A 144,179-nucleotide genomic window follows, 5' to 3' on the forward strand; every position below is an offset into this window, starting at 1 on the left:
ACATAGTGACTACAGTTAATAATACTGCATCGAGGGCAGCCCTGGTGGCGCAGGGGTTTGGCGCCACCCACAGCCTGGGGTGTGATCCTGGAGACCCGGGATCAAGTCCCACATTGGGCTCCCTGCGTGGAGCCTGCTTCTCCCTCTTCCTGTGTCTCTGCCTCTCTCTCTGTGTCTATGAATAAATAAATAAATAAATAATCTTAAAAAAAAAATAATACTGCATTGAATACTTGAAATTTGCTAAGATAGTATAGATCTTAAGTGTTTTCACCACACACAAATAAAAAGGTTAACTATGTGAGGCAATGAATATGTAAATTAGCCTGATTGTGGTAACACAATGTACATGTAGATCAAAACAATACATGTACAATTTTTATTTGTCAGCTACACCTCAATAAAACTGGGGGTAGAGAATGAAGGGAACAAAGAACAGATGGGACAGACAGAAAACTAGCAAAAGATGATAGACTTAAACCTAATAACATCAATACTCACGTTAAATGTAAATGGTCTAAACACCTCATTAAAAAGGAAGAGATTGTCAGTTTAAATTACCAACAAGGAAGACTTAACTATATGTTGCCTATAAGAAAGGAACTTTAAATATAAAGATACCTGGTTAAAAATAAAAGGATGGAAAAGATACCATTCTAATACTAATAAGAAAGCTGGAGTGGCTACATTAATTTCAGACTAAGCCTATTTCACAGCAAAGACTATTATAAGGAATAAAGAAGAGCATTTCATAATGATAAAAGGATGAGCTAATCAAATGGCAGGAAGATCCTAAACATTTATGCATCTAATAATAGGACTCCAAAATACATGAAGCAAAAACTAATAGAACTGAAAGGAGAAAAAGACAAATCCACACTGTGATCAGAGACTTCAATATCCCCCTCAATAATATATAGAATAGGCAGAAAATCAGGACAGTTATAAAAAATTTGTGGTTTTTTTTAAAAGATTTTATTTATTTATTCATGAGAGACACAGGCTGAGGGAGAAGCAGGGTCCATGCAGGGAGCCTGACGTGGGACTTGATCCCAGGTCTCCAGGATCATGCCCTGGGCTAAAGGCAGCGCTAAACTGCTGAGCCACCGGGGCTGCCCCAGGAGCAGGGGCAAATATAAAATTTGAAAAGCTTTATATTTTTCAAATAAAAAATTTGAATAAAACTACCAACCACCTAAACCTAATTAATTGACATTTACAGAACACTCCCCCAACTAGGGCAGAGTACATTTTCTTTTCAAATATTTGGTAACTAAATAACACACTTATATATAACTCATGGGTCAAAAAGGAAATTAGAAAGCAAACTGAACTAAATGAAAAAGAAAACACAGCATCTCAAAATTTGTAAGATGACAATAAAGTAGTACCGAGAGGGGAAATACTTAGGACCAAATAACTAAATTAGAAAATAAGAAGGACTCAAATCAATTACTTCAGCTTCCATCTTTAAAAAAAACTAGAAAAAGGGGCAGCCCGGATGACTCAGCAGTCTAGCACTTGCCTTCTGCCCAGGGTGTGATCCTGGAGACCCGGGATCGAGTCCCACGTCGGGCTCCCTGCATGGAGCCTGCTTCTCTCTCTGCCTCTCTCTCTCTCTCTCTCTCTCATGAATGAATAAATGAAATCTTTAAAAAAAAAAACTAGAAAAAGAAGATTAAGTCCAAATTAATCAGAAGAAAGATAATGCAAAGATCAGAGCAGAAATCAATGAAACAACAACAACAAAAAACACCCAAGAAAACAAATGAAACCAAATACTGCCCCTTGGAGAATTTTAATAAATCTGATGAACCTCTAGCCAGACTGATTAGGGAAAAAGAGAAAGAAAAGAAATCATCACAAGATATGAAAACCACAAACCAACATCCGTCATGAACATAGATAAAAAAGTTCTCACTATCGTTCAGACCAGCTTCTCTTTCCCGTATCTCTGCCAATGTTCACGCATCACCATTCGAGTCATCCTCAAAATCCATTTTCTACTTCTCTTCTTCTCTTCTCCCACATGCAATCAATCAACTTGTCTTCAGCTTTCCTTCCCCACAGACTGGTTTCAAGGCTGCTCCTGCTTTCCCTCCCTCTCATCCCTGCTGTAGCTCAGGTCCTTCCTAACCCACAGCTAGGCGCTTGCAGTAGCCCTTGAATGGCATCCCCATCTGGGTCCAGTCCATCCAGAACACTTGTACACTGGTACAAACCAGTTCAACCTTCCAACAGCACCATTTTTGGTACCACCTTGAACAAAGTGCCTTGTGTCAACAAGCACTAACCACAGTGTATTATACATAATCAGCACCCAACCATTATTTACTGAATGGAATGAGCAGTTAGGTCCTCAGGGCAGGGATCATGCTGTTGTTTACCACTGGATACTCACGATCCAGCACAGTGTACATGGTAGCACTCAATAAATGTTTGAGTGACTGAATAAATAAAAGGATGCCCTTTGTCTGTTCAAAAATTTCCAAGGGTTCCCTCTCCCTAGTGAATATTGATGTACACTGCTTAGTCTGGCATTCAATACACTTGATATAATATTTCTGTATTAGGGCTCTTTATGTTCTTGAGAAATTAGAAGTCCAATTCTAAAGAATTTATGCATAAAAAAGAAATTTATTGGCTTGTGTAACTAGAAGGGCTAAATATCAAAAACAGGATCAATTGAGCCAGTGGGTTCACAGTGGGCCTTGGCATCCCAAGGTGTCTGAGGCCAGATCTCAGGGGGAAATATGCACAAAGTTAAGTGGAAGCTGAAGAATCAGAGATGATGGGGAGCGGTGGGGGAGTAATTGATAGGTGCTTGAGGCAAATCCTGGAGTCTGCAATCCCGGGCCCGGTGTGTGTGAAGACAGCAGCTCTATCTAAAGCAGCTTCAATGGCTAATCCCCTGGTGCATGATAAGGACTAAAGGGCAGAACTGCTCAACCTGAGGTGCAGGTGGAAGGAGGTGCTCAATAATACCACACAGCAATTTCTACCCAGTAAGAAAGACATTTTTACCTGACAATACTTCCCTTCCCATGCAAGTGAAAACTATTTCCTTCCTGTCAAAGAAGAACATCAGAGTTGCTGATGGCCAGAGATAACTTGCGCATTCGTGTGCTGAATATCAGGGACCTGCACCAGAGGACTGCTTCCTGAGCCTTTCACTGCTATGACTTCCTCTTTGTTTCCTTTTGTCATTAACATAGGATTCCCCCAAATTGCAGAGAAGAGTAGTAATCCAGGGTTGATGCAAGTCATATTTTTTGGAAATGTTTGTGTCCCCAGGACCCAAAGCTAGACTCTGGCGTTAGAAAGCCAAGGTAACAGAAGCGCCACAAGATTGATGTTAACTGTAAATACTCCAGGAGTTTTTTTATGCATATGAAGGGGTACCGTAGTTCAAAAGAATATTCAGGAGTTTGGGTGGCTCAGTCAGTAAAGCTCCGGTCATGATCCCAGGGTCTGGGGATGGAGCTTTGCATTGGGCTCCCTGCTCAGTGGGGAGTCTGCTTCTCTTTCTGCCCTTCCCCATGCTCATGCTTTCTTGCTCTCCCTCAAAATAATAAATAAAATCTTTAAAAAAATTCTAAACAAAAATTTGGTAAATTGAATCCAACAATATGTAAAAAGGAAAGGGCATCTACAAAAAAACTCCATAGCTAAAATAATACTTATTACTGAAAGACTGAATGCTTTATCTCAAAGAGCAGAACAAGGCAAAAATTTCCAATAAGGCCAGGAAAATAAATTTCCTAAGATGAGAATGTAACAAGTAAAAACATGTCACAATGACATGATTGTCTATGTAGAAAATCCCAATGAATCAACAACAAAAACTCCTAGAACTAATAAGCAAATTTATAAAGGTAGCAAGTTTCAAGGCTAATATACAAAAATTAACTCAAAATTGATCATAAATCTAAATCTAAATTGCAAAACTATAAATAAAATAGGTGAAAAATCTTCTTGACCTAGGGTTAGACAGGTATGATATGATATCAAAAGCATAATCTATAAAAAGAAGAAAGTTGAAATACTGGACTCTGTAAAAAAAAGTCATTTATTTATTTATAAAAAATTATTTATTTATTCACGAGAGACACAGAGAGAAGGCAGAGACATAGGCAGAGGGAGAAGCAGACTCCTCGCAGGAGCCTGATGTGGGACTCGATCCCAGAACTTCAGGATAACACCCTGGGCCAAAGGCAGATGCTCAACTGCTGAGCCACTCAGGCGTCCCAAAACTCAAAACTTCTGATCTGCAGAACATGATGTTAATATGTCAACTAAAAAGGTAAGTTACAGACCAGAAGAAAATATTTGAAACTCACATGCCCAACAAAGGTCTTGTGTCCAGAGAATATATAAAGAAACTCAGAACTCAACAGTAAGTAAACAACAATTCCATTAAAAATGGACAAAATGCATTAACTGACACTAAAACCAAGAAGATATAGGGATAGAAGACATATGGTAAAATTCCATTTCTTTGAAATGACCAGAATAGCAAACTTATGGAGATTGAAAAGAGATTACTGGTTGCCAGAGGCTGGAAGGAGGGCAGAGACTATGCAGTGACTGCTAATGGGTATGAGATTTCTTTTGAAGTGATGAAATATTCTAAATTTAGATCTTGGTGATGGTTGCACAACTCTTTGATGATACTGAAAGTATTGAATTGTATTCTTTAAATGGTAGATTTTATGGCATGTGAATTATATCCCAATAAAGATGTTTTAAAAAACAAACAAACAAACAAACAAACAAACAGTGTGGTATGTTTACAGAAAAAGACAAGTGACAAATGGAACAAAACAGAGAAAAAGACTCACATATGTAGAAACATACATATTACAGAGCTGACTCAGCTGACTCTGCAAATCAGTGGGGAGCGTATTGGTTTTTTGATGGAATTCAAATTGTACCAGTTTGAAATTGAAAAAACCTAAATTGGATGCCTAACTCATATATTTCCTAAAAACCAAATGTGAATTAAGGAATTCAGTAAGGAAAGTCAAACTATAGAGCTTTTAGAAGATGATATTAGAGAGTATCTTCTTTATTATAGGGAAGGGAAGCCTTTCCTAAGACACATAAAGCACTGATCATAATGAAAATATCTCAATTTTACTACTTTATTTTTTAAATATTTTATTTTTAAGTAATCTCTATACCCAACGTGGGGCTCAAATTCAACCCGGAGATCAAGAGTCACATGCCTCACTGACTGAGCCAGCCAGGTGCCCTTCAATTTTACTACTTTATTTTTTTTAAATATTTTATTTATTTATTCATGAGAGACACACAGAGAGAGGCAGAGTCACAGGCAGAGGGAGAAGCAGGCTCCTCGCAGGAAGCCCGATGCGGGACTCGATCTCAGGACCAGGATCACGTCCTGAGCCAAAGGCAGACCCTCAATTGCTGTGCCACCCAGGTGTCCCAATTTTACTACTTTAAATAAAGAACTGTTGGGCAGCCCCGGTGGCGCACAGGTTTAGCGCCACCTGCAGCCCAGGGCATGATCCTGGAGACCTGAGATCGAATCCCATGTCGGGCTCCCTGCATGGAGTCTGCTTCTCCCTCTGCCTGTGTCTCTGCCTCTCTCTCTCTCTCTCTCTCTCTCTCTCTCTCTCTCTCTCTCTCTGAATAAATAAATAAATCTTTAAAAAAAATAAATAAATTAAAGAACTGTTCATCAAGAAACACAATAGAAGAGTTGAATGGCAAGCTACAGATCCCAGAGAAAATATTTGCTGGGATTGTTAAATATCAAGGACTAATAAAAAAAAAAGATCAATACTAAAAATATACAAAGGATGTTTATAAATCAACAAGAAAAAGGCAAACAATCTAACAGCAAATGGACGAACACACCCCTCTACAGGCATGTCACAAAAGAGGAAAGAGATAATCAATAAACATGTGAGAAGATACTCAATGTTATTCATTGTTGGGATATGCTAATTAAAGCCTCAATGAAATTTTTTTAACATGCACAAAATTGGCAAACTTAAATAGTCTGAAAATATCATTCTCTGGTGAGAGTGCATAGCAATGAGAATTCTCAAACAATGCTGCACATCTTCACCAAAACCATGTTTTCAGATTTTGCTGGTGGGAGTGTAAATTGGTCTGTTTTGAAACAAAGCCTGGCGTTCGTTCAGCCTGGCATGTTCAATTTGAATAAGGTGAGATAAAATAACCAGAGACGATGGTGCTGCCTGCTATCATAATGCTCTCATTCTTGCCAGCTTAACAAGACTTACAGCATTCCGGGAGAGAAAGATGTGGGGAACTCTGATCCAGTACTAACTATATGCTAAGCATTAAGTTAAGACTTTTTCACATGCCTCTTTAAAGTTGAGGCTCAAGGGGTGCCCAGGAAGCTGTTATTCTACAACAGGAAGCTTCCGGCTGAAATTTCTTCACCTAAAGAAAAATATCTCAGGAGCACTCTTACTCCACCAGGACAAGCTACACATTTACAAATATTACCGTTCTCTGGCGTCTTCCTTCAAGAGACGTTGTTTTCAAACATTTCAATTTTTCGGTACAATAACGATCACACACTGGGATGTGGGAATAAAGGGATTTTTCTTGTCGGTGCCATTTTATGATGATGAGACAAATCCCAGGGATCTTATACGTGAATTATAGGAATGCCCAAAGAAGCAAAGTACCAATCAGATAATAAATACAAACATAAGCAAATTTCCCTCAGCTGAGTAGGGACTTGACTCATCAGGAAGAAAGGGTTCGACAAATAAATCCCAGACATGATTAGAACACACACACACACACACACACACACACACACACACACAAGATAGATCCTGGTGAACTTTCTGAATTCCAAAGATAAGGAAAAAAATCATATAACCTTCAGGCAACAAAGGAACAGGCAATACATTAAAAAAAAAAAAACCCATCACACTAGCATCTAATCTCTCAGAATACTGACGTTTGGGAAACAGTGAGACATCTATGAACTGTAAAAGAAAAGGGTCTATGACCTGAAGTGGTGACCTCCCCACTAAGATATTGTTTGTCAAGGCAAAGGAGATATTTTGGGGCAGTCAGGGCCTCAGGAAGAATATACGCCCGCACAGCAGAGATGAGGGAACAAACATGAAGTATACATCAGTCAAATGACAATTTCTTCAGTGCACAGATGTCAAATGGGGAAAGAGATAAAATGACTAAGAAACAGCAGTGACAATAAATCCTGTGGTGTACACTTACATCTAACTAGATCATGATAACATGACTGAGATTTGTAATACAGGAGATAAGAAAAGATTGTTGAAATAGAAAACATATCAAACAAAGCAGAATTCAAGATCAAATATGTTGAAGAGGACAAAAATGATGCTCTGGAAAAGACACAATCATGAAGATGTCACACATCTATATAACAAAAATCTATATAGACACCAAATATATAAAGCAAAACTTGAAATACAAGAAAATCACATAAAACATCCTTATGGGGAGAGATTTTTTTTTAAAGATTTTATTTATTCATTCATGATAGTCACAGAGAGAGAGAGAGAGAGGCAGAGACATAGGCGGAGGGAGAAGCAGGCTCCATGCAGGGAGCTTGACGTGGGATTCGATCCCGGGTCTCCAGGATCGCGCCCTGGGCCAAAGGCAGGCGCTAAACCGCTGCGCCACCCAGGGATCCCTGGGAAGAGATTTTTATATTTATTTAAAAATTTAAAAAGTAGTCAAAAATTAGCAAGGATATAAAGGATTTGAAAATATAAACAAGCTCAATTTTATTTATAAATTTATAGCAGATATGGAAGAGTTAACATTATACTAATATGTCTGTTATATTTCCAAAAAATTCTTGTGCTTCTCCCAAAAGTAAAACTTCGAACATTCCTCAAAAATGTAGAAGTTATACAGGCCGTACTTTGAGCTCAAACCAATAAAACTAGAGATCAACACTGGAGAAATTAATAAAAGCTTTCACTATTTAGAAGTTAAACACTATCTACTGTAAAGAGGAAATAAAAACTGATGTGTAGAACTATTTAGAAAACTACAAAAAAGAACAATGCTATTCAGTGGGCACAACTAAAGTTGTATACCAAATAAAATGCACAGCTTTCAAGGAGTTCATTTAATAAGAAATGAAAATAAATGAAATATGAAACATAAGACATTTCAACTAGATAACAAAATAAACCAGAATAGGAAAACTAATAAAGATGCAAGAGGAAATTAAATAGAAAACCAAAACATACAAGGAATAAACAAAATTAAGAAATTACAAGTTCTTTGATAATATCTACAAATAGCTAAACCTCTGAAAGCCTGCTTAAAGAAAATCAGAGAGGGGTAGCCAGGCTGGCTCAGTCAGTGGAGTATGCGACTCCTGATCTTGGGGTTGTGGGTTTGAACCCCACATTGGGTGTAGACATTACTTAAAATCTTTTTAAAAATAGAGAAAACAAAATATACAATATTCAGGATGCAAAAGGAGATAAAACCCTTAATGAAAGAGAATAAAATCATTATCAGAATACTGTGTACGTCTTTTGGACAATAAATTGAAAATCTAGACTAGCTTCCAACCTTAACTATGCATTATAATCACCTGATGAGCTTGCAAAGTTACTGATGCCTGAGCCCCACTCCCAGAGGTTCTAATTTAATTGGTCTGGGTATGAGGAAGACAAAGGGTAGGTCACATGAGTCTGATGTCCAACCAAAATCTAGAAGCACTAAATCCTTACAGGGCTTCAGCCATGTGGTCCATGAACCAGCAGCATCAACATCTCCAGGGAGCTTGTAAGAAATGCAGAATCTTGGGCCCCAGACCTACAGAATCAGGATGAGCATTTGCATGGCAACCTCCAGGTTGATGTGTATGCACATTAACATATGAGCTGTACTGATCTAGAGAAAATGGACAATTTCCAAGGGAAATAAAGACACTAAAATGTATTTAAGAAGAAAACCTGATGGATTAATTAACACAGAAGATATCAGAAAAGTAAAGACCTACCATTTATAAAGAGGCATTAGACCCAGGGCACCTGGGTGGCTCAGTTGAGTATCCAACTCTTCATTTTAGCTCAGGTTATGATCTCAGGGTCGTGAAATCGAGTCCAGTTTCAGGCACCATGCTCAGTGGGGATTCTGCTTCAGACTCTCCCTCTCCCTCCCCTTCTCCCCCTCCACCTGCTTGCTCGCTGCCATAAATAAATAAATAAATAAATAAATAAATAAATAAATAAATAAATAAATAAATTAAAAAAATCGTTTTAAAAAATGGTGAACACTAAAATAAAAAAAGAGGCATCAGATCCAAATGCTTTCACAATTGATTTTTTTCACAATTGATTTCTACCTAATCCTTAAAAATCAGATAATGCCACCAGGTTTTAAACCATTCTCGACTATAGAAAAGTTTCCATGTTTATCTTATGCAGCTAATGTTACATTAACATTCAAACCTGATGACCATAGTATAAAACAAGAAAATGCCACAATTACGAACACAGATACAAAAACTCTAAATACTAGCCAATGTAAGCAAAGAACAATAAATATTGCCTAAGTAGGGTACTTTCACTCTAGAAATTCGAGAATGGTTTAACTTTAAAAAATCTATCAATCTAATTCAGTATCCTTCATGACATTAACAAATACAAAGAGAAAAATCAAGTAATTATATCAATAGGTGGCTAAAAAGTATGTGATATTATTAGACATTCCTAATAAAATCTCTAAGTCAAATAATAATGGAGAGAAACTATCTAACCTTGGTAAATACTACTTTCCAAAACCAACATTATATTAAGTAGTTAACTACTGAAGTATTGCCATCCACTGAGCCACCCAGGCATCCCCCCCACCTTTTTTTTTTTTTTAAGATTTTTATTTATTTATTCCTGAGAGACACAGAGAGAGGCAGAGACATAGGCAGAGGGAGAAGCAGGCTCCTTGCATGGAGGAGGGACTCGATCCCAGGACCCTGGGATCACGACCTAAGCCAAAGGCAGATGCTCAACCACTGAGCTACCCAGGCATCCCAGAAGTATTGCCATCCAAAGGAGTAACACAGAAATGCCTGCTATAATATATATTATTTGGCATCGTTTTAGAAGTTCTAGCTAAGACGCAAAAGGGAAATAATTGACATCTTTTTGTGGTGACCACACACACAGAAATTCAAGAGACTACAAAAGCACAATTGGAATTGGGAAGACAATCTGGTAAATTAGCTGGGTATGTAAAAAATATATAAAAACCAATAGCTTTTCTCTATACTCTAGCAGCATCTAGGTAGCTAAATAATTATAATGTACTTACGACAAATATGACCTATATGAAGGAAGCAGTAATATTTTATTAAAGAATGTAAAACAAAACCAGAATAAAGGAGGAACATGGCTGTGAAGACAGTATGATACAAGTATCAGGCTCAATTTAATATTAAAAATTCATGCAATTTGGAATAAAAAAGTCCCAATGGCCTTTTAAGGGAAACCAGGTTAAAATGCTCTTACTGTTCCTATGGAAGAATAAATGTCGAGAAAACAGTGAAAAAGGAAAAGACTTGCCTTTTGATATTCAAGTTCAGCATAAAGTACTGTGAGTAAAACAATATGCTGTTGGCACAAGAATAATAAGTAGAGCAGTAAAACAGAATGCACTTCATATATAAATCCAAGGTTAAGTTATGAAATTAGTATTTATTTATTTGTATGAGAGAGAGAGAGAGTGAGCAAGCAAGCAAGCGTGCGCACACAGAGACAGAGGGAGAAGGAGACTCTCTGCTGAGCAGGGAGCCCAGTGCAGGGCTCAATCCCCGGACTCCGGGATCATGACCTGAGCTGAAGAAGGCAGACGCCTAACCGACTGAGCCATCCAGGTGCTCCAAGTTATAATCCTAGTACATAAAGTGTAATTTCAGTTCATCAGGGTCAAGGATGACTTACTATAACTGGCTCTCTATCCAAGAGAAAAGGGAAATTAGAGCCCCTGCCAAATAACATACACCAAAATAACTTGAACTGTATATAAATCCAAACAAAATCAAAACATCATTAGAAAATCTATGTGTGTATTTGTAGAATCTTGGGGGGGAGAAAAGACCTTTTTAAGTAGGACAAGACACCCTAGGAATCATAAAGGGGAAAATAAATATAACTGATTATACAAATAGGAGATTTTTATGTATGCAGAGATAACGTAAACAATAACAAGGTAAACCATAGACTGAAAAACTGTGCAGCAAGTGTATTAAAAAGCTAATCGGCCAGATGTTCAAAGGACTAAATAGGAAATGGGGCACAGCATTTGAACAGGTGATTCATAAGAGAAAACTCAAATGGCTATTAGCCACGTTAAAGTATTACTTAACTCCACCAGCAGTCAGGTCAAGGCAGATTGAAACAATGATGGATATATATATATATATATAATTTTATCTGTGATACTGGCCTAAACAGTCACTATTTAAAGACTGAGGGGAGTGGCTATAACCCAGAAAACCTCAACATCCAACAAGTGTTTCTTTAGTATCTGCTATACACCATGTTGTTACAGGTGAACTGCAATGAACAAAACAGACAAATATCCCTGCACTCCTGGAATTTACATTCTAACAAAAAATAATTTGCTAACATCTAGTGACATTTAAAAAATAGTACATACCCTCTCATTTAGCAATTACGTCATAAGGGAATCCATCCTACAGAAATCAAAGCCCAAGTATGTAAGGATTATATGCACAAGGACACTGATTTCAACATTCTTATAGTGGCAGAAAACCAGAAATCTAAATGTCCACTAAAGGGGGAATGGTTGGGGATCCCTGGGTGGCTCAGTGGTTTGGTGCCTGCCTTCGGTCCAGGGCCTGATCCTAGGGTCCTGGGATTGAGTCCCACGTCGGGCTCCTTGCGTGAAGCCTGCTTCTCCCTCTGCCTGTGTCTCTGCCTCTCTCTCTCTCTCTCATGAATAAATAAAATAAAAATCTTAAAAAAAATAAAAGGGGAATGGTTGATCAAATTATGGTGGGTTCAATCTCTGGAAAGTTATTCGGCTATTAAAGAGAATAAATGTGATAGAGCTCGGTCTCCTGTCCCAGAGAGATGGACATAATATATATATATATATATTTTTTTTTTTTTGGACATAATATATTAAGTGACTTGCAAAGATACGTAATTGGACTTTGGTCAAAAACTGTGAAATCTCTGCCTCCTCTGCTCCCCCAACTTCCTCATACTTTTTATTATCTATCTTTGTACAGGTCTGTATGAGTATAGAGGGAAAACACAGTCTGTTAAATATGGTGACCACAAGAAAATGGCTTGCAGGAAGCATGAGGGTGAGCTCAAACTTGTCTTTATACTTATTTGTACAACACTTGTTATAAAAACACATATTTTGCAACTAAAAAATCTAAAAAAATTAAAACTCAGTAAAGATTCTTAAAAGGATAGTATATTCATTAGATAGGTTTCCTGAGGGAAGGGAAACAAAGCAAAAATAAACTACTTGGACTTCATCATAATAAAAAGCACAGCGAAGGAAATAATCAACAAAAATAAAAGGCAACCTATGGAATGGGAGAAGATATTTGCAAATAACATATCTGATAAATGGTTAGTCCAAAATCTATAAAGAACTTATCAAATTTAACACACAGAAATCAAATAATCCAATTAAAAAATGGGCAGATGGGGCATCGAGGTGGTTCAGTCAGTTAAGTGTCTACCTTCAGCTCAGGTCATGATCCCAGGGTCCTGGGATGGAGCCCTGAGTCGGCTTCCTGCTCAGCGGGGAGTCTGCTTCTCCCTCTTCCCTCTGACCCTCCCCACTCCACTCGTGTGCACTCTCTAAAATAAATTTTTAAAGTTAAAAAAAATAAAAATGGGCAGAAGATATGAACATTTTTCCAAAGAAGACATGCAGATGGCCAAAAGATACATGAAAAGATGCTTGCTATCAATTACCATCAGGGAAATGCAAATCAAAACCACAATGAGATACCACCTCACACCTGTTACAATGGCCAAAATCAACAATACAAGAAACAACAGGTGTTGGTGAGGATGCGGAGAAAGGGGAACCCTCACACACCTATTGGTGGGAATGCAAGCTGGGGCAGCCACTGTGGAAAACAATATGGAGGTTCCTCAAAAAGTTAAAAACAAAACTACCCTATGATCCAGCAATTGCACTACTAGGTATTTACTCAAAGAATACAAAAAATACTAATTCAAAGGGATAATGCACCCTAATGTTTATAGCAGCATTATTTACAATAGCCAAGATATGGAAGCAACCCAAGTGTCCATCAATTGATGAATGAATAGAAAAGATGGTGTGTGTGTGTGTGTGTGTGTGTGTGTACACAATGGAAAATTAGCCATAAAAAGGATGAAATCTTGCCATTTGCAACGACATGGATAGAGCTAGAGAGTATTATGCTAAGGGAAATAGAGAAAGATAAATACCATATGATTTCACCCATATGTTGAATTTAAGAAACAAACGAGCAAACGGGGAAAAAAAAGACAAACCAAGAAACAGATTCTGAACTCTAGAAAACACACTGTTGGTTACCAGAGGGGAGGTGGCTGGAGGAATGGGCTTAAATAGTTGATGGGGATTGAGGAGGCACTTCTTATGATGAGCACTGGGTATTGTATGGAAGTGTTGAATCACTATGTTGTACACTTGAAGCTAATATAATACTGTATGTTAACTAACTGGAATTTAAGTAAAAACTAGAAGAAAGAAAGAAAAAAGATAGTATGTTCTAGGTAATGGGATTGAAAACAGAAAGCATTTTACTTTCTTCTCAGTACCATTCTGAATTTTCTATATTCTCTCCAAAAAAAATGTGCATTAAAACAGTTTAAAGACAACCAATCGGTATGGAAATAGTTGATGTTTGAAATGAAAACTCCTGAACACAGAATTAATGCTGTGGTAACAAGACAGATAAAAGATTTATGTGTATGGGCTAAGACCGGAAGATGAACAAAGATGAACCCCTTGAATAAAGCAACTGGCATTGTGGGTGACAATTTTTCTAAATATTGTTACAAAAATATGTAATAAAAATAACTTGCAAAGTTATCAGCTTTGGATAGTAAGTTAATTCCCTTGAAAAGTTACTTTTCTGAAGAAAAACTAAAGCATACCTCCCTAAAAGAAACAGGAACTAAATAAACCTTTATTTTTTTAAAATCATTTTTTAAAGATTTATCTAAGAGAGGGGAAGAGCACAGGGAGGGGGAGATAGTCTTAAGCTGACTCTGCACTTAATGCAGAGCCTGATGCCGGGCTCAATCCCGCGACCTTGAGATCACGACCTGAGCCGAAACCAAGAGTCAGCCGCTTAACTGACTGCACCACCCAGGTGCCCCAGGAACTGAACCTTTAGGTCAGTCACACAACCACCACTTCAAGAGGGGAGAAACAGAAGTCAGCTAGGGGGAAACCACCAGTATTGAAAGCTGAAAGTAGGGATCCCTGGGTGGCACAGCGGTTTGGCGCCTGCCTTTGGCCTGGGGCGTGATCCTGGAGACCTGGGATCGAGTCCCGCATCGGGCTCCCGGTGCATGGAGCCTGCTTCTCCCTCTGCCTGTGTCTCTGCCTCTCTCTCTCTCTGTGTGTGACTATCATGAATAAATAAATAAAATCTTTAAAAAAAAAAAAAAAAAAGAAAAGAAAGCTGAAAGTAAGAACCTCACAGTTTGCTAGCGGGCTAATGCCAGAGGGCAGCCCAGAAGTGGACTCATCCTTACTATTTTACGAACCTGGCATGAGGAACTCTTCTCTGCCTTCCCGGAGTCCGGGCCTGGGAGGGCTGGTGAGGATGCTGCAGCCATTCTCTCCCACTTGCTCCATTTCTCTGGTGGAGGACAGAGCGGTCTCGGCTCCAAGTGCCTTCGAGTGACTGGCCACATCAGTCAAGGCCTCGACTGAGGGGAGAGAGATTTGGCTTCTTGCTTTCCCAATTCAACTTTATTAGAAGTTCACACGTTCAACTGGTGGTTTATGTCTATTTCTAATGTGGTTAGAACCCAAAGAGGAGAATGGATGTAACAGAACCTCCCAAACCACCGAAGATGGCTCTCTGCAATCTCTTTCCTTATTTTGAAGTTGCTTGGGCAAGAGGAAATGGCTGCTGAATTTAAAGCCAAATACAATCATTAAGGAAAAGCAGAAACTTGCCTCTCTTGGAAAGCAAAATAACATGGGTCTCGTTAACTATCCTATTTTCATCGATGGGTTTAGCTATTTGTGTGGTAATTCATATCACGGAAGAATAAACACGGAAGAATAAAAACCTCAGCTGGGTTTCTGTAGCAAAGTACCACAGTGGCTTTACAGCAGCAGGTCACAGCGCCAGAGCCTTTGTGTTCACCAGTACCAGCAATACAAGTAACACGAGACCAAAAGATCAGGAAAAACCAAGTAAAAGAAAATAATTCTTTTTTTTTTTTTTTAAAGATTTTATTTATCTATTCATGAGAGAGAGAGGCAGAGACACAGGCGGAGGGAGCAGGCTCCATGCAGGGAGCCCGATGTGGGACTTGATCCCGGGACTCCAGGATCATGCCCTGCCCCAAAGGCAGGCGCTAAACCGCTGTGCCACCCAGGGATCCCCCAAGAAAATAATTCTTGATGTTGACCTCAAACTTGGCAAACTTAAGAATTTCCCTCAGAAGTCATGAAAATGATTTTAAAATCAGTTAGGTGCAGTTGCTACAGTGATATTTTCACTGATGCTAGAAGTGCTGAAGGGGAGGGGGTCATATCACTTCCAGTTTATATGATGTTGGAGATTTATTAATTTTGTGATTTCAGTCTCATCGTTACCGTGTGTGTGTATGCCTTGTCTATAGCCAACACTCCACTAGAATAACTTAAAACAAAATAGGAATTTATTTACAATAGCAAAGATGTCAAAAATAACAGCAACAATATATAACAAACCCAAGAATTATTTCATGAAAAAGGCAAACAATATATACACGATAAAACAAAATCCAAAAGGGCAAAATTTAATTTTGACTTGCTCTAAAACAGCTGCAGAATGTGGCAAAATCATTTTTCATATATGAATTATTTAAGTAATGTTGGGCCAATTAAACACACACACCTCAGCTTTTCTCTTCTATTTGCTGAATCTTCCTCGGATTAACCTTCCTTGGAATCTCAGAAGGAATACAAGGAATCTTCCTTCTATTAACCTTTTGAGAAAATGGAACTTAAGGGAGACTATACAAGATTTATGAAGTATAGGCTACTTACGTGTGTACTGAAAAGGATACACACTGTCTGGTGGACTCACACTTCAAAAAGGTAAACCAAAGATGTCAACTAAGTCCCCTTGAAACCTCACTGCTAAAAAAAAAAAAAAAAAAAAAACAAAACCTCACTGCTTATTTCTTGGATTGTGTGTGTCTGTGTGTTTTCTCATCTACCACACAAAATTTGCACCAGTGATTTTTTTCGTTCCTTGGGTGCTCTAAAAGTTTCCCAATCTTGAGCATGCATCAGAATCACTTGGAGGATGTTAGGACACAGATCACTGGGTCTCATGCCCAGTTTTCTGATTCAGTGGGTGGGACATGCAGCCAAGAATTTTTATCTTTAACAAAGTCCCAGGTGATTATGATGCTGTCACTGTTGCCAGATCACACTTTGAAAACTATTGCTCTAAAATATCACCCCTTTAAGATTTTGGCCAGTCCAGGCTTTTCCTTCATGGATCCTAGAATTTGTGGGCAGCAAAATTGTTAACACTGAGATTCCCAGAGAATAGAGCAATACATTATGTGACTGCGTGGGATCAGACCGGTAAAATGCTGTCTACCAGGCACTGTACTACAACTAAATTTTTCACATGCTATGGTTTTATGTGATTCATGGCTCTGGGCAGTGACACCATGTTCTCTTGACCAATGACCCCAAGTTTTAATTATTTACTATTTCAGGCCAACACTTGTTCCTACATAAAGATCTGAAGGATCTCATCTTTAAAAATGAAAGATGTCTCAAATCCATCTGTTACTCTCTTTGGACTCCTGGTAACTTTTATCTAACTTCTCATTTTTGTAACGATGCCCATTCTCTATCTAGCATGTTATTGTCTACAAATCAAACCCTCCAAACGTGACACAAAGGTGTCACACTAAGGCAAGGCTTCTGCTGTGGAGGTGGGGACAACACCCAGTGATTAAGTATGCTGTGGACTGATACTGAAATGAACTTTAAGTGCTCTCAAAAACCACTTTATGCGTGGCAGATTCATCTCAGGGGAACTGGAGATGCTAATAAAACAAATCCCTTATGAAGATAAAAGAAAAAAAATGAACTTCAAGGACATGCTCATCAAAGGACTCACCAATCATCTCTTAAGTTCTCTGATATATTACTTGCAAATTCGCACGGCTCAACTATTATGAGTATTTGCATCGAGTCACAAAATTCAAAGCAATCAAGCATTTTGCAATCCAATGCTGCATAAAAGGAATTAAGAAATGGGGAAATGAAAATAATCCACTGCTTTTGATGTTTATTAGGTTTACAAAAACTGTACATTTTTTTCCTTAAGAAAAAGCATTAACTTAGTACTGGTATCAAATAGACTAAACATCCATTAACAGGAAAATATTCTGATTTTTATTTTTGCACGTTATTCTCAAGTACACAATTACAATAATGTCACACATCCCTATATGATTTTCTTTTTATGTATTTTACTTTTTTTACAAAGTGTACAGAGGGAGGGACATACAATATTTAATAGGATATTTCTACAGAACAATAACTTATATTATGTCCTTGTAAAAATCTGTACCTCTTTAAAACATTTAACTGAAACATCCATTTTTTTTAGCTTTGCTAATCAAAATCGTTTTAAGAATTAAAACTAGGTTGTAACTAATGTCAGTACATAACAGTGACTACAATTTCATTTTCTCTTTATACAGACACATTTTATCATATTCACTTGACCAAACCCTTAAATACCTTTTAAAGGTTTCAATATTGTGCTTTAAAAAGAAAATAACTGTGTATGATTCCAGACTATGTAAGAGAAATATAAAGTGTGTAAAGTGTTGTGTTCTTTATCTTTCAGTTTATTTAAAAAAATATAGTTAAATGACCAATTATTTATATTTTCTGTACTAATTTTACAGCGTGTTTTAAAGTCAATAAATTTCCGCTTTCATTTAAGTGTCTTTTACGTGATTTCTGGGGAAAAAAAAAATTAAGGGAGATTTTAAAGGTTCTCACAAAAAAACAGACAGAGCTTTCAAGGATAGTACTGCAGGGCAATGAATCACACAACTGTAAGTTACTTTAAAAAAAAAAAAAAAAAAGCATGTTATGAGAGCCAAGAGGGCACAGAAGCTCCCACTGGGACAGGCCCATGCCTTGGCTTTAACTGGCATTCAGGTTGGAGTCCATACCAGCCTAAAGCACTTGATTTACAACTGGACAAAATCAATCTAGCACTTCAGAGGCTTGCCAACCACCAAATATTTAGATTTCTAACCCTATAAATATAATTCTTGAATACAAATATCAATGGCACAGAGAAAGAGGAGAGGTAAAAACCTAACAGCACGAAAGGGATGGAGGAGCACCATAATGAAGTGGCAAGGCAGCTATCAAGTGGGAAGAAAGTTCCTAAATCTCCTATAACGTGCCAGATACTCATATGCTGACAGTCAATTCAAAGGACCCCAAAAACTGTTTTCCCATTTCCCAAAATCCATCTTCACATAACCAAATTCTAATTAACCAAGTATATTTTATGCATCTCTGACTCTGATTCCAAACTGTTTGTTTAAAAACTGTCAGCTCTCAAAGAAAAACAAGACTGTAAAAGACTTGGTGACGTTCCAAATAAGGCCTCAGATTTTCCTCATGCACTTAAACACACCTTTATCTTCTAACCGAAGCCAATTTAAGCGTTCAGTTTTTTTAAAGTTTGCTAACTGCAACTAAGAAAGAACAGAGCAGGCTGGACCTGCCAGGTGTAAGTCATAATTAGCACCCAATCCCTGGTACATGGCGCTGTGGCTTCCTTGATCCCCCTCACTGGGTGACGCACAGCTCCCTCGTGGGCTTCTCAGAGAGAACTGAGGGAGTTAAGTCCAGATATTCATTAGCTTTTCAGAAAAATATAAAGGCATGGAGCTGAAGTTGTATGAAAACATTCTATCTAGAAACATCTTAATGTCTATTTTTCAATTACCAAAGATATTTAAAAGAAAATACCTTTACTCTTTAAAAATACTAGTGTCCTTATTTTCCTTCTAATTCTTCACCTGAGTAGTCTCTCTGAAGAGCATGATTTATAAAATGCTCTCTCATGCATCCCTGCATCTTTCATGTTATTGTAAATTTAATACTTTTCATTATAGATCTTAACTACTACTGGGGTTGTGTGTATAAATATGTAAAATAAGCAATACACACAGATACATGTTCTCTATATATGTGCATATATATAATTCAGGGTACATTTACATATATAAAGTCGCAAAAGATCCTACGAGCCACGAATTACCTCTAGGAGATTCCAAAATGCAGTCCTCAATAATCTCATTTGTAGCACACAACCATTCCAAGACAAAGCAGCACAGACGGAATAATCAAAATACAACAGCATCAAGCAAAATTTGTCAAGAAAGTTTTCTAAGTTTGCTATGCTGACAAAAGATGTAAATACATCAAAGAAAGCCCCCAAAGAAGTACAGTTTGTCTGCTAAACAAAATGAAAAGTAAACACGAACCCAGCCACTGTTCTTTCCTCAGCGATGCCAGGGACGCAAAAGCTCAAATGGAAACTTTCATTGTCATATGGTCTGAAAATAGTAAGCAAGACAAGTAAATGATTTCCATATTAGGATAATTAGATCTGACTGTAAAATCTCCCATTTATGTTAGTCGATGTCTCTGACAATTTTATTGTGAGAAATTTATGGGAAAAAAAAATGAGTCAACATGAATACTTTCCGAGTTACCAATCTAAAGTTACCTTAACTTTAAGTTAAATGGTCTTAGAAGAGTACCATCAAGGTAAGCAAGGTAAATATTTAAATAAATATAAAACTTCTAAGATAGAAAAATTCAGTATAGAATCAGGGATTACTTTATTAAAAGCAACTTACTTGTTGCTGCTTTCCCCCATTTATTAAACAAACTGAATAGAATTCAGAACACACTATTCAACAAAATGTAAAAAAAAAAAAAACCAACTCAACTAGAAGCAATAATTCTATTTGTACACAGCATAAATCAATATACAGTATTGTATGTGAACGAGACTGATTGGCTTCAAATGAAATTTCTGTTTCAAGGCCAACATCTCTACAAATGTCTATAGAAGTACTGTTAGGGCAGGCCAACTTCTTTATGATGTCGCATTATGTGCTGGTTCTTTTCTGAAGGTCTACGGAACCCTTTCTTGCAGTACTCACAACGGTGAGGATAGTCTTTTGTATGAATGGAGATAACGTGCCGTTTAAAGCCTGAGGCATCTGTAGTGCTATACTCACAGTACTCACACTGATACACTTTCCTGCCACTGTGTGTCTTCATATGCTTTTTAAGCTCATTCTGTTGCCTAAATCCCTTTCTACATCTCTTACACCTAAATGGAAGATCTTTTGTGTGGACTGAGAGAATATGGCGACTTAGAACAAATGGATCTGCAATCTTAAAGTCACAATGTCTACACTGGTGCATTTTTTTACCCTTGTGGGCAGCCACGTGTTTCTTGAGTTCAGAAGGCCTGTGAAAGCCTTTATCACACATGTCACACTTATGGGGGTAGTCCTTCGTGTGAACCGAAATTATGTGTCGTTTCAAATCACTTGAGTTCGAACTCTTGTGGTCGCAGTGCAAACACTGGTGTGTTTTGCTTTCTTGGTGGATAAGAGCATGTTGCTGCACCTCTTTGGTATCTGAGAAAGTCAGAAGACAGATGTCACACTTGAATGGCATCTCTTTACTATGCTTAGTTTTTACATGTGTTTTCAAGTTAGAAGAGTCTGCAGACCTATATTCGCAGTACTGGCACTGGTACGGCTTCTCCCCAGTGTGGATTCGCATGTGCTTTTTGAGCTCTGATGGGTGACGAAAACCTTTGCCGCACTCCACACAAATATGAGGAAAGTTCTTGCTGTGGACCGCCAAAAGGTGGCGATTCAATAACCCTTGTTCAGCTGTCTCGTATTCACAGAATTTACACTTGTGCATTTTGTTGGCTCCTTTCTCCTTATGCACCATTTTGTGCGTAAACAAAGCCCCAGCATGAGAGAAATGCTTCCCACACTCGTCGCATTCAATGGCCTTCTCTGCTTTGCTGGTCAGCTTGTGGCTCTCCAGGTGGTTGTGTAAACTTATCTTCTTGTTGGTAGTGTAATCACAGTCAGTACAGCGGTACTTCTTCTTGGTAAGGTGTTCAGGATGGTTTTTCATGTGCCTTTTCAAAAAACCTCTCGACTTAAATTTTTTCCCACAAATCATGCAAGGATAGACAGTCAAGGGATGTCCATCAGGGCCAATAATTATTGCTAAGAAAGGAAAAAAAAGGAGCATGAGTGATCAAACCAAGTTCCACGTTGGTTTCTTCAAGCAGTTAAAGTGTGTGTTCTGAACGTTATTAGGGATGTATGCCTATGTTAAGCTATATGCTACTTAACATTCCTTTTGCCATTTTTTTGGTATAAGAGATATAGCAACCTGTCATAAAAAGAACCCTGGTCTGAAAACTTCATTCAGTATGACTGTACCAACCTCAGTCCCTCCAGTTTAAAAACTAAATCAATAAATATGTAACTTCTACCAACTAGTGATCAAAGCTATGTCAATTTAGAAAATCACTCATAAAAATAAAGTTTTATAATCACAATTCCTGCTTTGGTTATTCCAAAAAACATAATTTTGTGTCAATTTACAGTAAAGCTTAAATCCACCTATGGAAATTTTAATATGCAAATTGCCATCCACGAATAGACAGGGTCACACGAACTGAAGTACTTGTCCTGCTGCTCTGTAAATTATGCCTGCCTTAAGGGAACATAATCAGATTCTTTGTATTAATTTTGTTTTTAAAACAGTTAATGCTTGCAATAATTTGAGGGATTTCTTTTTATTTCCACATAAAAACCACCCGAGTTTTGAATTTTTTTTCCTCATCCACAATGGATCCGTTCCCTGTTTCTTTTTATCCCAGGAAATCATTCATGAATATCACTGAATTCTTAAAATTATATTTTCAAATTCAATACACAAAAGCTACATGTGGTCTAGCAGCTAAAATGCCATCACAACACCTCCGTGGATACATACTAGAGTTTCATCTGAGAGCTCGCAAAGCACGCTGCGCTGTGGAACTCTTGTGCCCTCACCTGTTTGGTACTGCCTGGAATCAGGTCTTCTCCTTTTCTTTGGTTTTTGTTTAGCCAGTCTGCCGAGCCCAGCAGACTCATCTATGTGCAAGAGGGCACTTGCAGTGCCATTCCGGGTTTCAATTCCATCAGAATTATTACCTAACAATGCGTATTAAAAAACAAAATTATACAGTATTATAAATTATAAAAAATTAGGGATTCTTTATTTACTACAACAACAAAAAGTAAGCCATGATACTCATGAATGACAGAGCCCCCATTCTAGGTAATGGGCTTTATGACCACATTTATTATAGTGAGACAGTAGGAAATGCCTAGCTTCCAAATCTAAAAAACACGTCATCATTGTGCCCCATGAACTCCCTTGTCTCCCAAAATTGTAAAGTCATGGGCCAGATACAATCAAGATGAAAAGTTTCAGCTTGAGAGCCTGTGTACTTCTTGCAGTACTTCCTGCTACGTAATATACACATGAAGGAAATTCCTGTTAAAAATAAAGACAAAAGGTAGACTTTATAATCTTCCTCTACTCTTGTTCATATCAAGTAACCCATACAGGGTAGTGGTGTTTCCTATTTTGGAAACCTAAGACCATAGACACCGTTCTCAATCATGAATTCATGTTCGCAAGCCAACTCCATCCAAAGAGCTGCCAAGTGACTTACCGTAAGCTGCCGCCCAAGCGATTGGCATGAAGGTTTTTATTTCATTGTCATCAATCTGTTGCTCGTGTGCTGCAGCGGCCGCTGCAGCTGCCGCAGCATCCTCCTCCCCTACGATCACCTCCATATAAACTTCGTCGGCGATTTCCGCAACATCTAAGTAGGAAATTATATCAACTTTTGTGACCAGGTTTACAGAGATCACAAGAAAGATGTTTTTATTTGAATTCAGTTAACAGACAAGTAGAAAGAAGGTTCATTATACATCTAGAACACAGCTTTCACACAGTCCTAAGCAGGTAATGCATATTTGTTGAACGAATCATTGATTTCTTGGTTTTCACCTTAAACTTTTTTTTTAAGATTGATTATTTATTTATTTATTTATTTATTTATTTATTTATTTTTTATGATATATATATATAGAGAGAGAGAGAAAGAGAAAGAGGCAGAGACACAGGAGGAGGGAGAAGCAGGCTCCATGCTGGGAGCCCTACATGGGACTCGATCCCGGGACTCCAGGATCGCGCCCTGGGCCAAAGGCAGGCGCTAAACCGCTGAGCCACCCAGGGATCCCCTTAAACTCGTTTTTTTTTTTTTTTTTAAACTCGTTTTTAAAGCAACATTTTACACATCCGTCAAGAGTCACTGAGACTTCCCTTGGGATATGGCAGCAATATAATCTCTACAATAATGCTAGTTGTTTTCCTTTAAACACTGACCATATTTAAAAACAGAGAGCTACAAAAACATAAAATTTTCTCCCACAAAAAGGCCACCTACTTACTTAAATCTTCATCTTCTTGCTGAGAGTCGTTGACAGTCATATAAACCATCTTTTCCCTTGGCACACGAATACTGCTACTCTGATCAAGTAATTCAACTCCATGATCATTCTCAGGCTCACTTTCCACAATGTCTACGGTGCCACCTATCAGGGAAGAGGACAGCTCCGAGAATTTATCTGAAAACTCCATTTCTCCCCATCTGACTTATACATTTCATATACTTTTCTACTGCTACATGGAAATCCTTGTTTAAAAGTTATCTTCAGAAAAGATTTCAAATGTTCTCAATCTAAACCACCCAAAAGAAATCAGGGTGAAGGGTCAGATCAGGATGTATAATATGCAGAAGTTTTCCTCTTACCTAAGTCATCCTCTCCAGGGTCAGCTTTAAAAATGTACACCTTGATGACTTCTGGGCAAGTGCCATCCACCTTACAAGGGTCAATTTCCGACTCTGCATCCATGGTCATTCCAGAGGAACCATCGTGTTCTATTTTGCCAGCATCATCCACTGAAAAGGCAGGAAATACATTACAAATAACAATAGCAGACCCTTTAATAAAATGTTAGTTTCTAAAAGTCCTTTTTACAAATATAATCTCTAAGAGGCTTCATACAAAATCGGAGGATTTTTCCCTAGACAAGTAGACACGTGTGGCACAGTGGGAAATGTGGCTGACTGCTACGTCAAAGCAGGGGTCATGGAGGGCCTTGTGCAACCCGGCAGAGGGGTTCAGATTTGACAATGGTAGGTCAGAGGTTTCTCAATCTGGTCAGGTGTCATTATCTCTTAGGGAATGTAAGAACACAGTTTCCAGCCCAGCAGCACTAACAGAGTCAGAATCTGTAGGGGGAGGCCAGCTATGTGGAGAGATTTAGAGATTCTGCGCAGAGACTATTCAGCAGAGCAGCGGTAACAGCAGATCACCGTTTCCCAAACACCATACTGGCCTTTAGGAAAGTGGATGCAAAGGGATCAAGGCATAAAGTAAGGATAGCACTTGTGAGTCTACTGCAAAAATGTGGGCAGCAGATGCCAAGGCCTCACATCAGAACAGAAGTAGGATGGATGGGGAAGGACGCTAGACTGGAGCCCTGTCTTAGGACTGAAATGGCAGGACCTAAGAATGAAAACTGAACAGGCAGGACAAAGGAGCCAAGGATAACTTTGGGGTTTCTGATTTAGGTGACTGAGTATCTAGGGGAAGAAATGCTAAGAAGAGAAATGAGGAAAAGGATCTCTTCCTGCATGGTGAATAAACTTAGGGTCTGGGAGGTAACATCCCTGAAAGCTCTCACACTGGTGCCTGTCCCTATCCTCTTATTTATATGTTTACTTATTTATTTAATTTTATTTATTCATGAAAGACACACACACACAGAGGCAGAGACATAGGCAGAGAGAGAAGCGGGCTCCATGCAGGGAGCCCAAAGTGGGACTCGATCCCTGGACTCCAGGATCACGCCCTGGGCTGAAGGCAGACGCTTAACTGCTGAGCTACCCAGGTGTCCCTGTCCTTATCCTTTTATATTCACAGCACCCTCTGCTTGTTTCTCTCCGAGTGTACTAGTCACTCTATATTGTCACTATCATGGATTTCCCTCCACTTTCTCATTGATAGAGGAGAGAGAACCTGTCATTTTATAAGTCATTCTCTTAAGGCAAGCGTCCGGTGATGGCAGACGCTTGGAATACTGATGAGCCAATGATTCAGTGAATGAGATGTGAAGTCAGTGGCTGGATATTTGAGTCTGAAAGCTGAAGGCTGACACAAAGATTTGGGAGCCATCAGATCTGTGTTAACTAGCCCTGAGATCACAGTGAGGACCTACAGCATGAGGAAAGAGTGGGGTAAGGCTATCCTGCGGACTGTCACAGTTTAAGGGAGGGACAAAAAGAATTCACAAAGGAACCCAAGAGAGGAAAGCTAGAGAGGCTGGTGGGAAATCCGGAAGGAGGCTAGCTAGGGAGTTATAAATCCCAAGAAGCCCATTAAGGCCCACGGCAATAATGCAGTGCACATCCAAGTCAAGGAGGAATGTCTGTACTGACTGTAATGTCTGTACTGGAAGTTGCTGATGCTCCTGGTGAAAAGCAGCATAGTGAAGGCTACACAGGGTCAGATTAAAATGGGGTGAGGATTCACTGGAAGGTGTGTGTTTCTTCAAGAGGTCTAACTTTAAACTGGACAACAAAGGGGCAGTAACTAGAATGAAGTGCAGAGTCAAGGACTTTTCTGTTTAGCTGATAAGAATACTCAAGCATATTCAGTCTGTGGGAGCAAATACAACAGACAGGAAGAAGCTGAAGCCAGAGGACATGGTGGACACCTCTGGATTGAGATGTCAGAGGAAAAGAGGAAGATGACATGAGAGGCAAAGATGAAGAAATTTTCCTTAGACAGGGGAAGCAATATGCTATCCTTCTGAGACCTGAGGTGGTAAACCTGGATGCGAACAAAGCTACAGTGTGTAAAGGGGGAAGACTGTAATGCTAGAAGCTGGAGGAGTTTGTGGCTGGTGGCTTCAACATCCAGCCTGACGTGTATTTACCCCCTTCTCAAAGCTCAATATTTTTATGACATAGCCGGCTGACTGAGCCAAGGCCATTTTGTTAAAAGCAGCCCTGGAATTTCAAAGTGAGGTAGCAGTTACAAGGATGAAGATCTCATCAAATGAGTCAGAGAGTTCTGAATAAATCTGTTACATCTTCAGAAAACTCATCTCTGAACAGTTTGATATTATTGAGCAAGGCTTGTCAAACTGATTCTAACAGATACTAGAAAATCAAGTGTCCTTGTGTGCACAAAGAACAGGGTCAGGCTAGCTGTTTTAGCATATGTTACTTTGTTAGTACCCATAAGATAAAACCTTTGATGACTGAAAAACCTCATCATTTTGGAGCTTGCCAAATGTCATGTATTTATCTATAATTCGGAGTAAAAGACCTTTTTCTCTTTGCTTTCATTATTGTCTAGGAAAACACATTTCAAGTATACAGGTTCACCTGAGCCAAGCAAAGCCATTCTATTGTTAGACAAAAGTAGAATTCACCTTCAGGTTTTTGCCTTGAAAATTTGCCCCACTAACTCAACTTATGAAATTATTCTGAATATGAAATATTACAGAAGTGATTTTTTTAAAACCACTTTGATGGTCCTGTTAAGTACTCAAAATTTCTCTGATTTTAAAGCTACCATTAAAAATGAATTTCTAAAAATAGACAAAGAAATCCTGGATAAAACTGAGTCATCATACGTATGATTTCCACCTAAGTGCCTTCTTCTAATGTAGTGATGAAGAACTAGAGGTCTGGAACAAGGCCTCTCCAAAATAGAAGAGCATAATTTCTGTAAATTAAGACTACTTCTAATAATAACTACCATTTGCATGGCATTTTGCTATTTCCTTATCATTTCTATGTACTTTTATTTTATTTGATCCTTACCTTCTCCAGATAAAGAAACAAAGGCTCTGAGATGGTATGTGATTTGCCCAAAGTCAATGAACTAATAAATAAGAGATGGGAGAGAAAAGAGGTGCCTGTCTTTAGAACCCAGATCTTAGGGTACCTGGGTGGCTCAGTGGTTGAGCATCTGCCTTTGGCTCAGGTCATAATCCCAGTATCCTGGGATCGAGTCCCACATCAGGCTCCCCACAGGGAGCCTGCTTCTCCCTCTGTCTATGTCTCTGCCTCTCTCTCTGGATCTCTCATGAATAAATAAAATCTTAAAAAAAAAAAAAAACTTAAAAAAATAGAACCCAGATCTTTATTTTCATCTTCTGATTTTTTAATTTACTGTATAAGACTTATTATTTAAAAAAACACCAATAGTCCCACCAACCAGAGACTCCATCATGTTAGTAAATTTTCTTCCCAGTTTTTCTATTTTTGTTAAATCGGCATCAGTGTCCTCAAGCCTTATATAATAACCTTTACAACTCAGCCAGCATTTTAAACTTCAAAACTGAGAAACACTGGACTTATCAATGATCTCATTAGTAAGAGCAAAACTATAGCAAAATATAGGCAATACTTTATACTGCTTGAAGGAAGCTTCAGTAAACTCTCCTAAAGACCAAAAATTGAGGGATACTTATTTGCAATGGTAATAGATATCACTGTGCCTAAAAAACATAGCTCATTAAGATCTCAAAAAATCCAGTAGTTTCTGGAAAAGAAAAATTACTGGAGTGGAGGTAGGAAATAAACCACTTCAAGTAAATTGTTTTTTTTTTTTTTTTTTGGTTTTGGGGTTAGAGAGAAAAAGAGCACTTATGGGGGGGAGGGACAGAAGGAGGGGGGAGGGAAAGAAGGAGAGAGAGAATATAAATCTTAAGCAGGTTCCAGGTCCAGCGCAGAGCCCAACACAAGGCTCAATCTCACCATCCTGAGAGCAGGACCTGAGCCCAAAACACAAGTCAGTCACTTAACTGTCTGAGCCACACAGCGCTCGTTTTGTTTTGTTTTTTTCTTCTTCTTCTTCTTTATGAAGTCTCCACATGCCAGGCTTGAATCATGACCCTGACATCAAGACCTGAGCTGAAATCCAGAGTTGAATGATTAACCAACTGAGCCCCCCCAGGTGCCCCTCAAGTAAACTGTTAAATGCTGATCTAATTAGAAGATCAGTCAAACTAAGCTGATGGAGAATCTATGTAATAAGGAAGGATGGTGGTCATGATGGATAATGTAACATTTACTGACCACATACCTTGCACTAAGCATGATGATAAGCCCTTAAAATGTAACCATTTACTCCTCATAAAAACCTTATGAAATAGGTAATACACTACTGGGTACTTACCCCCAAGGTACAAATGTAGTGACCCAAAGGGGCACCTGCACCCCTATGTTCACAGCAGCAATGTCCACAATAGCCAAACTATGGAAAGAACCCAGATGTCTACTGACAGATGAATGGATATCTATACAATGGACTATTACTCAGCCGTGAAAAAAAAAATTAAATCTTGCCACTTGTAACGACATGGATGGAACTAAAGAATATGATGCTAAGCAAAATAAGTCAATCAGAGAAAGATAATATAATCTCACTCATGTGGAATTTAAGAAGCAAAACAGGATCAAGGGGAAGAGAGGAAAGAAAAAAAAGATGAAATCAGAGAGACTGACAAGCTATAAGAGACTCTTAATCATAGGAAGTAAACTGAAGGTTGCTGAAGGGGGGGGTGTAGGTAGGGGGATGGGGTAACTGGGTGATGAACAGTACTGAGGGCACATGATGGAATGAGCATTGGGTGTTTTTTTGTTTTTGTTTTTTTTAAATTTATGATAGTCACACACAGAGAGAGAGAGGCAGAGACACAGGCAGAGGGAGAAGCAGACTCCATGCACCAGGAGCCCGACGTGGGATTCGATCCCGGGTCTCCAGGATCACGCCCTGGGCCGAAGGCGGTGCTAAACCGTTGAGCCACAAACACAGAAGGCTTAAAAAAAAAAAAAAAGAATAGGTAATACTGTTTTGTTATTCTCACTTAATCTCACTTACACAGCCCTCAGTCAGCTTTCCTATAACAAAGACCCAGTTGCATTACTCTCTGGCCCAGAATGGTACCCTATTTCCTACCAAATAAAATACAAACTGCATAGTCTAGCATCCAACCTTTGACCAAGGTGCCTTGTGCCTTCGGCCTTGCCTCCCCTATCAGGCCCTAGACGACCCCATGTGCCCTGAGCTTAAACAATACATTTTTATTTCCATGCCTTTATGCTTATTGTACTTATATATAATTCATTGTAGGAATTGTACATCTTACTGTTTGAAAAAAGTATTTTTAAAGTATAAAAGTAAATTAAAATGTGATCAAAATCCTACCACCCAGAACTACCAATTTACAGATTATTCAGACATTTGCCTAGGCATATTTATAAATTAAAGAGTGAACAGATATTTTAATGAAAACTAGATACTGTAATATGTCATTTTTAAACAAAAATTATTACATTATAATTTACTTGAACTCAAACAACTTTAATTCCACAGTCAATCTCATTCCCTTGCTCTCCAATCCCCTGCCCTCCCCCGCCTCCTTTCATTCCATCATACTGGCTTGGTAGAACCATAAACTTGCCTAATTTCAACTTTCCTCTCTGCCTCTGCACCAGCATCTATGTCACTAATCTGATAGGAAACACACACGCACACTGATGGCTTCACTTTAAATTCATGACCCTGAACCTGAAGCAAAGCTTTTCTGCTACTTTCCCTCTCTCTTATTTACTAGTATCCTCTCTCCTCAAATCTCTAATTTCACCTCCCCATCCTCATTCTCAGTTGATGATCTTATTTCACGGAGAACAAGTGAAATGATTGGAAGATTCACTGATAGCCAGATCTACACACCTACCAGCAACCAAACCCAGCCTGTTACCAAAGACAAATCACCTGCATTCCTAGCTAAAGCCTGCCCCCCTCTTTATTGCTCCAACATTCTCTCCCCCATACTGGATTGTTTTTATCAGTATATAAACTATTCTCTTTCCCCCTTTAAAACAAAAACTCTTGACCTCATTTCTCCAATTCTTGTCATTCCATATCCTCTAAACTCACTTCAATCGGGCCCATGACTTCACCAAAACTGCTCATCACTTGACTCTAATTCACTTTCCTCACTTGGCTTCCAGGATGCAAGTTCTTGGTTTCCTCCTCTCTCACTGGCCATGCCTCCTCAGTCCTTTGCAGGAGCTGCCTCTTACTTAGCCTCTTAATGTTGCAAACCTCAGGGCTTAGTCTTTGGTCTTGGTTTATTTACAATCACTCCTTTGACAATGTCATTCTGTTTTATAGCTTAAATTTTATCTGTATGCCAACAACTCCCAATTTTGTATCTCCGTTCTAGTCCTATTTCCCCAACTCAGATTTGTACATGTCTTTGATGTCTATCAGGTATCTCAAAATTAAATTCTGTGCTCAAATGTCATCTCAGCAAACCCTGACCACATCTGTAACCCAAAATTCTCCTTATACTCTTGTCTTCTACCCAAGAAGGTATCACTCATACTACATCACTTATTTGTCTGTGTAACTCTGTTAGAACATAACATAAGGGAGGGAAAAGCACTGGCATGTATGTTCCATTGTATGTATCATTGTTCACTGATGTATCCCAAATGTCTACAATACACTGACATAAAGATACAACATTCATTTCTTAAATGCTGATCTTCAAGTAAATAAATGTCTAGTCATTATCTTACTAGTTCTTAACCCTCTAAAGTAAATATATTACAAAAACATTTAGTCATAGTTTGCTCATAACACATGAATTAATCTTTTTTTTTAAAGAGAACATCTGTGCAAGAGAGGGACACAAAGAATCTTGACCAGGCTCCATGCCCAGGTGCAAAGCCTGATGCAGGGCTCGATCTCATGACCCTGAGATCATGACCTGAGCCAAATCCAAGAATTGGACACTTAACCGACTGAGCCACCCAGGTGCCCCATGAATCAATTTTAAACCCAATATCTGGGCACCTGGGTGACTCAGTGGTTGAGCGTCTGTCTTCGGCTTGGGTCCTGGGATCAGGCTTCCCATGAGGAGCCTGCTTCTCCCTCTGCCTATGTCTCTGCCTCTCAATCTGTATCTCTCATGAATAAATAAAATCTTTTAAAAAAAAGTCTGTATCTACTGTCATCCTACTATGAAAGATACGGAAACGAACACATCAACATACCTTCCCTTCCACCTTTTTTTTTTTTTGAGAGTGCACACACATGGGGAATGGAGGTCAGCAGAGGGAGAGGGAGAATCTTAAATAGGCTTCACGATTAGCCCAGAGCCCAATGATGGGTTCAATCTCAAGACCCTGAAACCATGACCTGAGCCAAAATCAACAGTAGGGCCCTCAACCCACTGACAACCCAGGTGCCCCTCCCTGTCCCAAATATTTTATAGTTACTTTGATATTAAATGAATGCCAATGCTCACTACCAACCCTTTTACCATGATTTCTCCAGTCTATATCTCTCTATACTGACTGATCCTTTGGTTTGCTAGATTCCTTACCAAATAGGGCTGTCAAGAGGGCAAATGGATGTTACAGTTCCTGAGTTCTTGAATATTTGAAAATGTCAGTCTGTGGCCTTCATTTCCAAAACAATTTGGCTGGGAATAAAATTTTTAAGTTACATTTTCTCAGAACTTTGAAGAGTTGTTCCACTATCTTCAAACACTGAGTATCTCTGTGTTGATGTCCTTATAACTCTTAACCCTTAAATTTCACTAAACATCACTAGGATTATGACTTGCTGTTTTTATCATCCTGTCAATTTCTTGAAACAAGAAAGATTTTATATTTCAGGAAAATTCCCTGAAAGATTCCAATTTTTATCTTAGGGCAGTTTCTTCCGTTATAAATATTTTTGTAGTTCATTCATTGTTTCCTTCTTTTAGAATTCCCCTTATGTGTCTGTCTCCTTTATCTGTCTCCTGTATCTAGCCATCTCCTCCATAATTATTTTTGTACTTTTTTTCTTAGTCATTTCATTTTTGTGATTTCCTAAAGCTGGATCCTCTGTCTGTGCTTATTTACTGAGGCATATTTATTCTTACGGTTGCTTCTAGGCTGGCTTTTATCTTGATAGTTTTATTTTTCTCTTCAATTTCTTTTTTTTTTTTTTAATTTTTAATTTATGATAGTCACAGAGAGAGAGAGAGAGAGGCAGAGACATAGGCAGAGGGAGAAGCAGGCTCCATGCACTGGGAGCCCGACGTGGGATTCGATCCCGGGTCTCCAGGATCGCGCCCTGGGCCAAAGGCAGGCGCCAAACCGCTGCGCCACCCAGGGATCCCCTTCTCTTCAATTTCTTTCTGAATTCTGTTTCTATCTGCTTCTATTGTCTTATATTCTTTGAACTTCTGCATCTCCTTTTTGACTTTTAAAAAAGAGACCATGGGCAGCCCGGGTGGCTCAGCGATTTAGTGCCACCTTCGGCCCAGGGCGTGATCCTGGAGACCTGGGATCAAGTCCCATGTCGGGCTTCCTGCGTGGAGTCTGCTTGTCTCTCTGCCTGTGTCTCTGCCTCTCTCTCTCTGTTTCTCTCATGAATAAATAAATAAAATCGTTAAAAATAATAATAAAAATAAAAAAGAGATGTTGGAAATGTCCTATATCTGCACTAGACATATGTGGTTATTGAGCACTTGAAATATGGTTGGTGCAATTCAGAAGCTATAGATTTAATTTTATTTTTCATTTAACTAAATTTAGCCACATGTAGCTAATAACTACCATATTGGAATACACAGGCTCAGACAATTGTTGGGATACACTTACTCTGTTTCTTTCAGAGATTCTTCTTGCAATTAATATATTGTATTAATAAATAAAAATATTTTAGAGAGCTGAAGAACATGAATCCTTAGATTCAAAGAGCTCATCATGCATGAAAATATAATGCATGACAAAGACCTACACCTAACTAAACACAATTGTATATTTCAGACCAGCAGGGTAAAGGAAGATCTTAAAAGCTTTCAGAAGAAAAAGAAACACCTACAAAGGAATGAGAGTCAAAATGACATCAGGCTTCTAAACTATAATATTAGATGCTAGGTGACAGTGAAACATGGCATCACAAGTTCTCAGGGAAAGTTCTCTTTAACCTAGAATTCTGTACCTCACCAAATAATCATGCTTAAGGATAGAATAAAAATAGTTTTAGTATACAATCTATACTCCTTAGGAAGTTATGTCAATATGTGGTCCAGTACAATAAGAGTAAATCAAGAAAAAAGGTGGCATGGGAATCCAAAAAACAGTAGATAAATCTCAGGAAATGAGAAAAGGAAATTTTCAGAAAAAGGTCTCTGTGACATTAAGCCTAGAAAGCAACTACTTCAGAATGGAGCAGAAACATAAAAAGCTTCAAGAAGGGAGTCACTGGGAAAAGGAGGATTCAAAGAAAAACCTAAGTGGACGGAGAAGTCAGTCAAACTTAAGGACAGATTTCTCAGAAAGCACAGACACTTAAGAAGGAAAATCCATGCTATGAGGATGGAATCAGTCTCAAAGACTGATTAAGCTTGAAGTCTATAAACTATGACCAGTACTCACAAGGAGGACATAGATTCAGTCACTAAATTCCAGCCTTCCAGAATCAGAAGCTAGTTATCTGAAAGATCTTAAAAAACAGGCTAATTTTGAAAGAAAAATAAAGATGATTTTACATCCTAAATAATTTATTTCAAGGACAGTCTGAATACACATATCTTTTCTAAAGTTTAACAAGAGCCCCAGGTTTGAATGTTAGGATTGACATCAAGGAGGGAAATCAGGCCTTTCCAGAAGACCATACAGTCAGTATAGCATTCAAGAAAGAATTTGGTTCCCTGAACCAAGAGCCTGTTCTAACTTACTCTGACAAGTCCAATAGTCTTACTACTTACTCACTTCACATTTTTTAAACTTCTAAACACAAAATCCAATCAAAAGAAAAACTACAGAGTAAAAACTTGTTATTATTCAATGTCTTAAGATTTCCTGTGTGGGCAGGTGGCTACTTAATAGTAAAATATACCATAGATGGGCAGTTCCCCTTAAAAGGATACCTGAGCTCATGAGCAATTGTTATGTCCTAGACATTGTGGTAAGTGGTGTCCGTCTCTCTATTTTATCATGAAATCAATGACAACAGCTCCATGACCTAGGTGTTTTATCTCCACTTTACAGATGTGAAACCGGAGCACCTAAAAAACTAAGTAACTTACAAGAAGCATTCTGCTGAGTAAGCAGATGTTCCAGTAGATAAATACATTTTGTAGTTCACTTCTGGACCTCCCTTTCTTAGCTTCCTCCTTAGGAATCCCCTTTCTGTAGTTAAAATTCCATCTTATTTTTATTATATAGCCTATAAAAAAAATCTGAGAATTAGTTATACTCTGATCTCCTTTACTTCTTGGAACTTTCCTGGAGAGCTTCAAAGATTTAATGAAAATAGCCTTATTTTGTACAAAGGGAATTAAGGATCAGAGTCATTCAAGTGCCTAAGTTACAGTGATATCCAGCATAATGTTAAGAGACAGAATATACAAAAAATATTTGCCAAATTGCACTGAATTGTCTAAAACATAACTAAACTTAGTTAACCAAAAAAGGATTTCTTAATACTATAAATTCAAGAGGAAAAGAAAGGAATGACCATTACAATCCCAACTTGTGCCTGTCTTTACCCAAAAATTCTCCAGACAACAGCAAGGTCTTAAGTGAAGCCAGTCCAGAGTTAGTCCTGCTGGTCCAGATGATGCCACAGAGAAACTCTAGTGGACGACTAGCTAGCTGTTACTGACAGGCAGGCTCTGAGCTGGGCACCTGCTGCATGTGATCTCTAATTATCCCAAACCAGCCCACAAGACAGGTAGTAGGCCTGCCATCTTACAAATAAAAAAACGAAAGCCAAAAAGAAGTCAATAATTTGCTCAAAATCATACAGCTAGTAGGCAGCTGGGCTGGCATCCAAATGGAACGCTGGCTGACTAAACCGCAGGCACTGTTTCCATACACCAAACAGCTTCTCAAAGATCCTGAAAGGAGACGTGTTTTCTCTCTCCCCATCTCTCCTCCTCTCAATTTCCCCTGCCCAACTCCCATTATCCCACAAAGTAATCATGGATCTGTTCAAAGGCCAAGCTGTTGGACAATTTTGTCTAGGTCACAAGCAGATAAATAGCAAATATGAGTCACAAGGCTAATCTGAAGCTCCAACTGCTTCTAAGGCTTTTGAGATACAGACTTTTTATCCAATCTTATTTTTGGTGGGGAGAGGGGAAGACAACAATAAATGTGCCTTGAGTGCTTTATTCTTGCTACAAATCTGACATACAGGCTAAACATTAAACCAAAAACTCTTAATTCACTGATTTTAGTGTTTTTTTTTTTTTTTTTTAAGATTTTATTTACTTATTTGAAAGAGAGAGAACACAGTGGGGAAGAGCAGAGGGAGAGGGAAAAGCAGGCTCCCTGCTGAGCAGGAAGAAGCCCAACATGACCCTGGGATCATGACCTGAGCTGAAGGCAGAAGCTTAACCGACAGAACCACTCAGGCGCCCCAATTTTAGAGTTGATTTCTAAATAAGTTTTGGAGTGCCCACAGTAAAGACAATAACTTCAGATGGATTAACAGGAAACTTTTTGAATTTTATCAAAACAAGCTCAAAGCTTCTTCCATGTCTTCTCTAAGACTTTTCTCACATTTCAGTAACATTCCCAGGAGGATATATATTTTTAAAATTCTAAAATTTTATTCTGTGGTTTACCAAATGGTTAAGAAACAAAACTGATAGAGTACATGTATAAAAATAATGGTAAGATGCATAAACATTCAACAATCTGCCCACAGAACAAAATAAACAAATATTTTACCATGTCTCCTGTGCTAATAGCCCTGAGAATCAATAAACCATTAGATTGTATTAACCCTCAGAGTTTATGCATTAAACATAGAAGTTTGGATTTATTTATTCATTCATTCCCGGAACCACTTTTGGGTGGGAAGCAGAAGGGCAGAGGGAGAGAATCTTAAGCCCTGACATGGTGCTTGATCTCACAACCCTGAGATCATAACCTGAGCAGAAATCTAGTAGGATGCTTAACTGACTGAGCCACCCAGGCCCACCCTTCTCCGCCCACACCCCCTTACACCGAACCATTTTTTATTAGATGTCTACTATGACCAAACATTGTGTTAAACTAGGAACTAACATCAGTCCAACTGGTCAGGATACCTCACCTAGGCGGCCAGGGGCATCATGTGGACAGCTGTAGGCAGCAACCCTGTGGACAGATCTTCAGCATGTCCAAACGTGCTCCTCATCTGGTAATGGTTTCGTCATCTGCCCAGCTCCACAAGCCATAAATCAGGAAGAGAGCTTTGAACTCTCCTTCTTCCTCAGGTCTAAATTTAATCCAAATCCTACTTCCTAAATATGTCATGAAGCCGTTTCTGCCAAACTCTACTGATAAAACCTTTTTTTCAAACTGTCATCATCTGTTTCTTACCTGAACTACTAAAATCTCCCATAGTGTATTTTTTGTTTGATTTTACTCTTACCTTGTCTGCTCTCAACATTGCCATGAGGATGATCTTTCCAAACTACCAATCTGTGTTATTTTTTTTTTAAGATTTTATTTATTTATTCATGAGAAACACAGAGAGAGGCAGAGACACAACACAGGCAGAGGGAGAAGCAGGCTCCATGCAGGGAGCCCGACGTGGGACTTGATCCCGGGACCCCAGGATCATACCCTGAGCCAAAGGCAGACGCTCAACCGCTAAGCCACCCAGGCGTCCCTAACTGTGTTATTATTAATCAGCTTACAACCCTTTAACAGCTCCCCTACTTTACAAGGTAAAATAGGCTTCTTAGTGCATTCAAGGGCCTTTACGATTTGGGCCCTGCCTATTTTGTCCTATTTCTCACCATTTCCTCCATTTTCTTCACCAAAGATGTTATTTGCACTCTGAACACTCCAAGATCTTTCACATCTCCTTGCCTTTAAACAGGCCTTTTTCCCTCCTCTCTGCCATTCCTCCTGCCTTAGCCGTCCACTCATCCTTCAAACTGAGTTCGCCTCAAATTGTTTTTTTATTTTTATTTTTATTTTTTTATTTTTTATTTTTTTCAAACTGTTTTTTTAAAGATGTGACCATGAGATTGTTTCACTTTTTAAAAAATCCTGGTCTTGGGGATCCCTGGGTGGCGCAGCGGTTTGGCACCTGCCTTTGGCCCAGGGCGCGATCCTGGAGACCCGGGATCGAATCCCACGTCGGGCTCCTGGTGCATGGAGCCTGCTTCTCCCTCTGCCTGTGTCTCTGCCTCTGTGTGTGTGTGTGTGTGTGTGTGTGTGACTATCATAAATAAATAAAAATTAAAAAAAAAATCCTGGTCTTTCAGATATATATATACTGAAATACCTATATATGAAGTATGTGTGGAATTTGCTTCAAAACAATATGGGAGGGAAGGAATCGGAGTAGAGATAAAATATAGAGATGAAATATAGGAGTAGAGATGAAATATTCAGTTTCCATTGAACTCTGGTTTGTAATGCTTTCACGGCATGTAGCTCACTCAAGTATACCAAAAATTCCCCCACCATTTCCTCCCTTAGTGCTTCCAAAATACTTTGTATTTCCAGTTATTTATCTTTTCATAATCAACTATAATGATCTGCTTGTCTTCCCTCCAGGACTGTGGACTCTAAAAAGCCAGAGACTTTCACTGTTTAACAGCTACTTATCGTGGTGGCCAATAAATGTTTTTGAATGAATGAAGACACAAGGAAGTAAACACAGGCAAAAGTAAAAATAATAGTTTATGTGTGATTTCTTCTTCTCATTTAACCATAAATTTGGGGAAAAAAACCTATTCCTTAGGTAGCAAAACAATGGAATAGGGTTTGGAAGCTGTCTGGGTGGCTTCTGCTATAAATTAACTATGAAAATGTTTAAACCCTTAAATTATTTCCTAATACTGCTGAAATTGGGTATTCAGTAACATTGCAAATTTTTTTTAAAAGTTTAAAATAATATTGTAAATTTTAATAATCACTGAATTCTATTTGCTTCCTTCATCCACCACTAAGCACTATTTAAGCCAAACCCTACTACTTTGTAGTATGAGTTTTATACACCTATGTATATAAATACACACACACACACACACGAAGAAAGACAATATGAGAGAGGAAGATAAACACTTTGGAATAAAACACACTTGATTTCACATCCTCAACCTAATGCTAGCTGGATGTGTAACTTTGGTCATGTTATTACTTAAACTGGTCGTGTTACCTAGTATGTAAAGAACAGTGATAACACCAACATTATAAGGTTGCATAAAGAAAATAATATATACAAAGTTCTGGCCCACAGATACTATTTATTGAAGGTTTACTATTACCTATTTTTATTGTTACCAACTTGCTACAAATCTCCAATTAAATAATCTTTCCTGGGATAACAAAGTTAAAAAAAAATGTTTTTTGACGTTGTCCATATTGATTTAACAATCAAACTACAAATATAGTCATAAACATTTTCCCCCTGAAAAATAAGCTTTACTAACAACAAACTTCACCAAACTTAATTCCATCTTCTGATGGAAATGCAAACTGACTCATTAGAAAATAGGTCTGATGAGTGTGAAAGCATTTTGCATGCATTAGCACCTGAGCTCTTCCTTGAAATACTAATTCAAATGGACTTAAATTCTCTAAATGCCACCCGACCAAAAGAGCTTAAATAATCTTAGCTAAGAACCGATCTAATGATTAACATTCAGCTTTTATACAAGCAGTTGCATATTATAGAAAATAGTATTTTGAAATCAACTTTATCTTAGTGAAAATATCCTTAGCCTTAGAATATAAAAACAACTAAATGGATAGAACATAGCTATATTATTACTCCACACTCACTGTCATAAAATACTTTTATTAAAGTTATGGTTCGCACAAAGTAAAATTTCCAATTTTATAATCAATGTGTTAAAATCTGTCATACTTTTATTTAACCAAACTAGTTTAAAGAGTTCTAAGTTTAAATTCTTTGCTATAATTTTTCTTAATTCATGTATTTTAAAACTGCTTAACATAACTGACAGCACATATTTTATTCAAATGTATATTAGAAATGAAGCATCATATAGGTTTACATTAGAAAAGAGACTCTATGGCTAAGTGTTCAGTTTTTGACAGGAAGGATCCCATGTTCCAGAGGCATATTAGTTGTTTCCTTTGATGTTACTATAAAAGATAGACAAACATACCCAAGTATCCTTTTTTCCATAAGAACATTTTATGTTGCCATCACTTATTGTGTTATACCTTTTAAAACTGAATTATGCATTTTCGCCTAGGCTTAAAAATTTAGACTTTAATATTTAGGGTAGTAAATTTTGCAAATTCACGAAGTACTCTGATAGCATAGAACTAGTGTAAGGATAATCAATGAAACGGAGTTAAGAGTCCAAAAAAATAAACTCCTCACATTTATAGTCAATTATTTTCAACAAGAGTGCCAAGAACATCCAATGGGTATAGTTTTTTTTCAACAAATGGTGCTGGGACAACTGAATATCCACATGCCAAAGAATGAAGTTCGCTCCTTATCTACCTCACACCATATATAAAAATAAACTCAAAATGGATCAAAGGCCTAAATATAAGAACCAAAGCTTTATATAAAACTTTAAAAGGAAACACAGGTGTAAATCTTTGTAACCTTGCATGAAGCAACAGTTTCTTCAATAGGACACCAAAGCCACAGCAACAACAAAATATATAAATTGGACTCCAAGATTTAAAACTTTTGAGCATCAAAGGACACTCAGAGAAGTGGAGACTACTGACAGAATGGGAGAAAATATCTGTAAATCATGTATCTGCTAAGGGATTTATCTAGAATATATAAAGAATTCTTTCAACTCAATAATAAAAAGGCAAGTAACTCAATTTAAAAATGGGCAAGGCATCCGAAGAAACATTTCTCCAAAGATCATGTACAAATGGTCAGTAAGCACACGAAAAACCACTTCACATCATTAACCATCAGGGAAATGTAAATCAAAACCACAACAGGATATTGTTTCACATCCACTAGGATAGCTATGATTAAGAAAAAAAAAAAAAAAAAAAGACAGTATTAACAAGTACTACAAAGGGTATGGAGACACTGGAACTCTCATACACTGCTGGTGGCATTGTAAAATGGTGCAGGCCCTTTGGAAAACAGTCTGGCATTCCTTAAAACATTAAACATAGGAGTTACCATATGACCCAGCAATGCCACATATAAAACATATGTCCACAAAAACTTGAACACAGCCATTAATATCATAGATATATAATAGCTAAAAAGTAGAAACAACTTACAAATGGACTAAAATATATGCCCTGAACACCCAGAAAATGGAATATTCTTCAGGAATAAAAAGGAATGAAGCAATGAAACATGTTGAAAACATTCTCTAAGTGAAAAAAGCCAGTCACACAGATTATGTATTATAGGATTCCACGGATAGGAAATATCCCTAATAGGCAAAGCTATCTAGGCAGAAAGTAGATTAGGGGTTGCTTAGCTCTGCAAGGGACAGGGATGGTTGATGGGGGTGATAGCTAAAGGGTATGAAGTTTCTCCTTGAGGTAACTAAAATTTTCTAAAACTTGATGGTTGCACAAGTTAGTCAATACACTAAAAACCTCTGGACTGCACACTTTCAATGAACAAATGGTATGACAAATGTCACACGCTGTTATGTTATGTTAAAGCTGTTACCAAAAAGATTAACACTTAAATTGAATCTAGGATTAGAAAGGAATACCTAGCTCCTGCTCATCTTCTAACTTCTAATTAAAAGACATGGAGATGTCAATAAGATCTAAAGAGTAACTTCTTGTTGACCATGTTAATATCAGAGGCACCCGGAGAGTATTTTGCTTCCTGCAGCTGTTGTAAGGCAGTGCCTGACTCATCATCATCAGAGCTTCTCCAACTTTCCCTATTGTACAAACTAATGTTTGACAAAACAGCATCTTGACTCTACAGCTGCAAAGTGAAACTCCAGGAGGCTGAAGACCACTGCAAAGAAATTAGGGATGTCTGGCAGCTGTCTTGGATTAAAGGAGAACTAAAAAACAACTTAGTTAACAAATGGATGACTCAAACATTCCACTTCTCAGAGACTTAGAAAACTCAAGTGCCATAAAGCAGTACCACCGTATCTAGCCTAATCAGAACCAAGTGAGAACCAATAGGTTTCTTTCTTTTTTTTTTTTAATTTTTATTTATTTATGATAGTCACACACAGAGAGAGAGAGAGGCAGAGACACAGGCAGAGGGAGAAGCAGGCTCCATGCACCGGGAGCCCGACGTGGGACTCGATCCCGGGTCTCCAGGATTGCGCCCTGGGCCAAAGGCAGGCGCCAAACCGCTGCGCCACCCAGGGATCCCTGCCAATAGGTTTCGGTAGGGAATAAATATATTAATACATTCGATGTGGCACAACATCAAAGACTTGTAGCTATAGCCTTCATATATCCAACAAATATTTATTTCACACTTAATAGGCATAGGGTTTGATGGAGAAGATACATCAATGGCTAAGATGTAGTAGATAGTTCCTATTCTCAAGAAACCAACCATCAAATTTAGAAGCAATCTTAACATCTAGACTGCAAAGATGAGATAAAGAGGTCATCCTGGCCTCAAAGGCAGCTCTACTGTGACAAAGAACATTCGTGTCTATATACATTATCAGAACACTATAAAGAATGAAGATTGCTACTTCATCATTTTATTTTATTTTATTTTATTTTTCCATCATCATTTTAAACAAGACCTTTAGAGGGAAGAAATCTGCCAAGACACTAAGACTTTATAAAAGCTGTTTATTAGGCTCTTAGTTCCAATGACTTACTGAAATTTTTGACAAGTATTTCGATGTGTGTTCATGTTCTTTGACTGATGAGGTGATGAATAAATATCACAGGAATTCAGAGATACTACTACCATCTCTCATCATGCTATGTTAAAGTTAAGTGCTAATAATGGCATCTCTGCATTCTCAATCATGGAGAAAATCAGGCCATAGTTCCTCTATACACTTATCACAAAGTCTTTGTCAATTCTAAACTTCTGAAATCAATTTAGGTTTTAAGTTGAAATGTAGCACTGGGAGGCAGAAACAAGAGAAATGGTAATTAATTCTAAAGTATTCAACTGGTGTGATTCCAAACCAGAAGTAAATTAAATTTTTTAACATGACCATACTTTGAAGGGAAAAGGGATGATGGTGTGGAAGGTAGGAAAATGAATGAAGCAGTACCTGCAAAAGGACAAAAGATACTACCAAAACTCCCCATCCCTAAACCCAATTTAAAAGCAATCAGGGGCACCTAGGAACACAGTCGGTTAAACATTCTACTCTTGGTTTCGGCTCAGGTCTTGATCTCAAGATGGTGAGACTGAGCCCCCTGTTGTGCTCTGTGCTCGGCATGAAGTCGGCTTTGGGATTCTCTCTTCCTCTCCCTCTGGCCCTCCCATTATGCTGCTCTCTCTCTCTCTCTCTCTCTCTCTCTCAAAAATAAATAAAGCTTTAAAATTTTTTTTTAAAGCAATCAAACCATTTGATTATAGTAAAATAGGGGGATTAAGTAATAGGTCTGTGTTCTTTGTATTCTTTGAGCTTGGATGTGACATTCTATTTTATAAGGAAAGGAATGACGCACCTGGGTGGCTCAGTCAGCTTAAGCATCTGCCTTTGGCTCGGGTCCTGATCCCAGGGTCCTGGGCCCTGAGGCCAGCTTCCTGCTCAGCAGGGAGTCTGCTTCTCCCTCTACCCCTAACCCTGCTCTTGTGTTCTCTCTCTCAAATAATAAATAAAATCTTAATTTTAAAAAAAACTAGTATATTATGTCAACCGTTACTAAATCTACTTATAGTGTTTTTTTAATGACATTCTTGGAGGGCTAGACTTCCTAAGAGAGTAATAAAGGCAAGAGACAATATGCAGCTAAAGGTCAAACCAAAGCTATGCATTTTACTCCTCAGCAAACAAGTTTAAGTGAAAAGAGAAGTCAAGGAGAACCAACAGTGCTTTCTCCTAAATATTTCTCCAGATCCTCTTGCTCTCATAAAGCATGATGAACACAGCTTCTTGCTTTCTCCAGCCTTGCCTCTAGGTTGCCTGGTTTTGCAAGAGAAAATCTGGCAGTCTTATTTTAAAATGGTATTTTCATACTGAATGGTGCATCTTACATATAAACTTCAGACTCCGAATCTCAACCAGCCCCTCAATGCAGCTAAATAATCTATCCTGTAAGTTCTTAAGCTTCCTGCCCTGGTTCCTCCCTTTAAGAATAAGGCTTTTCACCTTTTCACCTGTATTCTTCAGCTTTCCACCCAACCTCTGCAGTTCCTTCTATATTGGCAGGTGAATTTGCTGCACAAAGAAAATCACTCTCAACATTTAAAAAAATTTAAGATTTTATTTTTAAGTAATCTCTATACCCAATGTGGGGCTCGAATTCACAACCCCATGATCAAGAGTCGCATGCTCTATCAACTGACTACACACCAGGCACCCTGCTCCCATCATTCTAAAGCTCCTTTTACTGCCTGTCTTGGACAGGGTACTCACTCTTGCTCTCTAGGCCTCATTGGACAGTCCCCCTCTGCTGCCCTCATTCTCTGCCCCCTTCTCTGGAACTGCTCCATCTGGTAACCTTTCCCTTGTCTTTAGTCTCCATCCAACGGTTTGTGCCTGCACCAATAAGACTATAAATATGCTCAACACACTTTCACTATCCAACCAAACATCAAAAGCTGTACTCTTGCCTCTTTTGTCCCTTCACTGACCAAAATGGCCACTTATAAAAACTGCTTCACCTACTTTACTTCCACCAAACTTCTCAATCCATTATGGTTCATCTCTTCTATTTCTTCTCCATTGGCCCATGCTTTATTCAAACTATTTTAATTAAGATACCAATGATCTCCTAATTGCTCAATTAAACAGTTCCACTCTCTCTACTCAGTGATGACACTTCCAGGAATTCTTTTCATCTTTAGCAGTGTTAAAAAACACTTCTCTAAAGATCTTTCTCAGGGGCGCCTGGGTGGCTCAGTGGTTGAGCATCTGCCTTTGGCTCAGGGCAGGATCCCGGGGTCCTGGGATGGAGTCCTACATCTGGCTCCCTGCAGGGAGCCTGCTTTTCCCTCTATGTCTCTGCCTCTCTGTCTCTCTCATGAATAAATAAAATCTTTTAAAAAATAAAGATCTTTTTCCTCCTTCTCTTCCTCAAACCCCCTGATTTTCATGGGCTCTTCTACTCCACATACTTATTAAATACCCAAAGGATGCATACTTGACACTCTTATTCTACAAGCACTCTCTGAGGAACCACCACCCACTTCTACATAGGATACTATCTATATTCTCTTGTCCCAAATTTCTTCCTCGAGCCACAACTCTTTCAAAAGCACCGAATTCGTATTATCAACTGCAGAGAAAAAATATCCATCAACTGTCCCCAGCAAGCAACTCAAACTTCTAACAGGTTCTAAATCATATTCTTTCCACCAAATCTCCTCCACTTCGTAGGTAATAGCATGACCAGGCACCCAATCCTCCAGGTAGAAAGCTTAGGGTTGGTCCTCCATGAATTCTTTCTCCCTCAGATCCCCACTCCTATTCTGTTATGAAATCTCATCCATTTTACTTCCTAAAAACTCTCTTGAATCTAGTTTCCCGTTTCTGCCCCCATTCCCATGAAAGTACTTAGGATCTTCTTTATCTCATAAATGAACCATTTCAACTACTCTCTACTACTAGTCTCTCCATCTCTTCTTATTCTGTATTACTACCGAAATCATCTTGCTAAAATAAATTCAAACTTCAAATGGCTACCCTATTTTTCCCTGTCAGACTGGCAAAAACCAAAAAGGAAAGTTAATATCCTGTGTTGGGGGACTCCTGGGTGGCACAGCAGTTGAGCGTCTGCCTTTGGCTCAGGGATTGATCCCAGGGTTTAGAGATCGAGTCCCGCATTGGGCTCCCTGCATGGAGACTGCTTCTCCCTCTGCCTGTGTCTCTGCCTCTCTATGTCTCTTATGAATAAATAAATAAAATATTAAAAAAAAAATACCCTGTGTTGGTCAGTTGTGGACGGAAATGGATCTTCTCATAAACTTGGTGCGGGAGTTATCATTAGGCAAAATATTGAGGCAATATCACCAGAGTTATAAATGTGTATACCCTTTGATCCAGCAATTCTATTTCAAGAAATTTGTTCTAATCAATTAACCAGAAAGTACACAAAGATATACAAGTACATCCTAAAGTTCCCATCATTCCCAGCAAAGGCCAGGACTTTTTTTTAACATACTAATACAATTTGCCTGGAATGCTCCCTCCCAACTCATGCCCCTCTTCACCTGGTAAAACTAGTACTCATTCTTCAGTACAAAGGTCAGCAACTCCATCTTGTCTCCACAGCAACTTGGTCACACCTCGGTATTTCAGTGCAACCTATCTTTATCTCCTGCAGTGAACTGTAAGCTCTCTACAGACAATGGTTTTCTGTATCTTTTTATCACTTATCCATATCTGCACTACTTAGAACAATGTCTAACACAGAGTAGGGAGCCCAAACACATGCGTTGAATGAAGGCGTTTTCTTCCTCTTCACATAAAGAATTCTTGGATTTCCAAAATCTGGAACTTTTAAAAGGTATTTCCTAAAATGCTGGTGGACTCCAATATATGCTATGTGAAATTCCTGTATTATAATAGATATTCAAGCAAACCAAATAGTCTTGTGGTTTTAGGTAAGCAAATAGTCTGAGTCTTTGTTTGAAGTTTAGTTCTTAAAGGCACAAGAATCCCCATACTGGGTCAGCACTGTGGTCTATCCAATTGAGGATTTTATCTCTGAAAGTGGCATCAAGAAATATGTTGTAAGAAGACACAGCTATCCTTCCAGACGTTAAGTTAAAAATGTACAAGTGTGTTCCAAAACATCTTACTTTTCTTCCATACCCTACTATGAGTCCATCATACTTGAAATCATGTTTTGGAATCATTCAATGTTTCAACACTATGCCAGAGCTCTTTTCCATGCTATCTGATATATAAATGGCATTTTACATGTAAGTAGAGTACACAGGTAGTAAATAAGTTAGCACTGTACATCCATTTACGAGAACATAAGTAGTTTGGTTATACATTTTTTTCTAGGTTGAACTCCTTTTTAAGAGGATTCCTAATTCTAATAGAGGCTCATAACAGCCTAATCACATCCTTCATGATTTCAGAAAGTTCAGTTCTACTCCTTTACATCTTTGTCTTTCTAGACTGAAGAAATCTCATCTTTCTAGTGTGTCCTTATAGAGAAACGACTCTTTACTCTGCACCATTTCACTTCTCTTAATTTTGAGTAATCTTACAGGCTCCAAACTGAAACAACAATGCAGGTAGGTCTATGAAATTTAGTTTAATTTTATAGAAGTCAAGAAAATTTCACCCCTGATGTAAGTTAGGAAATACAGCCTTCAAAAATACCTTTGACAATCACTGTACCCCAAGACTTACAGGAAATCATAAGGTAGTCCTCACAGTTGCTTTTGTCATCATCTTGCTGGTCCACAGGGATTCCATTGGCATCTATGACTGCTTCAGAGGCACAATCTGCTACCAATACTTCTTCTGAAACGACATCTGTTGTGAGAGGATCGGTGACGATTTCTGCTTCTACTACACTGTCATGAACCACGTGTTCGACATGTCCAACATCAGACACATGTATAGATTCACTCGTCAAGACGTGTTCTGGCATAGACATTGAGGCTGAAGTAATGTCGGAAGCTAAAACATCATCTGGGACTGTGCAATGTGCTAAAGAAACTTCTTCAGTTACATCTGAGTCTAGCACTTGCTCAGGAATGATGACCGTTTCAGATACATCTGCTTCTTCCATGATATCGGGGCACTGAACATCTTCTATAACAACATCCTCAATTACATCCTGGATTACAACTGAGTCTGGGTCATCAGGAACAAAGTTATGCACAGTTATGTCTGAATCCACAACATCTGAAACAAAAACAGTTTCTTGTACTTCCACAACAATTTGATCACCGTCCATGTGTGTAGCATCAGCTCCTTAAAAGAAAAAAAAATTAAAATCACAAATTTCAGTTAGATGTGCATGACTACCTCAAATAATATAAATGTTATTTAATTCCTACCAGTAAAACAGACTGGCTCCTCAGTTTTCTTAAACATTAAGACAGATTAAAGAAGAGGGAATCTATTTTTGAATCATATCAGAAACAAAAATTTTTACTACAAGAACTTTTATTCTCATTCCAAATCAAGTGATAGGTATGGAAATACAGAAAAACAAAGCAACTGAGCCAGTCTCTCTCTCTCTCTCTCACACACACACACACACATCATGAAAGTAAAATTTCAGGCTCACTAAAGTTAAACCTATATGCATAGGGATGATCATAAAAATAAGTAACTCAAGTTCAGGTGACAAATATGCCATTTTTCTTCATTATATGTGTTTTCATTTGTTTCCTTCTTGCTCCATCTCTTTCTCAACTCATACTTTTTCTTCTTTCCAGCTCTCACATGTATCTCTTTTACTTCCCTTCCATTTATACCCCTTTTTTCCCCTTTGTTCTAGAACAGTATCACACCAATATCCTCCATTTATGACTATGGAAATTTAGAAATTATCCTCTGAATGTAGGATATAAAACGATCGGGGCATAAATGAAAAGAGGGCCACAGTTACAGAGAAAAGACAACCGGCTAAGGAGTCTCTGTGGATAGATGAGATGCCTAAACTGCAGCTGCTCCGGGGCGGTAGAGGCCAAGGTTAGCTGGAATGGGGCCTGCCCTGACTTCACCAGGGTATTCCATCTCCATCCAGCCTCCTCCTGTCCCCCCATATCCCAAATCCCCAGGCTGCTCTTCAGAATATAAGAAACCTTACTTTAGTGCACTCTGCAGTTAAGGAATAAAGGTAGAGGGTTGAATCAATTGAAGCCCCATTGAGATTAAATGACTTCACCAAGATCACACAATTTGCACAGATTATGGTGCTCTGTAAATATTAATCTGAATGAATGTCACAAATAGGAATCAAAATCAAATACCCTTGCCAAAAATAGAAGATAAAAGAAAACAAATCCAGTATCTTGGATCTTGATCTAGAAAAAAGAAAGTTTTATAGAAGTCTTAACCGAAAACGCTATTCTGTTGAATAGTGCTTCTGGACATAACTCAAATCAGGCTGAGTCCAAGCAGCTGCCTAACTCAATGACTGTGTCACTGGCCAGGTCCTCAGAGACATATGGCTTTGTTTAACAAACACAAATGACCAGCAAGGGCCAAAATTTCATTTAAAGTACAGGAATTCTTATAGCCAGTTAATAACCATTTTAATTACATCTAGAAATAATAAAGAATATGTTCGCTTTAATTTCTAGGGAACTTCCACAAAATGCTTTATACTCCTTTGTTTTCCATATTCTCAATATTAACATCAGCAACAGATCATTATAATCTCCATTTTGTAGACATAAAGATGAAAGCATTTGGTGGCAAGAAGACTAGTTACAAAATCTAAGAGAGTACCATTCAGACACTTATTCGTTTTGTGACCTTGGGCAAGTCATTTAACCTCTGAGTTTCAGTTTCCTCATCAGTAAAATGAGGACAGTAGTATCTGCCATGCGTACCTCACAGGACTGTTGTGATGATCAAATGGGAATGTATGGGAAGTGTTCTGAAAAACTGTAATGAGAGGTTTCATTATTATTAGGACAAGAAAATGGAGGCCCTGACAGATTAAGTGACTTGCTCAAAGATAAACAAACACCATAAGTGTTAACAATCAGGGCTAAAATCCAGTAAACCTTCAATCCACCACTTAGTCCATAACCCAGGCTCACTTGTGGCAAGATTAAGCTAGTAAATAGTGTGCGTTCTTCTCCAAAGAGCTTAGTCTTTCAAGCACGTTAATTATACTCCATGTTGTAATGAAGAGAGAATTATACCTTTCTTTGTATTTATTATTATCAAACTGAAGTTACCAAATGTAAACTAAAAGACTATTCCAAGTTGTTAAGAAAAATACATATACCCCGCTGGATTTAGAGATTGAAGAAAAAGTTAAAATTTTAAATCATCAATATTTTATTTCCTGATAAAGCTAATTATTATTTCTTTAATATACTGCAAGATCATTTCAAATCCAATGGAAAATAGTCAAAGTTTTATTTGTAAGGGTAGCTAGCTAATGTGACAAAAAAAAATTTTACATTATTAAGCCTAGCATAATCACTTTATAATGTTAGACAACTGGAATCATAGATAATCTGAAATTACAAATACATTTTTTTCTATTTTTAGAACTTCATGAATTTAATAGTCTTGGTAGTTTGGAGAGTGAGGTCAGACTCCATCTTCCTGAAGCAGAGGGCTCCTTTTGTCACCTTGTGAGAGACAGGGTTTTAAGAGTAGGATGGGGTCAGAATGTGGAGGGCCTGAGTTTATACTTTACCTGTTGGGTAATGGAAACCAGAGACATGACACGATCCACATGAAAGTTTACAATCAGTATTCTAACTGGCGGGCTGGACAAAAGAGACTAAGGGTAAGGAAAAGAATTTAAAAGTAACCACAGACTAAGAATGAGATGACAGAGCCTGTCTATGAGAGAGGCAGTAGAATGAAGAGTTATAAGCAAGAACATTTTCAAAGGGAGAAGTAACAGGACTTAGTGCTATAAGTGGGTAAGATGAGAAGAACTGGAGAACACTGGTGTTTTGATACTCCTGCTGTTAAGGAGAAAAATGTGAATGTTGGCTGTGAGGGTAACACATTTTTGAGGATGGGAATAATAATATGCCCCCTTTAACAAATGTAGGCTTGACAGGATAAAAGATACCTAAGTGTGAGTATCAACATGAGTGTCTAGCAATTCGTCCACTTGATAGCCAACTTCCAAGTTTGGTAGTTTTGGGAAGCAGAACGACCCAAGTTATACCTGTTGCATCAAAAAATGAGTTTGGCTCTTGTGGTTGTAATTCAAGTCCATCTTCATCCATGGCCTTTAATTCTCATCAGTCACAGCTCCTAAATCAGAAAAACACATAAACCAAACATTACTTTCATATCATGTACTAAAAATCTCATCATATTTACATTTCTGAAACACTCAAAATTATGTGACAGATGAACACCTATCAAAAATTTATCTAAAATGAAAGAGAACTTAACTGATGTCCAGTGATATATGGGCAACTGTATGACAAGGCAAGGCAGATAAATAAGTCAGCTGTGCCTAGCTTTTTAATTAAGATACTGCTTTCACACACTGGGTATACACATATTGATGAATTTTTTAAAGATTTATTTACTTCAGAGAGAGAGAATGCAGATCAAGGGTGGGCAGAGAGAGAATCTCAAGCAGACTCCCCACTGAGCATGGAGCCCAAGTTCAATCTTACAACCTGAGATCATGACCTGAGCTGAAATCAGGAGTCGGACACTCCCATCAACTGTGTCACTTAGGTGCCCCACACCTTGAATTTTGACACAGGTATAAACCCATATAATCACTACACTACCCAGATCAGGATCTAGAACGTTTCCAGCACCCTAGCACTCTTGTCTCCTTTCAGTCTATATAACACATATTCCCAGAAGGGTAGCCAGTTTTATTAAAGTTCAATTTAAACACACTCTATAGCTTACTAGGGGGAAATCTCTGCATGATTTTCCTATCACTTCTCTAAATTTAGATAGTCTGCTATCTTTCATCCAATACATTGAACTGTAAAAATTCAAAATGCATAACTGTAGTAAACACCCTTTGGGAATTCTGCCTAACTTATATTGACTTCCCTTAACTGACCCTCTAATCTAGAGAAGTCAGTTCCCACCGTGTATGTATGCTCTCCTGGCCACAGCTGACTGGCAGTAGGTATAAAGTAAAAATAAGTTCATCTGTGAGCATAACAAAATCAAAGTCCTATCCCTGAGAATCAGAAACCAGGAGCAAGGATCACTCTTCTCCCCACCACTACTGCCCTTGGTTTTAACACAGAAGATGAGGATGGCCATTTTCCAACTTCAGGTTAGACTCGGGAGATAAAGTTTACAAATAAAAAATAAAAAGAAATGGGATCCCTGGGTGGCGCAGCGGTTTAGCGCCTGCCTTTGGCCTAGGGCGCGATCCTGGAGACCCGGGATCGAATCCCATGTTGGGCTCCTGGTGCATGGAGCCTGCTTCTCCCTCTGCCTATGTCTCTGCCTCTCTCTCTCTCTCTCCCTGTGACTATCATAAATAAATAAAAATTAAAAAAAAATAAATAAATAAATAAATAAAAAAATAAAAAAATAAAAAGAATCCAGTGAATGTCCAGAGAAACAAAGTAGAGGGAACAGGGAGGGTAAGGTTTACTAATAGCTTTTTAGCTCCTGGCTCCAGACCTTTCTGAAGTCCAGCTCCAGAACCTTGTTGCCCTGGATTTTTTTCAAGACATCCCAATGACCTTAAAGCTCCCTTTTCTACTTAAGCCCAAACTTACGAAAACAAAAAAAAAACCTTGGAGGCTAGGTTGCTCAGTGGGTTAGGCGGCTGACTCTTGGTTTCTGCTCAGGTCATGATCTTGGGGTCCTGGCATCGAGCCCCACATTGAACTCCTCTGCACTCAGCAGACAGTCTGCTTGAGGATTCTCTCTTTCTCTCTCTCCCCCTTTGTTCCTCCCCTTGCTCGCACGCATGAGCTCTAAAATAAATAAATCTTTAAAAAACAAACCAACAAAAAACTTAACCAATTAAATAATACACTAATACTAATCAGGGATTGTGGTTTACTTTTGTTCTAAATACTGCATAAGCCATTTCCCTCGTTGGTTTCCTTATTTCTCTCTCTTTCTAATCCAGCCTAAATGGTACAATTAGATGCATCTCTCTTTAACTTTTATCATTTTTCACTGATGATGTAAGTGCTGAATGCTTACTAAAATTTCAAATAATAGAAAGTGTCACTTCTTTTTTTTTTTTTTAGTGTATTATTTTAGTAATCTCTACCAACATGGAGCTCAAACTCAGTCCCAAGCTCCACTGACTGAGCCAGCCAGGTGCCCCAAGAGTCATTTTTCTAAAGCATCAGCTAGATGATGTCATTCTTCTGTTAAAAAATATCTAATGGCTCCCTGCTGCTTCCAAATAAAGTTCACACTCCTGCCATCTTCTAAATTCCGGCCCCAAACTATCTTTCCATCATTATCTCCCCTAACTTCCCTTCAAGAATCTTCCCCAACCACCACATGTACACACTTCAGCCAAACAAAAACATCCCATGTTCCCTGATAAGACCCCAGCTCTACACTGAGCTCAGGATTTCTTCTACCTGGAACACCTTTCCCTTATCATCTCTGCTTGGACCTTTTCCTCAAGTCCCCTTCCCTACAAAAAAAGAAAAAGCTGCAAATAGTTTCTCCTTCCTCTGAATTTCTACAGCACTTTTATCCTTTTTCTGATTTTACTTGTTTGCAATACTTATGTATATAGGTCTTATTTTTAGATACTAAACTTACATACAAATACTTCTTAGATACCCATGAAAAACTTGAACATTAATGTAATAAATAGATTTTCAACATGTCATCTCTGAGACATATTCTTTTCATTTTCAAGGAAGGACATGTTTCATGTTATTTATTCAAACTGCTTCAAATTAAAAGAAACAACAAAAAGATTTTCAGCTATGGAAAATGGAAAGCATACATGCTCTAAGTTGTCAACTGTTCTCTCCCCATTAAAATCACCTCTGGCCAGGGGCACCTGGGTGGTTCAGTCAGTTAAGTGTCTGTCTTCGGCTCAGGTCATGATCCCAGGGTCCTGAGACTGGGGCTCCTTGATCCTCTCCCTCTGCCTGCAGTTCCCTCTGCTTGTGCTCTCTCTCAATGATTGATTGATTGATAGATAAATAAATCTTTTAAAAAATAAGTAAAATAAAATCACCTTTGGCCATGATTCTTTCTTGTCTCACCTCTTTAAAAGTGTAATTACAAAATGATAATAGTAAATGAATCTTCTAAGCATAATGCCACAGCACTATTTGAAATTAAGCCAATTAGGAGGGCAATAAATAGGATTCGTTAATGTATTAAGGCTCTCTCTCTCCAATTTCCCTACATAACCCCAATCCCATCAGCTCTAAGAATTCTCAACCTGCACACTAAACTCCTTTGCTAGGTATTCTTCCTCCTTGGCTTTTCTACTAGAGTTTGACAATCAATCCCCCGGATCCTAAAACTCTCTCCTTCCCTCATTTCTCACCTTCCCAACTGTGGGTTACTCTGTCTTCCCACTCCTTACTGCAGCCCAGGGAAGTACACTCAGCCCTCTTCTCTTCTGCTTTTTTTTTTTTTTTAATTTTTTTTTTTTTAATTTATCCATGATAGTCTCACAGAGAGAGAGAGAGAGAGGGGCAGAGACACAGGCAGAGGGAGAAGCAGGCTCCACGCACCGGGAGCCCGACGCGGGACTCGATCCCGGGTCTCCAGGATCGCGCCCTGGGCCAAAGGCAGGCGCCAAACCGCTGCGCCACCCAGGGATCCCTCTTCTGCTTTTTATTCCACAGTTTCAACTACCATTTACACAAAGATGAGTCCCCAAATCCACATACTCAGGGGTAGCACCTAACGCTTCCATCAGACTGCCTGTGGAATATTTTCATCAGAATAGAACTCTGCTTTCTCCTGACATGACCACTATGGCCTTTTCCTTCTTCCCTGCTTAAATTCACTCAGGTTGTCAGACCTTCTTCATTTCTTCTCCACAACCTCTCAGGAATCTGTCCCTCTCTTCATATTTCCACTGTCACCACTCACTCTCAGCTTCCTCTTTCCTGATCTCCCCCCTCCGCCGCCCAGGGGATGAAAACAGCCTCTCCACTGGCTCTTCTGCTCCTTGCTGCCATTCCCGCAACAAATGACAAGGAAGCCTGTTACTAGTGAGGGCTGGGGCCAAGCACTGAGGAGGCATTCCTGCAATCTGCCACACACTGATTCCTTGAAGCACCACTTTGATCATGGCCCAACTCCCTTGCTCAGAAAGCTTGTAGTTCCCCAATATGCAAGGTGCTCTAAAATATTAACCCCAGCTACCACAACAGACTTATTTGCTGTTATTCCCACTATTTTACATCCTATCCATTTATTTTCTAACAGATATTCTGGCCCAAATGGAGAGTATCCACTCATGTTATTTTGACTTGGGTGAGCAGTAGTTATTAAACAGTTTTGACTGATTATTTTTCATTCTATCCTGTCCCCATAAAAACTTAAATCAGGAAAAAACATACGTTGTACTTGCAAGCAGAGGTGACCATCCTTCAACTTTGTAACCCTTGTGGGGTTAGAAGTAATTCTGACAAGCAGAATGAAACCAATGTTCTTAAAACAAAAGCTACTTAGAAGAGTTCTCTGGATTGCCATTAAGTAAGAGTGGGGAATGCACACTAATAACTAACTGCAATTGCCCCTGTCTTTGCTGCAAGAACCAAGCACAGAGATCAGCTGAATGTGGAGACAAATAAGCAGAATAGTTCAGAGAACCGAGACTCTAATAGTGTGGATGAACACATCCTAACGTTTTGTCCGATTACCAAATGTCCTCAAAAATACTTCTGGGGGATCCCTGGGTGGCACAGCGGTTTGGCGCCTGCCTTTGGCCCGGGGCGCGATCCTGGAGACCCGGGATCGAATCCCACGTCGGGCTCCCGGTGCATGGAGCCTGCTTCTCCCTCTGCCTGTGTCTCTGCCTCTCTGTCTCTCTCTGTGTGACTATCATGAATAAATAAATAAAATCTTTAAAAAAAAAAAAATACTTCTGGGACCCGACTCTCACCTCAAGGTCAGTAAAACAGTTCCTTCCCAGTTGCAGAAGTCATGATCTTAAACACGGTGTGGAAGAATTCACAAGAAGAACATACAGTTTTAAGGGAAATAATGGTTTGAGAGAAACTCAAAAAATTCACAAAAATTTTCTTCCATTCTTTGAAATGCAGCAATAAAAATACCACACAAAATTAATAGGTATAGTAAGGGCATTTATCTATCTAAAATTAGGGCTAACGAATATATTTCCGTTTTGGATCTCTTGATACCTAGACATTTTGATGATCTTTCTTTTGAGCAAGTTAACAGGGTGCTTACACATTCACTTTGCTTTTTGCAGCTATTACGTATGCAAGAATTACTTCAAGAATTACTTTCTGATTTTGGTCTCCCAAAAACTCACTGCCTTTTGATTTTATGACTCAAGTCTAGTTCTTCTCCCTAAGTCAAACTCACAGAACTAAATTGTACTATTCACAGTAAATCGAATTGCTCAAGCTTCAGAAAAGGCAGATGTGTCTCTAACAGAATTCTTCTTTTTCCTTTTTCTTAGGTAAATTGTACCCCCAACGTGGGGCTTGAACTCACAACCCTGAGATCAAGAGTTGCATGCTCTACTGAGCCAGCCAAATGCCCCAATGAATCTTTCCTTCTTTTTAAGACTTAATTTATTTGAAAAAGAGCGCACACACACAAGCAGGGCAGAGGGGCAGTGAGAGAGCGAGAAGTAGATGCCCCAATGAGCAGGGAGCCCGAAGCAGGACTGGATCCCAGGAGCCTGGATCATGAGCTGAGCTGAAGGTAGATGTTTAACCAACTGAGCCACCCAGGTGCCCCAGAATTTTTCTAGAGCAAAAGTGGAACAGGTGAAAATTTACATTTAAAGTGTAATTAACATCTTCCCTCCTAAGCTATATTTCTTTCCAATTTTTCCCCATGTTCAATGTTGGCCATTACTTCTTCAGATACCTGATTTTCAAGTATGGAATTATGCTTCACTTCTCTTACAAATTCAGCCCTTAAATTAGTCTCTAAAGCTACCCACTCTTGAATTTATCAAGTCCTTTTTATTTTCACTGTTATTTCTAAAAAGCTATGGTTGTCTTACATCCAGAACCCAATGGGGCCTTTCCAATTAAAAAACTTGAGCCCCTCTAGAGGGCACTGAACTGGCTCAGTCCTAAGAGCATGCAACTCTTGATCTCAGGGTCATGAGTTCGAGCCCTATGTTGGGCATAAAGCTACAAATAAATAAATGAATAAAAGACCCAAGCCCTTCTTGACCTCAAGAAATTTTCTTCTGTTGTTTCTATACTTCCATATTCTCTGTTCATTCATATTAGAATTTCTATTAAATGATATAAAGACTTCTAAATCTAGCCTTCATGTTGCTTTAATTTTTCTTTCATATTTTCTTTCTACTCCATTCTCAAAACCCCTAAACATTTTTTTTCTAAACTAGCTAATTTGATCTTCACTCCAGCTCCTGAATTTTTATCTAAAAGGTCATATTTTAATATCAAAATAAACTTAATTTCTTTTTCACAGCCATCTTTTCTCCTTTTTTGGGTGGATACAGGATCTTCCCAACTATCTCTAAAGATATGAAGTTAACTCTGTATTCTAAATTAAACTGCCTCCTCTGTTGTCTCAATCAGTTGGATTTGGTGCCTCTTTCTGGCTGTTGATTTTCCTCAAAAGCATGATTCTTCTAGATTGTCAATTCATATCTATAGATGAAGGTCTAGACCAGAGTTACATTCTGATAGCTGGGCTGTATTTCCTCAGTTCAAGTGAGAATCCCTGTTTGTCTAGCAAAAAACCTAAATTATGACCACATTTAGAGGTCTACAGTCTAGAAGAATGAAGTCAGGGAGAGAAAAGAACCATGTAACCAGCTAGGCTTTCTTTTAATGGTGGATAAGCATTCCATTCTCCAGGTACTGGAGGTCCAATAACCCTCAGGTTAGCTACAAGCCACCTAAAGCACTGCCCCTTTCTCCACACAGTATACCCACTTTGGAATTTCCTACGGACAAATTTGTAAATCAGAGAGCTGAATTTCTAGCATTATCTCAGGAGGAAAGTCACACTAGAAGATATCTATACTGACAAACAAAGGACTTAGCTTTTCATACCTTTAATTGCTTGGCTATGCCCATGGCTTGCTCTCTCTCCCGGGACACCCCTGCTTTTGACATTAGGGATAATGCAAAATGAAATTTTGGATGGTCCTTCCAACTTTCTAAATAAGGCCACAGGTTCACTAAGCTTTCTAGGGTTCTGCCATTAAATAATTTCCAAGTACTTTATTCAACCAAAAATTCATCATATTCTGGTTTACAAGTGACATACCTCTCAGGGTTTTTTTTCTCTGGATTTATTTTTCTATTTCTTCCTCAATCTTGAAAAGAAAAAAAAATGTAAATGTGTGTGTTCTCTAGTCTATCTTCAATTTGAAGTCATTATGAATTTGCATGTGTCAAAACATAGAAATATATAAAAACAAAACCTAGAAGACAGAAATAAAAGAAAATCAGTAGTAGTGACAAGTTATAATTCTTATCAACATTTAACAGATCAAATACTCAAAAACTAAGGAAAGAGGGGCATCTGGGTGGCTCAAACATCTGACTCCCGGTTTTGGCTCAGGTCATAATCTCAGGATCATGACATCTAGCCCCACCTCAGGCTCCACACTTAGCTTGGAGTCTGCTTGGGATTCTCTCTCTCCCTCTCCCTGCCTCTCACCCTGCTCTCATGCACACACTCTCTCTCTTAATAACATCTTAAAAAAAAAAAAAAAAGGAAAGAAACCTAAGGAAAGAGATACATATAATTAGCAATATTAATCTAATAGCTCTATTTTAAATTCCATTCCTATTGAATATTTTGTTTTCAAACAGCCTTGCCTTCTGTAACAATAAGAAGAGAAAATGCTTGCTGTTGTAAATGTCAGAGCCCTGTCCTACTTGGAACTTCTGTACACTTGCTCAAAATTTCAATGCCAAGGTTTTGTTACAGATTAGTTTTTTCCATAAAAACCATCCTGAGCCAATCAAGAATTTAACAGTTTTGTTTAAAGTCTAAGAGTCTGAACTTTCAAAACCTGTTAAAATTTGGTCCTAATATGGTAAGTCTTCTCAAAGCCTTATTTTTCCAAAACCTGGAGATTAAACTACATTGTACATGGAATAGTTAAACAAAACTGTGTGTGGGGAGGCATTTTTAAAAGGTAAATTTCTGTCAAATACAGTACATGATGAAGAAAGATTGGTATTATCAGACACTGTTTCCTCCCCTTTTCCTTTTTCTTGCCCTTGCCATCTTTCCCAAAACTGGGCTTTTAATTCATCTCTGAACTGATTATTCCTGTAGTTGTTAATTGACTGTTTTACCTATCAAATTCCTTCTTAATGAGTAATTAATGTCTCCTTATATTAGAAAATCTTTCTGCTGGTGTATTATTTCTGCTGGTGTATTGTATTTTGTTTTTTTTTCTTTTAGATTAAAGCATTCTGTCATGTTACTTCATTCAAGCTAGTAAGTACTCTCCTTAGTTTTCTAGTAACTAGTTTTATAAATCTAGTTTATAAATCTGTAATACATGTTACAGCTTTAGAATTTTTAAACTATTTTAAATATTCTTAAACTATGAAACTTCTTAAAATTAGTCTTGTCAGATCACCAACATAATAACGTTAACTAATACTGATCCTATTTTTTCCTTCATCTGTATGAACACATGCTTATTATGGTTTTACCTAAATACATTACTTTGGGTCTGCAAGGTTCTGTAAACTCAGTGCTGACACTAACAATATTCTCTGTATGTGTTAAATACTGGCAAGAATATAACACTAGGCTTTTCAAAAACTACAACAAAATTTTTAAATTCACAGTTGCAGAATTATGGACTGTTTTTATATTGATTTTTTACTAATACAATTAGTAGTATGTTTTGCACCTATAACTTATTAAATTCTTTAATAATTAAAAAAAGGGCACTTGGGTGGCTCAGTGGTTGAGCGTCTGCCTTCAGCTCAGGCTGTGATCCCAGGGTCCTGGGAGGGAGCCTGCTTCTCCCCCTACCTATGTATCTGCCCCTCTCTCTCTCTCTCTCTCTCTCTCTCTCTCTCTCTCTCTCTGTGTGTGTGTGTGTGTGTGTGTGTGTGTGTGTGTCGAGGGGAGGGGAGAGAAGGGGAGGGGAGGGGAAAGATGTGATGAGGAACACCTGCTTCTTATATGAGTAATAATGGCATGCTCCACTGAGAATCAGCTCCAGGTTAAGTATCAGCAGCATTAATTCCATAATCATTATCTGGAGCAAAGTTAGGGAGCCAGCTAATTTATACCCCACCAAAAGAATCCAAACCTGGCTCTTTTCAGAAGTTTGGGGAGACAGTAAAATACTATTAGATAATAATCTGAAGGGGGGTGGGGACTGAGAGAAAGCACAAACATACATAATTTGAAATGATAAAGAAAAAAATTAAAAATCTTGTAAGAAAATAGCCTATAATTCTATGCTAGCACATTGAGGGGAAATGTAAGTTACCATTATTAACTCAATAAAGGAAAACCCAATCACCATGAAATTGGGGGAAAAAATTCTTTAAATAAAGGAAAATTTTATCCTTTCAGAAAGCTCTAAGTTTTCCCCAAAGCTATCTGAACTATGCCAGAACAGAAAAGCTTTTTTTCTTACAAAATTTTGGCTTAAAAAAAAAAAAAATGTAATCGAACAACAAACTTCATTAATTATGAATCCCAAATGAAATGTTTGCAAATGTGATCCATCCATCATGTAAACACACACACACACACACCCCCCTGGACAAACTATGGTCATTCTGGAATTCAAAGATGGAATCAAATAATGGCCTAAATTAACAGGTCAAAAAAGGAAAATCCCAATATTCTCAATAGATGCCAAAAAGTTGAAATTCAACATTAATTTCTGCTGTTGTTATTTTAGTTTTGGTAGTATTCTCTCCAGGTTTGGGCAGGGATATAATTTAATAATGAATTAGAATGTCTCCTTTTTCTTCCCATTTTGATTTCCCATACTCTGAGAATATCTATATTCAAAACAAACTACTCAGTTAAATTGTAATAGATATTTTTTTTAAAGGTTTTAAGTAATCTCTACACCCAACATGGGGCTCAAATTCACAATCCCTAGATCAAGAAGAGTCACATGTTATTGACTGGGCCAGCCAGGCTCCCCAGAAAGATATTTTCTTAAGAGTTAAAAAACACAATAGGAATGGGGGGGCGGGGGGCTGTGTGGCTCAGTCAGTTAAGCAATTGACTCTTGATTTTGGCTCATATCATTATCTCAGGGTTGTGAGATTGAGCCCCGCATTGGGCTCCATTGTGGGTGTGGAGCCTGTGTAAGATTCTCTCCCTCTGCACTCCCCACTTGTTCTCACTCTTTCTCTCAAAAAAAAAAAAAAAAAAAAGACAAGGACACCACACCCATTAACACTACTATTAAGATTACATGGAAATTTATAGCCAATTTATAGCCAATATATAATAAAATACAATATATAAAATAAAATAGGTAAGATAATAAAATACAAGATATAATTATTATTTAAAATAAATTTTACTTATTTATATATGATCTACCTAGAAAATCTAAAAGAATCAACTGAAAAACTACCATCAGTATAACTTTATAAAGTGTGCTAGTGTAAAATAGACTTGAAGACAAAAGCTTTCTTATGTAATACATTTAAATTCCACTGATAAAAATACCTGAAAACTCTAAGTGTGATTAAAAAACACAAATGTATAGATAAATCAATTTTGCTCTTCAAACCCACAACTATATTTTTTGACAAATAGGGACAAAGCAGGAAAGAATATCTAATGGGAAAAAGATGGTCTCTTCAACAAATGGTGTTGGGAAAACTGGGCAGTTATATGTAAAAGAATGAAACCGGACCACTTTCTTACACCATACACAAAAATAAATTCAAAATCGATGAAAGACCTTAATGCGAGACCTGAAACCATAAAAATCCTAGAAGAGAACACAGGCAGTAACTGGTTGACATAGGCTATAGCAACTTCTTTCTAGATGTCTCCTGAGAGCAGAGAAACAAAAGCAAAAATAAACTGTTGGGACATGATCATAATAAAAAGCTCCTGGACGGCAAAGGAAATAATCAATAAAGCTAAAAGGCAACCTACAGAATGGGAGAAGATACTTGCAAATAACGTATTTGATAAACGATTAATATCCAAAATATATAAAGAACTTACACACCTCAACACCTAAAATATAAATAATCCAATCAAAAATGGGCAGAAGAAGTGAAGAGACATTTTTCCAAAGAAAACATACAGATGGCCAATAGACACATGAAAAGATGTTTAACATCACTGATCATTATGGAAAATACAAATGAAAACTACAATGAAAGGGGTGCCTGGATGGTTCAGCCTGTTAAGTGTCTGCCTTTGGCTCAGGTCATGATTTCAGGATCCTGGGATCCAGCCCTGCATCTGGCTCCCTGCTTGGCAGGGAGTCTGCTTCTCTCTCTGCCCCTCCCCCACACTTGTGCTCTTGCTCTCTCAAATACACAAAATCTTAGGGGAAAAAAAAAAACTACAATGAGGTATCACCTGACAGCTGTCAGAATGGCTAAAATCAACAGAAGAAACACCAGGTATTGATGAGGATGTGGATAAAGGGGACCCCTCTTTGCACTGTTGGTGGGAATATAAACTGGTACAGTCATGGTAGAAAACAGTATGGAGGTTCCCCAAAAAGTTCAAAATAGAACTACTCTATGATCCAGCAGTTGCACTACTAGGTATTTACCCAAATACAAAAATACTAATTCAAAGGGTTACATGCATTCCAATGTTTATAGCAGCATTACCTACAATAGCCAAATTATGGAAATAGCCCAAGTGTCCATCAACTGATGAATAAAGACGATGTAGGGAATCCCTGGGTGGCTCAGTGGTTAGGTGCCTGCCTTCGGCCCAGGGCGTGATCCTGGAGACCCGGAATCAAGTCCCACGTCAGGCTCCCTGCATGGAGTCTGCTTCTCCCTCTGCCTGTGTCTCTGCCCCCGCCCCCCCCCCCCCGCCCTGTATGTCTCTCATGAATAAATAAATAAAACCTTTAAAAAAAAAAGAAGATTGGGGCAGCCCTGGTGGCACAGCGGTTTGGCGCCACCTGCAGCCTGGGGTGTGATCCTGGAGACCCCAGATAGAGTCCCACGTCGGGCTCCCTTCATGGAGCCTGCTTCTACCTCTGCCTGTGTCTCTGCCTCTCTCTGTGTGTCTATGAATAAATAAATAAAATCTTTAAAAAAAAATAAAATAAAAATAAAAAAAGATGTAGTATATATACACAATGGAATATTACTCAGCCATAAAAAAGTATGACATCTTGCCATTTGCAATGACATGGATGGAGCTAGAGTATTATGCTAAGCGAAATAAGTCAGAGAAAGACAAATACCATATGATCTAACTCATGTGGAATTTAAGAAATAAACAAATGAGGGGGTAAGAGAGGCAAACAAACAGACTCTAAAGAAAAAAAATTTTTTTTTGAGAAGTGCAAATAAACATGAGCACAGAGGGTGGGGTAGGGTGCAGAGGGAGGAGAGAATCTCAAGCAGACTCCCTGCTGAGTGTGGAACCCAATTCAGGGCTCAATCTAACAATCCTAAGATCATGACCTGAGCTGAAACCAAGAGTCAGACATCCAACCGACTGAGCCACTCAGGCACCCCAAGAAACAGACTCAACTATAGAGAACAAACTGATGGTTACCAGAGGGGAGGTAGGTGAGGGAATGGGTTAAATAGGTGTTTGGGAATAATACACTATATGTTAACTAACTGGAATTTAAATAAAAACCTTAAAAAAATTTTGTTCTTCAATGTTGAATGAATAGTTTCAATTCTCCCTGAATTAGCCTCTACATTCAATCGAAATCCCAATATGCTTTTGTTGTAAATCAGTTGACCTTATATATGTAGGTCTGCTTTCAGACTATTCCATTGATCAATCTGGCTTTGTGTTCACTGTTTTAATCACTATAACTTTATAATAAGCTTTGATATATAGTAGTGTAAGTCTTCCAACTTTTTTTTTCAAGATTGCCTTTGCTATTCCTGGCCCTTTGCATTTCCATATAAATTTGAGAATTGGTCTATCCAAAAAAAAAAAAAAAAAAGAAGTCCTGTTGGGGTTTTCTTTGGTATTGCATTGAATCTCTGTATATCATAACTGATGTCTCTATAATATTGAGACTTTTCATCAATGGACATTGTAACTCTCCCCACTAACTTAGTTGTTTTACTTCTTAGTAAAGCTTTTACTAAAGGTCTTAGTATGTTTTTATTTAAATTCCAGTTAACACATAGTGCAGTATTAGTTTCAGGTACACAATACAATGATTCAACACTGCCATACAACACCCAGTGCGCATCACAAGTGCACTCCTTAATCCCTATCACCTATTTAGCCCATCCCTCCATCCACTTCTCCTCTGGTAACCACTAGTTCGTTTTCTATAGTTGTTTGTTTCTTGGTTTGCGGTTTGCTTCTCTCCTTTTCCCCCCTTTGCTTGTTTTGTTTCTTAAATTCCACATATGAGTGAAACCATATGGTATTTGTCTTTCTCTGACTTATTTCACTGAGCTTAATATTCTCTAACTCCAGGACACCTGGGTGGCTCAGCAGCTGAGCATCTGCCTTTGGCTCAGGGCATGATGCCAGAGTCCTGGGATCGAGTCCCGCATTGGGCTTCCTGCATGGAGCCTGCTCCTCCCTGTCTGTGTCTCTGCCTCTCTCTCTCTCTCTGTGCTCTCATGAACAAATAAAATCCTTAAAAGGAAAAATACTAACTCCATTCATATCATTGCAAATAACAAGATTTCATTCTTTTTTATGGCTGAGTAATAGGTACTGGCTTTAATTTGATTTTCAAATTATTTGTTGTTAGTATAGAGAAATACAATTAATTTTTACATATCAATGCTAACCAATTATAATACAATAATATTAGAAACAAATATCAGAGAAACAAAAAAAGTCCCATAAATTTGAAAATGAAGTTCTAAATAATTCAATGGGCAATAAGAAAATACTGAAAATCACAGTATATTTAGAAATAATAAAAATCAATTAATGTCAAAATCACAGCATCTAGAGATGCCTGGGTGGTTCAGTGGTTGAGCATCTGCCTTTGGCTCAGGGCGTGATCCCAGGGTCTGGGGATTGGGTCCCACATGGGGCTCCCCACAGGGAGCCTGCTTCTCCCTCTGCCTATGTCTCTGCCCCTCTGTGTCTTTCATGAGTAAATAAATAAAATCTTAAAAAAAAATCACAGCATCTAGTTATAGTTCAGAGAAAAAATTATAGTTTAAAAGGTATAAGAGCAAAGATTAAATATCAATGAGCTAAACTTTCCACTTAAATATTTTAAATATCAGAATAAATTCCAATAAATAGAAGAAAAGAAATATTAATCATATCAGCAGGTACAGAAAGGATCAATGAAAGAACTACTTGGAAAGCCTTAATAATACTGGCAAGTTACTGGTAGTACTGGTCAGAAAAAAAGAAATTAATGAAATTAATATTTTAAAGTCATTATAGAAGCCTATATTTTATACCAGTATATTTGAAAATTTATAGTTTTCTAAAATATTGTTCCTTTTGTGTAAATAACAAGAAAACCTTCAAGATAAGCCAAAAAGACTTATCACCATGAAACTATTACTGTATCAAAAACCAAATCACAAAAGATACCAGTTTCACAGATAAATTCTAACTTTCAAGAAACAGAGCATCTCTATTAAATATAACTTGTTTCAAAATATAACTCATCTTATGAAGTTACCATAAACTTGTTATCAAAACAAAACAAAGACTACACCAAAAAAGGAAAAGTATATGGCAATAATGAAGGGATGCAAATATCCAGGGCATCCAAAAACAGTTTAAAATAGAAAATCTAGGGATGCCTGGGTGGTTTAGTTGGTTAAGGGTCCAACTCTTGATCTCAGCTCAGGTCTTGATCTCCAGTGAGTTCAAGCTCCATGTTGGGCTCCATGCTGGACATGGAGCCTACATTACAAAAAAAAAAAAAAAAATGCAATTCATCATACCAACAGGCAGTAAAAGCACTAGAAAAATCAACTATTTAAGACAAAAACTCTAAAATAATAAATAGAAAATAAACTAATAAATAATATCTACCCCCTCCAAAAAACCCCACTACAGTATTTTTAATATTAGAAGCACTCCATTAAAGTACTTACAGAAGGATGCCTGATACCAATGCTTCCATTCAACACTGTGCTAAATGCATTAGTTAATGCAGTTCCAAAAAAAATAATAAAAAAGAAACAGGAGGCAAAATCTAATGGAAAATAAAAAATAAAACCTTCATGATTCACACTCAACTACTTAGAAAATGCAAAAGAGGAACACCTGGGTGGCTCAGCAGTTGAGCGCACGTCTTCGAATCAGGGTGTGATCCCGCGGTCCTGGGATCAAGTCCCACATCGGGCTCCCTGCATGGAGCCTGCTTCTCCCTCTGCCTATGTCTCTGCTTCCCTCTCTGTATCTCTCATGAATAAATAAAATCTTAAAAAAAAAAAAAGAAAATACAAATGATTTATTAACTGTTATTACTCACACATTTCATTCAATCTAAAGATATTACCAACTCTAAGATGCACCCTTGTTTACATACAACTAAGAAAAAGCACTGCCAATTAAACTGATGCCATACCTTATCCAGAATTTTCATTTTAGATTGAGGCCATTCTTTTAGACTTACACAGTTAATCATATCTTGCAAATATATAGACAAAAAAACAGAAGCAAAAGGAAATTGGTTGGAAATTCCTAAAACTTCACATTCAGGGTCCTATCTTGGACTGCTTTTTTCCTCAAAGCTATTCATTCAATCTTTCTTAACAATATTGTCCTCTGCCAAGAGGATTGTTGGTGACACAGCTTTTCTTAAAATGCTCCATTATCTACAGGATTTTCTTTTCAGTCAGATATCCACTTCACAATTTCTTCTGCCCTCAGTTGTACTGTTTGGCATGAAGTAAACAGCACAACAATGCACATACTCATTTAAAATTTAGGTGATGACAAAGTGAAAAAATTTAGGTGATGACAAAGTGAAGAGTCTTGACCAACTGTGTGCATGTGTATGCAATGTAATACACATCATGACTACTGCCTGAACAACAATGATTATAAAGCAACCTATTGAAAACCTATTTTGATTCTATAAATGCTAAAATGTACGGGGGAAAAGTGCATCTCAGAGTCTATGAACTACAGTAAGAACAAAAATCAGCAAGGTTACATGATGAATATACCTAAGTCGGTAGTGTTCCTTATACATTAGCAATAACTAAATAATAACAAAATCCTATTTACAACAAATATTGCATAGTATCCAGCAAAAAACATCTAACAAAAGTTGTGCAAGAACTTTATGTAAAGCAGCAGTGCATGCTAAGATTCAAATCCCAGCTCCACTGTTTAGCATGCATCTATATGTGTCTATATATTTATTCTATAAATATGACACAAATACAATAAAAATCTGACTTTTTCATAGACAAACTGATCCAAAAACAAAGAGAACAGCTTTAAAAGTCCTGAAGAAAAAGAACATATTATAAAGAAAAAAAAAAAAGATTTGGTTATAAAGCAATCAGTATTCAATCAGAGTGGTACAGATATAGACTCAAACAGATCAATGAAATCAGAAGAGAAACTAGAAACAGATGTGTATATATGAGACTACAATAAACCTCAGGAGTTTCGTTATAAGTCAGTGGGGAGAAAAACTGCATTACTCAATGAATCCATATTTAAAAAAATAAAACTAGATCCCTACATCACATGAGAGAAAAAAAAAATCCCAGATGAATTAATGACCTAATATGAAAAAGCACAGTATCAGTATGACCTTGGGGTAAGGGAAGAATTTCTTACAGATAAAAAAAAACACATAAGCCATCAAGGAAAAAAAAAGACTGAGAAAACGGACTACCTTCACATGAAGAAATCCTACACAAACTAAAAGATAAGCCACAAACTAGGAAATGGTATTTTCAGTATGTAAAATTACAAATCATTAGTACTGAGAATATAAAAAGAATATCCATCTACCAATGAGAAAAAGGAACAAGCCAATAGAAAAATAGACCCAAGGATAGGCACAAGCAAGTCACAGAAAATTCAAATGGCCAATAAATACATGGAGGAAAAAGCTCAACCTCAATAGTAATCTAAGAAATGCAAAGTGAAAATAGCAATGAGATACAATTTATACTCAACAGATTGGAAAAAATTGCAAAGGCTAATCTTTTGGCAGTAGTCTCCAGAAATAGAGGCTCATACGCAGCTGGTGGGAGTGTCGGCTACAACATGATTTGATGATTCGGCAATTCCCAGTAAAGTTGAGAAATGTACTCTTGAATGTAGCAACTCTACATCTATAATCTCAAGAGAGAACCCTGTATAAGATGTTCACAGCAGCATTGTTTGAAACTGCCCAAAACTACAAACAACATAATGGCCCCTCCATAAGAATAGATAAATAAACCACAGTATATTTATACACTGAAATACAAGTAAAATGAGCTAGACCAGTTTTCAAACTTACTGGTTTTAGGAACCCTTTATTACATTCTTAAAAATTGAGAACCTCAAACAATTTTTCTTTATGTGGGTTCTATCTATAGATACTTTTATTACAAATCAGATGAAACATTTTAAAAATATTAGTTCATTAAAAATAACCAACTATACATAAATATAACACTTATTTTAAAATAATTATTTTTCAAAACAAATCAGTGAAAAGAGTAGCATTATTTTACATTTCTGCAATCTCTTTAAAGAGAGGCTTACTAGAGAACAGCTGGATTCCCATAACTGGCTTCTGTGTTCAACCTATTATGACATCATGTATCATGTAGCCTCTGCATAGCACTCATGCAGTGCACATAGGAATGTGGCAAGAATCTTAGAGAACCCTGGGAATTCCTAGAGCACACTCTGAGAACTCCTGAACTAGATCCACATACAAAATGGATAAATCTCAAATACACAATGTTAAGTGAAAAAAATACGAGATGACATATGCAGTAGGATGCCATTTATGTAAAGTTAAAACACCAAAACCAATACCTGATAATAGTTTTGGTACATACATGTTAAAACAATTGTTACTTCTTGCACAAAAAAGAGGAATGGGATGGGGGGGCACTCTAAATCAATCTGTAAGATTTTATTTCTTCAAAAAAAAAAGTTATGAAATACTTAATAAGCTATTAAAGTTCTGTTAAATCTGGGTGATACTTGCTCTTCAGTTCTGAAATATTTCACAATTTAAAAATGTTAAATGTATTTTAAAAAATCCTATACCTACTTCTCATTGAGAATTCCTTAAAGTGTGCTTCCTCCAAAAAAAGTACAGTTATGAGATACCCGGATTTATTTTTTTTTTAAAGTTTTTTTATTTATTTATTTATGATAGTCACAGAGAGAGAGAGAGGCAGAGACATAGGCAGAGGGAGAAGCAGGCTCCATGCACCGGGAGCCTGATGTGGGATTCGATCTTGGGTCTCCAGGATCACGCCCTGAGCCAAAGGCAGGCGCCAAACCGCTGCGCCACCCAGGGATCCCCCCGGATTTATTTTTAAAGATTTACTTATTTTAGAGAGACAGCATGCCCTAGTGGAAAGGGCAGAGGAAGAAGAGAGAATTTCAACCTGACTCTGCACTGAATTCAAGAGCCTTGTGCAGGGATTGGTCCCAGGATCCTGAGATCATAACCAGTCGCTCCCAGGATACTGAAATCATGACTGGAGCCAAAACCAAAAGCCAGACACTTAACCAACTGCACCATTCAGGTGCCCCGAGATACCTGGACATTTAAAAAGTTGTTTGGGAAAATAATTTGACAGGAATAAAAACAGATTGATCACATAACCCCAAAAAGTTAAGCAGTGGGGGAAGGGGTTACCGAGCTCATGTAGTGTGCCTTAAAATGTACACTCCTTGGTCAAAGGACACACAGACTAGATGCTTTAATACTTGAAAACTAATCAAACTACAAGAAGTTTTGTCACCAATAACTGACATAATTGTTTTTAGAGATAATGATCACGTGCCAGCTACTGCTCGAGGATAAGAATAAAGAAGACCCTGTCTCTACATTCACAGTTTTGTTGGTTTTTTTTTTTTTCTTTTTAAGATTTTATTTATTTATTCATGAGAGACACAGAGAGAGAGAGAGAGGCAGAGACACAGGCAGAGGGAGAAGCAGGCTCCACTCAGGGAGCCCGACATGGGACTTGATCCCGGGATTCCAGGATCACGCCCTGGGCCAAAGGCAGACACCAAACCACTAAGCCACCCAGGGATCCCCTACATTCAGAGTTTAGAAAAGATGACAAAAAATATAAATATACAGTTAAAACAGAATAGGTTAAATGCTAAATTAAAGTTGTCCGCACTGATACGAGACAAAGAATGAGCCTGGAAAAACAATAGTGCCAATAACAAGAAAAAAAGCTAGACAGCAAGACTTGAGGATTTAAAAAATAAGAAAAAAGACTCTCTACAAATAGTACTGGACATCTCCAATATGCCACATAAATTTGGTTTCAGCCATGTTGAGCCAGTAACACACCTGGATCGAGATGGTCAGTAGACAACTGGAAATACTACAGGAGAAGCTAGAAAAGAGGGTGGGCATGGTAAAGGACACTAAAACCAAGGTGAAAATTCAAGAAAAAGGACAGAGGACTGACCTTGAGGGAAATTCCATGATAGAAAACAGAGACAATGCACAGTTTCTGAAACAAAGAACACTTTTATTTGATACATGTTGTGGAGGTTTCCCAATTTCTGAAATAGTGGATTCAGGAGTAAGTGCAATGAAAAGAAATAAAAGTAATGGTGAAGGGACTGAGAAGACAAGTGAGGGTTTTTTGTAAGATGAGCAAAGAAAGCTAGGAATGTTTCTAAGGAGCGCGGGAAAGGCACTAGCAGAGTTAGAGGGCAATGATTCAACAGCAAAATCACTGAGAGCCCTGTCCCAGGCAGGGGGGGGGGGGGGGGGGGCGGCGCCGCCAACAGGCAGAGCAGTTGTGGGCATGAAGGAGGCCAATTCTTCCTACAGGGAAAGAACAGGAGGGAAGCCTAGGTAGGGACAGAGGAAGAATGTGCAGTGGAAAGGAAGGAAACTCAAATGCTTAGATCAGATTGTTGTGTATCTTTCTGGTTTAAGCAAAAGATTAGGTAATCTTTGTGAGGCTGAGGGGTTTCAAGGACAGGTGGAGGAGTTTGAGTAAAAAAATCAAGTCTGGAATGGCCAGTGTGCACAAACACAAATACACAAGCAAGGTCATCCATGACAATTATTTGTCCAGATGGGGTTAGAGAGGAAGCATTTACAAAGAGCAATGTGGAAAAGAAAAAATTTTTAATGCCCTGTGGCATGTTTTTTAAAAAGGAAACTTGCATCTATCAGAAATATACACACAAATTAAGAACCAACACTTCATTTATCCAAAATGATTGGGTAATAAGGTGTTACACCAGTCAGTTTTCCAGATCAAGGTCTACCCTTTCAGGCAATAACATTTCATATTTAATGGTTTTCAATAGTAATCCTTCTAACCCATTCATTTATCAGTCTTAACTATACAACCTGTGTCTCAATCTTAACCATCTACTCTTCCTATAATGGAACATCTACTGCTGCTGCACTGTGTGTGCAGCTATTCAATTCTTTTTTTTTTTTTCTAGAGCTCTACGTCCTTCCCAGCTGTCAAGATATAAAGCAACTGGTTCTTCTAAGTTTATGTTTATCCTTACCATCTCAACAACCACTGCCCACTAGCTTAGCAACTTGCTTCTAGTCAGCATCCTAAAATGCAAGTGTTTTTCCAACTTTTCTAAACCATGGCCCCTTACGATAAACATGAGAATCTTCAGATCCCTCCTGTCCTCTCATGGAGCATCAGTCCTCTGACCTCTTGCAGTCCAGGAAAATGGAAAAACAAACACCTTTCTAGTGAATACTTATACTACCTATAGATTTAGTTCATAAAATTCTAAGAAACACATTCCCCACATGTGAATCTAGGACAGTCAAATATTAACCAAAACATGAGAAGGTCTGGCTTAGCTAACATCCTTAGTCCCTTCTCAAACAAAAGGGTAGTCACTCTCACCAGAGTAAAGAACTGAGATTGCAAAAAACCATTTGAAGGCTGCTGCCTTTTTAGTAATCTTTCTTCTAACTTTTCAAACTGACTTCTTAAAAAATTACCATGAGAATACTTACAGGTTCATTGCTCATCTTCATAAAGTAATCCGAAACACACTAGTGCTGCAATTTTCAACCATGGTAAATGAAAAGTTAGAACCCTCTCACTCTTTGTTTACTAGTGAAATTATAACTCGGAGCTAAAGGTTATTTGGAGTGAAAAGTTAGGATAGAAAAGAGCAGCAGCTCTTTAGTACAAACCGGTCGTTGAAAAGGTAGCAAAACTGGCTGAACTTCTGGAACAGTTTTGATAATCATTCAGGTAGTGAAAACACTCTATTTCTCAACTTCGAAACTTTTCCTAGTCCGATGGAACTGCTAAGTGAATATAAAGCCCAGCTCAGGTGTATTATCATCCTTCTACGCAAGGGCTGCCCTGGCCACCTCCAACGTATAAGCCCCTCCACCTGGCAAGCAAACCCTTGCACCTTCTCTAGCAAGAAATCTCATCACCTCCCTACCTTCACCATCGACTCCTGCCAAACTACAAATACTGGCTGGTTTGTTTTTCTCAAATACTTGCTACTTTGTGAAGAAACTTCACCCTTGAAATGCCCTTTCCCCACCGGCTACTTATGCTTTAACAAAGCCCCCCTCCCCATCCTTAAGTAACCTCAAAAATGTCACCTACTTCAGGAAACCTTTCCTCACGCTCCAAATGGAAACTCTGCCTTCCTCTGGAACCCCCGTAATTGGCTGTACCTTTTTCCCCCCAGCAGCACTTGAGTGCAATTCACCAGGACTCCTCCGCCTCTGAACAACGAACTTCTTGCAGCCACCGTCTGCATCCCAAGAACCTTTCTAATCTTTCTTTATCAGCGAGCACAGTGCATCGCTAACACTGGGTTCCAAGTTTACAGGGGAGTTCTGCAGTGTGCAATCAAAAGTCCTCTCAGGGACGGAATGCCACCTAAGAATTTTTCAAGTCAAATAAAGAAACTAAAAAAACCATGGCAAGCAGATGAATAAATACTGCACGACTAAGGAAATAAACTTTCTGACCTCCTTACTCCTCAAAAAAAAAAAAAAAAAAGTTAATACCAACAGATCACTAATAGCTTAAATGGACCTTTTCTAGAAAGTTGCTTTCAAATAAATGAGTTCAAAAGACTCCTTAAAAAATTTACTGCTCTGTTTTCGTGTTGTGCAAATTACACTTTCCCCTCCGTTGGATAAAAGCGTGATGAGAACTGTTCCTATCGAATTTTATTTTTATTTCTTTATTCGGGTACTAGAGAAAGCAGAGAGTGCTGCAAAACCGCATCGAGGGCACCATAATAGCCACGTACGACGTGGAGTAAAAATAAAATGTCGTGGGGTTCCATTTGCCGTAGCGAGCCCAGATGCCTGGGCTGCCACCCGTCCCGACATCCCTCGGGTTGCTCCAGGAGCGGGAGAAAGGCGCAGGGCCAGGGACGCCCAGGGACGAGATGGCCGCCTGCGGCAGCTCAGTTAAAATGCAGCGGAAGCAGCAGCCAGTCACGGGGCTGCGGGAGGCAGGGCAGCAAGGTGGCGCTGCCGCCGAGCGCCTAGAGCCTGAGCGCCCATCATGGCGGCAAGGGCAATGGCCGCTGTGGGGAGCAAGCACGCCCCCTCCGCGCGCACAGGCTGCCGTGCCGGGCCTCGGGGGCCCGTCACCGGAGCCGCCGCCGCCGCCCGCTCTCCGACCCCCCCTCACGGGCTGTAGCGGAATTTTCTCTTCAGACGCCGCCTTCAAGATGGCGGCTCCCCCTCCCGACAACCCCCTCAATCGTTCCCTGCAGCAGGCGCCGAGCCGCCGCCATCTTGTCCCCCGTCCCTCCCCCCCTCGCCGATATTTACATAGCGAAAATCGGCCCGGCCGGCCTGCGGCCTTCACCTCACGCCTGCAGCCTTCGCCTTCTTGCCAGGCCTCGCCCCCGCGCGGTGCCCCGGGCAGGCCGCGGCGCCGACCCGACGCCCCTCCGCCGCCTCCCGGGCCACCGGGCGACCCTCCCCCAACCCCCGCCCGTTCACGGAGCGCGCCTCCGCCGCCGCTCGGGGCAGCCGGGCTCCTCCCCGGGCCTAACTGCGGCCTCCTCGGGGCCTGCTCGGCGCCACGCGCCGCACCGCCCGGCCTAGCGCGGAAGGGCGCCTCGCGGGCCGCCGACCAGGCCGGGACCAGGCCGCTGCGCGCGCGCTAGGCCCCACGGCCGCGGCGGCGCCCGGAACTCACCGGACGGGCGTGCGGGCGGTCGGCGACGGTGGCGGGTGCTGCAGGCCGGCCTTTCTCTGGAGCACTGGGCCGGGCTCCGGCTGGTGGGGCGGGCGGAGGGAGGGAGGAGGGGCCGAGCTCGGAGCTGACAAAAAGCGGCCCAGCTCCCCGGCACGGGCCCGCCGTCAGCACGTCACGTCACCGCCCGGGAGAGAGACCCAGGAAAATGCGGAAGGGTAGATAGGCCCCCTCCTCCGCCCGGTGTGTCCCCTTGGCGCCCCGGGTCGGCGCCGCTCACGCTCCGCGACCGGGGAGCCCAGTGGCCTTGCTGTGGCGGGGTCTCCGGCGGCCGGAGTCTCCGTGACAGCGCCCCCCTTCTTTCCACCTCCTCCGCGCTCCCGCCCGCCGCCGCAGCCGCCGCCGCTACACACACGCCGCTGCCGCCGCCTCGGCCGTAAAGCCCGCGCGGGGCCGCGGTCCGTCGACCCCGTGGAGAGGCAGGCGGCCGGCACCCGACCCGGCCTGGCCGCCCCCCACCATCTCCCGCGGGCCTCGGCCGCCCCCCGGGCCCTCCCCGGAGACCTACCGCCTCTCCGCGCCTGTCTTGGCCGAGGCGCCTGCTCGAGTTGTTTGCAGGCCCTCAGACCCCCGCCCGCAGTAAATGTGTTTTCTTCATCCCTGTGGCTGGAGAAGATAAATTTAGCAATCCCCGCCGTCCCCTGCCTTCGCTTAAAAAAAAAGAAAGAAAAAAAATCTTTGAAATAAATGAAAATAGGCTTGCCAGTCTAAATGGGTGTGTGGGCACAGAGAAGGGGGAGAAGGGTTATCCTACTGCTACTACCAACCGTTTAATTTTTTTTTAAACAAGCATTCAGTCAGAGAACCTAACTTATTTTATTAGTTTGCAGGATACAAAGATGAGGAAAAGGGTTACCTTTTCAAACTGGTTTCGCACATTGCAATGAACAGGATTTTTTAATGTATATTTTCTATATATCTGTATTTCAGAGTTTGGGAGCCTATGAAATTTAAGTTTCGTGTAATTGTTTCATAAATAATGAATTTTTCACAGTTTGTAATATAGACAGGTAGCAGAAGTGGGTATGGATTTTTTTTTTTACAAACTAAGCCTTTTAAAGTTTAAAAAGACTTAGAAAAATGCATATTTGATAAACAAGCATCTATCAACTCCAAAAATGTGTATTTGTGTTTCCATTAAATTTTTACACTCTTTCCATACTGAACTTGGGACCCAAACTATAAGTTACTAGTTAAACCTTAAACGATGTAATCCTTATATTAATCCAGAATCTGACATGTTTTCTTTCTTTAATTCACTAAAAACATTTTTAAACAGTGAAGAACACAAAGGTTATAAAGCAAATAGCATATTGATGTGAAGTCTCTTTAAATACAGAGGCCATGTATTTAGGTTCCTGTCATAACTTTTTAAAACTCCCAGAATGCAAATTGTCCACTCCTTCAGACATTTTACAGTTATAAAATGCTTTCAAGAAGGAAAAACAAAGGTATAATAACAAGAAATCTCAAAGGACGTACTGGATGATAATTTTCCCTCCCAGGCTTTACCTTTGATTTTTTTGCAAGAGATTAAATTTCCTTTCATTTTTGAGAAAGAATGACAACATGTCTTTGCCATGTCTAGAAAATTGCATTACGTTGTTGTGATACAGAAAGGTAAATAAAGCTAACTTTTTTCAAGTAAAAAAATGAGAAATAGCTTGTGTGTGCACACTAATATAATTTCAAAAAATTGATAACCAGTATTTTAAGTACTTTCCAATGGCCTCCATTTAATGCGATGGTATGTCAAGAATGGGGTCTCATCACCATGTAGCTATAAGCAGCATGAATACAAAAACCTAATGTCAGCATTCTTGTTAGTTCTTCCATCATTACCATCAAATACTTCTTTTTTTTTTTTCAAATACTTCTAAGTACACCAGTAGAAAGCACTACAAAAAAGAGTATCAAGGATTATAAATGAAAAAGATGTTTCCTCAATTTAGAAGTCCAGAAGTAGTTTAGGTCTTCAGACTTTTCAAGAGCCCTGTGCCATTACTTTTCATGCAAAAGAGACTGTTAAATTGTTGGGAAACGAGGAAACAATGGCCTAGTTCTGTTAATTACATTAGATAAAACTTCATTGCAGTACAACAAATAACCCTACAGATGATTGTACAGATGAGCTCAACTATACTTTTTTTAAGTTGTCAAAAAAGGGAAAGTAACTTGTACTTCAAATCCATTTATAGAAGGCCATAAACAACACTGCATGATAAAAATCATTTTACTAGAAGTACACTGAATATAAAATACTCAAAATGAAGGAGCAAAGAAAGTATAAACAGCAGAGATCAGAAATTGTTCAGTGTTATAATAACATACAAAACATAGTTGATGAAAATGTTCATAGTTGGAGCTAGAGGACACCTAACATCAATGAAAGCATTTGGTAATCAAGCACTGAGTGATTCAGGACCTGACAACATGGCACTTGAAGGACAGCCTATCTTGCATTGATACTTTTTGTTCACTGTTTTCGTATCTGGGACCTATAGAATTCTGGGCACAGAGAGTCAAAAGATGTGGTGCTTGCCCTTGGGAACTGCGAATAAGGAGGCTGTGTGTGGCAGAATAAAAACATTCTTAAGTGCTTTCATTTTCTTGCTTAAATAAGCACACAATAAAAGGAAATTTTATTTAGGTAGATGGAGAACAGAATATTTCAAAGGTATATGCTGTGAATACAGGATAGATGGTTTCAATGCAGTTAGATGGGTTTGGGTTATGTGCTAAAATTTATTTGTTTCTTCAGAGCTGTTAATGTATATCAGATAGTTAAAAGCATCTACTCAAGGTTTTGACAGTGTTTTAATAACTTAACTAAAATCTCTGACATGTTTATAGGTCCTTGAGCCAGAAATAATACGAGGCCTTTCAATCACTTTTCCAGAGAAAGATTAGTCAGAAAAGAAGCTGTTAAAAAAGAAGAAGAAGAAAAGAAGCTGTTTATTTTCACTCCACATCACCGACTGATGAAAATCCAAATGGGAAACCATAAATTACTGCCTTAGAAAATAGAGACCTTCTTGAATGAAGTTGTGGTAATTCATTATTTCATATCCCAAAGATTGAAAAATATTCATTTTCCCCTAGAAAGGCCCTAGTTTTATTGAACTAAGCATGCCCTATAAAAATGAACCATTTATCTGATACTTGATACTTAAGTCATACTTATCTTAACATGAGCAAGTTGCATCATGTTGGAATTCAGCTGGCTATAATTAATGTCAAGTAAGAATTTTTAATCTGAGCCTTTAAGCCACACACCCTCCCCAAGGGAAATAATTTTAAAATAAACAGTGACTGACAATTAGGTGATTTTCAAACAGTATTTTTTCACACAAGTCATTAGTTGAATAAGACATTGTTTAGTTCCTGAAAGTCATCAATAGCCAAATTCTCATGGATTATAAATCATAGAACACAGCAAACAAATTAGCTCCACTAAAAAGGTGAAAATCGATATGTGAGGCCTAGAAACAATGACCTGTCAGGTGACCAGACTGAAGCCTCTATATACAATTTTCCACTAACAGAACCAGGGTTTCTGGAAGAAATGACTGATTCCTAGGCTGGAGCAGAAAAGTACATAGTGAACCAGGAATATCTCTTCATAACAGAAAGCAAGAAAAGAAAATGTCAAAATTACTAGGGGTGTGTCAAAAGGTCTCAGGGGCCAGTTTAAAGAGGCTCTAGTTGGCTAAAGATGAAAAAATTTGAATGTCAAAAGAATAACTGCTGTGAAATGAAACTCACCAAGTATGTTTGTGAGTTTATAATGACACTTTTAAAAATGATCGATTGCACAGCTTTGTTAATATACTAGAAACTAGTGAATTGTACAATTGAGTGAATTTTATAATGTGTATTATATTTTGAATTTTAAAAGTGATCACCTTTGCAAAATGGTAGAGAACCAACTCACTGTTTTGAAAACTAGTGAAGGGAAAGATGAAGCACTGATCCTGTATGACCTGTTCCTCAGACTAAACAAATAGCTGATGAAGGGAATTTTCTTTTAATAATTCCACAAATACATGAAGAAGCCTTGATGGAATTAGAATATCACCATTTTGCAACCCCAGATGAATTAATGGATCTAAGCAACAATCAGCAATGGCTGCTAACCAGAGTAACAACTAGACATATGCCTCATGATGAAAGTACACAAAGCCATCAACTAAAAAAATCAAACCTGAACCTAATCAACTCTTTAGCTCTAACTGCCAATTTACAGGAAATACAGGGAACAGAGAAACATATCAATGAAACTACAGAGATGCAATCAACAAAATTCAGATGATGGGAAACACGATAGGACCTGCTTTCTTCAACAAATAAACTATAGCAAAAAATTTGAGGGGAAACCAATAGATAAGAAAAGACTTAAAAGGGAGCACTGGGTGGCTTAGTCTGGTAAGCATCTGCCTTTGGCTCAGGTCATGATTCCAGGGTCCTGGGACGGAGCCCCATATCAGGCTCTCTGCTCAGTGGGGAGCCTCTCCCTCAGACTGCCGCTCTGCCTACTTTTGTTCTCTCTTTCTCTGTCAAATATATAAATAAAATCTTTTTAAAAAGATTTAAAAGATATTATTAATCGAGTACAATGTATGACCTTTATTTCAATCTTGGTTTAAACAAACAAGTATAAAAAAATGAGACAGAGATATGTGAACACTGGATTGTTGTCAATATGAACTGGATATATGCTGATATAAACAATTTATTGTTAAATTGGATTAAGTGTAATGAAGATGTGATTATTTCTTAAGAATCCTTATCTTTTAGAGATACATTATGAAAATATTTACAGATAAAATGATAGGCCGTTGATGAAAGACCTAAAACTAGAAGACACTGATAAAAGAAACTGAAGATGATACAAACTAATGGAAAGATATATTGTACTTATGGATTGGAAGAATTAATATTAAAATGTTGATACTACCTAAAGCAATCTACAAATTCAATGCAATCTCTACCAAAAAACCAATAGCATTTTTTACAGAACTAGAACAAATAATCCTAAAATTTGTATTGAACCACAAAAGATCCTAAATAGCCAAACCAATTCTGAGAAAGAACAAAACTGGAGGTATCATAATCCCAGATTTCGAACTGTACTACAAAGCTGTAGTAATCAAAACAGTATGGTACTAGCACCAAAAAAAAGACATATAGATCAATGGAACAGGATAGAGAGCTCAGAAATAAATCCATGCTTATATGGTCAATTAATCTAAGACAAAGGAGGCAAGCATATAAAATGAGGGAAAGACAATCTCTTCAATAAACAGTGCTGGGAAAACTGGACAGCTACATGCAAAAGAATGAAACTGGACCACCTATTTACACCATGCACAAAAAATAAACTCAAAATGGGCCAAAGACCTAAATGTAAGACCTAAAACAATAAAACTTTTAAAAGAAAATATAGGTAACAATCTCTTCAACCTCTGTTTTTCGACCTCAGCTTTAGCAGCATACTTACAGATTTACCTCCTGAGGCAAGGGAAACAAAATAAAAAATAAACTATTGGGACTATAACAAAATAAAAAATTTTTGCACAGCAGAGGAAACCTTCAACAAAACAAAAAGGCATCCAAATGAATGAAAGAAGATACTTGCAAATGATATACCTGATAAAGGGTTAATATCCAAAAGATAAAAAAAAAAAACTTATACAACTCAACACCAAAAAAAAAATCCAATTAAAAAATGGACAGAGGAACCAAATAGACATTTTTCCAAAGAAGACATACAGATGGCCAACAGCCACATGAAAAGATGTTCCACATCACTAATCATCAGGGAAATGCAAATCAAAACCACAATGAGATACCTTATATCTATCAGAATGGCTAGTATCAAAAAGACAAGAAATAACGAATGTTGGTAAGGACATGGAGAAAAGGGAACACTTCTGTGCCCTGTTGGTGGGAATGTGAATTAGTGCAACCACTGTGACAAACAGGATGGAGGTTTCTCAAAAAAATAAAAATAGAACTGCCATATGATCCAGTAATTCCACTTCTGGGTATCTACCTAAAGAAAACAAAGACATTAATTTGAAAAGATATATGTACCTCTATATTTAATGTAGCATTATTTATTTATTTAAAAAATTTAAAACATTTTACTTATTTGTTTTAAGTAAGCTCTATGCCAATATGGGGCTTGAATTCATGACCCCAAGATTAAGAGTCATATGCTCCACTGACTGAGCCAGCCAGGAGCCCCTGCAGCATTATTTATAATAGTCAAGATATGGAAGCAACCTGAGTGTCCATTGATAGATCAAAAGATAAAGAAGATGTAGGAGATAGATAGATCACAGAGTATTAGTCGTAAAAAAGTATGAGATCTTGCCATTGCAGCAACATGGATGGACCTAGAGGGTATTGTATTTTTTTAAAAGATTTTATTTATTTATTCATGAGAGACACAAAGAGAGAGAGAGGCAGAGACACAGGCAGAGGGAGAAGCAGGCTCCATGCAAGGAGCCCGATGTGGGACTCGATCCCAGGACTCCAGGATTACGTCCTGGGCCGAAGGGAGGCGCTAAACCGCTGAGCCACCCAGGCTGCCCTAGAGGGTATTGTATTAAGTGAAATAAGTGAGACAGAGAAAAATAAATACCACATGATTTCACTTATAATCTAAGAACAAAACAAATGAACAAAACAAAAACAGAAAGAGACTCATAAATGATAGAGAACAAACTGGTAGTTGCCAGAGAGGAAGTGGGTCAGGGCATGGGCATAATAGGTGAAGGGGGATTAAGAGGTAAAACTTCCAGTTATAAAATAAATCACAGAGATGAAAAGTACAACACAAGGAATACAGTCAATAATACTATAATAATATGGTAAGGTGGTAGGTAGTGACAAACTTTTTGTGGTGAGCATTTCATAATGTACAGAATTGTTGAATCACTATGTTGTACAACTAAAACTAATATAATACTGTATGTCAACTTTACTTCAATAAAGAGAATGGTATGCTACCTGGGATGGCCTTCAAAATAATAAGGGAAAAGTTGAGGGAAGTATGGGGGTTGAGGGTGAAGTGGGTGGGGGATATCAATGAAACAAAATTGGCCATAAAGGAACAAACATTGATTCTGGATGATGGGCACATTGGGGTTTGATGCATTATTCTCATTGTGTATATACTTGAAATTTTCCATAGCAAGTTTAAAAAACAAACAGGGGATCCCTGGGTGGCTCAGCGGTTTAGCGCCTGCCTTTGGCCCAGGGCGCGATCCTGGAGTCCCGGAATCGAGTCCCACATCGGGCTCCCGGCATGGAGCCTGCTTCTCCTTCCTCCTGTGTCTCTGCCTCTCTCTCTCTCTCTCTCTCTCTCTCTGTCTATCATAAATAAATAAAAAATATTTAAAAAAATAAAATAAAAAACAAACAAAAATAAACATACAAAGAAAAAATTACCTTTACATTTCACAGAATCTTTGGAGTGGGGCAAGCATTATATTCAATATATTCAATTGCCTCCCTTCTACTTTTCTGTGGACCATATAACAGTACTTATTTTCAAAACAATTTGCATAATTAAACAATGAAATAAATAAAACTAGACTACTTATAATTAAGAAAACAACAATGTTTTTCAAATTTGCAAGGGAATATCTTGCTAAAGATGTAGATTGCTGGGTCTCAATTCCTAGAAATTCTAATTTTTAGTAGGTATGGAATAGAGCTAAGGAATCTGCAATTTAACCAGGAGCCCACATGATACATAGACAACTGGGCCACACAGCAATATACTTCAAGAAACATTAGTACATCCTGGTAAATACCTCTTTGCCCACATTTATAAGAGTTTCTCTTGGAGTATAAAGAAGTAAAATTGCTGGAGATGGCAGATTTTCAATATAACTCTCCAAAATGACTATCCTAATATATATTCCTTCCAGCAGAAGAAGAGAATTCCCAAATCTCCATTTCTTGGCTAACTCTTGATGTGCTCATACTTTTTAATTTTTGCCAAGAACATAACTACCTTACAGAACGATCTTTGAGTTAGCAACATTTGCTAAAGCAGCTCTTGAAAAATCTGCCACATTTTGAACAAAGACTCCTTTTTAATGATATAATGACTTTTCACCCCAAAATACATTAAATAAATATGCTAAAAGAAGTGATAATTCAACATTACAGTTTAAAGCAAAAATATTCTCACCAATTACAGAATGTAAGAATTCCTCATCAGAGAATCTCATATGGAACAAATTTGAATTGTGTTCTATGTTTATATGAACCACAAATGTTTTTTGCTTGTTTTTGCACACAGACATAAAGCAAATAGAAACAAACACCCCAAATTGAGAACAAAACAGGAAGGAGCAGCTGGCAGAAATGTGGAAAGTTTCGTAATTCTTGAAAAGGTGAAGGAAGCCAAGGACACAGCAGGAATCTGACTGAGTGAAATTAAGGTTTCAATCAAGTGTGAATTGTGCCTGTAAGACTCAGGTGGCCAGCAATGGAGTCCCCACTTTACGGTAATGACACTATGTTGAGGGAAAGTTCACACGAGAATGAAATGAGAAGTAGAGTCAGAGCATGGATGGCATGGTCTGATCTGGTGAGGAGTCTGGGACAGCCTTCGCTGTAAAGAACAACCCTGTGAGTAGCCAGATAAAATGGATCATGAATAAAAGGGTTACAGAGCGCCTGTGCTCTGGAGCGGAGCTTCTGGAACTTAATGTGCACACAATCCCCCACCCCCACCCCAACAACCCAGGATTGCTGTGAACCCACTCCTCTGTGGCAGCAGGGCCAGGACTGCCCAAGACTCTGCATTTCCTACAAGCTCCCAGGCCACGCCTCCAGGCCAGTGGCTCTGAGGCCTTGCCTGGGTCTCCTGTGGCCCAAGAGCAGGGGGGAAGAGCCAGGGGCAACCACTATGGAGATGAATACCATCACCTGTGTCCACGCCCCCGGGGAGCTCAACATTCAGAGGGGGAGGAGAGAGATGGTAGACACGGAGAACAGACAGCCAACACCAACACACAGGTACTTGCTGCTCCTGGCCAACAGAGGCCATAACGAAAGATCTTCTGGAAAAAGGTTTTCCTCAGCCTGAGACACATCTCTATCTGCAGACTGAAAGAACTCACCCCGCCTCAGGGAAAATCGCCCACCCGCACATCCACACAGTGGGGCAACGATTTTTAAGGACAACTTTTCATTACAAAAACCCCTGCGATCACTAAGACAGGAGAAAATTCATCATTTATTGAGGGCTCACCTTGTGTTCTGCACGCTACTTGGTGCTTTCCCTGAGTTCTCTCATCTAAACCTCATGGCATCCCAATAAAGTGGTGATGCCCATCTTCAAGTGGACTGGATTCAGGAAGTCCAACGGTTTGGTCAGGACCCCTCTGCTCTCTGGCTGCCTCAGCTCTCTTCCAGCCCACGCTGGAGGAGACAGGCTTCTTCTAGATGGGTATAGGCAGCTCTGGGCTCAGGTCATCGCAGCCCAGTCCCCCTGGAAGAGAGAGAGTCTCTCTTCTGGGGATAATGGCCCCTACCCCTCTTGTCCTGCTCCTCTGGATATGGAACCTCTGCCATGTGAGCAAGCTGGAGCAGGAGTGATGACGTCCCAGTACTACAGCCTGCTGCACATGCAGTAGAACTTCTGTCCCACAGTGGAGGCTGGACAGGAATGGGACCTCCAATCCTCTGCCTTGAACCTGCCTGGCTATAGCTTCTGCAACACGGAGTTGAGGTGATAAAAGATGCTGATGGCCTGCCCTTCCTGGAGTGAAACCATAGCCCTAGACTGGGAGCTGAGAGGAAATGGAGTCCCATCTCTTTGGCTGCATCTTACACAAGTAGATTCCATCAGACTGAGCTGAGAAGTAGGAAGCAGTTTGTGGTTCAGATGTCACAGACTCCCATTTAAGTAACAAGTTCATTGCTCTTACTAAGGTTTACTGGTAAATTTTCTTGGATAAATGTTTCTGTATTTGCTGTCTGTTCTTAGGACAATCCCAGAGACTTTAAATGGTTGGGTTTCTAAAATACTTTTCACCAGTTAAATACTTGTTTCTCTGGGGAAAGTGTCTACTAATCTCACCCCACCATTTTGGAAGTCCATACTTCAATCAGGTTTTTTTTTAAGGAGAAAAATAAGTTTGATAGCATTGTAAACTCATGATTCAAACATACCCCAGGTGTTTCAATCCACTGCAATTATTTTTACTGATGCTCAAATTATGCCAACTGTGACTGGGGGAAATTCTTTAGGTTGGCTCCTAAGTCCTTCTGACATGACCCTAACAGTTGTTGACAGCTTTCTTGCTGTTAAAATACTGTGTACATTCTAGTTGCTTCAGCAGTACAAATACTAAAATTGGAATGATACAGAAATTAGCATGGTCCCTGCGCAAGGATGACACACAAATTCGTGAAGCGTTCCAAACTTTTAAATACCATATGATTTCACTCATATGTAGAACTTAAGAAAACAAAGGAACAAAGAAAAAAAGAGAGACAAGCCAAAAAGCAGACTTTTAACTATAGAGAACAAACTGATGGTTACCAGAGGAGAGGTGGGTGGTGAGATGGGTGAAATAGGTGAAGGGGATTAAGAGTACACCTATCAGGACGCCTGTGTGGCTCAGCGGTTAAGCGTGATCCTGGAGTCCTGGGATCGAGTCCTGCATTAGGCTCCCTTGTGCACTGGGCTCCTAGCATGAGCCTGCTTCTCCCTCTGCCTATGTCTCTGCCTCCCTCTCTGTCTCTCATGAATAAATAAATAAAATCTTTTTTTAAAAAAAAAAAGAGTACACTTATCATGATGAGCACTCAGTAATGTACAGAATTGCTGAATCATTATATTGTATATCTGAAACTAATATAACACTATGTTAACTATACTGGAATTAAAATAATACAGACATACATACTGTGTACATTACCTACAGAATGCTTTTGAAAAACTGAAAGGTCATACTTTCCAGTATCAAAAGGAGTATATATGGATTCTAAAGAAATGAAGAAGATAAAAGCAATCACTCAAAAGGGAAAAAGAAATAAAAAAAATAAGGAAACATTAAAGATAGAATAAAAAGGAATGCCTGGGTGGCATAGTTGGTTAAGCATCTGACTCTGGGTTTTGGCTTAGCTTGTGATCTCAGGATTGTGAAACTAAAGACCCACATTGGGCTTCGCACTCAGCACAGTCCATTTGACATTCTCTCTACCCTTCCTCCTTGTGCTCTCTCTCTCAAATAAATAAATCTTTTAAAATAGCATAAAAATATGACATGAATAATAAAAAATGTATTAGTTATCATGATAAATACATTGGAATCTACTCCCCTATTAAAAATTAAGATTCAAAAAGAAAAAAATTAAAAAAAAAAGAAAAAAATTAAGATTCACAGGGGCACCTGGCTAGCTCAGTTGGTAGAGCAAGGGGTGTAGAGATTACTCAAAACTAAAATCTTAAAAAATAAAAAGATAAAAATAAACTAAAATTAGGATTCACAAATTGGACTAAGAATTCCATTTTATGTTATTTAGATGAAACACAAAATGAAACAAAAAGATTAATGTAAAGGAAGGAGAATATATAAAATAAATGCAAATGAAGAGAAATCAAAGATGAAAATACTTACATTAGTACAATTTGACATTTAAAAAATGACATTGGAATTTATAAAGCCAAAATATGAAGAAGGATAGAGTATCACTTAATAATATGATTAATAAATCTTATTTAATAGCTTCCTGCAAAGAAACATGTATTGAATACTAGATAATATACTGGTTTTTTTCCCTAGTATCATGTAGCATTTACAAAAACTGAATATATATAGCTGTACGAATAGTGGCAGGTAAGTAGGTTCAAATGCTAAAGAAGACTTACAGAACCCAAATGACATGGCTTACAAATATACAGTTTATTATAGGGAAAGGACATGCTATATCAACAGCACAAAAGTCGGATTATACATCACAGCATATGATTCACAGCAGGGGTCTGGAGAGGCCAAGTGCAGGCTCTTATTGTCCTCTTCTAGTCCTAGAAGACGTTCTGCACTCATCCTATATCTTCCTTGCCCCAACCGTAGAATCGGCCATTTCTTTAAGGAACCCTGGTTCCATTTATTGGAGAATAATACTTAGCAACAAAGACCTGGGTGCTAGGTATACTCATTGCTACTGGGGTATCACTGCTTCTAGACCATTTCAGAAGCCAGAGCCAGAAAATATATGTAAGTATACTACCTTATGTATATGTACATATCTATATTTCTGTATATATCTACCAACTAGAGTACACTTATGTATAGTTCTTTTTATTGTTAGCCTTATATTATCTTATCAAAATACCATTTTCTTATTTTAAATTGAGGTATAATTGACATACAACATTATATTAGTTATAGGTGTACAACATAATGATTCAATATTTGTATATCCTGCAAAATGATCACCACAATAAGTCCAGTTAATATCTGCCACCATACACACATTTCTTGTGATGAGAACTTTAGACTTCCTCTCTTAGCAACATTCAAATATGCAATATAGTACTATTAACTGTAGTCACCATGCTGTACATTACATCATCATGACTTATTTATTTTATAACTGGAAGTTTGCATCTTTTGACTCCCTTCACCCATTTTTCCTACACCTCACCCCCTCCTCTGACAACCACCAATGTAATCTCTGTGTCTATAAACTTAAAAAAAAAACAAAACAATTTTTCACAGTTATTTAACATTCCCCCCTACCCTCTTCAGTGAAGTTATGCCATACAATTTTAATACAATTAGGTTCTTTTGTCACACGCTGCACTCCATCCCAAGATCACGGACAATCATATTAATTTTTAAAATTTTGCAAACAGTAAAGTTCATTCTTGGTGGCGTAACATTCTGTGGGTTTTTGACAACTGTGGAGTCATACATATCTACACCACTCTTGTACAGCCCATTGTATATTTCAACCTTCCTTCTCCCACAATCCCTGGCAATTACTGCTTTACTTTCCGTCTTATGGTAGACCGAATAATGACCTGAAAAAATATCCAAGTTCTAATCCGTCCAACCTGTGAATATTACATCACATGGCAAAAGGGACTTTGCAGATGTGATTAAGAATTTTGTGATGAAAAAAAAAAAAAGAAAAGAATTTTGTGATGGGGAGATCATCTTGGGTTATCCAGGTGAGTCCTAAATAATCACAGAGGTCCTTAAAAGAGAGCAGCAAGACAAAGGAGGTAGTAGGAGACATGAAGATGGAAGCACGAGGTTGGAGTGTTGTGAGGCAGGAGTCACAAGCTAAGTAATACAGGCAGCCTCTAGAACCCAGAAAAGTCATAGAAATGAATCCTCCCTTAGAGCCTCCAATAGGAACCAGTCCTACAATACCTTGACTTTAGTCTAATGAAACTGATTTTTTTACTTCTGGCCTCCAGAACTCTAAGAGAATAAATTGGTGCTGTTGTAAGGCACCAAGTTTGTGGTAATTTTTTTACAGCAGCAATAGGAAACTAATACATCTCCCTATAGTTTTGCCTTTTCCACAATGTCTTAATGAATGGCACTATACAATACTTCTGGGTCTTAGAATCTGGCTTCCTTCACTTGGCAAAATACATTTACAATTCATCCATGTTTATGTTATATATATTTTGCCACTAAGAAAAAAGATTCATTTGTGTTGAGTGAATCAGTAGATCTTTCCTTCTTATCACTGACTAGTACTCCACTGTACACTTGTGCCAGTTTGTTATCCATTCACCTGTTGAAGGACATTAGATAGTTTCTGATGAATAAAGCTGCTATAAACATTTGCATACAAGTTTTTGTGTGCACATAAATTTTCCATTAACTTGGCTATTAAAGAAAGCTCATAGGTATTCATAGCTTTTAGGACATGGGGATGGCAATTTAAATATCATTACCAGGGAAACACATTATTCGGTAATACAAACAAAAAGAATTACAGGCTTTTTAAGGCCAAAGTTACGTTCACAGAACAAGCCAGAAGTTTTGAGTTCCAGATGTCTTACAAGACCCCTTTGTTAGTAATAATATTTTCAAGGACATATTAAGAAACCAGAAAATCGTCTTATTCTGTTGCTGGGATTTCTTATACCAGCAGTTAGGACAGCCTGTGGTTTTCCAGACCAAATGCTGAAATTCCATTATTTAGAACTGAAAGAAATAAAGACAGATCTAGGAAGATTAAAACTTACTATGGAAAGGAAAAGGGCAAAATAGAATTATAAACAATTGGAATATTAGCATGGAATGTTATCCATCCTACAGTGCAAACAGAAGAAACTGACAATATCTGAATTTCTGATTTATTATATTGGCAATCCATTTACCTCTAGTCCTTAGTACTGTTGCCATGTAACCTTTTTAAATAATTTCATGAAGTTATTAAAACTTACCTGTTTTTTCCAACAGATGTGCAGGGACACCTCTGGCAGTAGAGTTTTGCCTGAACAAAACAAAAAAATACGTCATTCAAACATAAAAGTGGCAAAATTTTTCCCTAAGGGACCAAAACTACAGAGGAATAATTCTGAGTTATGCTCTTCAATACCAAATCAGGTACAAGTCACATACTATCCAAAAGGCTTATAAAACTAACTGCAAAGTGTATAATAAACATTTGTCGGGGTTTGAGATTTTTCTCCTACTTACAAGCTAACAAATTAGCCTGTTATCATTTCCTGAATGCCAGCAGCATGGTAAGCAGTATGAGCATCATCAGCATATATATGTGGGTTCCTCACTCCCCAAGTCCCACAGGGGCCATGCAGAGGGGCCCAGTGGACACATTGTTTATATCTTGTAGTTTTGCATTGCTGCCGAGGAATATTGGCCTTAGGGAATTCACATCTTTTAGAGAAAACCTCCTATTTGTTCAGAAGGAGACATCGCCTCATCCCTCAAGGCAGCTCCCTACGAAGAAAGCCCTGAGAAATGGCTCAGGTAAAGAGCGGTCTGGATCCTGTGTTCCAGGAATGTAAAACAAGAACACACAATGATGCTCTGGGCTGTGATGGATAGTATCCTCTAACAAAAGCGTGCCCAGAGAGATAACAGGCTATCTGTCCTTCTGCATGAAGTGGACAATAAGAGGTCTTGCTCAAAGTTTTGCTGCTAGGAATATTTTCCTTCACCACTGTCTTTCAGGGACTAGAATGGATCCATTTTTAAGCTGGTGCCAGCAAACTGTGTGTAAACCAGGCCTGTGCTTTTTCTAGTTAACCAGTCATAGAGAACTCTCTGGGAAGTCATAAATGCGGGTTAAAGGGAGAAGTAAATCAGTAGAAGCAAGTACCATGTGAGCTTAAAACATAGCTTCATGCACTTTACTTGTGCCTTCTGAGCAGCTTGGATCCAATCATGTATATACAACGTTACCATTTTCTACTGGAATACTGTTGTCACATCCAATTTTATGTTTCCATGGAAACGACATTCACTTCCTGATGGTCATTTCAAGTGGCACACCTCACTCTCCTTTCACCTTCCAGGTTTCCTGCCCATGCTTTCCATTGAGTGAACCTAACCAGAAGCTGGAGGGCAAAGAAACCTATTGATACCACCTCCCATGGCACAGAGCAGGTAGAGAGGGTGGAGTGAATCTGGAAGGGCAAATGGAAGATATCTAGCACAGCCCATAAATGGCATTGATGTCACTGGCATGATTTTCTAAAACATTAAGCCATTCTTGGGAAAGTTCCAAACAAAACAACACACACTCTTTTCAACTTACACAGTAGTTCCGTTCCTGGAAAATTCCAGGATATTAAAACCATGCAAAAAATACTTTGAGTTATGCTCACTTCAGCAGCAATATACTAAAATTGGAATTATACAGAAAAGATAAGCTTGGCCCCTGCACTAGAATGACATGCAAATTTGTAAAAGCATCTCATATTTTAAAAAATAAATTTTAGAAAGAGAAAAAAGTACATTGAATTTACATGCAAAATGAGGTCAGGTTTAGGTTCAGATAATTACAAATAAGTTTCTCATACATATGAATGGCCAGGGGGATGTTTGAAAATCACATAAGAGGATCTCTGGGTGGCGCAGCGGTTTAGCGCCTGCCTTTGGCCCAGGGCGCGATCCTGGAGACTCAGGATCAAATCCCACGTCAGGCTCCCGGTGCATGGAGCCTGCTTCTCCCTCTGCCTGTGTCTCTGCCTCTCTCTCTCTCTCACTGTGTGCCTATCATAAATAAATAAAAATTAAAAAAATTAAAAAATGAAAATCACATAAGAAAAAAAATAATAAAAAAATTTAAAAAAAGAAAGAAAATCACATAAGACGTAGGAAAATGGGCAGCCCTGGTGGCTCAGCGGTTTAGCGCCGCCTTCAGCCCAGGGTGTGATCCTGGAGACCCGGGATCGAGTCCCACATTGGGCTCCCTGCATGGAGCCTGCTTCTCCCTCTGCCTGTGTCTCTGCTTCTCTCTCTCCTCTCTGTGTATTCTCATGAATAAATAAATAAAATCTTAAAAAAAAAAGACGTAGGAAAATTCATCCTTGTAAGAAAGTCACATGCACTGAAGGACATATGACATTCTTGGCTTCTGCCCAACTAACTAATCCCCGGCCAGGGGGTTCCTGTCAATCACTGCAACAACCTTACTAGCCACACAGGAGTTTTCAAAGCATACCCTTGGGTGGTACTGCCCCTAGTGATACCCACTCTTCTAAGGTGAAACATTCATCCTTGCAGAATTTGAGTTTGATATCTCATCCACTTAATTGGAGGCAACATTCAATGGAAGAAACCATTCAATTTATGGATTCTTCTCGATTTCTCAATTTATGGATTTTTGTTCAATCCAACATACAAAAGTCTCTGACTCAATTACCAAACACTTGCTGCCATTTCTGGCAATGTATAATTGTGAATTTGAATTTTCTGATTTAGTATAAATACAAAGTAAGAAAATAACTGAACATGAAGCTCAAACTTCACATGGAGCCAGATAAAAGTTTATATATAACCACATTTCATGTAACTTGATATTAAACTATAACATTTTTCTACTTTTAACTAATATAATTTTGGTTTTTAAAAAAGATTTTATTTATTCATTTGAGACAGGGAGGGGGTGGAGAGATAGCGAGTGAGAGCATAAGCAGGGGTGGAGAGGGAGAAGCAGGCTCCCCGCTGAGCAGGGAGCCCCAAATGGAGCTCAATCCCAGGACCCCAGGATCATGACCTGAGCCGAAGGCAGACACCCAATCGACTGAGCCACCCAGGCGCCCCATACTTTTAACTAATATATTCTAAGTAATAACATCCACATTTTATAAAAATATAAAATACCTAAACAGAAATATAGAATAAAAACATTATATACTATGGCAGACAGAATAATGGCTCCCCTCAAATATGTCCATGACCTGATTTCTTGAAACCTTTGAATGTTACCTTACATGGCAAAAGGGATTTTGCAGATGTGACTAAGTCGAGGATCTTGAAATGGGGAGATTATCCTGGATTATCTAAGTGGGCTCAATGTAATCACGGGAGTCCTTAGGAAAGGGGAGCGGGAGAGTCAGAAGACAGAGAAGGTGATGTGACAATAAGAGTATATATTGGAGTGATGCAACTAGAGCCAAGGAATGCAGGCAGCCTCAAGAAAATGGAAGACACAAGCAATGGATTCTCTCCTAGAACTTCCAAAAGGAACCAACCCTACAGACACCTTAATTTTAGCTCCATAAACTTCTCCATACTTCTGACCTCCAAAACTGTAAGAGAATAAATCCGTGTTGTTTTAGGGCACTAAATTTGTGGTAATTTGTTACAACAACAACAGGAAACTCATAAACATTTCTGCCCCTTCTCCCTGCTGAGAGATCCACCATTGTTAACACCTTGGTACCTGTACTTCCAGATCTTTTCCTATACCATTAAATGTGTGTATGTACGTGTGTGTGTACTTCTTACAAAAATGGATCACAGTTGGATCACATGCTATTTTGTAACTTGCTTTTTAAGTCTACAAGCTCCATATGTCCATTTCATCAAATATCTAGACTACATTAAAAATTTCTCAAATGAAACAAAAATGCCCTTAACTCTTGTTTGGTCCATAACAGAATCTGTTTGAGGACCACACATATCATCTGATTATTAGGTCCCTTTGGTTATGTTGTTGACTATTGAGGAGATGGTTCTACAGTTGCTCTGAAGAATGTGCCACCTTTTGGTTCATTTAGTTGCTACCTCTGGTGCTATTTAGTTTGTTCTTTTATTTCCTGTATTTGAAATGCTGTAACATTTTTACTAAAATTTTTGGCTAGAATTCTCTATAGGTTATGGGTATTCATGTTGAATCACATCAGAAAACACATAATATATGGTTAATCCATTAAGGATGTTAAGACTGACCACTGGATTAAGGTGATGACTGCCTAATCCCTCCATTTTACAGTTATATTTTTGCCCTGAAACTAGAAAGTGACCATTGTTCCTTTGCATTTTAAAAATATCCAGTTCCAGGATGCCTGGCTGGCTTGCTTGTAGAGCATGTGACTCTAGATGTCAGGGATGTGAGTTCAAGTCCTATGTTGGGTGTAGAGATTACTTAAAAATAAAATCTTTTTAAAAATCCAGTTCTTATTAACCATTTTAACACCTGTTGATATGGTGTTATGACCATTATAATTCATGGCAATTTCATTCAAGATTGTGATGTTTGGGGATCCCTGGGTGGCTCAGTGGTTTAGCGCCTGCCTTCAGCTCAGGGTGTGATCCTGGTGTCCCAGGATCGAGTCCCACATCGGGCTCCATGCATGGAGCCTGCTTCTCTCTCTGCCTATGTCTCTACCTCTCACTGTGTGTGTCTCTTATGAATAAGTAAATAAAATATTAAAAAAAAGATTGTGATGTTTTTAAAAGTCTATCATCTCTTCTACATTTACTAATTAGTATTCACCTGTGAAGTAAAGCTTTCCCTCATTTCGGGGGGATATTTGGTTACATGAAATACAAATTCTACTGGAAAGGCAGGATAAAATGCTTTATTTTTTGCCATTAATTACCAACTTTCATAGTAAGTAGTTGATTCAATAGCTTTCTCAAAGGGTGAATTTTCATAGATTCCACCTATTTGAATTCATTGCTACTGTTAGTCTTTATAATGCTCGAAATGTCATGACTATGGCCAGTGGAACATAAGCCCAGTGATCTTTAAGAACTTTACTGATTTCTAGCACAAAAAAATATCCCTGGCTTTTCTTGTATTTTCTCTGTTCCAGCCTTGGAATGAGCTATTTCTCCAAAAGGTCCAGTTGTACTTTAGTGGGGAGTGGTTTTCAGAGACCACAACCTGAACACTAGAGGTGTTCATTATTACTGGGGTGACACTGCTTTTAGGCCATTTCAATGGACAGAACTAGAAAAATATACATATTGAGGAAGACAGACTCTAGGGTGCCCCCTTGGTGTTCATGTTCCTGTGTGCTTCCCTCCTGAAAGTGGAAGGAATCGTGATTTGCTTCTAGTCATCAGTGTCTGGCAAAGATCGCAGGATGCACACAATTACATATATATAATTATATGTGTATGATTTATGATTAATGTCAGTCTTGGAAGGAGAATATCCCCCTTGCTAGCTTTAAAGAAGCCAGCTGCCAGGCTGTGAATCACTTAGGGAGAGAACCACTTGACAAAGAACTGAGGGCAGCCCCTAGCTAACATCCAACAACAAACTGAGACCCTCAGCCCAGAAGCCTGCAAGGAATGAAAAATTGCCAACAACCAAAGAACTTGGGAGAAGATGTGAGCACAGTGTTGACTGACACCTTGATTGAAGCTCTGTGAGTCCCTAAAGCAGAGCATGCAGCTAAGTCATGCTCAGACTCCTAACCCACAGAAAGTGTGAAATAATAAATGTGTCCTGTGTTAAGCCTCTAACTTTGTGGTAATATGTAACAATAGATAACTAACACTATTTAACCAAGGGCTTATATGAATTTTTTAAATTCAGTTTTAACATTACAGTGTTTTTCTTAATTTCTTGGATCCTATCCTAATATTCTTACAAATAGTGGGACTATTGGTTTTATCCCCTGGAGGACTGCATACCAAATGGTGAACAAAAAACTGAAAATGAGGGATCTCTTCTATTTTTCCATTTTTCCTCTCTTTGAAGGCAAACATTTATTCATTCATATTGTCTCATCTAAGTAAACTAAGTCTACGAAATCACTTTATAATAATTTTGGCCCTAAAATTCCTTTAAATTGTCATTATGAAGTATAATATTTCCTATTAATATAGTACTTCATGGTTTAAAACTAATTTTTTCATGTCAAAGTTTCTCTAATAAATTTTAGAACGGCATTCAATTAACAGAAGTTTAGGCAAAATTATCATACAAATTATTTGCTCCCCACCAACAATGTTTATTTCCCCAAACAAGGCACACTTATGCTTTAAAAATATTTTTTAAAAGAATACATAGTTTCATTTTTCATATATTTTTTAAAGATTTTATTTATTTATTCATGAGAGACAGAGAGAGAGAGAGAGAGAGAGAGGCAGAGACACAGGCAGAGGGAGAAGCAGGCTCCATGCAGGGAGCCCGACATGGGACTCGATCCCGGGACTCCAGGATCAGGCCCTGGGCTGAAGGCGGCGCTAAACCGCTGAGCCACCAGGGCTGCCCCATTCTTCATATTTTCAAGAAACATATGAAACAGAAGTTCAAAGTACAAGCTCTGGACAACCACTTATGGTAAACAAAGATGTCCCTAATTAAAACAATCACTTCCTTCTTTAAATATTTTTTTAATTTTTATTTATTTATGATAGTCACAGAGAGAGAGAGAGAGAGAGAGAGGCAGAGACACAGGCAGAGGGAGAAGCAGGCTCCATGCCCCGGGAGCCCGACGTGGGATTCGATCCTGGGTCTCCAGGATCGCGCCCTGGGCCAAAGGCAGGCGCCAAACCGCTGCGCCACCCAGGGATCCCTCTTCTTTAAATATTTAGTAACAAATATTTAATTTTAAAATTATACAAATAAATCTATACTTCTATTATTTATGATAAAAAGTTAAATGTTTTCAAATGTCCACTAGAAATAATATTATTAATATTGATAAAAGAAAAAATACTCAGATTCACTTTGAATACTGTCTGTTACTTTCAGGTTTAGCACAAGATATTATAGAACAAATAATTCAGCCTGACAAAAAAACATTTCCCACAAGTACTACTTCCAGTAACAATTTCTCTACTGAATGAGACTTGATAATAAATATCATGAAATTTCTCACAACCACCCTGCACGTGAGTCAGTAAGTATTACTATAATGTATTATATAGAAGGTAGCAGGCTGGTTTTCAGAAGCTTGAGGAACAATGGGTAGGTTCTCTTGACCAAAAATATCATACCCACTAAGAAATTAAATTATTTAAATCAAAGACTTTTCTGGAACAGCTTCACACATTCTTTAAAACTGTTCCATGTCATGAAACTCTTTTTTCTAGATTAGTAACACATTGAAGAGGTTGAAGGAATCTTGAGAAATGTATCTAGGTTTTATTTATTTCTCTGTCCTTAGGTCTAGTATAAAACCTAGCATATTAATTCAATTAATGTTAAATAAATGAATGAATAATTGGAGGAAGGAAGGAAGGAAGAAAAGAAAAAGAAAGAAAGAAAGAGGAAGGGGTGCAAAGGATCTAGAAAGATGGTCTTAAGTGCCTTTAAGTTACTGTGAAATATATTTAAATGTCTTTAAATGAACAAAAATATAAAATAATGAAAAACTGAAAGAAGTTAACCAAAATTTTAGTGAAAGCTACAGATTTCCAAGAATCAATGAAAGAAATAGGTATTAATAGAAAGATCTCAGAAAGATGGTAGAGTAAAAGGATTCTGAGCTCACTTCCTCCCACAGACACAACAAAGCTATAAATGCATATAATGCAACTCACTCTGAAAATGGCCTGAAGGCTGGCAGAACAGATCTTCGATAGCTAAAGACATAAAGAGAAGGCGACATCAAGAAGGGGAGGAGAGGCAGAGACACAGCTGAGAACCAGACCTCTGATAGTGATCCACAAGATGGAGAGACATTGCAGACACAGAAGTCATTTCTGAGAAGCGAGGGATCAAGTCCCAAAGATGAACCCCTATAATATCTGACTTTGAGAATCAGCAGGGCTTAACTCTGTGAAAGACAGAAGGTTATAGGAAACTGAGTCTCCACTCCTAAAAAGCTGGTACACTGTAACACTTGGTCAAGAGACCCAGCACAGATAGAGCAGTTTGAAAAGCACATGGTTTATACATGAAGATTTATTGACTAACTTTAGGGCATGTGCCCTAAAAAAATCTTTAGGAGCTTTCTCTGGAAATGGAAGTTCTGGGAGGCACTGTTTATCTTGCCCTCCTTCAGTGTAGCTAGCCAAATGCTTGTGGGAGCCAGTTCTAACACTATCCACCTACCTTGCAAGCACCTATTGCCCCACCAACGCATTCACCTGCAGACCTGCCATGACAGGTGCCTCCCAAAGCAACTCCTGCCCCGTCATACCTGGTGGGCAGCCTCAGCTGGGACTGGCATCTCCCCCAAAGCAGCTACTACCCAACTACACCTGGCAGGCAGGCTTGGTGATACTGTACCCCTCCAAAGTGACTCCTGCCCTGGGAAATCAGTCTTGTCCACCAGCACAACCATAGCAGTTGTGGCCTGGTTCTGGTAACAAGGAGAGACTGGACTACTGGGCCCCAAAGAATACCTTCTAAATAAGGCCACTACCATCAAGACTAGGAGATGTAGCTGACCTTCTTCATACATAGAAACAGAGAAAGTCAAACAAAATGAGGAAACAGAAGAGGTATGTTCCAAACAAAAGAACAAGATGAAAATCTCAGAAAAGGAACTAAACAAAATGGAGATAAACAATCTACCTAATAAAGTATTCAAAGTAATGGTCATAAAGATACTAGAATTGACAGAAGAGTGAGAACTTCAAAAAAGAAATAGAAAATATAAAATAGAACCAACCAAAGCTGAAGAACACAGTAACTGAAATAAAAAATACACTAGAGGGAAGCAATAGCAGATTAGTGTATGCAGAGGAACAAATCAGTGATCTGGAAGATGAGGTAATGGAAAGCATTCAAGCTGAATAGCAAAAAGAAAAAGTAATTTTTAAAAATGATGATAAGGGCACCTGGGTGACTCAGTAAATTAAGCATCTGACTTTGGCTCAGGTCATGATCTAAGGATCTTGGGATCAAGCCCCATGTTGGGCTTTACAATCAGCCGGCAGTCTGCTTGTCCCTCTCCCTCTGTCCCTCACCCCACTCACATAAACTCTCTCTTTCTGTCTCAAATAAATAAATAAAATCTTTAAAGAAATGATGATAGATTAAAGGATCTCTAAAATATTATCAAGTGTACTAACATTCACATTACAGGGGTCCCAGAAGAGAAGAGAGAAAGAAAAAGGGTCAAAAAGAGTATTTGAAGAAATAATAGCTGAAAACTTCCCTAATCTGGGAAAGGAAACAGACATCCAGGTCCAGGAAGCACAGAAAACCCCAAACAAGATGAACCCAAGGAGGTCCACACCAAGACATATAATTATTATATCAAAAATTAAAGATAAAGAATCTCAAAAGCAGCAAGAGAAAAGCAAGTAGTTATGTACAAGAAAAACCCTATAGGGTTATCAGCTGACTTTCCAGCAGAAACTTTGTAGGCCAAGACATAAGGACATGATATATTCAAAGTTCTAAAAGGAAAAAAACATACAACCAGCAAGATTATCATTCAAATTTGAAGAAGAGGTAAAGAGTTTCCTAGATAAACAAAAATTAAAGGAGTTCATTATCACTCAACTGTCCTTACAAGAAATGTTAAAGCAGAAAAGGAAAGGCCAGAGGCCACTGAGTGACTCAGTTGGTTAAGTGTCTGCCTTTGGCTCAGGTCATGATCTTGGGGTCTTGGGATCGAGCCCCGCATCAGGCTCCCTGTTCAATGGGAAGCCTACTTCCTCTCCCTCTACCGCTCTGCCTGCTTGTGCTCTCTTGCTCACTCTTTCTCTTTCAAATAAATATTAAAAATCTTTTAAAAATATAAACAAAGAAAAGGCCATAACTAGAAGTGATAGACTAATGAAAGGACAAAATTTCACTGGTAAAAGGAAATATATAGGGCAGCCCCGGTGGCCCAGCAGTTTAGCGCCGCCTTCCGCCCAGGCATGATCCTGGAGACCTGGGATCGAGTCCCAGGTCAGGCTCCCTGCGAGGAGCCTGCTTCTCCTTCTGCCTGTGTCTCTGCCTCTCTCTCTCTCTGTGTCTCTCATGAATAAATAAATAAAATCTTAAAAAAAGGAAATATATAGTAAAGGTAGTAGATCAATCAGTTATAAAGCTAATATAAAGGTTAAAACACTGGACGCCTGGATGGCTCAGTCTGTTAAGTGTCTGCCTTCAGCTCAGGTCATGATCTCAGGTCCTGGGATTAAACAACGCATTGGGCTCCCTGCTCAACAGGAAGCTTGCTTCTCCCTCTGCCCCTCCCCCTGCTCGTGCTTTCTCCCTCCTCCTCAAATAAATAAAAATCTTTTTTTTAAAGGTTAAAAGGCAAAATAAATAAAATCACTTCTATCTACAAAAATTAGTTAAGAAAGAGACAAAATATAAAGATGTGAAGTATGACATCATAAAACTAAAACGTGGAGGGAGGAGTAAAAATGTAGTGCTTTTAGAGTGTGGTCAAACTTGGGATGCCTGGGTGGCTCAGTGGTTGAGCGTCTGTCTTCGGCTCAGGGCATGATCCCGGAGTTCTGAGATCAAGTCCCACATCAGGCTTCCCGCAGGGAGCCTCCTTCTCCCTCTGCCTATGTCTCTGCCTCTTTCTGTGTGTCTCTCATGAATAAAAAAATAAATTTTTAAAAAGTCTTAAAAAAAAGAATGTGTTCAAACTTAAGCAGTCATCCACTTAATATAGACTGCTATATAAATAGGATGTTTATATCAAAAACCTATAATACACAAAAAATTAGAGAAAGGAATCTGAGTATAACACTAAAGAAAGTCACATGATCATAAGGGAAGTGAACAAGAGAAGAAGAAAAGAATAGAAAAGAGCTACAAAACAACTAAAAAACAACAAAAGGGCAGTAAGTACATTTCTATCAATAATTACTTTGGGCAGCCCGGGTGGCTCAGCGGTTTAGCGCCACCTTCGGCCCAGGGCGTGATCCTGGAGTCCGAGGATCGAGTCCTGCGTCGAGCTCCCTGCATGGAGCCTGCTTCTCCCTCTGCCTGCCTGTGTCTCTGCCTTTCTCTCTGTGTCTCTCATGCATAAATAAATAAAATCTTTAAAAATAATAATAATAATAATTACTTTACATGTAAGTAAGACTAAATGCTGCAATCAAAAGACAGAGGGTAACTCAATGGATAAAAATAATAACAACAACAAAAACAAGACCCACATATATGCTTCCTACAAGAAACTCACTTTAGACCTAAAGAGATAAACAGACTAAGAGTGAAGAGATGTAAAAAAAAATATTCCATGCAAATGAAGGCAAAAAAAGCTGGGGTAGAAATACTTAGGCAAAATAGACACTAAAACAGACTGTAACAAAGAAGGGCATTACATAGTGATAAAGGGATCAATGCAACAAGAGGATATAACAATTGTAAATATCTATGCACCCAACAGAAGCCTACCTAAATACATAAAGCAAATATTCAGACACAAAGGGCAAAACTGACAATAATACAAAAATAGTGGGTACTTTAACACTCCACTCACACCAATGGATAGATCATTAGGGAGAAAATCAGTAAGTAAACAGTGGCTTTGAATGACACATTAGACCAGATGGACTTAAAAGATATATTACAGAACATTCCATCTAAAAACAGCAAAATTCACATTCTTTTAAAGTGCACATGGAACATTTTTCAGGATGAGCACATTTTAGGCCACAAAACAAGTTTCAATAAATTTGAGAAAAATGAAATCATATCAAGCATCTTTTCCAACTACAATGCTATGAAAGTAGAAATCAATTACAAGTAGAAAACTGGAAGAAACACAAACATATGGAGGCTAAACAACATGGTACTAAACAACCAATGGGTCAGGAAAGAAATAAAAAAAATACCTGGAGACAAATGAAAATAAAAAATACAATGGTTCAAAATCTTTGGGACATAGCAAAAGCAGTTCTAACAGAGTTTAAAGCAATAAGCAAAAAACAAGAAAAATCTTAAATACACAATCTAACCTTTCACCTAAAGGAACTAGAAAAAGAAGAGCAAACAAAGCTCAAAGTTAGTAGAAAGAAGAAAATAATAAAGATCAGAATGGAAAGAAATGAAATAGATATTTTTAAAAAGCAGATAAAATCAATGAAATTAAGACCTGGTTCTTTGGAAAGATAAACAAAATAGATAAACCCTTTGCCAGACTCCTCAAGAAAAAAAAAGAGAGGGGACTCAAATAAATTAAACCAGGAAAGAAATAGAAGTTACAACTGATACTACAGAAATATAAAGGATTATAACAGGCTACTATGAAAAATTATATATTAACAGACTGAATAATTTAGAAGATATCATGAATTTCTAGAAACGTACAATCTGGGTGTTATACATAATGATAAATCATTATGCACTACATCTAAAACTAAATATGTACTTTATGTTGGCTAATTGAATTAAAAAAAAATAAATAGGGGCAGCCCCAGTGGCGCAGTGGTTTGGTGCCACCTGCAGCCCAGGGTGTGATCCTGGAGACCCAGGATCGAGTCCCACGATCAAGTCCCACATCGGGCTCCCTGCGTGGACCTGCTTCTCCCTCTGCCTGTGTCTCTGCCTCTCTCTCTGTGTCTCTCATGAATAAATAAATAAAATATTTTTTTAAAAAAGAAACAATCTTCCAAGACTGAATCAGGAAGAAATAGAAAATCTAAACGACTGATTATTAGTAACAAAATTGAATCAATAATCGAAAAACTCTCAACAAACAAAAGTTCAGAACCAGACAGATTCACAGGTTAATTCTATCAAATGTTTAATGAAGAGTTAATATCTATCCTTCTCAAACTATTCTAAAAAACAGAAGAGGAAGGAATACTTCCAAATTCACTCTATGAGACCACCATTGCCCTGATAACCTAACCATACAAAGACAATACCAAAAAAAGAGACAAATATAGACGAATATCCCTGATGAACATAGATGCAAAAAATCCTCAACAAAATATTAGCAAATCAGGACACATGGGTGGCTCAGCGGTTTAGAGTCTGCCTTTGGTTCAGGGTGTGATCCCGAGATCCAGGATCAAGTCCCACATCAGGCTTCCTGCATGGAGCCTGCTTCTCCTTCTGCCTGTATCTCTGCCTCTCTCTCTCTCTGTGTCTCTCATGAATAAATAAATAAAATCTTTTTTTAAAAATTAGCAAATCAAATTCAACAATACATTAAAAGAATCATCCACCATGATCAAGTGGGGTTTATGGTGGGTTGCAAGGATGGTTCAATATCCACAAATCAATCCATATGATACACCACATTAACAAAATGTAGGATAAAAATCATGGGATCCCTGGGTGGCGCAGCGGTTTGGCGCCTGCCTTTGGCCCAGGGCACGATCCTGGAGACCCAGGATCGAATCCCATGTCGGGCTCCCGGTGCATGGAGCCTGCTTCTCCCTCTGCCTGTGTCTCTGCCTCTCTCTCTCTCTCTCTGTGTGACTATCATAAATAAAAATTTTAAAAAAATCATATAATCATCTCAACAGATGCAGAAAAAGCATTTGACAAAATTTAACATCCATTTACGATAAAAACTCACCAAAGTAGGTATAGAAGGAACATACCTAAACAAAATAAAAGCCACATATGACCCACAGGTAACATCATACTCCATAACGAATGGCCAAAAGCTAAGGGTGCTTGGGTGTCTCAGTTAGTTAAGTGTCTGCCTTTGGCTCAGCTCCTGATCGTAGAGTTCCAGGATTGAGCCCCACATCAGGGTCCTCGCTCAGTGGGGAGTCTGCTTCTCCCTCTGACCCTCTCCCCTCTCATGTTCTCTCTCTCTCTCACACTCTCTCTCACTCAAATAAATATAATCTTAAAAAAATTGAAAAGCCAAAAACCTTACCTCTGAAACCAGAAAAAAGATAAGGCTGTCCACTCTCCCTACTTCTATTTAACATAGTACTGGAAATTCTAGCCACAGAACGAAAAGCATGAAAAAGAAATGAAAAGCATCCAAACAGGTAAGGAAGAAGTAAAATTGTCACTATGTGAAGATGACATGATACTATCTATAGAAAACCCTAAAGACTCCACAAAAAAATATTAGAACTAATTAAATGAATTCAGCGAAGTTGCAGGATACAAAATTAACATACAGAAATCTGTTGCATTTCTATACCCTGATTAACAAACTAGCAGAAAGAGAAATTTTTAAAAATTCCATTTAGGGATCCCTGGGTGGCGCAGCGGTTTGGCGCCTGCCTTTGGCCCAGGGCGCGATCCTGGAGACCCGGGATCAAATCCCACATCAGGCTCCTGGTGCATGGAGCCTGCTTCTCCCTCTGCCTGTGTCTCTGCCTCTCTTTCTCTCTCTGTGACTATCATAAATAAATAAATAAATAAATTTAAAAAAAATAAATAAAAATAAAAATTCCATTTATAATTGCATTAAAACAATAAAATATCTAGGAATGAATTTAACCAAAGAGGTGGAAGACCACCATTACTATTTAACATAGTACTGGAAGTCTTAGCCTCAGCAATCAGACAACAAAAAGAAATAAAAGGCATCCAAATCTGCAAGGAAGAAGTCAAACTTTCACTCTTTGCTGACCACATGATACTCTATGTAGTAAACCTAAAAGACTCCACCAAAAAATTGGTATAACTAATACATGAATTCACCAAAGTCGCAGGATATAAAATCAATGTACAGAAATATGTTCCATTTCTATACACCAATAATGAAGCAACAGAAAAAGAAATCAAGGAATTGGTCCCATTTACAATTGCAACCAAAACCATAAGATACCTAGGAAAAAACCTAACCAAATAGATAAATTGACCTGTATTCTGTAAACTATAGAACATTTATGAAAGAAACTGAAGAGGACACAAAGAAATGGAAAAACATTCCATGCTCATCGATTGGAAGAACAAACAATGTTAAAAATATCTATACTACCCAAAGCAATCTACATATTTAATAAAATCCCTATCAAAATACCACAAGCATTTTTCAAAGAGCTTGAACAAACAAACCTAAAATTTGTATGGAACCACAAAAGACCCTGAATAGCCAAAACAACCCTGGAAAAGAAAAGATTTCACAATCACAATTCCAAACTTCAAGCTATATTACAAAGCTGTAGTCATCAAGACAGTATGGTACTGGCACAAAAACAGGCATATAGGGCAGCTTGGGTGGCTCAGCAGTTTAGCGCTACCTTCAGCCCAGGGCGTGATCCTGGAGACCCAGGATCGAATCCCACGTTGGGCTCCCTACATGGAGCCTGCTTCTCCCTCTGCCTGTGTCTCTTCCTCTCTCTCTCTGTGTCTCTCATGAATAAATAAATAAATGAATTTTTTCATTTTAAAAAATGAATAATTTCACTTTAATTTCACTTTAAAAAATGAATAATTAAAAAACAGGCATATAGTTAGATCAATGGCAGAATAGAAAATCCAGAAATCGGGCAGCCCCAGTGGTGCAGCGGTTTGGTGCTGCCTGTAGCCTGGGGTGTGATCCTGGAGACCTGGGATCGAGTCCCACATCGGGCTCCCTGCATGGAGCCTGCTTCTCCCTCTCCCTCTGCCTGTGTCTCTGCCCCTCTCTCTCTGAGTCTATGAATAAATAAATAAAAATCTTAAAAAAAAAGAAAATCCAGAAATGCACCCAACTATATGGTCAACTAATCTTCAACAAAGCAGGGAGAAATATCCAATGGAAAAAAGACAGTCTCTTCAACAAATGGTGTTAGGAAAACTAGACAGCAACATGCAGAAGAATGAAACTGGATGACTTTCTTACACCATACACAAAAATAAATTCAAAATGGATGAAAGACCTAAATATAAGACAGGAAACCATAAAAATCCTAGAGGAGAGCAGAGGCAGCAACCTCTTTGACATCAGCCATAGCAACTTCTTACTCTGGAGACAAGGGAAACAAAAGCAAAAATAAACTATTGGGACTTTATAAAGATAAAAAGCTTCTGCATAGCAAAGGAAACAGTCAACAAAATTAAAAGGCAGCCTTCTGAATGGGAGAAGATATTTGCAAATGGCATAAAGGATTAGTATCCAAAACTTATAAGGAACTTATCAAACTCAATACTCCCAAAAAAACAAATAATCTAGTTTAAAAATGAGCAGAAGACATGAATAGACATTTTTCCAAAGAAGACATCGAGATGGCTAACAGACACATGAAAAGATGCTCAACATCACTTATCATCAGGGAAATACAAATCAAAACCACGATGAGATACCACCTCATGGGTGTCAGAACAGCTAAAATTAACAACATAATAAATAACACATGTTGGTGAGAATGTGGAGAAAGGGGAAGGCAAACAGGGGCAGCCACTCTGAAGAACAGTATGAAGGTTCCTCAAAAAGTTAAAAATAGAACTAACCTATGACCCAACAACTGCACTAGTAGGTATTTACCCAAAGGATACAAAAATACAGATTCGAAGAGGTACATGCACTCCAATGTTTACAGCAGCATTATCAACAATAGCCAAACTATGGAAAGAGCTCAAGTGTCCACCAACTGATGAATGGATAAAGAAGATGTGGTATATATATACAATGGAATAGTACTCAGCCACCAAAAAGAATGAAATCTTGCCATTTGCAATGATGTGGATGGAGCTAGAGTGTATTATGGTAAGTGAAATAAGTCAGAGAAAGACAAATACTATATGATTTCATTTATGTATGGAATTTAAGAAACAAAACAGATGAACATATGGGAGGGGGCAAAAAGAGAGGGAAACTAACCAAGAGACTCTTAAAGATAGATAACTGAGAGTTGATGGAAGGAAGAGAGTGGGGGATGGGCTAAATGAATAATGGTATTAAGGAGGGCACTTGTTATGATAAGCACTGGGATGTCGTATGTAAGTGATGAATCACTGAATTCTACTCCTGAAACCAATATTGCACTGTATGTAAACTAACTAGAATTCAAATAAAAATTTGAAAAAACAAAAACAAAGAGGTAGAAGACCTGTACAATGAAAACTATAAGATATTGCTGAAAGAAACTGAAGATGACACAAATGGAAAGATATATCATGCTCATGCATTAGAAGAATTAATATTATTAACATGTCCATATTACCCAAAGCAATCTACAGATTCAATGCAATCCCTATCAAAATACCACAGCATTTTCCACAGAACTAGAACAAATAATCCTAAAATTTGTATGGAACCACAAAAGACTATGGATAGCCAAAGAAATCTTGAGAAAGAAGAACAAAGCTGGAATATCACAATCTCAGGATCAAACTATACTACAAAGCTATAGTAATCAAAATGGTATGGTACTGGCACAAAAACGGACACATAGATCAATAGAATATGATATAGGATATAGATAGGATATAGAGCCCATAAATAAACCCACACTCATATGGTTAATGATTTATGACAAGGGAAACAAGCATATAAAATGGGGAAAAGATAAAAAAAATGGGGAAAAGATAATTTCTTTAATAAACAGTGCAGAAAACCATATAGCTACTTGCAAAAGAATGAAAGTGAACCACTAGTTTATACCATATACAAAATAAACTCAAAATGGATTAAAGACCTAAATTTCAGCCCTGAAACCATAAAACTCCTAAAGAAAATACAGGCAGTAAACTCTTGGATATCTGCCTTAGCAGTAATGTTTTTTTTAAATCTATCTCTGCAAGCAAGTGAAACAAAAGCAAAAATAAACCACTGGGATTACATCAAACTAAAAAACTTTTTTTTTAAAGATTAAAAAAAATTTTTTAAGTAATTTCTACATTCAATGTGGAGCTCAAACTTAAACCCCAAAATCAAGAGTCACATGCTTTACCAACTGAGCCAGTCAGGTATCCCAAACTAAAAAACTTTTGCACAGCGAAGGAAACCCTCAACAAAATGAAAAGGCCACCTATTGAATGGGAGAAGATATTTGTAAATGATATATCTGATAAGGAGTTAATATCCAAAATATATAAAGAACTTTTCAACTCAACACCAGAAAATCTAATTAAAAAATGGGCAGACCACACGAATAAACACTTTCCCAAAGAAGACATACAGAGAGCCAAAAGACACGTGAAAACATGCTCAACATCACTAATCATCAGGGAAATGCAAAACAAAACCAAAATGAGATATCACCTCACATTACTCAGAATGGCTAGAATGAAAAAAAAGAAATATAATTATTGGTGAAATGTGGAGAAAAGGGAAGACTCACGCACTGTTGGTGGGAATGTAAATTGCTGCAACCACTGTAGCAAACAATGTGGAGGTTCCTCAAAAAATTAAAAATAGAAATACCATACAATTCAGTAATTCCACTTCTGGGTATTTACCCAAAGGAAAAGAAAACACTAACTTGAAAAGATATATGTACCTCTGTGTTTACTGCAGCATTATTTATAATAGCCAATATATGGAAGCAGCTTTAGTGTCCATCAATAGACAAACAGATCAAGAAGATGTAGTATATATATGCAATGGAATATTACCTAGCCATAAAAAGGAATGAAAACTTGCCATTCATCACAACATGAGTGGACCTAGAAGGTGTTTATGCTAAGTAAAATATGTCAGAGAAAGACAAATACTGTGATTTCATCTATATCTGAAATCTACAAAACAAAACCAGAAAGAGATTCATAAATACAGAGAACAAACTGGCAGTTGCCAAAGGGGAGAGCTGGGAGGATGGATGAATTAGTGTAGGGGATTAAGAGGTACAACTTCTAACTATGAAATAAATAAGTCATGGAGATAAAAAATATAGCATGTGAAATATAGTCAATAATAGTGTTATAACTTAGTATGGCAACACATGGTAACCATAGTCATTGTGGTGAGCACTTTGTAATGTATATAATTATTAAATCAGGATGTGGTACACTTGAAACATTAATATAATATTGTATTCAACTGTACTTCTATTAAAATAATAGTAATAATTTTAAAAAATCCAATAAATGGCTATTAATAGGCTATAAACCCAGAAATGAGGATTATGTTGACTGCAGGTACAACCTCTACTTTAAATTTTGGAGTCCATGTCATTTTCTCTATAAGATGGGGATTAAGGGCACCTGGGTGGCTCAGTGGGTTAAGTGTCTGCCTTCAGCTCAGATCATGATCTTAGGGTCCTTGGATCCTTGGATCATGTCCCACTCAGGCTCCCTGCTCAGTGGGGAGTCTGCTTCTCCTTCTCCCTCTGCCCCTCACTCATGCATGTGCATGTGCATGCGAGCTGTCTCTTTCTAATAGATAAAATCTTTAAGGGGGGGAGGGGAATTAGTCTACCCTTAGAGAGCTACAGGACAGATCTCACAACCGCCAGGCTTTGGCCAAGCAGCAATCTCAGTCATAATAGACAGCAATTGTATCTGAAGTAGCAAGGACAATACTGCCCTCTAGGGAGCACTTTGGAAGTTTGTGCGTACTTTTTTGGACACACTTGGAGTGAAACTGCAAAACATCAATTATAAAAGGAATCTTAAACGCCACAAGAGAAAAAAGGCATTACCCCTAAAAAATGAAAATTAGACTGTCACCAGAATTTTTGCATGGGTCAACAACTGACACCAGAAGATAATGGAATGATATTTTCAAAGTGAAAAAGAGATTATTAGCAACATAGGATTTTATACCTAGGTTAAATTACCATTCTAGAGTAAAACAAAATAGATACAGTCACAGAAAGAGAAGTAGTTTACCACTTAGACTCTGACTAAAAGAAATACTGTGTTTTAAAATGTTTAATTCCAGTATAGTTAACATACGGTGTTATATTAGTTTCAGGTGTACGTTATAGTGATTCTACAATTCTATACATTGCATAGTGCTCATCATGATAAGTGTACTCTTAATCCTCATCACCTATTTCACTCATCCCCCAACCACCAGCCCTCTGGTAACCATCAGTTTGTTCTCTATAGTTAAGAGTCTGCTTTATGGTTTGTCTTTTCTCTCTCTCTTTTTAAAAATATTTTCCTATCTTACACACTGTACAGTTTTTTAAAATATTTATTCATTCATGAGAAATACAGAGGGAGAGGCAAGAAACACAGGGAGAAGCAGGCTCCCCACGGGGAGCCCAATGTGGGACTTGATCCCAGAACTCTGGGATCACACCTCGAGCTGAAGGCAGACCCTCAACTGCTGAGCCACCCAGGCGTCCCTGTCTCTTTTTATTTTGTTCCTTTGTTTTTCTTCTGAAATTCTATACACGGGTGAAATCATACAGTATTTGTCTTTCTCTGACTGACCTATTTCACTTAGTGTTATACTCTCTAGAAATGTAATTATCAAGAAAGATAGCATCCCTATTTCCCAGCCTTGGTGAAAGAGTTGAAGCTTAACTTTGATAAGCACCAATTAGCAAGTATAGCTGGCCTAATTACATAGACCAACCTTCTCCTAACATTCTCCAGTACTTTTCCACTAGCTCACCTCAATGCTTAAACTTTAGAGGTGAGTTCTCTCCCTCATTCCAATAGTTTGTTGTTGTTGTTGTTGTTGTTGTTGTTTTTAAGATTTATTTGGGGGCAGCCCCGGTGGTGCAGCGGTTTAGCGCCACCTGCAGCCCAGGGTGTGATCCTGGAGACCCTGGATCGAGTCCCACATCAGGCTCCCTGCATGGAGCCTGTTCTCCCTCTGCCTGTGTCTCTGCGCCTCTCTCTCTCTGTCTCTATGAATAAATAAATAAAATCTTAAAAAAAATTATTTGTTTGTTTGAGAGTGAGCATGGGAAGTCAGGGCAGAGGAAGAGGGAGAGAAAGAATCTCAAGCAGACTCTCCATTGAGCCTGATGCAGGGCTCGATTTCATAACCCTGAGTTCGTGACCTGAGCCAAAACAAAGAGGTCTCAACTTACTGAGCCACCCATGTGACCCTGTAATAGGTTTGAATAAAGTCTTCCTTGATTTTTCAACTGGTCAGGTTCAATTTTTCTTTTACAAAAATCTTTAAAACATTGCTGTTAGAATAAGTATATTTGAAAAAGAGGAGGAAGCTGGAGAAGACTATCCTTTAATTCTCTATATGAACCCACAGAGGCTCACCTCTGAACCGAGTATGCAATGAGACAGCTCCAAAGCAATATAGCAAACAAAGACTTTGAGAACTGAACAATGATATAAAACGCCACTCAAACTAGCCCTTGTGTAGCTAATATGTAGGATAACCCCAAAGTATCAGAGCAAAGGCTTTGAAAACTCAACTGATATTGAGACCAATGCATACTGAAGGTGAGCTAAAAATCTGTAATCTGAACCCAACCAGGTTGATCACCTGCCTGCTTTAAAAAAATCACATCCATCAGAAGACTTTATAACAGGATCCAGATTCTTACAACATAAGATACAAAATATCCAGTATACAATCCAAAATTACTTGACATACAAAGAATCAAGAAAATGTGCTTAATTCCCAAGGGAAAAGACATTCAACAGATGCCAAACCCAAGATGACTCAGCTACTTAAATTTATAGACAAAGACTTCAAGGCTGTTATAATTATGCTCTGTGAGGTAAACACACCCTTTAAATAAGTGAAAAGAGTGTTCTCAACAGAGTAAAAAGAAACTATGAAAAATAACCAAATGGAACTTTTAGAGGATAACACTATAATATATGAAATTAAAGATTCACTAGATGAGCTCAATAGCAGAATTATATGTGTGACATGTATGCATAATATACAGAAAACCATCATTTTATAGGATATATAATTATATATGATATGTAAATATGAGGATTATGGGGACTGTAGGCACAATTCCTACTTTAAAATTTTGGAATCTGTGTCATTTTGTCTCTAAAAAGGGATATAGTTTAGTCTTGACGATCATGAGAAGCTGGAGATGTACACCCCAGATCTCACAACCCAGTCAGTCTCTGGTCAAACAGCAACTTTAATCAAGAGATGGCAATAGTCTCTGAAGTGCTATGGGTGTAAAAGAAACAACACTGCCCTCTAGGGAGCATTGTGGAAGTTTGTGTGTACTTTTTTGGGACACATTGGAATGAAACTGCAAAACATGGATGATAAAGAAAAAATATATATGCAGAGGGAGGCAGGGAAAATGGGAGAGATTATAAGGATTTGGCTAATATGATTGTAAGGGCTGGAAAGTTCAAAATCCTCAGGGCAGGCCAGCAGGCTGGAAACCCAGGGAAAAACTGATGTTGCAGTCTTGAGTCCAAAGGCAGTCTAGAAGCAGAATTCTTCTCTTCTCTCGGCAGGTCAATAGTTTTTCCTAAGCCCTACGACTTATTGGATAAGGCATACTCACTTTATAGAGGATAATCTGCTTTACTCAACGTCTACTGATTTAAATGTTATAATCACATCTAAAAAATACCTTCACAGCAATATAGAGACCACTGTTTGATCAAACACTAGGTATCCTAACCTAGCCAAGTTGACACATAAAATTAACCCATCACAGATGACAGAGGAAAACAGATTATGGGCTTGAAGACAGATCAATGGAAATTATCCAAACTAAAGAAGAAAAAGAAAGAAGAGTAAATTTAACAGAACATCAGGCCTGTGAAAAAATATCGAATGGTCAACCATTGGTACCACTAGAGTCCCAGGAAAGCAGAAAAAGATTAGTGCAGAAAAAAATATTTGAAGACATAATGGCTGAAAATTTCCCAAATTTGGAGAAAGACATGTCTCTATAGTCAAGATCAGCAAACCCAAAACAAGATGAACTCACCAACAAGAAAAATGTATTCACTATTCTCAATTATATATGATGCAATAATAAAAAGTGACCAGATATAAGCGACAGTCTCAACAAATATAAAAAAAATCAGTATTAAACAGACCTCAGTTTCTGATAGAAAAGAATGAAAAGATGTTTTAAAAAAATAAATGTTGGGCAGCCCTGGTGGCACAGCGGTTTAGCGCCGCCTGCAGCCCAGGGCGTGATCCCGGAGACCCTGGATAGAGTCCCATGTCAGGCTCTCTGTATGATGCCTGCTTCTCCCTCTGCCTGTGTCTCTGCCTCTCTCTCTGTCTCTATGAATAAATAAATAAAATCTTAAAAAAAATAAAAAAAATAAAAAAAAAATAAATGTTTAGTCAATTATACTTCAGTAAAGCTAAAAAATGTTTAGAATAATAAAATGTGGGGCACCTGGTGGCCCAGTCGGTTAAGCATCTGCCTTCAGCTCGGGTCATGATCTTGGGGTCCTGGGTTCAAGCCCCACATTGGGCTCCCTGCTCACTGGGGAGCCTGCTTCTCCCTCCCCCTCTGCTACTCCTCCTGTTTGTGTTCTCTCTCTCTCAAATAAGTAAATTTTTTTTTAAAAGAACAACAAAAAGCTACTTATGGGTTTATGAGAAAATCATAATTTTGCAAAGGATTCTTAGTTATAATACCAAAAGCACCAGCAACAAAGGAAAACAGACATACTGGACTTTATCAAAATGAAAAACTCTTGGGCTTCAAAAGACATCATCAAGAAAGTGCACAGAAAACCCAGAGAATGGGAGAACACATTTGCCAACCATAAATCTGAGATTTGTATCCAGAATATACAAAGAATTCTTACAACACAGTAATAGAAAGACAATTCAATTGTAAAAATGAGTTAAGGATCTGAATACACATTCCTCCAAGGAAGATGTACAAATAGCCAATAAGCACACAAAAAGATGTTTGGCACCATTAGCCATCAGGGAAATGCAAATCAAAACAATAATGAGATACCACTTCAAACACATCAGGATGCCTAGAATCAAAAAGTCATAATAAGCAAGCAGAACTGTCATTCATTACTGGTGAAAATGCAAAATGTACAGCCACTTTGGAAGACAGTTTGGCCATTTCATACAAAATTAAACATACTCTTACCGTATGATCCTGCAATCACTGTCCTTAGTGTTTACTCAAATGAATTGAAAACTTATGTCCACACAAAGTCTGCCCACAGATATTTATTACAGCTTTAATCCTAACTGCCGGAATTGGAAACAATTAAGCTGTTTTATCAGACAAACAAACAGTGGTACATTCATACAATGGAATATTATTCAGTGATAAAAAGAAATGAGATATCAAGCCAGGAAGACACTGAAACATTTTAAATGCATATTGCTGAGTTAAAGAAGCCAACCTGAAAAAGCTACATACTGTATGATTCCACCCATATGACATTCTGGAAAAGGCAAAACTATGGAGACAATAAAAAAGAACAGTGGTTGTCAGGAGTTTAACAGCAGGAAGAAAGGGAGGTATGAGTAGGTAGAGCAAGGCAATTTTTAGGGCACTGAAACGATTTTGTATGATAGTGTAATGGTGAATATATGTAATTATACAACTATCAAAACCCAGAGAATATACAATACAAAAGTGAATCCTAATATAAATCATGAACTTTAAGTTTTTTTTAAAACCTGTTGTAAACAATGTCAACTAAAAAAGAATATAGCCAAAGGAGAAAAAAGGCCATAGCAACAGGTTTTGGTGAGATGTGGAGAAACAGGAACCCTAATATACTGCTGGTGGGAATTAAAATGATGCAGCCACTTTGAAATACAGTCTGGCAGTTTTTCAAATGATTAAATAGAAAGTTACCATATGACCCAATAATTCTCTTCCTAGGTTTATACTGAAGAGAAATGAAAACGTATGTCCATGCAAAAACTTACACACATACTGCTGTGTGTCTCTCATGAATAAATAAAAATCTTTTAAAAAATGGTGTTCTCTGACAAAACTACTAAAACAGAAAAAACTCCAGCAAGTCTGACTGTCAGAAAACTAGGAGAAAAAGAGAGACAATGAGAGACAGAGGTAGAGAATATTTGGAACAGAAAAATATATATATAATAAAAAATAAGAGCAGAAAAATTTTTAAAAGATTTTATTTATTCACGAGAGAGACATAGGCAGAGGGAGAAGCAGGCTCCACGCAGGAGCCCGATGTGGGACTCGATCCCAGGACTCCAGCATCATGCCCTGAGCCACTCAGCTGTCCCCAAGAGCAGAAATTTTTAATAACATATAAGAATACAATGGACAACTTCATTCCAGTCCATCTGAAAACTAAGAACATATGGAAAGATTTCAAGAGAAATATAAGAAATATAGGAACTGATAATCAAATGTTGCTCAAATGAAAAATATTAATCCCATGGTTTTACTGCAAAATTTATCAAATCTTCCAAGGAAAGTTAATCTTTCTATATTAAACAATATATTTCAAAAAATAGAAGTGTAAAAGTTACTCAGCTCAAACTTCATAACAAACTCACTAAATAGTAAAAGAAAGTAACATTTTAATCAATCTCACTTATTAGTATGTATGCAAATCTTCTAAATAAAATAACAACCGTTAACTTAAGCACTGTATTAAAAAAAATAACGTGACACAATCAAGTAGAACGTTTTGAAGAATGCATCGAGTTCAACATCAGAAAATCTAGCAATGTAATATTTTATAGATTAAAGGAAAAATATAATCATCACACAAGATACAGAAAAGATGATGAGCATTTATTCATTGTTTAAAACGAAACAAAATTAAAACCCCTAAGATAATTAGAATGGGGAACTTCCCAACCTTGAAAAAAATCCATTAAAAAAAACTACATAGAGGAGGCAAAATTTTCAGGGAAGATGGAAGGAAAATTATGTCCCTGAAAAGTAACAATAAAGTTGGATAAAATTGACAAAAACAACCATTTCAATGTTTTAGAAATCACCTGAGATGGGGAGAGAGAGAACACAAACTACCACTATCAGGAAAGAAACAAGAAGTATCACTATGGACCCTGCAGACATAGAAAGGATACTAAGGGAGTAAGTACTACAAACAATTCTACATATAAAAACTTGACAACTAAGATGAAATGCACCAATTCCTTGAAAAACACAAACTTCCACAATGTATCCAATATGAAATATGTAATTTGAATAACCCTATGATTATTAAGAAAATTGAATTTTTTAATCTTAAAAATCCTCCCAAAAAGAAATCTCCAGGCCCAGATGGCTTCCACTGGAGAATTATGCCAAACTTTTAAAGAATTACCAACAATTACATATAATCTTTTCCAGAAAACAGAAGAGGGAACACTTCCCAATTCATTTTGAAGCTAGCACTTCCCTGACCAAAATCAGAGACAATACAAAATATTAAAACTACAGCCAATATCCCTCATGAAGGTAGATGTAAAATCTTTAGCAAATATTTCAGCAATATATAAAAAGAACTGTATGGGTTCTAGTATCTAGAATATATATATATATTTTTACACCCACTTGGATGGCCGTAACAACAACAGCAACAAAATGTATAAGCATTGGGCAGCCCGGGTAGCTTGGTGGTTTAGTGCCGCCTTCGGCCCAGGGCGTGATCCTGGAGACCCGGGATTGAGTCCCACGTCGGGCTCCCTGCATGGAGCCTGCTTCTCCCTCTGCCTGTGTCTCTGCCTACTCTCTCCTCTCTGTGTTTCTCATGAATACATTTTTTAAAAATGTATAAGTATTGATGAGAATACAAAGAAACTGGAATCTTCATACATTTCTGATGGGAAAGTAAAATGGCTTAGCTAATTATTTTTTAGATTTTTTTTATTTATTTATTTATTCATTCATTCATTCATTCATTCATTCATTCTTTACTTGGGAGAGCACATGAGAGAGCACAAGCAGGGAGAAGGGCAGGAGGAAAGGGAGAGGTAGACTCTACTGAGCAGGGAGACAGATGTGGGGCTCAATCCCAGGACACTGGGTTCATGACCTGACCCAAAGGCAAACACTTAACCAACTGAGCCAGTCAGGCACCCCCATGTAGCTACTTTGGAAAAGAGTTCGGCAGTTCCTACAAAAGTTAAAACACTGAGGGGCACCTGAGTGGCTAAGTCAGTTAAGCATCCAACTCTTGATTTTGGCTCAGGTTGTGACCTCAGAGTTGTGAGATTAAGCCCTGTGTCAAGCTCTGAACTGGGTGTGGAGCCTGCTTAAGATTCTTTCTCCTCTTCCCTCTGTCCCTCCCCTCTTTCTCCCCTCTCCCTCTCTAAAAAAAAAATTTAAGAAAGAAAGAAATTTTAAAGGTTAAAACAAGGGACGCTTGGGTGGCTCAGTTGCTGAGCATCTGCCTTTGGCTCAGGTCATGATCCCGAGACCCTGGGATGGAGTCTTGCATCGGGCTCCCCACACAGAGCCTGCTCCTCCCTCTGCCTATATCTCTGCCTCTCTCTGTGTGTCTCTCATGAATAAATAAATTAACACATATTTTTAAAAAAGTTAAAACAATGAATTGCCATATGACCCACTAATTTCACTTCTAGGTATATACCCCAAAGAACTGAAAACAGGTGTTTAAATAAAAACTTGTGTGTTCATAACACCACTATTTGCAATAGCCAAAAAATGGAAACAACCCAAATGTCCATCAACAAATGAATGCATAAACAAAATGTGGCATATTATTCAGTCACAAAAGGAAAGAAGTATTGACACATGCTATGACATGGATGAACCTTGAAAACATTATGCTAAGTGAAAGAAACCAGACACAAAAGGCCACACATTGTATAATTCCATTGATATGAAATATGCAGAATTGGCAAATTCAAAGAAACAAAAAACAGATTAATGGTTGACAGGGGCTGAGGGGAATGGGACTGTGGAATGATTGCTTAACGAGTATAAGGTTCCCTTTTGGGGTGATGAAAATGTTCTGGAATTAGATAGTGGTGATGGTTGCGCAACACTGTGAATGTACTTAGTGACAATTGTATGCTTTCAAAAGACTAAAATGGTAAATTTTATGCTATGTGTATTTTACAACAATAATTTTTTCTTAAAAGAATCATAACCAAATGAAGTTTATTCTCTGAATACAAATCTAGTTAAATATTCAAAACCCACACTGACAAGCTAAAGAAGAAAAAAATATTACATAAGCATATCAACTGATGCAGATAAAGCATTTGACAAAATTCAACACTTATTCCCAACAAAAATTCGCAGAAAACTAGGAGAGGTTACTTCAACTTGATTTTTAAAATCTAAAAAAAAAAAAAAACCCTTACAACCAACATTATACTTATTGGTGAAAGACTACTTTCCTCCTAAAAACAAGAACAAGGAAACGATGTCTACTCTCATCACCTAATTCAACATGGTAGTGGAAGTTATAGCTAGGGCAACAAAGCAAAAAAAAGGGGGGCAAAGCATCTTGATTGGAAAAAAAGAAATAAAACTGTCCCTATATGTGGATGAAATTAATGTGTATGTGAAAAATCTATAAAAGAATTAGTTCAGCAAGGTTGCAGGATACGAAGATAAACATAAAATCAACTGTATGAACCCAAGGACATCAAATTTTAAAATACAATTTACAATCAGTCAAAAAATGAAACAAATGTAAATATAACAAAATATGTATAGGACTTACATGCTGAAAACTACAAAACACTGATGAAAGAAATACAAGAATTTCTAAATAAATGGAGAAATATTCTGTGTTCATTAACTGGAAGACTCAATATAAAAAGATATCAATTCTCACCCAATTCATATACATGTTTAATGAAATTCCTATCAAAATCCCAGCAATATTTTTATATAGACAAGCTTATCCTAAAATTTTTTTTCTTATCCTAAAATTTTTATGGAAAGAAAAAGGAACTAGATTGGCTAAATTAATTTTGAAAAAAAGAGTAAAGTGGAAGAAATCACTATACCTGATTTCATTATTTAAATTTTTTTTTTTATGATAGTCACAGAGAGAGAGAGAGAGAGAGAGAGAGGCAGAGACACAGGCAGAGGGAGAAGCAGGCTCCATGCACCGGGAGCCCGACGTGGGATTCGATCCCAGGTCTCCAGGATCGTGCCCTGGGCCAAAGGCAGGCGCTAAACCGCTGCGCCACCCAGGGATCCCCATGATTTATTATATAGCTATAGTAATCCAGATTATGTGATATTTGCAGGGAAATCTATAAAGATTAATGAAGAGATTAGAGAACCCAGAAACAAACTCACACAAATATGCCCAACTGACTTTTTTTTTTCCAACTGACTTCTGACAAAGGTGCAAAAAGTAATTCAATGGAAGAAGGAGAGCCCTTTTGTCAAATGGTGCTGGATCAAAAAAAAAAATTCGTAGTCCAAAAAATGAATCTCAATCCAAACCTCACAACGCATACAGAAATCAATGCAAAATAAATTGTGTACTTAAATGTAAAACATAAAACTATAAAATTTTCAGGAAGAAAACATATGAGAAAATCTTCAGGACCAAGGAAGGGTGAAGTATTCTTAGGCTTAACACCAAAAGCACCATACAGGGAAAAATGTACAAGTTGAACTTCACCAAAATGTAAAATTCTTCTGTGTGAAAGACCGTATTTGGAAGATTAAAAGTCAAGCTACAACTAGGAGAAAATATCTGCAAATCGCATTGATCTGACAAAGGATTAGTATCTCAAAACTCAATTGTGAAAAAGCAAATATTATAATATGAGGAAATTACATAAACAGACATTTCACCAAAGAGGATATACAGATGGCAAATAAGCCCACAAACAGATGTTTAATTATCATTAGCCATTACAGATGTAAATTAAAACCACAATGAGATATCACTACACACCTAACAGAATAGCTAAAATAAAAAACAGTGACATCATCTGGCAAGGATATGGAAAAAGTAGATATACTGCTGATAGGAATGTAAAATTAGTACAGCCATTCTGGAAAACTACTTGGCAGTTTCTCGAAAAACTCAACATGTAATTACCACACTACTTAGCAACTGCACTCCTAGGCATTAACTCTGGAGAACTAAAAACTTTGGTTCACATAAAGACATTCCATGAATGTTTACAGCAACTTTAATTGTAATAAGCTATAACTGGAAACAACCCCGATGTCCATCAATGGGTGAATGGTTAAACAAACTATATGGTATATCCATACCAAGGCATATGATTTAGTAATAAAAAGGAATGAACTATGAAAGTATGATTCTGTTAATATAACATTTTTGAAATAACAAAATTATGGAAATAGAGAACAGATTAGCAGTTGCCAGGGGGTTAAGTAAGGACTGAGGGGAAGTAGGGGTGAGGAGGTGGGCAAGAGGAAAGCAGGTGTAGCTACATGAGGGCAACACAAGGGATCTTTAGTGATGGAAAAGTACTGTATCTTGACCATATCAATGTCAGTATCTTGGTTGTGACATGCTACTATATATAGTTTTATAAGATATTACCAGCAGAGGACACTGTAAAAAGGGTACAAGGGATTTGTGTGCCATTTCTTAGAAATAATAGCATGTGAATTCACAATTCTCTCATAATAAAAAGTTTAGTTTTGAGGTGTGTCTGGGTGGTGAAGTTAGTTAAGCATCTGACTCTTGGTTTCAGCTCAGATCATGATCTCAGGGTTATGCAATCCTGCCCCACATAGGGCTCTGTGCTCAGCATGGAGTCGGCTTGGGGCTTTCTCACGCTCTCCCTCTATCCCTCTCCCCCACACTTGTGTTCTCTCTCTCTCTCTAAAATAAATAAATACATAAATAAATAAATAAATAAATAAATAAATAAATAAATTTTTTAAGAGTTTAATTTTAAAAACACGGTGGGAGGGGCACCTCGGTGGCTCAGCTGGTTAAGCGCCTGACTCGGTTTTGGCTCAGGCCATGATCAGGTGATGAGATTGAGCCCCATTCAGGCTTAGCAGGGAGTCTGCTTGAAATTCCCCTCTGCCCTTCCTTCTGGCACAGGCATCCACGCTCTCTCTTTCTCAATAAATCAATAAATAAAATCTTTTTAAAAATTAAAAAAATAAAAACAGGATAGGATATAGAGAAAATGGTGCTTGGAGGGAAATTTTTAGCTTTATTTTTTAATTTTTTAAAAGATTTTATTTATTTATTCATGAGACAGAGAGAGAGAGAGAGAGAGAGAGAGAGGCAGAGACACAGGCAGAGGGAGAAGCAGGCTCCATGCAGGAAGCCCAATGGGACTCAGGCGTCCCAAATTTGTAGCTTTAAATATCTATATAAAAGAAGATACAGGGCAGCCCGGGTGGCTCAGCGGTTTAGAGCCACCTTCAGTCCAGGTCGTGATCCTGGAGACCTGGGATCGAGTCCCATGTCAGGACTGCCTGTGTCTCTGCCTGTCTCTCTCTGTGTCTCTCATGAATGAATAAATAAAATCTTAAAAAAAAGAAAAGATACAAAATCAATAACCTACACTTCTACTTCAAGAAACTAGAAAAAGAAGTGCAAACTATACCCAAAGCAAGTAAAGAAATAATAAAGATTAGAACTGAAATCAATGGAACACAAAACAGAAAAACAATAAAATCAAAGAAATTAAAAGTTGGTTCTTTGAAAAAATCAATAGGACTGACAAGTTTTTAGCTGGACTGACCACACACACACGAGAGAGCGAGAGAGAGAGAGAGAGAGAAGAAATGAATAACCAAAATCAGGAATGAAATAGAAAACAGCACTATCCATGCTACAGAAATATAAATTTTAAAGGATTAAAAGGAATTACATGAACAATTTTCTGCCCACACATTAAATAAATAATTAAGTATAAACCAACTGAATTAAGCAATATATTAAAAGGGATCATATGCTGTGATTTATCCTGGGAATACAGGGTTGATCTAACAACCAAAAATCAATTAATGTAATATACTGTGCTTATAAAGAATAATGAAAAAAACTGTTTATCTTTATAGATGTAGGAAAAAAACCTCACAAAATCATCACCCACCCAAGATAAAAACTCTCAGCAAACAAAGAATTGGAAAGGAACTTCCTCAACCTAAAAATCTACAGTTAACATCATAGTTTGTAGTAACAGACTGAATGCTTTCTCTCTTAAAATTAGGAAGAAGACAAAGATGTCTTTGCTATTGCCACTTTTGGTCAACATTGTTCTGGAGGTATTATCCAGTATAATAAAGAATAGAAAGGTTAAAGGCAACCAGATTGGAAAGGAAGATGTAAAACTGTCTTTATTTGCAGGTGACATGATCTTATATACAGAAAATACCAAGGAATTCACACACACAAAAATGATTAGCAGTAATAAACTAGTTTGTCAAGGCCACAGGATGTATGATCAATATATGAAAATCAACTATATTTTTATATGTGAGCAGCAAACAATCCAAAAATGAAATTAAGAAAACAATTCTATTCACAGTAGCATCAAAAATAACTAGTTAGGGGTGCCTGGGTGGCTCAGAAGGTTAAGTGTCTGCCTTCAGCTCAGGTCCTGATCCCAGGGTCCTGGGATTGAGCCTCGCATCAGGCTCCCTGTTCAGTGGGGTGTCTGCTTCCCCTTCTCCCTCTGTCTGCTTTCTCTCTCTCTCTTCCTCCTGCTCCTCTACTTGTGCTCTGTCAAATAAATAAGTAAAATCTTTAAAAAAAAAAAAAGGACCCAACTCTTTAAAAATAACTAGAAATAAATTTAACAAAAACTGCAAGACTTGTATGCTGAGAACTAACAAAATATTACTGAAAGAAATTAAAAGAAAATCTAAATAAATAAAAGACATTCCATATTTATGAACTGGAAGAACCAACATTGTCAAATGGTAACCCCTTCCAAACTGCATCTATAAATTTAATACAATCTGTATCAAAATTTCAGGAGGCTTTTTTTTTTAAGATTTTATTTATTTATCCATGAGAGACACAGAGATGCAGAGAGAGAGGCAGAGACACAAGCAGAGGGAGAAGCAGGCTCCATGCAGGGAGCCTGACGTGGGACTGGATTCTGAGTCTCCAGGATCACACCCTGGGCTGAAGGTGTAGCTAAACCGCTGAGCCACCTGGGATGCCCCAGGAGGCTTTTTTTTTTTTTTTTTTTTAGAAATTGACAAGCTGAACCTAAAACCTATATGGAAATTCAAAGGATTTAGAATAGTCAAAAGAATTTGGAAAAAAAATTGGGGGGAGGATTTTATTACCCAATTTAAAACTTACTGTAAAGCCATAATAATCAAGAGAATGTGGCATATAGATCAATAGAATTCAATAAATTAACCTTCACATCTATGAAAAATATTTTTTATATAAGTGCCAAGACAGGGGCTCCTGGGTGGTCCAGTCCCTTAAGCGTCTGCCTTTGGCTCTGGTCATGATTCTGGAGTCCCAGGATTGAGCCTCCCATTAGGCTCCCTGCTCAGCAGGAGTCTGCTTCTCCCTCTGACCCTCCCCCATCTCGTGTTCTCTCTCAAATAAATAAATACAATCTTTTTTTAAAAAAAGTCAATGAGATATCACCTCACACCTGTCAGAATGGCTAAAATAAAAAAAAAAAACACACAAGAAACAAATGTTGGTGAGGATATGGAGAAAAAGGAACCTTCTTGCACTGTTGATGGGAATGCAAATGGTGCAGCCATTATGGAAAACAGTATGGAGGTTCCTCAAAATGTTAAAAAAAAAAAAAGAGAGAGAACTACCCTACGACCTAGCAATTGCATTACTAGGTATTTACCCAAAGGATACAAAAGTACAGATTTGAGGGGTTACACACATTCTTATGTTTATTGCAGCATTATTTACAATAGCCAAATTACAGAAGCAGCCCAAGTGTCCACCAACAGATGAATGGATAAAGATGTGGCATAGATACACAATGGAACATTATTCAGCCATAAAAAAGAATGAAATTTTGCCATTTGCAACAACACAGATGGAGCTAGACAGTATTATGCTACACAAAGTAAGTCAGAGAAAGACAAATACCATATGATTTCACTCATGTGGAATTTTAGAAATAAATGAACAAAGAGAAAAGGGGTGGCAAATCAAGAAAGGTACTCTTTTTTTTTTTTTAAGATTTTATTTATTTATTCATGAGAGACACAGAGAGAGAGGCAGACACACAGGCAGAGGGAAAAGCAGACTCCCTGTGGGGACTCAATCCCAGGACCCTGGGTCATGACCTGAGCTGAAGGCAGATGCTCCGCCACTGAGCCACCCAGGTGCCCAGGAAAGGTACTCTTAATTATAGAGAACAAACTGATCGTTACCAGAAGGGAGTAGGTATGGATGATGGGTGAAACAGGTGAAGGGGATTAAGTAGGGCACTTGTGATGAGCACTGGGTGTTGTATGGAAGTGTTGAATCACTGTATTGTATACCTGAAACTAATATGTAACACTGTATATTAACTATACTGGAATTAAAATGTTAAGAAATAAACGTTTTTGTAACAAAAAAAAATAACTCAAAATAGTCACAGACCTAGATGTAGAAACCAAAACTATAAAACTTCTGGAACAAAGAAAATATTTGTGACCTTGGAGTAGGCAGAGTTCTGAGATAGAACCCCAAAAGTATAATCCATAAAAGAAAAAAAAGATAAATTGGACTTCATCATGAAAACTGCACTTCAAAAGACACCAATGAGAAAATAAAGACAAGCCACAGAACAGGAGAAAATATTTGCAAATCATGTATCTAATAAGAGGTTTGTATTGAGAATATATAAAGAACTTCTGCAACTCAGTAACAGAATAATCCAGCCAAAAAATTGGCAAAATATTTGAATATCATTTCGCCAAAGAAATATGGTTAATAAGCACATGAAAAGATGCTGTCATTAGGAAAATAAAAATCAAAACGCCAATGAGATAGCACTATATATCCACTAAAATGATTATAATAAAAAGAGAGAGGGATGCCTGGGTGGCTCAGTGGTTGAACACCTGCCTTCGACTCAGGGTGTGATCTCGGGGCCCTGGGATCGAGTCCTGCATCGGGCTCCCCGTAGGGAGCCTGCATCTCCCTCTGCCTATGTCTCTGCCTCTCTCTGTGTCTTTCATGAATAAAAAAATAAAATTAAATTTAAAAAAAGAGAGACTGAGAGAGATAGTACCAGGTGTTGGGAAGGATGTGGAAAAACTGGAATCTTCACATATTGCTGATGGGAATATAAAATAGTATAGCTCCTCTGGAAAATGATTTAGAAGGCTCTTAAAAAGTGGAACATAGGCTTATCATACAACCTAACATTTATTTTATTCCTAGGACTCTACTCAAGAGAAATGAAAACGTGTCTACACAAACTTGGATGCTAATGTTCACTGGAGCATTATTCTTAATAGCCAAAAAGTGGAAACAATCCAAATGTCTATCAACTGGTGAATGCATAAACAAAATATGGTGTGCCTTTATAGCAGAATATTATTCAGCAATAAAAAGAAACTACTGATACAGGTTACAACATAGATGAATCTCAAAAACATCTTATGTGGAAGAATTCAGGTGCTAAAAGACTACATATTGCAGGTGCATGAGGAATTTTCTGGACTGATGGAAAGGTTCTATATCTTATTTGGGCTGATAGATACATGGTTGTATAAAATAACCAAAACTCATCAAACCAAACACTCGATTTGTGCATTTTATTGAATGTAGATTGGATCTAAATAAATGAATAAAACCCTGTTTGATTCTGCTATGGAAGTCCCAAGTGGGAAGTGTTTGGTCTTCAATATTTATATTAGAAATGAAAAAGACTGAAAAGAAAATTAAGTACTTAGTAAAAAAAACAGGACAATAAATCCAAAGAAAGTAAAAGAAAGAAAATAATAAAGGTAAGAAGTCAATGAAATAAAAACAAGAGACCCAAAAACTCAAGAAATGGTCTTTTGAAAAAAGAAAAATAGGCCATGAATCATAATAGTAGGTGATAAAAAACTTTAAGACAAAAGATTGTTGAATTAGTGCAAAATATTGTTGAAGGAGTTTGAGAATACAAACCACTGGACTAATGGGTTTTCTTGTAGTTTTGCAATCTTTTGGAGAAGGTTGAAGATGATTCTCAAGGGATAAAGGTCTTATTTGCGTTCGAGCTACACATATTCAGTTATCTTGCAATCACTAAAATGTGTTCCTGGTTAGGTGAAGCTCCTGCTGTGACATTCTTGATGTACATACTATCTATAAAGGACTTATTGTTAACTCTTTCGGAGTTATGATTCTTGCTAAGTTTTTATGTTTGTTGAGAGAATTACTGTATGCATGTAATAGGAAATTATATTTATTAGAAAGTATTTATTGTAAGAATATAGATTGTAAAAAATAAACCAGTCTGACAGTGGTCAACTTTAATGTATAATTTCACTACTATGTAAGTAGCATGAATTCACTTGCTGGCCTTGGCTTTCTTTCTATAAACTTGTGATTCTAACAGAATCAATGCTAATGCTGACATAAAGCTTATTCCTTTGACACCATTCTTTCTGCTGAAGTGAACAACAATCAATAGTGCTTTATGAATTCTCAAAGTACTTTAAGTCAAAGACATTACTTCCTTGTAGGGGTTTTCATAAAACAATTTTAGGACCAAGATTTTCACCTTCAATTTTAACCAGGGCTGAATCAAAGATGGCTTATAGTTTTAATTAATAATAGAGTAAATGTGCCACAAAATGTATTTAATCACTCCCTTCTAACATTTAGGTGTCTTACAACTGTTGCTATAATAAACAATGCTGAAATAAACATCCTATATAGATCTTTGTGAACATGAGCAAATATTTGTTTATGATGCGTTCCCAGATAAGGAATTCTGGGTCAAAGGATGAGATATTTTAAATCTGGATAGATAAAATCACAGTCCTCTTCAAAGAACATTCCAGTTTATACTTCCCAACAATATAGCCTCACCAACACTGATTGCTATAAATCTTTTCAACTTTTGCCAAATTTTTTTAGTATAGTTGACACAATTTTTACAAATTTTAATAAGTGAAAATGAATCCCATTGTTTTCACATTTCTTATCACCAGACAGGCTCAGCACTTTACAAATATGTACTGGGTATTTTTGTATTTCTTGTACAAATAGCCCATACATATTTGCAAGATGGACTTTCCCTGCGGCCAAAAGCTGAAGTCAGACATATTAACAGCAGTGCTCCATCCCCCTAGAATGCAATGTTATGTCCCTGATGCCCAATATTTGTAAACATTCTCTTAAATGAAAGCGTTAACTATTTGTCTAAATTCTTCCCAAACAGTAACACAATCCCTGAGTATAAAAGTACAATGGCCCAGAGGGCACCCAAGTGGCTCAGTTGGTTGAGTGTCTAACTCTTGGTTTTGGCTCTGGTCGTGATCTCAAAGTCGTGAGATCAAGGCCCAGATCAAGGCCCACACTGGGCTTGGAGTTCAGCACCCAGTCTGCTTGAGATTCTCTCTTGCCCTCCCTCTGCCCCTCTTCCTGTTCTTGCATGCTCTCTTTCTAAAATAAAGAAAATCTTAAAAAAAAAAAAAAAAAAAAAAAGTACAGTGCCCAGGACAAAACTCATTTTCTCTAATCCAGCAAGGACCGACCTTACAAGAAAGTCACTGGGCAGTAGCACAGCTCCTCCCTGTTAAGTCTGAGGCACAGAGAAAACTCCATGGAGATGTCACATCTGCTCCTGCCTGTGGGATCACTTGACTGTCACTAACTGCAGTCTTCACCCAGGTCAAATCAGTATGCTCATGAGTCAACATGAGCTCTCTTCCTGCTGGTCATTAGCCCACTGAATGGGATGCAATAAATATTTTATTCCATTTCTGCTTTTTCATCTTACTGATTTGTTCTAGGAATATTAATCTTTCACATGTCATGTAAGTCATAAATATTTTCTCTCAATCTATCATCTTTTATATCTGTGATATCTTTGGCCTCATTCTGAGCTTTTAGACATCAGATCTGTTAACTTCTCCTTTACACCTTTTGGGTTTGTTTTGCACTCCTCGTACAAATGATTAAAATTCTTACTTTTTCTTTGTTCCGAATTTTGTCTCAATAAAATGAAATCTTAAATAAGATTTTAAGTGAAAGATCTTTAATCTCCAAATGGTTAGCCATTTGGACTCCCCTTTCCTCACAGACATAAAATGCAGCCTATAGCATATATTATTAAAATTTTATATATGGTTGTTAAGTTTGTTTCAATGATCAATTTCTGCATCAATACCACACTTCTTGTATTATAGCTTTCTATATTCTAAAACATCGTAAGTCAACTCTCCCATTATAATTTGTTTCTAAAAGTTTACTTACTACTTTTGTGAATTTATTTTCTAAATCTTTATCAGCTGAACAAGTTCTTTAAAGTCTTACTGAAATTTTTATTCAGATTACACTGAATTTATAGCACAAAATGGCAGTCATCTATACAATATTGAGTATTACCATACAGGAATATTGCCTATTTTCTCATTATTTCTATCTCCTTCTTTTGTCCTTTAGCAAATGTTTTTTTTTTTTTTTAAAGATTTTATTTATTTATTCATGATAGTCACACAGAGAGAGACAGAGAGGCAGAGACACAGGCAGAGGGAGAAGCAGGCTCCATGCACCGGGAGCCCGATGTGGGATTCGATCCCGGGTCTCCAGGATCACGCCCCGGGCCAAAGGCAGGCGCCAAACCGCTGCGCCACCCAGGGATCCCAGCAACTGTTTTATTCATAAAGATCTTGCAGTCTTGTTAAATTTATACCTGGATAGTTTATACCAACTGTATTTTCTGATCTGTATGTGTGTGGGGGTGTAAACTAATTAGTTATTTAATAAACTAATAATTTTTGCATGTTTATCTTGAACCCTTTCACCTCACTGAACTCTTAGCAGTTCATGTTTTCAGTTTCTAGGTTGTATTTTCTAGACAATCTTATACCTTGTAAATAATGTTCTATTGCTTCCATTCCCAATATCTGTACCTCATCTGCTAAGCCCCAGAGAACACTGTTGTAGAACTGAAGTGGTAGCTGACATTCTTGACTTGCTGCAGACCTTAATGAGAATAGAGAAACAATCACATGAATTCCAGTGTCATGCAACTGATAACTGCTTCCCATCCTGAATTTTACTCTACTTATTACTTCATTAACCTCACAACTCCACATTTTTACCCAACTCAAACTTTTTACCCCACCTATGGCATCTTGGAGGGATGTTACTGTGCTCCAGTATTTCATCATTCAAAACCATGATGCTGATAGTTCTCTGCTAAGCACATGACATTAAGTTTCCTTCTCTACATTACCTACATTTAAAAGTTATTGTGGATTATATTAAATACATTTTCAAGGTATGCTTTTTTTCTTTCAATCTCTGTAATTTCCAGGTTATTCTTTTAATTTATTGCTGGACCTAATTTACTAATAATTTTATTTATTTAGATTTTATTTGACAGAGAGAGTGCACGTGCACAACCAGGGGGAGCAGCAGGCTCCTCGCTGAGCAGAGAGCCCAATGAGAGGCTCGATCCCAAGACCCTGGGATCATGACCTGAGCCAAAGGCAGACACTTAACTGACTGAGCCACCCAGGTGGCCCAATTTACTAATATTTTAACATGGATTTTATAACTTGGTGAGAATATGTTCCAGTGGTTTTGTCATTTTGTTTTTGATAGTTTTCTCTCGAGGTTTGGGCAGCAGGGATAGAACTTTGAACAATGAATTATGAGGTCTCCTTTTTTTGTCTCTTCATTTCCCATATTCTGAAACAGTTTAAACAGAAATTACCTATTCAGGGGCACCTGGGTGACTCACTTGGTTACAGGACTCACCTGGCGTTGGCTCAGGTCCTGATCCCCAGTCCTGGGATCAAGCCCTGCATAGGGCTCCCTGCTCAGTGTTCTCCCTGTGCCCTCCCCCGACTCATGCTTTCTCTCTCTCAAAATCTTTTTTAAAAATTACCTATTCTTTGAAATTTGGCAGAAGATACAGAGTTTGTGGAAATTTCTGCCGATGTATTTTTTTTAGTAATCTGAGCTTGATTATAAGTATACTAAGGATATCTGTTTCAAGAATTTCTAAAAACTTTATGTATTTCTTGAAAAGCATCCATTTCACTGAATGCTTCACCATATTCAATTTTTCTAGAAACAGGATTTCAGGAGTTTTATGAATGCAACTATATGCACTCTTATCAGAAGAAAATTCTTTGGGATGCCTGAGTGGCTGAGCGTCTGCCTTTAGCTCAGGGTGTGATCCCAGAGTTCCAGAATTGAGTCCTGCATCAGGCTCCCTATGAGGAGCCTGCTTCTCTCTCTGCCTCTGCCTTTGTGTCTCTCATAAATAAATAAATAAAATCTTTAAAAAATAATAAAATTCTTTTTCCTCTGCAAAATGCAAACACACACACACCATCTTTGGAGGTTACATTCAGTGAAATAGAACTTAAGGCAGCCTGAAAATCCTTTGCATGTCACAGCTAGATTGCCCTCATGCTCCCCATTTCTGAGACTTGACAACTTATCATTTTTTTTTTTTTTTTTAGCACCAACACTCTTTTTTTTTTTTTTTTTTTTTTTTTTTAATTTTTATTTATTTATGATAGTCACAGAGAGAGAGAGAGAGGCAGAGACACAGGCAGAGGGAGAAGCAGGCTCCATGCACCGGGAGCCTGATATGGGATTCGATCCCGGGTCTCCAGGATCGCGCCCTGGGCCAAAGGCAGGCGCCAAACCGCTGCGCCACCCAGGGATCCCTTGACAACTTATCATTAAGCTGTACACACAGCTTTCTCTTACAGAAAGAGTAGCACTGGCTATGTTGAGAACAGACCGCAGTGGGGCAAGTATGGAAGCATGGAGGAGTTATGCAGTGCTATTCTAGGTGATAGCCAATGGTAGCTTCAACTACGTTAACAGTGGAGGGAATGAGAACTGGTCAGACTCCAAAAATACCTTGACAGGTAAGCCAAGAGGATTTACACACACAATGTATTATCATCAGTAACAGTGCATTACAGGCAGATAGATTCTCAACCACGTACAGCTTTTGCTAAGAACCAATGCACTCCAAGTTTTAAGAAAATTAGGCCCACTGTTTTCACATTTATGTATATCTATTTACATTACGCATAGTGCTTTGTAAATTTGTTGAAATTCATGTAGATGTTGGAAACAGACCAAACTTCTTTCTATTGTGACACGAGATTTACTTAAGATAAATTTAGTCAACTGCCAAAGCTTTGGGTCTTGTTATCCCAGAATTTCTGGTGGCAGAGGCTTAAAAAACAAATTCGGACATGTTAAATATAAAATTAATGTCTGGATTAGGACTTTGCTTTATTAAATGTGTCCTTCATGCTACAATACAACCCTTCAAAGTTGATCAACTATGCAGCATTATATGCTTCTGCAGAACTTATAAATTTAAGTAACAACTCATAGCTACACCTTATCAATTTCTACAAGGCAGCTTCAATGCCTGAAAAGGCTTATTAGACTGTGGCATCAAGTTTAATGCAAACTTAAGAAAAGCAACTAGAGACCATTACTGGACTACCAAAACTAAGCCAATTCTGTATTGTTTGATACACCTACTTCTCAACTCTCTAAAATTATTTCTTAACACTGGGAAGTTTTGAAAAACATCAATGCCAGGGCTCCATCCCTAGTCAATTACATCAGAATCTCTGCAGGCTATCTTTTTCTTTCTTTCTTTTCAGGTTCTCCAGCAAATCTAATGTTAGCCAGAGTCGGGAGCTACTGTTTGAAGAAAATCTTACAAATAAATAAATAAAAATAAAGCATAGTACAGGAAAAGTGTAAGAAAATGGAAACGAAGTTAAAAATGAAAAGGCTCGCGCTTTGCTTTCTAACATCATTGACCTCTTGAAAGGTCCAAAAGTTACTAAAATTAGAATCTACATTATAACCGTTATCAATTAGGCAGTTAAGAAAAAGCATAAAGTAAGGCCTAGAAAGATCTACGTTACTTATCTAGAATCATCAGGTCTAACAGTGTTTTCCAATATGGGGAGGTTATCAGATTTCAGGTATAAACCAATGCAGAAACAACTGGCAGGACACCACAGGAAGAAGGTGAAAAACCTCTGGCTCTGGTTTCCTGTGTTCCAGTTCAGGAAAAGAGGGAGAGAACAAAAAGGTGTGTCCATGGGAATGAGCTCCTATGCTCTAAAGGATAATTTTTATTAATTTCCTTTTCACTCATAATTTCAAAAATAAAGCAACATAAAATATGGGAGAAACCAAAGCTGGTTTTTAAGAACTTGTGTCTTCAAATCTTTACTGGTACAATAGTCCTTCAAGTCTGGAATCAATCAAAGATAAATCATGCAAAGTAAGAAGAAAATCTTTATTTGAAATAGGTTTGATACGTGTGCTACAGAACAGGCTGGTTCTAGCAAATAGTTTCATTTCAAACCTGTACTGATGTATAAATTAGACATTATTTGGGAATGATTAATTTCTGCTAAAATGTAGATTGAATCTAACATTATGCCAATTTTTACATTTATTGTAGACCCTATTTTAGCACTAGAGGTTAAATTTTCATCACCAAAAAATGAGAATAACCTTACAGCTACCACTAAGGTAATGAGCTGTGAAATTAATTTCCCAGTATTGCTTTGAAAATATACCCCTAGGTTGTAATGAGAAATTCCAACTCCATCCAAATGTGTGATTTCCCTGGAATTCTTCAGTCATCATCTACTGTTGGCTTGATTGTCACTCCTCTTCTTATTTGACCCCAACCAATTAAACTGTAAAAAAGAAAATTTAAAAAACCATGAATTTTACACCCATTTCATTATCATTACCACACAATCATATGACATAACTGGTTTTACTTGCCTATCTGCTAAATTTGAATGTTCCCCAAAACTGCTGTTCCATTAAGAAAGCTGATACTTTTCTTCCTAGGTCCTCAGGGCCACAAAGATGGGCTCCAGACAGAATGAATGACCGAAAAAGCAAACAAAAAGTTGCTACTACAAATATGTTTGTCTTCACTCTACTGAAGTATACTCACCCCTCCAGAACCACCAGAGCCTTCCAGTCCACCTAAGGAATCATGCTGATACATAATCTATCACAGTCTGATTTTCTAAAAAATCTCATTTCCTATCCTCTTCTCTTGAAAAATGCTTATTTATTTATTTATTTTTTGGCCATTCACAGCACTCAACAGATCACAAAGGATTCAGCATGACCTTAGCTGGTAATGAAAATTAAGGGGAGAACTAGAAGAACGTACACTCTATTAGATTACTCTTAAATAGCAGAGGGACTTCCGCTCCCTCTTACAATGTTTGCTCTAATCAATGACTAGGCTGAATTGCTACCCCAACAATAGCTTCGAGAACAAAACCCATCTAAACATGGGGTAAAACCACAATTCTAAAGAACGTAAAAATCAGGGCAGCCCAGGTGGCTCAGCGGTTTAGCACCGCCTTCGGCCTGGGACGTGATCCTGGGAACCCAGGATCGAGTCCCATGTCAGGCTCCCTGCATGGAGCCTGCTTCTCCCTCTGCCTGTGTCCCTGCCTCTCCCTGTCTCTCTCATGAATAAATAAATGAAATCTTAAAAAAAAAAAAAAAGAATGTAAAAATCATTCAGATGCTCTCATTTAACAATTTTAACATACTTGCTAATTTTTAAAAACCTGTTTTTTTATTTCAATTTGTTATTATTGAAGTATAATTGACATATAGTATTATATTGGTTTCAGGTGTACAACATAGTAATTTGCCAATTCTATATATTATTCAATGTTTACCATTAAGGGTACTCACCATCTGGCACCATACATTATAATATTATTGACTATGCTCTCTAAACTGTACTTTCCATCTCCAGGACTTGTTTTATAACTGGAAGTGTTAATCCCTTTCACCTATTGCACTACCCTACCCACTTTGTTCCGCTCACCAGAAACCACCAGTTTGTTCTTGGTATTTACAGGCCTGTTTGTTTAGATTCCACCTTTGAGTGAAATCATATAGTATCTGTCTTTCTCTGATTTATTTCACTTAGCATAATACCCTCTACAACCATCCATGTTGTCACAAATAGCAAGATTTTATTCTATTTTTTTATGGCTAATATTTCATTGTGTATATATACCATATCTACCTCATCCAATCATCTATGGATAGACACATGGCTATTGTAAGTAATGCTATAAGAAATAAATATATATATATATATATATATACACACACATATATATATATCTTTTCAAATTAGTGTTTCTGTTTTTTAGGGGTAAATACCCAGTAGTAGAATTACTGGATCACATGATTATTTTGAAATTTTTGAGGAACTTCCATACTGTTTTCCACAGTAGTTGCACCAATTTATATTCCCATAAACACTGCATGAGAGCTCCATTTACTCCACATCCTTACCAACATTTGTTATTTCTTGCCTTTTTTTTTTTTAAGATTTATTTACTTGAGAGACAGAGTGTGCACGTGCACAAGGGGGAAGAGCAGAGAGAGAGAAACTCAAGAAGACTCCCCACTAAGAATAAGTGGACCCCAATACGGGGCTTGATCTCACGACACTGAGATCATAATCAGAGCTGAAATCAAGTCAGATATCCAATCGATTGAGCCACCCAGGTGCCCCTTTTTCTTGTCTTTTTGACACTAACCATCCGGTGTGGTGTAAGGTGAAAATTCATTGTGGTTTTGATTTGCAGTTCTCCCCAAAAATTATTGATGTTGAGTATTTTTTCATGTGGTTGTTGACTATCTGTATGTCTTTGGAAAAAGGACTATTAAGGGGCACTGCCCTTTTTAAAATGGAATTGTTTCGCTTGTTTGGTGTCATGCAAGTTCTTTATATATTTTGGCTATTAAGCCCTTGTTGAACATATTGTTTGCAAATACCTTTTCCCATTTAGTAGGTTGTCTTTTCATTTTTTGCTGTGCAAAAACTCTGTATTTTGGTGTAGTCCCAATAGTTTATTTTTGCTTTTGTTTCCCTTGCTTGATGAGATCTATCCATAAATATACTGCTAAAGCTGATGTCAAAAATTACTGCCTATGTTTTCTTTTAAGAGTTTTATGTTTCAGTCTCACATTTAGGCCTTGAATTTATTTTTGTGTATGGTGTAAAAAAGCGGTCCAGTTTCGGGGCACCTGGGTTTAGTGTCTGCCTTCAGCTTACGTCATGATCTCAGGGTCCTGAGGACTGAGCCCCATTTAGGGCTACCTGCTTGGTAAGGAGTCTGCTCCTTCCCCCCACTCATGCATATGCTTTCTATTTCAAATAAATAAATAAATAAAATCTTAAAAAAAAAAAAAGCCGTCAGTTTCATTCTTTCACATGTAGCTGTCCAGTTAGTTTCCCCAGCATCATTCATTGAAGAGACTCTCCTTTTCCCACTATATATTGTCATAGATTAATTGACCATATAAGCATGGGTTTATATCTTGCCCATCTTATTCCATTGATCTATGTGTCTATTTTTGTGCCAGTTTTCATACTGTTTTGATTACTACAGCTCTGTAATATAGCTTGAAATCTGAGACTATGGTATCTACAGCTTTATATTTCTTTCTCAAGACTGTTTTGGCTATTTGGGATCTTTTCCATACAGATTTTAGGATTTATTCTAATTTTATGAAAAATGCTATGCTATTTTGATAGGAACTGCACTGAATTTATAGACTGCTTTGGACAGTAGCAACATTTCAACATGAGTAATTCTTCTAATCCTTAAGCATAGTATATCTATTTGCTTGTGTTGTCTTTAATTTCTTTCACTAAAGTCTTACAGTTTTCAGAGTATAGGTCTTTCATCTCCTTGGTTAAATTTATTCCTAGATATTTTATTCTTTTTTTTTGGTATTTTATTCTTTTCGTAGCAACTGTGAATAAAATTGTTTTCCTAATCTCTCTTTCTGCTGCTTTATTAGTATATAAAAGTACAACAAATTTGTATATATTAATATTGTGTCCTGCAACTTTCCTGCATCCACTTATTATTAGTTCTAACAGTTTTCTGGTGAAGACTTGCCAATTTTTAAGCAAAATCTAAAGTTTCATGTGGATAGAATCCTCTTATAGTATTACTGAGAGACACAAAAAAATCCTTTTATTTTAAAATCTGTTCTGATATAGGAAATCATTCTAACCAAGTACAAATAATACATTCCCTGTTAAGAGTTTCTGAAAATTTATTATTTAAGACTATTTTAAAATACCCGGGAAATCAGTGTGTCTATAATAGCAAATGGTATAATCACACCAAAGAGTAAAATCAAATGACAAAAATCACTACAAAGCAGGATTATTTACTTAAAATTCAACCAGAAGTTTAACTCCCTCTAAATTATAGAGTAATAATTGAGATGAATCTTCTGAACAGATGATGAGACACCTTCATGGGGCACAGTATCAAGAAGCCTTAATAAGGGAAGTAAGTAGTGAGAAAAGAACAGTGAACCAAAAGTGATTTGAATAATTATGACAATAATGAGGTCTCAGAACAGTGTAATTGAGAGAGTTTGTATGAGACAAAGCAGGAACAAACAAAATGCTTCCAGAAAGGTCCGGAGTATCATAAAGTAGTGAGAACCTACTGGAAATTATTGAAGACAGCATCATAAAAATGTTTTAGGGAGATAAATTTTGACTGAGCTCTTAACTAACTCCTAAAGGAAGAGGAAATTAGGAATCTTTTGCAGTTAACTTTTACGTGTGAAACAATGGCAGTAAGGGGAATAAGACCACACAGAATAGAAAGCAAAGGGTAGATTCAGCAACTAACCAGGTAACTAAAAGCAGAGTCAGAAATCAAAGATATGTATTTCCTAGCTTATCCATTCAAAGGACCCTAAGGAATAGGAAGAGCACCCTAGGAATAAGAGCAGACCTAGCACCCAAATCTTCATTTCTAATTATTTCCTACTAAAGGAAACCAGGCTTCCTTGGAGAAATGGCCAATTTTAAAACTGGAGCAGGGGAGGTACAAGATGGGTTTAGAATCTCTTGGGCCAGAAACTAAGGAATTGTTCATATCAAAAGGCAGCTCTGGGGATCCCTGGGTGGCGCAGTGGTTTAGTGCCTGCCTTTGGCCCAGGGCGCGATCCTGGAGACCCGGGATCAAATCCCACGTCGGGCTCCCGGTGCATGGAGCCTGCTTCTCCCTCTGCCTAGGTCTCTGCCTCTCTCTCTCTCTGTGACTATCATAAATAAATTAAAAAAAAAAAAAAATCAAAAGGCAGCTCTGGTGGCTCAGCGGTTTAGTGCCGCCTTCAGCCCAAGGCATGATCCTGGAGACCCAGGATCAAGTCCCACATCGGGCTCCCTGCATGGAGTCTGCTTCTCCCTCTGCCTGTGTCTCTGCCTCTCTCTTTCTGTGTCTCTCATGAATAAATAAATAAAATCTTAAAAAAAAAAAGGACACAGGAGCCAGCTTGAAGAGCTTCTACTAGACAAATCTTGAACAATCAAAATAAACAAGGACATTAACGAAATCTTAACTACTGAATAAAACAGAACTCTGAGTATAACTAGTTAAGTAAATAATAGGAAAGAAAGAACAATAAATGAGAAGTGGTAGGTTGGAGGAAGGGTGTCACCATTTTGTAATCCTAAAATCAAGTTCAATTCAGACACGAATCATCAGTGGAGGGCTAAATCCAGGGAGTGAGATGTGATGAGGAGTAGGTTATTCACACGGTCTCAGGGAGTCTTCCTACAAAATGCTTACTAGGTGCACAGGTAAAAAGAGGATGAGGTAGAAAAACTGGCCAATGCTGACTGCATAATCAAAATTAACCTCAGCAAGGAGGATCAATCAGATCTCATGTGCTTCTGGCTGTGATTTCCTGAGGAGACATCACCACCTCTGTAAGTATTCCGGCCAAGAATACATAATCTGAATCTAATCTTAGGAAGTATCAGATAAACTCAAATTAAGGAAGAGTAAAAATGTATTCTTCAAAATAGTCAACATCAAGTAAGACAAAGAAAAGCTGAGGAAGTACCCAATTAGAGATAAAAGAGACATGACAGCTAAATGCAGTGTGGGAGCCTAGACCAGAGGGACTAGAGGACATTATTGGGACAAGCTGTATAACTAGAATATCAACTGTAGTTTTCAGTAATTTATCGAGAAAGAAGTTTATACATATAAAAGAGTATATACACACACACGTAAAAGTAAATGGTCTATCTAGGAAAAGAGAATAGGGAGGGGTGTGTGCAATTCTTGCAATTTTTTTATTAAGTCTGAAATTATTTCCAAATATAGTTTTAAAAAGCCAAAAGAGAAATAATGAATCTAATAAACTCACTGGTCTTTTCATATGTTGTGTGTATCACAAATCAGGGCTAGAAATACAGATTCAAAGTTATCCAAAGAAATAGTTGAGCTAAAGTGTCACTAAGTGTTGTGCTCAAGGTAAACTGTGTGTGTCCAAGATCTTAGGGGAATCGACTGTGTCTTTTTTATTAGATAGTGACAAGGGCTAGTAAACTTACCGCCAATGTTTCTCAACTCTTCGGCTAAGGGCAATTTTTTCTCCTACTTCTGTGCACACAGGATTAGTCAAAACGATTTTGCCCAAATCAGCCTTGACTGCGCTAACTCTTCCTCCTGTTGACAGGGATCCTATGTTCACCATGAGCACTTCATTCTTAGACAGCTTTTGCACCTAGGAAAAAAAATCGAGGACAAATAAACGTCATAATCAAGAAAATGCTTTCTAAAAATGACTGCTTATTTTCCTACATCCTTGCCAACTACAGATTATTGGCAATTTTCCATCTCTGCTAACCTAATATGAGACTTAACTTCCTGAAAGTCAAATTTACTCACCTTTTCTTAATCTCATGTTAGCTATAAAAGAATGAACCTCAAAACTGGTCTTAACATCGCTGCCACTTTTCGGAAATAGGACTTAACAGAAAGCACTTACCTTTGCTGCTTTCTTGTCTCCTTCAGTACGTACACCTAGAAGCCGTCTGAGTAAGAAATAGGAGATTTCCAATTCTGTGAAGATCTCTGGTAAAGCTCCAACTGCACCAAGTACCTGTCCCACCATTCTGTCAGCCCGGCACAAAGTAGGGTCAATTTTTGTTCCCACTCCTGATATAAAACAAGATAAAAAAGCCCAACTTTTTATTTTCTATAAAGCTGTTTACACAAAACTTAGTCAAACAAGTACAGCATACACCTATACTTTACCTATACTTTTCTACACACATTTATATTACCATACTCATATAAGAATTACATAGGGCATAACAAAATACCTGTCTTACCTGAAGAAACAGAATCATAAACTCATAGATTAGTTGGGCATTTGAGAACAATCTCTTGATTTAAATTCTATGAACAAGGCAGCCCAGGTGGCTCAGCGGTTTAGCGCTGCCTTCAGCCCAGGGTGTGATCCTGGAGACCCGGGATCGAGTCCCATGTCGGGCTTCCTGCATGGAGCCTGCTTCTCCCTCTGCCTGTGTCTCTGCCTCTATCTCTCTCTCTGTTTATCTCATGAATAAATAAAATCTTTAAAAAGATAAAATAAAAAATAAATTCTATAAACAAAGGACAGAGATGATTGCCTAACTCAAAAATAAGTATGAATATACTTATTAAAGGTTGAAAAAATACAAAATTCATAACGAGCAATTTGTAGAATATTTGCCTGCCATTTATCCCCTGGAAGGCTAATTAAAATATTAACTTCAGGACTTTACATATGATTCCTGGGATCCACTTCAAGATATTTTAGCTGTGAATGAGGAGGAAAGAAGATATAAAGATGAAGACTGGTAAAGTATTGGTAATTGTTCAAGCTCAGCAGTGGCTACGTGAGCATCATCATTAAATTATATACAGTAAACTCTTAATTACGGGATAGAAAAGTGAATTATATAACCCAAAACCAGAGAACCAAAAAACAAACTCCTCCTTTACCCAATAATTTCTACTGTAATCCAAAGGTACAACATGTCAAATTCTCACTGAATCTTGTCTTTTTCTGGGCATGGGTTGTAAGTTGTAAAATGTAAAAAGACTAGAAAACCCATAAATCATCTCAGTAATTACTTCACAATTGAAGGCATTTTTTAATTCTACCTCAGAGTAAACATGATCTGACAGGATTCAACTGACATTTGTGGATAACTTTCCATTTGCAAAACACACAAAAAAACAACCACTCTCTATCACCAAAATTGTGTAGACAAAAAAGTATACTTAATCATTTTAAATGCTGGATCATAAAACTTATTTTATTATTGCTAAAAGGAGTCACTTCACATACTAAACCAAAATGTGCTCTTCTTTATGCTTAGAAATAATTTTTACAAACATATGAAACCATCTTATGAACTAAAATCAACAGCTTAACCACATGAATGTTCCCCCACCCCAGTCAATTATTTAAAATACCCATTTAAAAATCTACAATATATCTTTTTGGGTAATCCTTTTCCCATGAAAAATACCGCCATGTTAAAAATGTAGGGATGAAAAAAAAAAAAAATGTAGGGATGAGAGAAAAATCCTTACCAATAAGACCTCCTGGAGCAGCATATTGAAGATCATTATGCTCTGCAAAAAGTGACACAATTTTGGAAAAGATCGGTTTACACATGAGTTTTCCTTCACTATCTTTGGAGACAATACCAGGTCTGACTTCTATCTCCTGGCCCACCTGTAAACACATGAGTTAGTAATTAGAATCACTGTGGGATGATACCATTAACACTAACATATCAAAAGTCCTAACAGGGTGACCTCAAAACTGAAAAGGCAATTATTTCTCTTACGTTGAAGACTGTTAAAAAAAGAAAAGATGGTGGAAGAGAGCTTCAAAATGAGAACCATCCAACCAACTGTTGCTAACTACCTACCACAAAAGCCTATCTCCATATAAAGTGTGCTCCATCCTCACACACACACACACGTAAGTTTACTTTTTAATTTGGAGTATCCATACTATTCACTTCATGATTAAGACAAGGGAAAAACAAACAAAATAACACAATAATCAAAATCCAGTTCACCTTTAATACTCCTTTTAGAATACTACCACCAGCTACACCACCCTTAAGGTCATCAACTTCACAGCCAGGTTTGTTGACATCAAAGGACCTAATAACTAAAAGAAAAACAAATTAAAGCCAATTCTGCTCATTTTAACTTGAAAAGAAATTCTTTTTTCTAAGTTAACTTCTCTAGGATAATAATAGTCACGTAATATTTATACACACAGGGGTGACTTTGTGACAAAATCTATTATTATTACTCCTATATTTATCACACTCTTACTTATGATGAAAATAGTGGAGGACAGCCCCCGGTGGCTCAGCGGTTTAGCACCGCCCTCAGCCCAGGGCGTGATCTTGGAGAGTCAGGATCAAGTCCTACATGGGGCTCCCTGCATGGAGCCTGCTTCTCCCTCTGCCTGTGTCTCTGCCTCTCTCTATCTCTGTGTCTTTCATGAATAAATAAATAAAATCTTAAAAAAAAAATAGTGGAAATAAAAGTTAATTGATGGGAGCATATTATGGTACATCCATACTATGGAATTTCATGCGGATATTTAAAAAGAATGTTGTTTTTTTAAAAGATTTGAGAGAGTACATGCGCACACACTGGGGGTAGGGGCAGAGGGAGAGGGAGAAATTTAGGCAGACTGCACTGAGCTTGGAGCCCGATGTGGGGCCTGATCCCATGACCCTGAGATCATGACCTGAGCTGAAACCAAAAGTTGGATGCCTAACCGACTATGCTACCCAGGCACTCCAAAAAAAGAATGTTTGACTTATAATATAATGACCTGAAAGGATAACCCACAAACACTATTTTTTTTAAAAAAACAAAAACAACCTAGATATTAAAGTAACACACAGAGTACGATCCTTTCTTTCTTTCTTTCTTTCTTTCTTTCTTTCTTTCTTTCTTTCTTTCTTTCTTTCTTTTTCTTTCTTTCTTTCTCTCTCTCTCTCTCTCTCTCTCTTTTTCTTTCTTTCTTTAATATTTTATTTATTTATTCATGAGAGACACAGAGAGAGAGAGAGGCAGAGACACAGGCAGAGGGAGAAGCAGGCTCCATGCAGGGAGCCCAATGTGGGACTCGATCCCGGGACTCCAGGATCACGCCCTGGGCTGAAGGCAGGCGCTAAACTGCTGAGCCACCCAGGGATCCTCATGATCCCATTTCTACAAAGTAAAACTAAAACAGGAAACATGTACATGTTTATACATAATGATGTGAATAAAGAGGAAGGCATGGGAATAATACACACCACCTGTTAACTTTGGCTACTTCAGGGCTAAGGGGCCAGAAGTGAAAGGTAGGGAGATGGGACTTTTCTTTATCTACCTCTGTATAACTTCTTGAATTAAAATTTAGTTTTAAAACTATAAAACAAGGACACCTGGGTGGCTCAGTGGTTGAGCATCTATCTGTCTTCAGCTCAGGGCATGATCCTTGGGTCCTGGGAACGAGTGCCACATCAGGCTCCCCAAAGGGAGCCTGCTTCTCCCTCTGCCTGTGTCTGTCTCTCATGAAAAAAAAAAAATAAATAAAACCATAAAACACCTTTAGAACTACATGAACTGAACTTAGTTCCTGAGAGCAGTGACCCTTAGCAAGGATACACATCACAATCATCCAAGAGAACACTTCCCACAATATAAAGGGGGGCACCAGGTACAGGCCCAGAGAAGCTCAAATGTCTGTTTTAAAAAGGCTCCTACCTCTCTCTAGAGGAACCACAACCACATCAGATGATCAAATTATATCAATATTGGTACTATGAACTTAAAGTGAAAGGGACATGAAAATCTTCATTAATGGTACAGTGAAAACATTTGTATGAAAGCTCTTAAGACTGATTGATTGATTCATTCATTCATTGAGAGACACAGAGAGAGGCAGAGACATAGGTAGAGGAAGAAGTAGGCTCTCTGCAGGGAGCCAGATGAGGGACTCAATCCCAGGAGCCTGGGATCAGGACCTGAGCCAAAGGTAGACAATCACTGAGCCACCCAGGTGCCCTGTATGAAAGTTCTAATATCCTGTTCCTGACTAAAACATTTTAATTCCATGGAAAATACTGTATGACTCCATCTTAATCATGTAATATACCATACATATACACATCACAAAAAGATTAAAAGTTGCTTCTGTGTTCAGTACTCTGTCCCTCTTCCAGTAATGCAATCTAGCATTATCAATACAATCCCAGAATCAAAAAATTTTTTACGAAGATTATAATTTATTATCTCTGCAGAAAGAGGAAGTTATTAATAAACACCCTCAAAGGGAACCACCAAAGTAAAAAGATCAAATTAAGAGTTAAAGATAAATACTATCACTTACCAATAAGTCGGGGTTCTGAAGTAAAGTCTCTTGGGGGTACTGGAATTTTCTTCACTATGTACTCACAGACAACTTCAATATTGTATTTCAGCTGAGCAGAAATTGGAATAATAGGAGCTCCTTCTGCTACTGTGCCTATACAAAATTCAGCAAGATTAAGACTCTTTAGTTTTACAAACATGATCTTTCTGTTACATCAGTTAAGATAACCAAAACAGATGCCTAAACATCCACAAATGTCAGCAACAGATGCAAAGTGCTAATTCTGTTTAGAAAGGTAGCAGCATTCTGTTTTTACTCATAAAAATGAATACTAGTCCCTTTTCGGAAAAAAGTTGTTAAAATATATTAACACATATATTTAATATACTAAAATAGTAACTGTCTAAAGGAATAAAACACTAACACTCCTGGGAAAAAGCACTTTACTAGTTGAAACATTTCTAATAACATGTAATTAACCCCCCCAATAAATGTCAGGGTAAAATTACAGACTCTTTGCTAATCAAAGACTACTGGCTTATATAATATTTGCTTCCTATTAATTATATGTTAAACAGGTTGGTCAAAGAAATGGACCAAACATAATTAGTTTTTAATCAAAATGACTTATTCTTTTCATCGTGACAGAACTAGGTTCATTAGAGTCAACCCTTCCAACAAGGCTTAGAGAGAATTGTCAACAATAGCATGCATCATGTCTTCCCTAAAATGAAAAACCCTATGCTGTTAGAGAAATGAACACTAGGAAGATTTAATATATCATTGTCAGTTCCAAAGATCAAAGTACTCAGTAAGAATAGTCTAAGACTTAAGTTTTTTCAAAAGATGCTTCTGTTCATTAAGGACTTTTTCCCTAAACTAACAGTTTCCAGAATATAACTTCAGTTCTTTCAGTCAGCAAAAATATACTTTAAACTTTCAATTATAAAATAAGTCACTGAAAAAAAAAGTCACTGGGATGAAATGTACAGCATAGTGAATACAGTCAATAATATTTTAACAATTTTGTTGTTACAGACGGTAACTACACTTATTGTCAGGAGCACTGCATAATGCACAGAATTACCAGAACTGTCCAATCAGTACGTTGTACACTTGAAACTAACACAAGAGTACATCAACTACACTTCAATAAAAGAAAATATTCTAGATATATCTGGATGAAAAAATGTATGCGCTTTAGTTTATCAAATTCACAAACACAGATCTCACTAACTGTGAAACTGGTTACGAAGTGGTAGGTAGAGAAATAGGTTTTAAGATCCATAAACTTCTCTATTTCAGATAGTCTCTTTTAGTAAAAGTTAATTTAACATCTGGTATCTGGATTAAATACCTCTCAAAGTGATTCATAGATTTATTACAGATTATGGCTTCTTACCTTGTACAAATGCAAGGATCTGTTCATACTGTTCCTTAGCCTGACTTTCTTTTACCAAATCAATTTTATTTTGTAAAATTAAAATATGCTTCAGTTTCATGATTTCTATAGCAGCCAAGTGTTCAGAAGTCTGAGGTTGAGGACAAGACTCATTACCAGCTAGATGATGAAAAATAAAAAAGATGCATGAGAATTAACTGGAAATATCCAGAATAGGCAAATCCATAGGGACAAAAAGCTGATTAGTGGTTGCCAGGAGCTGGGGGAAGGACACAGCGTAGAGTGACTGCTTAATGGGCATGAGGTTTCCTTTTGGGGTAATGAAAATGTTCTGGAACCAGAAAATGGTGATGCTTGTAGAACACTGTCAATGTACTTAATGTCACTGAGTTGTACACCTTAAATAGTTGTAACGGTAAATTTTATGTATATTTTACTACTTAAAAAAAGCTTACCTGGTATCTAATAAAGGAAACTTTTGCATGTCCTAGCTATACCAGCAAAAGTCCTACATATCACTTCCAAGTGTCCACCTTTTGTCCTTGTTTAACACTCTGTGCCTGCATTCACTGGAGTCTTCAGATAATTTGGCTCTCATCCCTGGTGCTAAGCAAGCAGCTTGGAATCAACAAGTTTGGCACCCCAGGGTCTGCCCCTAGCCTTTGCTCAGGTAGAAGGTATACCCTCTGGCTGTATCCAGTCTTAGAGATGTTATGGCCCAGTTAAGCTCCTGAGAGGCAGAGAATAATTAAGAGAAGACACTACAGGGATCCCTGGGTGGCGCAGCGGTTTGGCGCCTGCCTTTGGCCCAGGGCGCGATCCTGGAGACCCGGGATCGAATCCCATATCAGGCTCCCGGTGCATGGGGCCTGCTTCTCCCTCTGCCTGTGTCTCTGCCTCTCTCTCTCTCTCTCTGTGACTATCATAAGTAAATAAATAAAAATTAAAAAAAAAAAAAGAGAAGACACTACAGTCTGTGAATTTCAACTACTACCAAAGGGTACTCCCTAACAAAACGAGATAAGAACACTAGAAGTAAAGTGTTCTTTATACTCCTTCATTGTGTACTTGTATTGGAATTCAGAACTCTATCCTGGTAGGAAAGCACCGAAGCATGTGGGGGAAGCGAGACATTCTGGAATGAAGCATGTAGCTATATGGGGGGGAGGGGAGAGGGCTGCCTGAAAAACATGGTCTATGGGAATGACAAGCAGGGATGGTTTTTATGTGTCTTTTTATTTTTGTAAAAAGGAAAACTTGGAAAGACGGAGAGAATACATTTTATATCTGGATTTTTCCAAATAAAGATGGCTATGGTAATGGTGGGTGGGGTAGGATGGGGGGGGGGACCTAGAGTAAGGCTAGAACAGTGTATTATTAAGAAATTGGCATGTTTTCTTGGGCCCTCCAACAATCATCTT

The 144,179-nt window shown here is 37.9% G+C and overlaps 2 protein-coding genes, 1 non-coding gene and 1 pseudogene across 19 annotated transcripts in view; 2 read left to right on the plus strand and 2 right to left on the minus strand.

Moving 5' to 3' along the window:
* Positions 1 to 15,914: 15,914 nt before the first annotated feature.
* On the minus strand, positions 15,915 to 112,159 carry ZFX (zinc finger protein X-linked). 17 transcript variants are annotated; one of them, XM_072816801.1, is made up of 9 exons: positions 112,121 to 112,159; positions 88,393 to 88,442; positions 50,465 to 50,553; positions 46,993 to 47,562; positions 24,239 to 24,388; positions 23,877 to 24,020; positions 23,093 to 23,245; positions 22,425 to 22,565; positions 15,915 to 21,587 (listed from the first exon to the last, which is right to left on the minus strand). In XM_072816801.1, exons 3-9 carry the CDS (start codon positions 50,523 to 50,525, stop codon positions 20,404 to 20,406), a joined length of 2,403 nt encoding a protein of 800 aa, XP_072672902.1. In that variant the 5' UTR covers positions 50,526 to 50,553; positions 88,393 to 88,442; positions 112,121 to 112,159; the 3' UTR covers positions 15,915 to 20,403. The 17 variants fall into 17 exon arrangements, with proteins under 17 accessions (XP_072672902.1, XP_072672897.1, XP_072672896.1 ...); XM_072816796.1 differs by lacking the exons at positions 88,393 to 88,442; positions 112,121 to 112,159 and adding exons at positions 57,688 to 57,736; positions 73,887 to 74,227; XM_072816795.1 differs by lacking the exons at positions 88,393 to 88,442; positions 112,121 to 112,159 and adding exons at positions 57,688 to 57,844; positions 73,887 to 74,227.
* Positions 84,302 to 84,401, plus strand: LOC140628867 (U6 spliceosomal RNA; annotated as a pseudogene).
* Positions 89,793 to 89,898, plus strand: LOC140628869 (U6 spliceosomal RNA). The gene has a single exon (XR_012026801.1). It is a non-coding gene; the product is annotated as a U6 spliceosomal RNA (small nuclear RNA).
* An 18,198-nt stretch (positions 112,160 to 130,357) lies between the features above and the next one.
* Positions 130,358 to 144,179, minus strand: part of EIF2S3 (eukaryotic translation initiation factor 2 subunit gamma) — an 18,250-nt gene continuing 4,428 nt past the window's right edge. Inside the window, exons 6-12 of the mRNA XM_072816000.1 lie at positions 142,759 to 142,917; positions 141,375 to 141,509; positions 139,051 to 139,145; positions 138,554 to 138,698; positions 136,956 to 137,125; positions 136,519 to 136,691; positions 130,358 to 130,780 (exon numbers count right to left, since the gene is read on the minus strand). Of these exons, the coding sequence (XP_072672101.1) occupies positions 130,717 to 130,780; positions 136,519 to 136,691; positions 136,956 to 137,125; positions 138,554 to 138,698; positions 139,051 to 139,145; positions 141,375 to 141,509; positions 142,759 to 142,917 (941 nt within the window). The 3' untranslated portion in view covers positions 130,358 to 130,716. The remainder of the gene's footprint in view (positions 130,781 to 136,518; positions 136,692 to 136,955; positions 137,126 to 138,553; positions 138,699 to 139,050; positions 139,146 to 141,374; positions 141,510 to 142,758; positions 142,918 to 144,179) is intronic.

Source organism: Canis lupus, chromosome X (assembly GCF_048164855.1).
Source record: "Canis lupus baileyi chromosome X, mCanLup2.hap1, whole genome shotgun sequence".
Classification (NCBI taxonomy): domain Eukaryota; kingdom Metazoa; phylum Chordata; class Mammalia; order Carnivora; family Canidae; genus Canis; species Canis lupus.

Bases quoted from the DNA above. Each gene is read 5' to 3' on its own strand.
- ZFX (XM_072816801.1), bottom strand. From the start codon at position 50,525: ATGGATGAAGATGGACTTGAATTACAACCACAAGAGCCAAACTCATTT. The intron at 22,566-23,092 runs GTAAGTCACTTG...ACGCATTGTTAG, and splicing joins CGCTTGGGCGGCAGCTTACG to GTAATAATTCTGATGGAATT. The intron at 21,588-22,424 runs GTGAGGGCACAA...TTCCTTTCTTAG, and splicing joins TTCCAGGCAGTACCAAACAG to CAATAATTATTGGCCCTGAT.